Raw genomic sequence first — 122474 nt, 5'->3', positions numbered from 1 at the left:
GAAAGAGATTAGGAAATATTAGCCTTACAAACGTCTGCAATACAATACCGCCTCATGTATACATACCAGTGTACACGTTTCTAACAGACACGAACAAAAATAAAGACCTATTTATTATACACTGCTCAAAAAAATAAAGGGAACAATAAAATAACACATCCTAGATCTGAATGAATGAAATATTCTTATTAAATACTTTTTTCTTTACATAGTTGAATGTGCTGACAACAAAATCACACACACATTATCAATGGAAATCAAATTTATCAACCCATGGAGGTCTGGATTTGGAGTTGCACTCAAAATTAAAGTGGAAAACCACACTACAGGCTGATCCAACTTTGATGTAATGTCCTTAAAACAAGTCAAAATGAGGCTCAGTAGTGTGTGTGGCCTCCACGTGCCTGTATGACCTCCCTACAACGCCTGGGCATGCTCCTGATGAGGTGGCGGATGGTCTCCTGAGGGATCTCCTCCCAGACCTGGACTAAAGCATCCGCCAACTCCTGGACAGTCTGTGGTGCAACGTGGCGTTGGTGGATGGAGCGAGACATGATGTCCCAGATGTGCTCAATTGGATTCAGGTCTGGGGAACGGGCGGGCCAGTCCATAGCATCAATGCCTTCCTCTTGCAGGAACTGCTGACACACTCCAGCCACATGAGGTCTAGCATTGTCTTGCATTAGGAGGAACCCAGGGCCAACCGCACCAGCATATGGTCTCACAAGGGGTCTGAGGATCTCATCTCGGTACCTAATGGCAGTCAGGCTACCTCTGGCGAGCACATGGAGGGCTGTGCGGCCCCACAAAGAAATGCCACCCCACACCATGACTGACCCACCGCCAAACCGGTCATGCTGGAGGATGTTGCAGGCAGCAGAACGTTCTCCACGGCGTCTCCAGACTCTGTCACGTCTGTCACATGTGCTCAGTGTGAACCTGCTTTCATCTGTGAAGAGCACAGGGCGCCAGTGGCGAATTTGCCAATCTTGGTGTTCTCTGGCAAATGCCAAACGTCCTGCACGGTGTTGGGCTGTAAGCACAACCCCCACCTGTGGACGTCGGGCCCTCATACCACCCTCATGGAGTCTGTTTCTGACCGTTTGAGCAGACACATGCACATTTGTGGACTGCTGGAGGTCATTTTGCAGGGCTCTGGCAGCGCTCCTCCTGCTCCTCCTTGCACAAAGGCAGAGGTAGCGGTCCTGCTGCTGGGTTGTTGCCCTCCTACGGCCTCCACGTCTCCTGATGTACTGGCCTGTCTCCTGGTAGCGCCTCCATGCTCTGGACACTACGCTGACAGACACAGCAAACCTTCTTGCCACAGCTCGCATTGATGTGCCATCCCGGATGAGCTGCACTACCTGAGCCACTTGTGTGGGTTGTAGACTCCGTCTCATGCTACCACTAGAGTGAAAGCACCGCCAGCATTCAAAAGTGACCAAAACATCAGCCAGGAAGCATAGGAACTGAGAAGTGGTCTGTGGTCACCACCTGCAGAACCACTCCTTTATTGGGGGTGTCTTGCTAATTGCCTATAATTTCCACCTGTTGTCTATTCCATTTGCACAACAGCATGTGAAATTTATTGTCAATCAGTGTTGCTTCCTAAGTGGACAGTTTGATTTCACAGAAGTGTGATTGACTTGGAGTTACATTGTGTTGTTTAAGTGTTCCCTTTATTTTTTTGAGCAGTGTATATATATTTTTAAAACATTTTATTTGACCCCCTTTTTCGATCTTGTCTCATCGCTGCAATTCCAACAGGCTTGGGAGAGGCATGCGTCCTCTAAAACAGGACCCGCCAAACCGCTCTTCTTTAATAACCCGGCCGCTTAACCCGGAAGCATCAATGTGTCCGAGAAAACACTGTTCAACTAACGACGGAGGTCAGCCTGCAGGCGCCCAGCCCGCCACAAGGAGTCGCTAGAGCGCGATGAGCCAAGTAAAGCCCCCCTGCCAAACCCTCCCCTAACCCAGACAACGCTGGGCTAATTTTGCGCCGCCCTATGGGACTCCCGGTCAAGGCCAGTTGTGACACAGCCTGGGATCGAACCCGGGTCTGTAGCTATGCCTCAAGCACTGCGACGCAGTGAATCATAGACCGCTGCGCCACTCAGGAGACCCATAAAGACCTATTTCTAACAAAATTCCTTAGCATGTCAAGTTATCCAGACTCTAGCAGATACAGTACTTGTAAATAGGTTATAAAAATGAGGGCTATCCATGAATATCCCAAATAGTCTCCTGTGTGAGGAGCTTAGGCTGCATTTAAATAGGCAGCCCAAATCGAATATTTCTCCCACTAATTGGCTTTTTTTTTTTTTTTTACATCAGATCTTTTTCAGAGCTGATCTGATTGGTCAAAAGACCAATTAATGAAAAAAAAATAATCAGGAATTGGTTACCCGTGTAAACGCAGCCATAAAAGTCTATGGTTAAGACCCATCTGCCATCCACTGAGCACAAACGGAGGAAACTCAAGTCTGACTGATGAACCTATCAGTTTAGTTTTATTTCATATTTTCAATATAAACCACTGTTGGATGACAGCATGCTTGACTCTACAAACTTGTGGAAGAGAAGCATACTTCATAACAATATTCTCAATTGTGAATCAAACATTAAATAGTAATGCAATAATTGAGATGCTCATTGATGTACATATGACAACATGGCTGGTTATAACCAGTAACATAAAGCACTGATAATATTCAGTAACATGGGCAGTAAAATTTTGGCCAAACTGAAATGCTTTATAATGCTTTATAAAACAATGGGCCTGTTTCCCAGACACAGATTCAGCCTACTGTTGGACTAAGAAGGTTCAATGGAGATTCTCCATTCAAAGTGATTAGTCAAGGACTACTATGTATCTGGGAAACTGGTCCAATATCTTATCATTAATTAATGCACACCATATGCCAGCAGGTGCAATCTGCTGCTAACAAAAAATATACAATCAAGAGATGGACCACTCGCTTCACATTTATTCTCTCATAACTAGGGTTGTTGCAAATTTTGGTAACTTTGCCAAAATTCCCAGGTTTTCCAGTTCTCTGTTGGAGGAATCCTGCATTTCCTACTTATTCTCAGAGTCGGGGAATCGTCCAGGTGATTTCTGGAAAACCTATGGATTTCGGGTAAGTTACCAGAATTTTGCAACCCTACTCATAATGCATATTCGTATTCCTCTGTAGCTAAAGCACTCTTTTACCCTGCAATAGTCCACATTGGTAAGAGACAGAAACCAACCACTAAGTGTGTGATGAGGGATGACACTATAACACTGAGGTGTTGTAAGTAAATACCATCAGATCCCATGGCATCACTCAGCTAGCTGTGCATGCAAGGCAGGGTTCATTCAACACAGTCAAGACCCAGCTTCAGTTCAGTTCACTCAGGCCATGGTCGTTTTCATTAGGGCACACCATAGCAAAATGTTTTAAAACGTTGTGCAACAGAAAACAAACATGATCGTTTCTTATTTATTGGATAAGTCCAGGTATTACCTTCCAGTTTCAGTCAATTTTCTTCTGCTTGCTGCCTACTGAACACGACCCAGATATTGGCTGAATCCAATTCATTGATGATACACAGCGTCCTCCCAGCACCAGCCTCATAATAGATAAGTTTTATTATTATATATATATATATTTTTACAATGTGTGCATGTTGAAATGCTGGGTTGGAGTGTGGGGTGATGGATATGGGGGAGACATAAGCGTTGCATATGTAGCGTTGGGTGTAATCTTGCATGCCAGACTTGTATGCAATATTCAGAGACACACTTGTCTGGTTCCACAAGACTATGTTAGGCGAGGAGGGAGGAAATGGGAGATTAGTGACTCTCGCTGTTAACTGAGGACCCCTCCCCCCGCGGCGAGGACGACCGGGACACCCCCCTTTCAGTGTTGTCAGAACTGGTGTTGCCGCTCTGGCTGTGCTGGTCTGCCGAGGCGGCACTGGAAGGAGTGGACGCGGGCTTGGTTTTCTCCTTAAAGTCTGTGATTATGACCGTAAGGTCACCCACCGTTACCTCTAGGTGCTGGGCACTGCTCCGGTCCACGTTTTTTAACCTGGGCCTGGGATGGAGACAGAAGTATGGATGGATATATAGTAGGTATCGTAAGTGTTCATCCCCTTGGATTTATTCACATTTTACTGTCTTACAAAGTGGGATTGGAATGTATTTAATTGTAATTTGTCAAAGATCTACACAAAATACTCTCAAAATATTAAAGACATCTTCCTAATATTGAGTTGCGCGCACGCACCCACTACATGTAAAATCTAGGCCCGGAACGATACTAGCATTTCAATATGGTTTCCATGACAAAAATGAATACATGAAGCAGACCAAACTTGGGTGGGTCCTTTAAAAACCTGCTGTAAAATAGTGTGCTCTAGCTTGGAAAATAAATAAAATGTGACTCTGGATGACAACGTAATGAGGTTTGTTTCCAACATTAGGGCTGTTTTCCTAAAGAAGTTTGGCCTTAGTAAAAATCGGTGCACAAATTACAAATCAGAGGTGCTAAGTGCTCTTGGCCAGCAAGCGCTATTGGTGTGTCTAACACGGAACACAAACCGGCTGCGCGCGTGCGCCATCGTGCGCAAATTGTCCCCCTACACCAAACGCGATCACGACACGCAGGTTAAAATATCAAAACAAACTCTGAACCAATGACATTAATTTGGGGACAGGTCGAAAAGCATTAAACATGTATGCCAATTTAGCTAGTTAGCTTGCACTTGCTAGCTAATTTGTCCTGGGATATAAACATTGAGTTGTTATTTTACCTGAAATGCACAAGGTCCTCTACTCCGACAATTAATCCACAAATAAAACGGCCAACCGAATTGTTTCTAGTCATCTCTCCTCCTTCCAGGCTTTTTCCATCTTTGAACTTATATGGTGATCGGCATCTAAACTTTCATAGTATTACCACGACGACCGGCAAAACAGTTTGTCTTTCAATCACCCACGTGGGTATAACCAATGAGGAGATGGCACGTGGGTACCTGCTTCTATAAACCAATGAGGAGATGGGAGAGGCAGGACTTTCAGCGCAATCTGCGTCAGAAATAGAAAGGAGTTCTATTTTAGCCCATGGCATCGCAGACGCTCGTTAGCGTGCGCGAGCAGTGTGGGTGCAATAATTGAATAACATGGATTTCTACATTTATTTTGCGACGCACGCGACGTGTCCAGTCTGGTCAGCATGTGAGCCCTAAATCTAAGACATTTTCACATTCTTCATGCTCTGCCAAGGTGTTGGTGATCATAGCGAGACAGCAATTTTTAAGTCTTGACATTGATGTTATAGCAGATTAAAGTCAAAACTGTAACTTAGCCCTGAGCAGTCTCCTTCCTGTCCTGCAGCTCAGTTCGATTGTATCTTTGATTTGTCTGGGTAGTTTAATACATCATCCACGCTTAAAGAGATATTCAGTGTCTGATTTGTTATTGTTACCCATCTACCAATCAGTGCCCTTCTTTGAGGCTTTTGAATAGCTCCCTGGTCTTTGTAGTTTAATCTTTGCTTGAAATGCAATACTAGACTGAGGGACCTTACAGATGTACACTACCGTAAAAAAAGTTTGGGGTCACTTAGAAATGTCCTTGTTAAAAAAAAAAAAAAAAGCACGTTTTTTGTCCATTAAAATAACATCAAATTGATCAGAAATACAGTGTAGACATTGTTAATGTTGTAAATGACTATTGGAGCTGGAAACAGCTATTTTTAATGGATTATCTACATACGTGTACAAAGGCCCATTATCAGCAACCATCACTCCTGTGTTCCAATGGCACATTGTGTTAGCTAATACAAGGTTATCATTTTAAAAAGGCTAATTGATCATTAGAAAACCCTTTTGCAATTATGTTAGCACAGCTAAAAACTGTTGTTCTGATTGAAGAAGCAATAAAACTGGCCTTCTTTAGACTAGTTGAGCATCTGGAGCATCAACATTTGTGGTTTCGATTACAGACTCAAAATGGCCAGAAACAAAAGACCTTTCTTCGGAAACTCATCAGTCTATTCTTGTTCTGAGAAATTAAGGCTATTCCATGTGAGAAATTGCCAAGAAAATGAAGATCTTGTACAACGCTGTGTACTACTCCCTTCACAGAACAGCGCAAACTGGCTCTAACCGGAATAGAACGAGGAGTGGGAGGCCCCGGTGCACAACTGAGCAAGAGGACAAGTACATTTCAGTGTCTAGTTTGAGAAACAGATGCGTCACAAGTCCTCAACTGGCAGCTTCATTAAATTAGGTGCTTCTACACCTGCATTACTTGCTGTTTGGGGGTTTTAGGCTGGGTTTCTGTACAGCACTTTGAGATATCAGCTGATGTAAGAAGGGCTATATAAATACATTTGATTTGATTCTAAGTGACCCCAAACTTTTGAACAGTAGTGTATGTATCGGGGATGTCATTTGTTTAATCCTGATCTAATTTAGGCTTGCCTAAACAAAGAGGGTGAATACTTAAGCAAAATCTATACTTCTGTTATATAAATAAATAAATATTAGTACACATTTTGTGAATGTTCTTTTCACTTCGACATTATAGTGTATCTTGTGTAGATCAATAAATAAAAACAATCAAATCTATTTCAATCCCACTTTGTAACGCAACAAAATGTGAAGAAAATAGAGGCGAATACTGATACCCACTGTATATTGTCATTAATAGCACAGGATGAGTCAATAGTATGGCTAGTAGGATACTGGGGGGGGGGGGGGGTCACTTGGAACCTGTAAATGATTTTGATAGAATGTAATAATCATAATAAAACGAGATGATTCAAATATTCTCCAACCCTCATAGTATCTTTGAGAATATGTTGTTCAAACAGTTCCCTCCTTACCTCGTCTTCTTGTGGCTGTTCTTTTTCTGTGTCGGTTCCTTTTCACTCTTCTCTTTGTCCGATTTCTCCTTCTTCTCTTTTTTGGGTTGTGTGGGTGAAGCAAACTGTGCAGTGACTTGCTGCGCAACCATTTGGGAGACAGGGCGAGGCTTCCTAGAAAACAGATGAGCGATTATTAATATTGGATATTAGGCCATGAGCAGCAGGTACATACATATATGCACTGCATATTTATGCACACTGAAAATATACAGGGGTCCTGTGACTTGTTTTGCTAGATTTTTAGTGTATGATGAATTGTATGTATGAGGGAAAAACTATCATAAGGAAGCACACTGCACAGACAAATACTGCATAGCGACAACATGTTGAGGGTACAGGAATGCATATGCCTGACATTTGTGCTCAGTTCTGTGCATGGCTCCGGACATCTTGAGAAATGTTCATTTAGAAAGGTTCAAACTTGTTGTTTTATACCCTTTATTGATAAAAACAACACATTTGACACAATCTGTCAGACGAACTACACCATAGAATCTGTCAAATAATGTCCCCATAATAGAAATGTCTCGCTCAAAATAAACCACTTGAATTTAGGGTACAATTACAATGATTTATGAATAATCTGCACAATAGGTTTACACCCAAAAGTCAAACTGTCTGGACGTCATCACTAGTTACCACAGCCACAAAGTTATAAACCAGCATATTTCTGAAATGTATGTTCTTAAAATGTGATTTTTAAACCTAATCTCAACCACACTGCTAACCTTAAATAAAGACCAAAAAGCAAATGTTTATTTTCATAAATTGTTACGATATAGACTATTTAGACTTGTGGCTGTGGTATCTAGTGGAAACCCTTACCGTGTTGACGTTCCCTTTCTGACATCGCACATCATACACTTGAAAGCTTCGGCGGTGTTCCTGTAAGTACATACGCTACAGTCCCAGTAGGCATCGTCAGAAGAGGGCTTGGGTTGCCGCTTCGGCCTTCAAACACAAAAACAACACACACACAGACACAGACACGACAAGGGGAGCGACACTGTCAGCATTGCCATTTTAGGTAACATTCATTGATGTGTATTTGTACAAAAACACAACAATACAAATTACTCTTATTTGAGCCGTATGGTCAGATTTACGAGGTAAAACGCTTCTATTTGACACACGGTGGCCCCAGCATAAAAGAGCCAGTCAGCCGCCATGAAGCTACAATGTAGCTAGCGCTACGCATCCATTGGTCGCACCCTATGTTTACAAGTGTTCATCACATTTTCTGGTAATATTTCTAGATATATGTAATTTTACCTTGTGGGGCTCTTCTTGTCTCCCATCGTATGAAACCTTTATTTGTTTGAACTCAATATAGATTAATTTGACGGGGAAATTACCAACGCCGCTCTCTGCTGTCGTAGAACTCCAGGATGATGATCACGTGGCAACGCCTACCCAATCACTCTCTCAAGGCACTCAAAGTACTCGCCGCCGCACACTAAACGTACCAGTCCCGCACATCACACGTTTTTATTGGTTGAGGTGCATTCGCATTACCCACGCTCCACACAACGTAACATGTTTGTGCAGCGTTAAAAAAAACGGGGAACTCAGAAATCTCTGATTTCCGACTTCAGATTGTTGAAGACATCTGGGAACTCGGAATTTTAGCCACACTAGCTAGCAAATTAGCAGTCTAACATTACATTACAGGTTTACAGAATAACGTATAACAATACACACTATTGTTTTGTAATCTATTTTTGGGTAAATCATTTTTGTTGACTGTAAAAACGTTTTATGCATGCTTTTCACACGTTGAAAATGTTTGTTTACTCCGTTGCCATGGTCACTGGTGATCGTCGTCCTCGGTGTTGAGTTTGCGGGTTGCCTTCAAAATAAAAGTCCCCAATTGAAAGCGTCGCAAACCGACACAGAGCGTAATCATGCCATATTTGGACTAGATAATGTTAAACAAGTTTGGAATGTTGTTACATATTTTTTTATAATTAAATACAGTAATTAATTAGTTTGACAATGGACAGTCTTCTGTCATTGGCTGTTTGGGAACTGACGGCAACATTGTATTGACACTTACAATGAGTCTGAACAAAATGTATGGAGTTTATTCTTTTAATTTCTTCAAAACAGCAAAACTATTTACTGGGATTGCATAGGATACCATAAATAGCAAGAGACTAAACAAACAAGAAATGTGTGTGTCAGTGAGTGAGTGAGTGAAAGTGAGTGAGAGAGAGACTGTGTGTGGCATGACAGTGTTCCTGATGTGGCCTTACTTTAAAAAGCACATGCTGTCCTTTACTTGGTTTTGTGACAGCAACCCTCCAAATGACTCCTGAGTCTTGCGTCTTCTGTAGCCACTCTTTAAATTGACTTACTCCTTCATTACGTACATTAAAATGATCAACAACAATATTTGTATTAACTACAACTAAAACGTTGTAGAACTAGAGGGACAACTAAAACATTCAGCATTCCATTAATCAGTTGGTGTGTGCATGAGGGTTTCCTTTTTGACGGTACCAAAGATGTTCATAACTAACCCAAGACAGTTCATCTGTGTAGGGATCCTGCATAGTAGATTTCTACCAGTACAGAAGGATAAACCAGCAAGTGCTTTTTCTAACCTTTATTTAACTAGGCAAGTCAGTTAAGAACAAATTCTTATGTACAATGACAGCCTCAGCTCGGGGATTCGATCCAGCAACTTTTCAGTTACTGGCCCAAGGCTCTACCTGCCACCCCGATATATGTTTCAGTAAGATTGCATTTTTAGCTTTTATTGCAATGGTTATCAACTGTACTGCAGGGTACGTCTCTGAAAATTGATGTTGTGGTGGCAGCTGCAGAGAGGTATTTGGTTGTGCGAGAATTGACATCGGAAGAGTGTGTTAATAAGCCGTGGTATCCCGTCCTTTCAGGCTGTTGGCCTGAAGTAGGCCAAAATATTTTGAAATTGTGGAGTATGATGTTTATTTATTATATTTATTTTTATTTTTTGTAAGTATATTGTTAGATGGTAATGTATTTGTTTATTTTATTATTATATATATTTTTATTCAAGCAAAGTATAAGAGAGTTATACTTTGGCTACCACCCGCCGCCGAAGAAAAAAAGGTCGAAGAAGCAGATAGGCGGCGGTAAACGCAGCGTAACATACTGCACTCCGCCAATCAAACACCGACGAGGAAGAGGTTGAATTTTGCTCGTGGTGTTTGTTGTCAAATGTAGCACATGCAGAAAGGTTTGGAACTATATAAAAAAATACACTACTTTATCGCAAAAAGTGCAAGACTACCTTTAATACTAATACACAGAGCACGTTCAACTGGTAAGTTCGTTTTCCTAGCAACAACAGCTTCAGTGTACGCTAGCTAGCATTGGCCAGCATCTCTTTGCAGCTAGGCTAACTTCAGTAACTGTCCAATTGTTTGTAAATTACTAGCTAGAGACGCTATCATTTCAATTGACTTGGGATGTTCATATAGAAACATTATTAATCATCAGGGTCGTATTCATTACACACTGTTGCGAAACGTTTCTTAAACGGAAGCAAACGTAATTAAACTAAGGGCCCTAGCTGCCTGAATTCTGTCGTTAGCAACTGTGGCGTAATTATTACACCCCAAGGGGAATTCAGGTAGGTCCTTCTGTTTTAAGAGACGTCGTAATGAATATGCCCCGGTTGATTTTGTTTACATGTACAATTTTTCTTTCTGTGTCTTGTATCCTAGTTTTTGAATATCAACCACATTTGTGTCAATACACTCCATAGACAACTCAATAATTCCTAAATATTCATCAATATTTGCAGGTTTTACATTCTCCAGGTCCCACACCACATTGAGGAGCCCTTCAGCAACTTGGAGTAAGTTAGCTACAGCTCTACCACACTACAGTAACTGAAACATCAGTGTGCACAATATGAAGGGACAGTTATACTGTAACCCTGATGCCTAGCTCAGATACTTTCAGAGTTTGATTTGCGATATCTGTTTGTCAGAGTATAAACGTTACTTAAGTCTCCCTAGTGCACACACTACACTGTGTACTGTCTAATGAGGCATTCATGTGCTTGAGGGAAACTGGGTATTCTGACATGATTGTGTTTTATTGCTTTTGAAGTCGGACCAATTCTTCAACCAATAGGATTTTAGCTAGCTTGATCTCAGAGCAACCTCAGTCTCCTACTTAACTGTTCACAGGCGAAACGTCAAGGATTTAGTTGTCAAGGATTTAGTTGCCGGCCGTAGGATTACAGCTTCTTGTCACACAAGTAGGGCTGTCGTGGTGACCGTGTTATCGTATTCATGATCAAACATTGAATGAATCTCCGAAAGTTAAAGTTTTTTTAATAACCCATAAACATGGGAGGCCTACGGTAATAATGAGAGAGAGAGAGAGATACAAATCTAATGAGAAATTTGAACAAACCTTACAGTTGAGCAAAGCATTAAAACAAATGAAACATGCATTCAAGTCTGGGGAAAAAATCCTTCCTTGCCATTACAAACCAAACGACTAAAAGCCTAATCCTACTCACTGAAATATCTTCAAAGCATTAAGACAAATTAAAGTTATGAAGAGTATTTTCCAAATTATTCCTATAAAGTGTTTATTGTCCTAAAGTTGCAGCTTTTCTATGGGAATAATTATGAGTTGGATTCTGTGCTATACTCATTCACAGATTTATTTTGAATGACAAATACAGTTGAAGTCGGAAGTTTACATGCACTTAGGTTGGAGTCATTAAAATTCGTTTTTCAACCACTCCACAAATGTCTTGTTAACAAACTATGATTTTGGCAAGTCAGTTAGGACATCTACTATGTACATGACACAAGTAATTTTTCCAACAATTGTTTACAGACAGATTATTTCACTAATAATTCACTGTATCACAATTCCAGTGGGTCAGAAGTTTAAATACACTAAGTTGACTGTGCCATTAAACAGCTTGGACAATTCCAGAAAATTATGTCATGGCTTTAGAAGCTTCTGATAGGCTAATTGTCATAATTTGAGTCAATTGGAGGTGTACCTGTGGATGTATTTCGAGGCCTACCTTCAAACTCAGTGCCTCTTTGCTTGACATCATGGGAAACTCAAAAGAAATCAGCCAAGACCTCATAAAAAAAAATTGTAGACCTCCACAAGTCTGGTTCATCCTTGGGAGCAATTTCCAAACGCCTGAAGGTATCACATTCATCTGTACAAACAATAGTACGCAAGTATAAACACCATGGGACCACTCAGCTGTCATACCGCTCAGGAAGGAGACGCGTTCTGTCTCCTAGAGATTACTGCACTTTGGTGTGAAAAGTGCAAACCAATCCCAGAACAACAGCAAAGGACCTTGTGAAGATGCTGGAGGAAACAGGTACAAAAGTATCTATTTCCACAGTAAAACGAGTCCTATATCGACATAACTTGAAAGGCAGCTCAGCAAGGAAGAAGCCACTGCTCCAAAACCGCCATAAAAAAGCCATACTACGGTTTGCAACTGCACATGGGGACAAAGATCGTGCTTTTTGGAGAAATGTCCTTTCGTCTGATGAAACAAAAATAGAACTGTTTGGCCATAATGACCATCATTATGTTTGGAGGAAAAAGTGGGAGGCTTTCAAGCCGAAGAACACCATCCCAACCGTAAAGCACGGGGTGGCAGAATCATGTTGTGGGGGTGCTTTGCTGCAGGAGGGACTGGTGCACTTCACAAAATAGATGGCATCATGAGGTAGCAAAATTATGTGGATATATTGAAGCAACATCTCAAGACATCAGTCAGGAAGTTAAAGCTTGGTCGCAAATGGGTCTTCCAAATGGACAATGACCCCAAGCATACTTCCAAAGTTGTGGCAAAATGGCTTAAGGACAACAAAGTCAAGGTATTGGAGTGTCCATCACAAAGCCCTGACCTCAATCCTATAGAACATTTGTGGGCAGAACTGAAAAAGCGTGTGCGAGCAAGGAGGCCTACAAACCTTACTCAGTTACACCAGCTCTTTCATGAGGAATGGGCCAAAATTCACCCAACTTATTGTGGGAAGCTTGTGGAAGGCTACTCAACGTTTGACCCCAGTTAAACAATTTAAAGACAAGGCTACCAAATACTAATTGAGTGTATGTAAACTTCTGACCCACTGGGAATGTGATGAAATAAATAAAAGCTGAAATAAACCATTCTCTCTACTATTATGACATTTCACATTCTTAAAATAAAGTGGTGATCCTAACTGACCTAAGACAGGGGAGTTTTACTAGGATTAAATGTCAGGAATTGTGAAACTGAGTTTAAATATATTTGTCTAAGGTGTATGTAAACTTCCGACTTCAACTGTATGTTCGGCCACAAGAAGTGAAATTGAGCAAACAATACCAAGATGGAAAAATCTAATGAGGAGAAGAAGAAAAAAAACTTAGGCTACAGCTGAGGAAAGCTTGTGAAATAAATTATGCGTAGTTGGTTTATGCCTATATCCATATTATTATAGCAACATGCAACCTACCTACAACACCTATAGTGGCCTAACAAGGGAGGAGGAGGCAAAAATGTGAATCAGTTTATAATGATCCAGTTCTGAGGACAGCAGAGTTGCTCTGCAGCCAATGATTTTACAACCCATTGCAAGAGCACAGCCAGTGAGGTTCGTGGACTGCGTCACTCGCTCCATCTGCACCCAGACTTCCTGGATGTTCCCTTGGAGCCCAAATAACTGTTTTGACTAGCAGTCGCCGCCATACGAAGGAGGAATGAGAAGTATTTTACTTTTACCTGCTCCACAAACCCGTTTGTTGTCCTCTTTTGGTCAAAAAGTTGAAAGGTCAGTGGTGAAACGTCACAACTTGACAACTCTTGTAACAACATTTTCTTTGAGTTTGAAACGTGAGCTACTTGTGGACAATGGGGCGCCAGGGTAGCCTAGTGGTTAGAGCATTGGACTAGTAACCGAAAGGTTGCAAGTTCGAACCCCCGAGCTGACAAGGTACAAATCTGTCTTTCTGCCCCTGAACAGGCAGTTAACCCACTTTTCCTAGGCCGTCATTGAAAATAAGAATTTGTTCTTAACTGACTTGCCTAGTAAAAAATAAAAAAAAATAACACATTTTAGTTTGCGTCCCTCTGTGTTAATTATTGTCAAGGCTGTGATTGTATGCTTGTTGTCCCTTACTTGCAGTGGCGTACAGGCGAGACCGAAGCCGAATCGGAGAGGCCACCGATGAGCTTATTTCAGAGAGAGCGGTAAGTGACTGGTCATTCTAGCACTTTGCACAATGCACTCTTTGGGCAGACGGTGAAGATTATGTTCACGTATGTATTGTCATCACATGAGTGTTTATTAGGCCATCGACCATCCTTCATGGAGTTGTCAATGTAAAGAGATGTATAACTTATTTGTTCATGCATAGAGTAGATTGTCTCTCTGCACTTGTGTTTTTGAAAGGAACTAATCCATGTCGTGATGTTTTTTGTTTAGGGAATGTACCAGAGAGTTGGGAATGTTGTCGAGAGGAGGACGGCTGTGACAAGACCGGAGCAAGAATACGACCGAGAATTTGAATATGAAACCAAGCGGTATGGTGGCATTCAAAGTTACCATGACGATGACCAGAGAGGATACCCTAGCGACAACATTCACACAGGAAGTGATCGTGGATACCACGGTGACGTGGTAGGGAGCATCCGAGGGAGGAACTCCCCATCTCCCCGACAGGTTGGTGACGCTTTATAATGACCATTGTCATATTGATCTCAGAAAACTAAGATTTAGTTTACTTTCTTTGCAGTTGGACTAATATAAAACGGACCATTTAGGCGGTAGCCTAGCTGTTGAATGTATGTTGATTATCAGTATTTTTATTTTTTTCAGCAGTCTGTATTATTCACACAAATTTCAACACATACACTATCTTTGTATGCAGGAGGACTACAGGGATCCATGCTACAGGGGATCCAGAGTTGATTCTCAGATGGGCCGTCAAGGAGAGATGAGGTAAATCAGGCTTGACCACATCTATAAGATTGAGAGAGGTTGAGTAATGCTTTGTTAATGACCTGTTTTAAAATACTGTGGTGGTATGAACCACCGGATGGCAGCAGAGTTCTACATTTCTGAAGCCACCATACCTTTATTGGTCAATTGCACACAAGGTCCCCTCCGAAAGACACAAGTATATACAGGTTTTGGAGTGGTGCGGGGGGCTGCCACACTGGGCCACCTGGGAGCTGCTGTTGTTGGGTGTTAAGTGCCTTGCTCAAGGGCACAGCGGTAGGCAATGGCATCTAGGATTTGCTGGTTGTTGGCTCGCCTCTCTAACCACGTTTTTGAGCAGCATTTTTCATATCATGTATGTGTCTTTGTGTAGAGCACAACTTGTAGCATTAATTCAACTCTGAAATTATTGCTTTTAATTATTGCAGCTCGGTAGGCATTGATAACGTTCCACAGGGTTGCTGGCCCATGTTGACTCCAATACTTCCCACAGTTGTGTCAAGTTGGCTGGATGTCCTCTGGGCGGTGGACCATTCTTGATACACACGGGAAACTGTTGAGCGTGAAAAACCCAGCAGCATTGCAGTTCTTGACACAAACCGGTGCACCTGGCACCTTATACCATACCCCGTTCAAAGCCACTTACATTTTTTGTCTTGCCCATTCACCCTCTGAATAGCACACATACACAATCCATGTCTCAAGACTTAAAAATCCTTCTTTAACTTGTCTCCTCCCCTTCATCTTCACTGGTTTGAAGTGGATTTAACAAGTGACACCAATAAGGGATCATAGCTTTCACCTAGTCAATCTGTCATGGAAAGAGCAGGTGTTATTAATGTTTTGTGTACTCAGTGTAAATCCCCACTCAAGATATTACATTTGACATATATCGCACAGTCACTGATTTTTGAAGAGGGATTGAAAATACACTGAAGCGAATTTGCCAACCTGTCTCTGAGGGATTGGGCGGGAAAGACTGAGAGGAGGTTCTTGGCTCTCGTTTCATACCATATTCCACTTATCAACCACCAGACTCCTTGCCTTGGGGAGCTTGTCAGCCCGACCCCACACAGAGCACAGCTAAAGCCAGTGGATCTGCTCTGCCCCTGTGCTGCCAAGACAGCCGTCTAGCAGTGACCCAATACAGAGTGCCAACAGTTCACAGGCTAAGACCCACCCCTCCCCATTCACTCCTACCCAAGTGTCATACCAGACTCCAGACAGGGACAAAGGGCACCAGTGTCAACTCATTGAGCCAACAAGGCTAAACCCCCACAGGAAAACCATCTGGGCCGCTAACCACTCCCTCTCCAGCCAGACAACCTCCACCACACTCTCGGCTATCCTCAGACTCTCTGTACGGCGTACATGCTCTCTATGCTGTCTTCTGTGGGAGAGCAAGCTAACTACGGTCTGGTTTCTCACCTCTTCCTTCATTACCGCAACCAGTCCAATTATTTTTAGGATCCATAGTATGACACCTCGCATATATATCACCGACATTTGCAATTCTGTCTCCCACGTTGGTTCGAGTCGGTTCACCAATGTCATTGCCTACAAGTCCAGGGAGCTGCAATGGAGCCTAAAAGAGAGACTCATGGTGTGGTTTTGACAGGGCAGCAGGTGGGCATCTGGGTCCGTTTTTCCGCCATTAGTGTGGCAAGGAGGTTGACTGGAGGCCTCACCCTTGCAGTGTAGCCCACAGGAAGCAGTGGTCAGGAACTCTTTGTTGGGTCTCTCTCGCCTGGCCGGAGGTGTCAGACTGAGGTGGCCAGACACCAGATGAACAGCAAGGCCTCTCCAGCACCACACCCTTATCCCTTTCCCCTCAACACAAGACAGAGAGTCCTGGGCCTGGGGGCTGCTGTTCATGGGCCTTCACTAGACTCCCACACATACGTTTTGAGAGGGGGGGGGGTGCACACTGCAGGTGTGCCTTTGCATTATAGGCAGGTGGGCGGCGGTGGGTGGGTTGCTCAATCCGCTCCGTTGTGGAGCTCTTGACCTCATGCCACGATAGCAGATAATGAGTGAAATGGGAATCCCATTAAGTGCACTCATATTAAATTTGTGCACAGGGCTGATTGCAATGATATATTATTGATTTCACTATTCAGGAAGATGAGAGGGAGGCATTGGTTGTAATAACCTTATGACTAAAACCAATTACCTAGATTGATATTGGGTTTCATGTTATTTTGTTTTCAAAATGAGTTAATTTCATGTTTAATTTGTTTGTGTAACGCTTTCCATGTAATGGATTGGCTTTAACGGCATGACCTTGTTGAGGGAGGCTGAGCACCAAATGGCAACGTATTCCCTGTGTAGAGGCTCTGGTCAAAAGTAGTGCACTATAGGGAATAGGGTGCCCATTTAGGATGCTGACCTTGTAGAGAGACACTCTCTCAGAACCTCTTGAGTACTTTCTAGCTTAGTCAGGCCAGGGTCTCCTTTTCCCCCTCTGGTATTCTGCAGTTGTCTTTCTTCCTGGACCTGAAAGAGCTAGTGTTTAGTTTTCCTGTTATTGCAGGTGGGACTATGACACCCAGTTGCTCTGACTGTCTTTTTTTTGGGTTATTCTTGCTCTCAGATCAGCGTGTTTTCTTCTCTTTGGTTTGTAAGGATATAACCTGTGTTTAGAGAACCTGTTCCTATGCTTGGAAGAACGGCTTTGAAGATGCAGCTATAGACCTACTTAATCAACCATTACAACTAGGAATTTTCTTCAAAAGGTGACATTTTATGTATAGTGACCACAGAATTCCTTTTTCATAGCTTTCTTATGGAAAGACGTGAGGTGAGTTTTTAAGGAGGAATCAATCAAATGTATTTATTACGCCCTTTTTACATCAGCAGAAGTCACAAAGTGCTGTACAGAAACCCAGCCTAAAACCCCAAACAGCAAGCAATGCAGATGTAGAAGCACTGCAGATGTAGGATCACTCACTGCAACGGTGGTAATTAACTTTATTTGGCAGGCTGAGCCTTGGCTACTTCAAACGGGCCTGGGGGCGTAAATGCTGGAGGCCTTGTTAGGCCTGATCTTTGTTTTGGGACATGGCCCTCGGAAGTTCAAGCAGGGGTCATGAAAACCAGGTGCCGCTGGTTGGTTCATTTATACAGTTGCTGCCAAATATATTGGCATCTTTGCACTTTTCTTAAAGGCAGTGTGTTACCTATTTCTTAATTCCAGAAATGCAGATAATAGTAACTTCGAGCACCCCAAGAAAACATTCCTAAATTACTTACTCTTAAATCAACAAAACGTATGACGTCCTAAACCTGTGTTTACCACAGACCTTATTTTCGCCGTTCATCCTAAATCATCACATTTATTTATTAAGCCCTTCTTACATCAGCTGATGTCTCAAAGTGCATACTTTTTCAAGTTAGAACCAAGTAAGGTCCATTATCTGCTACCTGCACATGAAATAATTCATAATTTATTGAAAAATAAGTTGAAATTGAAAACTTTTGGTCTCCACACCTTTTAGATTTTCAACATTGCAGAACCAAATGTATTTTAGTAAATTTTTAAGTTTACAATTTATTATTTAGAAAATAAAGACAAACGTCATGGGCAGAATTATTGGTGCCCCCGAGTTAGTATTTGGTTGCACAGGCTTTGGCCAAAATAACTACAGACAAACGGTTCTTGTACCCATCACTGTGCTTACTGCACCTTTTTATTGTTAATTTGGCCTACTTTTCAGCAGCAAACTACTCTAATTCTTCAACGTTTGAGGAGTGCCCTCCGCTAACTGCTGTTTTCAGCTCTCGCCATAGTGCTTGGATGTGATTCAGATTTGGACTCTTCGCTGGCCACCGGTTACTAGCGTTATTTTATGCTCCGGGCATTTTTTTCCAATCCCACAAAAATCACAATAACGAGCCTTTGCAAAGCTTTCACTCTGTCACTCAAACTTATTCCATCCAGCGTCTGCCTGCCAGCTGGAAATCTTTGCCAGTGGGTGTGTGTGTGTAGTCTACCTACTCCTCCCCTCTGAAGCATAGGTTAACTGTAGCCTACTGACAACGTTACAAGTGTAATTCAGAAATTAGGGAGAGATGTTTTAATTAGAGAAGAATGAATTGACTTTTTCAATGCTAGGTAGGGATACTATAGTTATCACGTTTCACATTGGATTTATTAACTACAAAAAGGTAAGACGTGTTTTTAATTATAGTGCTGCTCTGCACACACAAGCTTGTTAGCTTGCTCTGGTCTAACGTTAAACCAACTCGGAAGCTCAAAGACATTAGAAAATTCCTCCACCGAAGCCGTTCCTCCGTAGGTATGATTCTGTGGCCTAATTCAGATAATGCATGTCATACAGTGCCTTCAGAAAGTATTCACACCCCTTTTTTCCACATTTTTGTTGTCACAGCCCTGAATTTAAAATTGATTGTATTGAAATGTTTTGGTCAGTGGCCTACATACGATACCCCATATTATCGAAGTGGAATTATGTTTTTCGTAATTTACAAAACAATTAAAAATGAAAAGCTGAAATCTCTTGGGTAAATAAGTATTCAACCCCTTTGTTATGGCAAGCCTAAATAAGCAGGAGTAAAAATGTCACATAACAAGTCACATAAGTTACACATAAGTTGCATGGGCTCTGTGTGCAATAGTAGTGTTTAACATGCTTTTTGAATGACTACCTCATCTCTGTAACACAAACATGCAATTATTTGTAAGGTTGAGCACTGAGTTCATATTCAACCACAAAGACCAGGGAGGTTTTCCAACGCAAAGAAGAGCACCTATTGGGTAAAAAAAAAAAAAAAAAGACATACAGTACAAGTCGAATGTTTGGACACACCTAGTCATTCAACGGTTTTTCTTTATTTGTACTATTTTCTACATTGTAGAATAATAGTGAAGACATTAACTCTGAAATAACACATGGAATCATGTAGTAACCAAAGAAGTGTTAAACAAATCAAAATATATTTTAGATTCTTCAAAGTAGCCACCCTTTGCCTTGATGACAGCTTTGCAACACTCTTGACATTCTCTCAACCAGCATCATGAAGAATGCTTTTCCAACAGTCTTGAAGGATTTCCGACATATGCTGAGCACTTGTTGACTGCCTTTCCTTCACTTTGCGGTCCAACTCATCCCAAACCATCTCAATCGGGTAGAGGTCGGGTGATTGTGGAGGCCTGGTCATCTGATGCAGCACTCCATCACTCTCCTTGGTCAAATAGCCATTAGCTGACAAGGTAGAAGTCTGTCGTTCTGTCCCTGACCAAGGCAGTTAACCCAATGTTCCCCGGACGCTGAAGACGTGGATGTCGATTTATGGCAGCCCCCCCGCACCTCTCTGATTCAGAGGGATTGGGTTAAATGTCAAAGACGCATTCAGTTGTACAACTGACTAGGTATCCCCCTTTCCATTATACAGCCTGGAGGTGTGTTGGGTCATTCTCCTGTTGAAAAACATGATAGTCCCACTAAGCGCAAACCAGATGGGATGGCGTATCGCTGAAGAATGCTGTGGTAGCCATGCAGTTAAGTGTGCCTTGAATTCTAAATAAATCACAGTGTCAACAACAAAGCACCCACACACATTACACCTCCTCCATGCTTCACGGTGGGAACCACACATGTGGAGATCATCCGTTTACCTACTCTGCGTCTCACGAAGACACAGTGGTTGGAACCAAAACGCCTGATTCATGCAGTCTCCTCTGAACAGTTGTTGAGATTAACCGTCAGGGTGCTATAAATACGGGAAGTGTGTACCACAAGGAGAAAGAAGCGACACACTTGCACCGCAAACGGTTAACCACAACCTCTGTAGGTGGTCCCTGTATGGTGACAGTGTCTGCTGAACCAAGTGTGTACACGGGGAAAGAAGAAACACACACTTGCGCCGCAAACGGTCTGCCTCCATCTGGTCCCTGTACTGTCACCTAAGAGAGTGTCTGTAGCAGATCCCAGTCTGACCTTTGATGTGCCTGTACTGCGCACCGGGACGCTATGGAGAAGAAGCACAGCAGATACTGCCTAAGAAGTTCTAGCTGGCTGTAAAAGAGGATCAGTTCTCAACTGTAATGTCCATGGAGAGGGAGAAAAGTGAGATCACACCAGCCAAAGCAACGTTCCAATGGTCAGAAATCAATTGTGAGCTGCAAGAGGTGGTTGGCTGTGGCTAAATTTGACTTGCCTGGAGAAGCCCTATCTGGCTTGTGGCCAGGCTATCTGCGTGCTCAACATGGCGAACCTGCTGCAGCATACAACACAAAGATCTTGGCTGAGCATGCTAACAAACCTATTGACTAGGATACAGCAATTCAAATCATCAAAGCTACAGAGCTAGCAATGAGAGGCTCCCAGGTGACATCAGTGTAGCTAAGTACCTGATTAACAAAGACAAATCAGTTATTCTTTTTGTCCATGGACCAAAAGGCAAATTGGCCTTCCAAATGGCCAGGAGAAATTTACCGTGACCTGCTATAGATGGTTGGATGGGCTCTGGTCAGGTTAAACTCACCCTCGCCAGACCTTCCTCCCGCTGTCCTAACCAGAAAGGACAGTGTTGACCTCGAACCCCCATCGCAAAGGCAATCCCTGGGCCCTTAGCCCTCCCACCCTGACCTCCATGAGGTCCTGCTTTGCTGCAGGAGGGACTGGTGCTCTTCACAAAATAGATAGCATCATGAGGTAGGAAAATTATGTGGATATATTGAAGCAACATCTCAAGACATCAGTCAGGAAGTTTAAACTTGGTCGCAAATGGGTCTTCCAAATGGACAATGACCCCAAGCATACTTCCAAATTTGTGGCAAAATGGCTTAAGGACAACAAAGTCAAGGTATTGGAGTGGCCATCACAAAGCCCTGACTTCAATCACATAGAAAATGTGTGGGCAGAACTGAAAAAGCGTGTGAGAGCAACGAGGCCAACAAACCTGACTCAGTTACACCAGCTCTGCCAGGAGGAATGGGCCAAAATTCACCCAAGTTATTGTGGGAAGCTTGTGGAAGGCTACCGGAAGTGTTTGACCCAAGTTAAACAATTTAACTTTTTATGGCTGCAGGGGCAGTATTGAGTAGCTCTGTTTAAGGTGCCCATTTCAAACGGCCTCGTACTCAATTCTTGCTCGTACAATATGCATATTATTGTTATTATTGGATAGAAAACACTCTCTAGTTTCTATAGCCGTTTGAATTATGTCTCTGAGTGGAACAGAACTCATTCTACAGCACTTTTCCTGATATGGAGTGAGATTTCAGAAATCTTGGCCCCTGCTCCCAGGTCAGTTCATAAGTCCCTGTGAATGCTATGATGCTACAAACACTGCCTACGCCTTCCTCTAGATGTCAGTAAGAGGTGACAATTTGAATGGAGTCGATTGCGCAATCAGGGCCTGTATAAAAGGCCAAAGACCGGATGTACCGTTCTTTTCCTGCTGCGCCTGACGCACGATGTACGTCGGACCTGCTCTCTTTCCAAGCTTGGGTTTAGCCAGTAATATTTCGCCGGTCATGTTTTTACTCGTTATAGGTGTTAAAAACATCATAAGGTAGTTAATTTAAACCGTTTTATAGCAATTTATATCCGTTTAGTGCGATTTTGAGGCATTGCTTTGTGTTGCACTTTGAAGCGCCGGGCACATTTCGGGGTCCCGGTCGAACGTTAGTGGGCATTTCGACGGACAAGAGGACATCTTTCGACCAAAAGAAGATTAGACCCAAGAAAGGATACATTGCCCAAGATTCTGATGGAAGATCACCTCATAGTAAGAAATATTTAAGATGATAAATCGTTGTTCTGTCGAAAAATTTTAAACGCATATTCCGCCATTTTCTTTGGTATAGCTTCGCTTGGCGAACCCTGTATTGCACAGTAAGGATAATTTTAGAAATGTAATTCAGCGATTGCATTAAGAACTAATTTGTCTTTCGATAGCTGTCCAACTTATATTTTTTTAGTCAAGTTTATGAATAGTTATGCATGAGACAAGATCACTGTTAAAGATGGCGCCCGACATTTTCAGGCTAGTTTTGCTAGTATTGTCATTGTATAACCACGGTTTTTTGTGGCTAAATATGCACATTTTCGAACAAACTCTATATGTATGTTGTAATATGATGTTACAGGAGTGTCATCGGAAGAATTCTGAGAAGGTTAGTGAAAAAATTAATATATTTTGGCGATGATTACGTTATCGCTCTCTTTGGCTTGAATCAATGCTCGGGTAACGTTTGCACATGTGGTATGCTAATATAACGATTTATTGTGTTTTCGCTGTAAAACACTTAGAACATCTGAAATATTGTCTGAATTCACAAGATCTGTGTCTTTCCATTGCTGTGAGCTGTGTATTTTTAAGAAATGTTTTATGATTAGTAATTAGGTAATTCTCGTTGCTCTCTGTATTTATTCTAGTCGAGTTGTGATGGTGGGTGCAATTGTAAACTATGATTTATACCTGAAATATGCACATTTTTCTAACAAAACCTATCCTATACAATAAATATGTTATCAGACTGTCATCTGATGAGGTTTTTTCTTGGTTAGTGGCTATCAATATCTTTATTTGGCCGAATTGGTGATAGCACCTGATGGAGTAAGAAACTGATGGAGTTAGAAAAGTGGTGTCTTTTGCTAACGTGGTTAGCTAATAGATTTACATATTTTGTCTTCCCTGTAAAACATTTTAAAAATCTGAAATGGTGGCTTTATTCACAAGATCTGTATCTTTCATTTGGTGTCTTGGACTTGTTAATGTGTGAAAGTTAAATATTTAAAAAAAATATTTTTTTGAATTTCGCACCCTGCACTTTGAGCTGGATGTTGTCATAGGTGTACCGACCTCGGGCTTGCAGCCATAAGAGGTTTTAAAGGAAATGCTACCAAATACTAATTGAGTGTATGTAAACTTCTGACCCACTGGGAATGTGATGAAAGAAATAAAAGCTGATTCTTTTTACTTGGATTAACTGTCAGAAATTGTGAAACTGAGTTTAAATGTATTTGGCTAAGGTGTATGTAAACTTCCGATTTCAACTGTATATATGTGTGTATATATATTTAAAATCGGCCGATTAATCATTGTCGGCTCTTTTTGGTCCTCCAATTATCTGTATCGGTGTTGAAAAATCATAATTCGTCAACCTCTAGAGTGCATTTGGAAAGTATTCAGACCCCTTGGCTTTTTCAAAAAAAATTACGTTACAGCCTAATATCATTTTTTGCAAATGTATTAATTAAAATTGTACTTTAGTACTTTGTTAAAGCACCTTTGGCAATAATTACAGCCTTGAGTCTTCTTGGGTATGATGATACAAGCTTGGCACACCTGTATTTGGGGAGTTTCTCACGTTATTCTCTGCAGATCCTCTCAAGCTCTGTCAGGTTGGATGGTTTGTGTCGCTGCACAGCTGTTTTCAGGTCTCCAGAGATGTTCGATTGGTTTCAAGTCCGGGCTCTGGCTTGGCCACTCATGGACATTCAAAGACTGTTCCCGAAGCCAATCCTGCATTGTCTTGGCTTTGTGCTTAGGGTCGTTATCCTGTTAGACTGGGGCGAAGGTTCACCTTCCGAGGTCCTGAACGCGCTGGAACAGGTTTTCATCAAGGATCTCTCTGTACTTTGCTCCGTTCATCTTTGCCTAGGTCCTGAATTGTCTCCCAGTCCCTGCCACTGAAAAACATCCCCACAGCGTGATGCAGCCACCATCATGCGTCACCGTAGGGATGCTTCCAGGTTTCCTCCAGACGTGATGCTTGACATTCAGGCCAAAAAGTTCAATCTTGGTTTAATCAGACCAGATAATCGTGCTGAAAGTCTGTTGTAAATTTGTTTAATATATACCTCCCTGACCAAGGCCCTTCTCCCCCGATTGCTCAGTTTGGTGGTTCCAAACTTCTTCCATTTAAAATATGATTGAGGCAACTGTGTTTTTGGGGGTCTTCAATGCTACAGACAAATTTTTTGGTACCCTTCCCCAGATCTGTGCCTCGACGCCATCCTGTCTCAGAGCTCTATGGACAATTCCTTCGACCTCATGGCTTGAGGTCTTTCCAAATAACACAGCTGACATGAATGTCCTTGATTTTTTTTATTTTTTTTGGCAAGATTAGCAAACTTAGGCATGACATGCCAGCAACTAATGCTGACACCACATCCAAGTATATTTGACCAAATTATGAAAGACAATAATTGTAATTTTGAATTCCGTAAATTGAGTGTGGAAGAAGTGAAAAACGTATTGTCTTTCAACAATGATAAGCCACCGGGGTCTGACAATTTGGAAAATTACTGAGGATAATAGTGGACAATATATCCACTCCTATTTGCCATATCTTCAAAATAAGCCTACCAGAAAGTGTGTGCCCTCAGGCCTGGAGAGAAGCAAAGATCATTCTGCTACCTAAGAATAGTAAAGCCCCCTTTACTGGCTCATATAGCTGACCAATCAGCCTGTTACCAACCCTTTGTATAGTTTTTGAAAAAATTGTGTTTGACCAGATACAATGCTATTTTATAGTAAACAAATTGACAACAGACTTTCAGCACGCTTATAGGGAAGAACAATCAACAAGAACAGCACTTACACAAATGACTGATGATTGGCTTAGAGAAATTGATGATTGGGGGGGCTGTTTTGTTAGACTTCAGTGTGGCTTTTGACATTATTGATCATAGTCTGCTGCTGGAAAAGCTTGTGTTATGGCTTTACACTCCCTGCTATATTGTGGATAAAGATTTACCCATCTAACAGAACACATAGGGTGTTCTTTAATGGAAGCCTCTCCAACATAATCCAGGTAGAATCAGGAAATCCCCAGGGCAGCTGTCTAGGCCCCTTGAAAAAAGTAAATCTTTACTAACGTCATGCCACTGGCTTTGCGTAAACTATACATGTCAGCTACTACAGCAACTGAAATGACTGCAACACATAACAAAGAGCTGAAGTTAATTTCAGAATTGGTGGCAAGGAATAAGTTAGTCCTAAATATTTCAAAAACTAAAACCATTGTATTTGGTTGGGACAAATCATTCAATTAACCCTAAACCTCAACTAAATATGTTAATACATAATGTGGAAATTGAACAAGTTGAGGTGACTAAACTGCTTGGAGTAACCCTGGATTGTAAACTGTCATGGTCATAACATATTGATACAACAGTAGCTAAGATGGGGAGAAGTCTGTCCATAATAATGCGCTGCTTAACCTTCTGAACAGCACTATCAACAAGGCAGGACCTACAGACTCTAGTTTTGTCACACCTGTAATACTGTTCAGTCGTGTGGTTAGGTGCCACAAAGAGGGACTTAGGAAAATTGCAATTGGCTCAGAACAGGGCAGCACGGCTGGCCCTTGGATGTACACAGAGAGCTAATATTAATAATATGCATGTCAATCTCTCCTGGCTCAAAGTAGAGGAGAGATTGACTTCGTCACTACTTGTATTTGTGAGAGGCATTGACATGTTGAATGCACCGAGCTGTCTGTTTTTAAACGACTAGCACACAGATTAGACACCCATTCATACCCTACAAGACATGCCAACAGAGGTCTCTTCACAGTCCCCAAGTCAGAACAGACTTTTGGAGGCGCACAGTACTACATAGAACCATGACCACATGGAACTGTATTCCACTTCAGGTAACTGATGCAAGCAGTAGAATCAGAATTTTTTTTTTACGGATAAAAATACACCTTATTGAACAGCGGGGACTGTGAAGCAACACAAACATAGGCACAGACACATGCATACACACACATGATAACATACACACTATACACTCACGTACACATGGATTTTGTGTTGTAAATATGTGGTAGTGGAGTGTGGGCCTGAAGGCACACACTTAGTGTGTTGTGAATTCTGTAATGAATGTATTGTAATGTTTTTGAAATTTTATAACTACCTTAATTTTGCCGAACCCCAGGAAGAGTCAGCAGCTAATGGGGAACCATAATAAATACAAATAACTTGTCATAATATGGTCATAACACTGTCACGATCAGTATATTTACAGCTGTTACATTTTGTTTTATTTTTATGGCTGATAATGACACGTACATAAGTGTCAAAACCCACATTTATTCAAATGTGTTTTTTCCCTGCCAAGAAGTTTCCTTTCGTTCTGAAAGTTTGTTTCTTAAGTCCGTTGCTGTTGTAATGAATTATTTTGTCATGTTTTTTTCATCATATTTGAATTAACTTGCAGAAAATATACTTTGACACTGTCATGAAGCATTATGACGATCCTGTCACTCTACTTGGACTAAGAAAATACACTTTGACACTGTCATGAAGCATTATGACAGATTTCATCAAATAAGCCAGATATGCCTATCCCATACATGCCCTTATGTCAGTCATAAATCAAAAGAGGGTGTCTTGTCCTGTACCTGAAATCTGCTCCTGCATTCAACGCAGTTGTCAGCAACAGAGCATTGGCTTCGGTGCATGTCTGACCTAACCCAATGCACAATTACAATGATGATTTAATATGGTCCATTTTAAGAAAACGTTATTTAACAAGCATACTGTTGACAAGTAGGCTATCGTGTAATGAAATGTTTTGCCTGGTGTGGTTTTGTGGGTTTTGACACTCTTATGTAGGTGTCTTAACCAGCCATAAAATAACGCAATCCATGTCACAACCGGTCTAAATGTGTTATCAAGTTGTATTGGTCACATACATGTGCTTATCAGATTATTGCGGATGTAGCAGTGGAATGACACGGCAACTTCAGTTGTATACCGTTTCTCAAGATAAAAGGCACTACTTATTTTGTTCTAAGTCCAGCAATGACAGGTTATGTCAGCTGTTGACATATTATGACATGGTTATGACGCAGGGTGTCAAGTAAAGTGTTACCAAAGTCTGTTTTTATTTTGAAATTTTAGGAACAGCAGCAGAGTGGGCTCCCACCCCAGCAGCAGAGTTCAAGTGATAGCTCCTCTCTCGAGGACCGTGTCTCCAGCCTACCCCAACCTGAGGTAGGGCCTCATGTACTTTGGCCGAGGGTAGACCCATTCTTTCTAGTGCACTTAGTTAATAGACCAAGTGCCAAGCACCAATAGACTGACACGGTGACTTCAGTTGTTGTATACTGTTTTTCAAGATCCAAGGCACTACTTATTTTGTTCTAAGTCCAGCAACTGAATTTTTTCATATCAAGTGGTTTTCTTCTTTCACTCTACACTTAGAGGTAATTAGAATCCAGGCGCTCATCGTGTGTAGAGCCGTGGCTTTGGTTCTGTCATTGAGTGGACCTGAATGGATGGGCCCTTGAATCCCCTTCTCTCGCTCTCTCTGTTTTCTCAGGGAGAACCCTGAGGGTATCAGGCGGAGGGTCCTGGGCCCCTACTCTGCAAGCCCTGCCGGGGACTCCTACAGTAGATTACGGGACCGCTCTCCCATCAGAAGGGATACTCCAGCAATAACAGGCTCCGTTCTCATGCGCTCTGGGTTCAACACCAGCAGAAGGAGCTACTCCCCAGACAGGGACCAGAAGGGCTTCCCCTACCATCAGAAGAGTAATTTTGCAACCCAAATGGCACCAAATTCCCTATATAGTGCACTTAGTTTGACCAGGTCTCATAGGGAAGAATCCTAAGTTTCCTTTGGTTTCTCTACTGAGGCATTTAGTTCAGCTGTCAATGATTTAATAATATCACATTTTAATCAATCACTTTAGAGTCTGGCTCTGTTCCAGTGTCCATTCTAGCATATCACTTGGAATGACGCAATGTAAAGGACGTGCGTCCACTAGTGTGGATACTGTAACCTTGGTGTTTGTATCTGCTGTCAGTCATTTTGGTGACCTTTTTTCTTTCTCGCCCCTCTCCAGGGTATAAAGAAGAGCCTCACAGCCAGAGCAGAGAGCCTGGTAAGTCTGCACTTCATATCCCTAAAAGAAAATTGGCACGTTTTGAAGTGATGCTAAAACTAATATGTAGAGGCCCGGCCGCTCTCTGAGAGGAGCATCTGTTTTCAGTGGAGGTGTGTATTAAATGGAGGTGCTGGAACATTTTTAATTACACACACACACACACACACGCAGGTTCTATAAGGCTATAGCCTTGTTTTATTGAGGTGATTTGGCTTTTGATTCAAGGTCTAACCTTTGCTTGGCTTGCGCACTGAGCTAGCAGATGTCTTCAAGATCAAACCAGCACTCACTCCCAGTCCCATTACCTTCCCCTTTGAGCATACCATTATGTTGTAGCCTAACTTTCTTTATGAGCGTCAAAATGATTCAGTCAGGTCTTGCCAGGTCTCCCTTGTCATAGAAGTCTTCTGACTTCAATGGACAACCTGGGAAAGTAAAAAGACAACTATTACCTTTTCTCTATGTGGATTAACCAGGAATCTGCGTAGGTTAAGTTAGGCCTACCTTCAATTGAAGTGAGGAGATTTTGAGATTAAGAATATTGGGATAGTAGGAGAATAAAGGAAAGTAACAGGGAGTGTCCTTAAATATCCCCATGTCTAATGCAGCCATTTCACATGTTGTTTTTTGACTGAAGAAGTCCTTTCTCATAATCACTGCAGCGGGGTTTTAAAGCCCTTATTTTCCTCCATTATGCTACTGCGTAAAGAGAGCACAGAGGAAGCTTTCAGTTTAGCCTGAAGAAGCCCCCCCCCCACACCCCTATATTTGGGCTGCATATTCTATCCCCTTTTGAAGATGCAGTAAAACAGGTAGAAAACGGTTGTCCCTCCACCCCTTTCTGGAACACTAATTTGGCTAGGTCAACACATCAAAGTGCACAGAAAGAAACTGTTTGGGAGGGACGATAAGGAATGCACACCACACTAAAAACCTGAACCATAACCTATAGGCAGCAGGCTTTCTCTAAGCCATTGTACTCCAAATGCTCACTCTGAGACATTGTACAGCACAGGGTCTTGTAGGCCTAGTTTTACTATAGAGAATCCTGTACAATGTCTCTGAGTGAGCATTTGGAGTACAATGGCTTAGAGAAAGCCTGTTGCCTATAGGTTATGGTTCAGGTTTTTAGTTCCCAAATAGTATTTTTCAAGTACCTCTTGAAGAAGACTATTCTACACTATATATACGTATGTATGCGGACAAATTCGTGGATTCAGCTATTTCAACCACACCCGTTGCTGACAGGTGTATAAAATCGAGCACACAGCCATGCAATCTCCAAAGACGAATATTGGCAGTGGAATGGCCTTACTGAAGAGCTCAGTGACTTTCAATGTGGCACCGTCATAGGATGCCATCTTTCCAACAAGTCAGTTTGTCAAATGTATGCCCTGCTAGAGCTGCCCTGGTCAACTGTAAGTGCTGTTATTGTGAAGTGGAAACGTCTAGGAGCAACAACGGATCAGCCATGAAGTGGTAGGCCACACAAGCTCACAGAACGAGACCGCCAAGTGCCGAAGCATGTAAAAAATCAACACTCACTACCAAGTTGCAAACTGCCTCTGGAAGCGACTTCAGCACAAGACCCAGCATCACTAATGCTCTTGTGACTGAATGGAAGGAAGTCCTCTCAGCGGTGTTCCAACATCTAGTGGAAAGGGAAAGCCTTTCAAGAAGAGTGGAGGGTGTTATAGCAGCAAAGTGGGGACCAACTCCATATTAATGCCCTTGAATTTGGAATGAGATGTTTTGAAGAGCATATGTCCACAATCTTTTGGTGAAGGATAGCCTAGCTTTCATGATTAGTAGTGGGGGGGGGGATAAACTGAATATGTTTACAATATTATTTTGGTCAAATATTATATTGATACTTTGACTCCAAGTATAGATTTGTAAAATAAGAAATGTGTGTGTATGCTGAACCCGTGTAACACCTCTAGTATTTAACATCCTATAGCTTGTTCTCCATCTGCTTATGAAATAGTGAGCCAACATGTTTTTAGCACTTTTTTTTAACTTCCATTACTGATTTTAAAGCTCATTTTCTCTCACGGTCCCTTGTCTCTCTGCAGCAGACATACTATATAGTAAGCAATGTATTTGGAACATCAAATCGCAATAAAATTGCGGTCTCGATATCGCAATACATATAGAATCGTGAGTATCACGATATCCTACTGTGACGTCCCTGGCAATTCCCAGCCCTAATGATTAGACTGTACCATATATCCTAACTTTTCTTTGTTTGGATTGATAACACACAAAAACAATTAGCCAATTTAAGCTGGCAGAAATCCCCTGCTCAAATACATTGACTGTTGGTAGGGATTAGTCTTATCCACAGGGTTCTGTTTCTGACTTTCATTCATTCATTACCCGTTAGCGAGGTTTGATGTTTAATCTGCTTAGATTCCTTTGCTGCTGTTTAACTAATGTCATTACGTTTCTCTTTGATGGAACACACACAATCTTCTGGATGCTCGTCTTCTGGATTTGCAATTCATGAGCATCTGTCCCTAATCATTTAAGTTAAACAGCAGCCTAGTTTCTTCTCCACAGATTCAGTGTGTCTGGCGAGTGAGTGTCATTCCAAGTTACCAGGTTTTCCTCAAAATGCAAAGGCCTGGTCTGTCATAGACAGAGTTCTATGTCTGTGCTACTCTGTTCTTTTAACACGGCAAATATCCTTTTTATTATAAATTCAGCCTACAAACATTTTTGCCCAAGTAAACATCTCTCATTCAAAGAATCATCTGTTAATAGTATCATAGGAAATCCAGCACTCAATACATTTCAAATGTTGCTGCATTTTGAACTAACAAACTACTTTTTCATGGGTTACTTGGAATTTTTTTCATAACTTCCTGGAAGAAGTGTGTTTTTAATTTCACCTTGGCTCAGTCTCATCGCCATGGGAATGAAAACAAACATTTCCACCCAGCCATATTTGTTTTTTTATAGACATATTGGAGCCGGCGGAGCACAATATTTCAATTTAGTCACAGCTGAACTTGTCGACCGCTATTGTGCAAGCTATTCCAACAAGAACGTAAAATTAACAGCGATTTGTCTGGGCTCTGCTTGTCGTCAGTCCCATAGCATCGTGTCCTATCCATTGTTTACTGTAAGAGTGCAATGAGTGATTGCACGGTGGAGGACAATATAGAATAAGTGGTGGTAGTTCCCCAGTGTGTTTTTAATACTGAGAGGATTTAAATGGAATTGTACTGCGCCTGGTGGCCCTGATTTTTATTTTGAGTGCCCTCCTTTTTCTTAAACGTTTCCTTTTTGTTTTACAATGCTTCTTAGTTTACTGTGTATGCATGAGTTGCGAGTGTTTCTGTTTGACTGTTTCTATATCTTTCGTCTCCTTTTTCTCTTTCTCCTTCTGTCCCCCGTCTCCTTCATTCCTCTTCTCCTTCACTCCACAGATAAGCCCAGGTTGCTAGGCCACACAAAGAGTGCCTCCATAGACGGTTCTCCACACAGCGCTGTCTCAATCAAGGTACGACTGCGTAACTATGTAAGACGTAGCTCGCTGCTCCTGATTTCAGCTCAGCCTCTCAGTTGATAGGATCATTCATTCATTAGGCCTATATCAAAACGATAGGCTACCTGTCATAGCAGTAGCATACCCTTTACTAGCTTTATACTAGTCCTAAAAGGTAGAAGAATCTCTTAAGACCTGCACAACTGTTTTACATCACTTGGTTGGATTATGGAAGTCCGTGAGACTCGATACATAGTTGAAGTCCGATTTGTTACCATACAGGCTATTTTTCTTTTGTGTCATCGTTTCAACATTGTCTGACCATCACATTTCACATGCCTTCCTATGGATACATAATTTATCAACACAATTCATTGCCCTGTCATGGTGTATGGAATCTGTTGCAAATCCCTGTTCATGTCATTCATTCTAGAACCCACATCGCAGAGGAACAGTTGATGTACCTTAAGTGGCCTGTCTCTTTCTTGTGGTCTGATGAGGCCACGATAGATGAAGACTGCGTTCACCATGCATGACCCATTTCCTTGCCATGGATGAAAGCTTTCTGGATTCTGTAAACTAAAAGTAATGGGTGTTTCAAAAGTCGTTTGTTTTCGATGCTAACGCGGTCACAAAAGGCCTCCTCTTGTTCAAATTGACACTCAGAGATGTTATGTATTGTGTCTCATTTCCCTTTTAACACTAAATGATGCGCTGACGTCGGTGGGCGTGGGCCTTCGTCTTCAGCTGTCGACGGTCTTTGATCAAAGATGTTGAAGGAGAAACATTCTAGATCACTGTTGAGATGCTGCATGCATATTAAAGCGTTTGATGTGCTGGGAAAAAATGACAGCAACAACAACCTCGTTGACTAATCAGTGTTGCTCTCACACGCTTTGAATTTGGAACCTGAATCAGTTAAGCCATTTGAACTGCTGTGTCCTGCCTGGCACTCTAACCCATTAGCTTTAACCTTTACCCTGCCAGGAGGAACTTGACCCCACCCCAGCCCTGCTAGCAGAGCCTGAGGACACCGTGCCGGCCAAGGATGAGACCGAGCAGACACAGAAGGCCAACTTCAAGACACGGCGCTCTCAAGCCATCGCAGCTAAAGCCCTCGAAATTGAGAAGGTAATAGAGGTCCCACTATCCAACAACACTCAACTGCTAGCTAGTCATTCTCTGCTGGCTGTGTGGTAGAGTCCTGCATCGGGTTGGATACCAACGGTTCCCAGCGGTTGACCCGCAAAAAATCACCTGGTTTGGAAGGATTTTTGTGTCATTGTGGACAAGGACCACAAGCCAGTAGATGGATATACAGCCAGCAAAAAGTGCAAGCAGGTATTTGTTTACGATAGGTAAATTCAGTTTAATATCAGTTAATTGTTAGGTTAATTCAGGCTTTCGTGCATTTAGACCATATGCAGGCCATATGTCCAAAAACGGTACGCCGGTAAAGGTTTGAGTAGCCTTTTATCCAAATGTAGACATGCAGACAAATTAATTCATGCAGGAAGGGGAATAATAGCCTACTACTCTGGAATCATAAAAACAATTAATGAAATGTGTTATTTGGCGGGTCACTGATCGGCTCTCGGGAACAATTCTATGCAGGTGGGTCAGGTTGCGTAGAAAAACATGTCCTGATTTAGGGATGCTAACTGTTAATCGGTTAGCTGCTGAAAATACATTTGACCGGTCATCCTTATCAGTCTATAGGATCATTTGCATAATTTTGTGGAATTCAATTGGCGCGTTTGTATTTTCGTTACTGGCCATGCATCTAATTTATCACACACACAGCATACAGAGCCTAGTTTGAGGAGTGGAATAGCCTACCACCTGTCAGACAGTGTGAGAGTAGCTCCTCAAAGTCTGTTGGCTACTGGAGTGAAACCTGCTTTTGCATGCCCAGTCATTGCGCAACAAATAGCAATTCTGAACGCTATCGCGTGTTAACTTTGGTGGCCACGATTTTAAAAGGAGCTATTTTTATTTCTCAATCTCAACTCGTAATTAAAGCGCGCCTCCCATTCGGGCGTGTAGGCTATAGCCTGCCTAGCATTGACTACCAGCGCGTCACCCACCACTTTGCAACGTGTGCTTGAGGCAGTGGAATTGTTTGAAACCTGAACGATTTACTTTACTTCAAATAATGAGGCATGTCTTACTTTGCTTCAAAGTAGCCTTGCGAAAAATCCATCTGAAGAAACATGGAGGCAATTATTTTATAAAGACTTCCTCATGCCATTAACCAGCATTTCTCTCCTGTTCTATTGATTTTCATATCAACTTCATTTTGTTGTCCAGAAGCCAAAGCTACAATCCTAGTCATATTAGCAACCTATCATTGCAACAACCATTAGATTTCCCCTCTTTCTACATTTCTAACAGAGATTTTTATCTCTGTCACAACTGTTCGCATTAGGTTAAGAGCGGTGCTTTCCGCAAATTGCATTTTGGCAAATGTTTGAAAATGTTTTATTAGCTGCTTCATCACAGAGGTTGCATGTTCAACAATGGACTATAGCCTTTTGAACTGTTAGACGATAAGGCTTGCCATTGTTGCATGTTCCCAGTAAGCTCTAAATGAAGAATGTTCGGTCCGTGTATGCATGCATAGTATCAGAGAGGAAGAGGCAAAGCGAGAGGTTTTTCTTTCGCCAAAATCTGTCCAGAATAAGCCCAATACGTTTCTATGGGCTTGTTTTGGGCCTAAGCTTGTTGCCTGCCTTCCCGCCTAGGGCCGACTTCCATTGTTAGCGCGGAAACATAAGCATCGCGTCATTATATACAGATCTCAAATAGTACTTTTCTGTTGGTCACGTCATTTTACTGTTTTGGAAAAATGTAACCGTTTGTTGACCGGCAGCAACGTTTAGTCGGCAGCAAAATGTACACATTTGCAGCCCTAGTCCTGATGTCGGATATCGTGTAGGGCTTGGAATTGATGTGGCCGGTGTGGGGCGGGTGTGACTCCAAAGAACTGACCCGTGCAAGAATGCTATCTCTAGTCCGACTCCTAGGCATGAACTCAAATAGCAGGCCCTGTGTAGAGCATCACAACCTGAGATGCTTAAGTCCTTCCTGCCAACTCATCCTCCCTCCCTGTGCGCTCTCTCCCCCATTTGGATTAGTGGCTCTCTGAAGCACCATTGCCTGCAGATGGCGGCTTGGGAAACATGTCATTTTGATTTGGGAGAGAGAGCGCACAGGGAGGGAGGATGAGTTGGCAGGAAGGACTTAAGCATCTCAGGTTGTGATGCTCTACACAGGGCCTGCTATTTGAGTCTGCCTGCCCTGCCCGGCCCTTCCCTACACACACACACACACACACACACACACACACACACACACACACACACACACACTGCGCTACACTACACTACCACTTATCTGTTCCCGTTAAACCAGGGCAGGAATTGCCCTGCAGGGCAGGGCCACCCACGGTGTGGGTACTTCTTTTGGCATTACAAACATGCTTACGCACACATAGCACACATGCTTACCCTGCCATTTCCTAACCAGTTCACAGCAGCAGTTGTGTGGAGAGGCACTGGCTTGTAACATCTATATTGACCTTAGCCAAATGCAGTCTGATCCCCATCCCTGTACAGTGGAGGGCCAAGCCAAACTCACCAGACCAAACGGAGACCAAGATGCATGGGGATGGAGCTGGGTTTGCATGGGGATGTGGCCGGGGTACAGGGCTACGGCTGGGGATGGGGATGGGAATAGAGATGTGGCTAACACCAGTGATGTGGTTGGGGCAGAAAGTCTGGAGCTGGGCATGGGGATAGTGTTTGGGATAGAGCTGGCGCTGGGTGGCTGGTGCTTTGACTGAGGATGGGACTGGGCGCTGGCACGAGGTTCATACCTCCGTTGAGGCTGATTTAGTGTGATGGCTCCTGTCCATAGCTGTTTATTCAACTCCACATGGAGGGAGGAGACTGTCCTTTTACCACCCTTGAGCCATGAGCACTCACTCCTGTATCCGATACGGATTTTCAGAGGAGGCTGGTTTGAATGAGCACGTTTGCAGTAACGCTGAAGGATGAGGACTATAAATATACACAACTCTCCATATGATTTGGATACTCGGTGGGGTCAGTCGTGTCGGGAGATGTTTATGTCTGGTTCATGTTCTAAAAATACCTCACTGTAGAGCTACCGTACCTATGTAATATGCGGCCGATTACGGGCTAGGAAAGCAATTGAGAAAGCCAAGACATTCATTAATGCTATGTTCCAGTAACTTCCTCTTGAAAGGCTCCTGTCTTACATTGTAGGAATTACTCTTGAAAACGCCAATCAAATTCATCAGAAAACAAGCTAGCAGCAACCCTTGAACTTGTTAGCCTGTATCCCATCTTCTCCAATTTGGTTGATGGTACTACACTGTAAAGCATTAGCCTACATGTTTCTAACCAAAATGTAAATAGTCGTACATGGATGTACGACTATTTACATTTTGGTTAGAAACCTAGATTAAGTATCAGAGAAACTATTTAACGTAATGGGAGTATCGGCGTTGCTGCCAGTGATTTTCTGAGGAGTCCCTCCATTCATCATTTCAATCACTGTAAGCTAAACTTATCCATTTCTTCCCTATTAGTCCATCAGATGAAGTCTGCTTCCCAAATGGCACCTTATTGCCTTTACAGTGCCCTACTTTTGACCAGAGTAGTACACTATAAAGGGAATAGTGTGCCATTTGGAACCTAGACTAAGCGGTCCAGTCCGGTCTGCATCCAGTCCAGGCTGAGTGATTAAATGGCTGTTTTAATGATATCCTCTGTGTACCAGGCCCTCCAGTCATTACATCCACTCATTACTCCACTTCCCTTATTAACTCAGGACCCCTGCCTCTCTGCCTACATCGGGGCTCATTTGAGCCGAGCTCCAGTATAGAATCACAGCTTTGTATGTATAATCTCCTAAAGACGAAACCCCCAACTCTGTATCCGTTACGCTTACACGCATGCAGACACACAAGCAAGCAAACACACACACACACACACCCACTGTACCCCTCTAATTCAGACCTCCGTGTCCGCTCCAAACACCCCCTCATCCCTTCTTCCCTTTTCTCAGCCATGGCTTCTTAACCCGTCCTGTGTGGCCCTACCTCTCTCTAGTATCAGGTCTGGATATCAGTCCCTGGCTCCCTCCGCTGGGAGATAGGGAGGGAACCCAGGAAAAAAACACACACACACACACACACACACACACACACACACACACACACACACACACACACACACACACAGAGCAGGTTCAGGTCAAGCCACTTTTCCTGTTTGGTTAAGTAACCAGGGACCGGTTCTGTCTGAGAGTTCACAGTATAGTTTGAGGAAACACTACTCCCTAATACTCTCTATTGTTACAAATACAGCGTGACACTTCCTCACACATGCATTGAAACGCTCACTCCAAGTGTGTGTGCGTCTTTAAGAAACAGTATTTTTGAAGCTCCAGTGATGTCGAGGGAAGTTATTTCATTTTGAGGCCCTTTTTTTCACCCATTCCCACTTCTTCCTCAAAGCTTCAAAGCATGTAGAAGACGTTTGTGTGTGTGTGTGTGTGTGTGTGTGTGTGTGTGTATATATATATATATAAAGGTTTTGTTTTGAAAGATGGCAAACATAATCAACTCTAAGTGAATGGTGAGTAGGGCTGTTACGGTGACTGTTTTACCGTCACACCGGCGGTCACGAGTCATGACCGCAGTCAAATTCCTCGTGACCACGGTAACTAGGGTTCTCCAAGCTCTGATGCTGCTGACTGTCATTAGTAGCCTACCAAACTTGGTAACTGCCTGCTACTCAGCACTCTATTGTCACTCCAATCACTCTGACATCGATGCAAATGTGATGAAAAATCGAATCAAACACTTCATGAGAGCCCATGAATTCATGTTGCGCAACTTTGTTTTGATGGCCTTTATTAAAAAGAGGATCCCATCAGCTGTCTATAGGCTAGGCCTACTATATTTATTTCTCAACTTTCCTAATATTATGGACTTTGCTTTGTTTTACAACAGGACAATGGCCTACCTGGATGGCGTGAAAATGCACTATGGGACGCGTCCTCCATTCGCTATTTAAGTGCATAGATGACATGTATTTTTTTCCCCTGCCCCTGTTCCGAGACAGGTGCTTGATAGTGGTCCATTCTAAATCAAAACAAATTTGATATATTATTTAGTTCAAGATTAAATTAAGAATAGTCTGATGGGTGACATTAGCGTATCACTTGTGAATGATGCCCAGCGTGTGCAGTAAGGCAAGAAACAGTGCATGCATTTTTTTTTGTGCTACTTTTTCAAATCAGTTGCCCATCTCATGTAACCAAGCCCATTATGCCACTAAAGTGGCCAAATAACTTCTTAAAATGGAGCACATTAGTACGCTTTACAACCGGTGTAGAGCCTAACTGGCGTACATAGGTGGTGTGCGAGCCAAGTTTAGAGATGATCATTTTCACCATAAAAATGCACCTTTTAATTATAAAGTATTACATGCATAATCACATTTGCGGTCACTTTGAGAATGGTGTTTTACCGCTATTTGATTGTATTTTGGAACATTCATACGTATAGCCTACAGCTGTGTGCGCATTGCTGCGCTTATAATGTTAAGAAATAGCGTAATAGTTTATCAAACCTTTAAGATAAATGTTCTGATCTGTTGCGTTAGCCTCATTGCTTTAAAAAAAAAAAAGAAATATGCGAGTGGCTGTATTAATTTGGTATCTATCGCATCCCACAACTGTCCCAGAGTATGTTTGGAGTATTTATTTCTCGCACAGATTAGAATAGGTCAACTGTTGTACTATGGGGGATAGTAGATTGACATAGGCTAGTGCTTTTGCTGTTCGTTAGGCCTACTCATGTTGGCTGACGAAAAGTAAATGTGGATAGGTCTTCTAACATCTTAAATATGCACCTCGGAATTTAATAAGAAGGATGCGTGCAGTTTCGTCCCCGACGTGTCAGTCTTCACGTGTAGCCTACTTCGGTGCTGAGATGCCTGTGAGAAGGACCCAATCAAGTGACTGCATTAGCGGCTAATAAGAATTGAGATATATGAGAGAGCCATGTGAGTGAGAGGTGCTTCAGAGCACGGAAATTAGCTGCCGGGAGAAGGGAATTATAATTATTATTTTCAGCCTAATGGCTACTGGCCGATTTTATATATATTTTTAATTGTTTTAGGGTACATTACTGCCGCAAAGGGGGTATGCCGCCGTAAAATTTCAAGTCCTGATGAGACTATTATCAAGTGCTAGTCAAATTGTGAATGAGAGACTGATGAAGTGTGTGCAGCCTGCACAAGAAACAAAGCAGAGTTCATGACTTTCATGTAACTTTTTTTTCAAATCCTCATGAGTCGCATCATGCAGCCTTAGAATGTATTAAAAATCAAAACATATAGCCTAGTGTTTGTGTAACAACTAAAGTGTAATACGTAACTCTAAATTAAGCATATAGTAGGACCTGTTTCTTTGTTAAACACTCAACACAGAATAGCCGCATGTGCGCAGTCACTCGGAAATTGTTTGGAGAAAATATCCTTTCTAATTCATTCAGAAATGTTTAATTGTATTCTTAATACTATAAACGAGTGCCATTGAATTCTAAGCAAATATTGTCTGCTAAATTAAGTAGTGTAGCCATCAGCCATATGGCATAGCCAGATCAGGGCCTAACATATGGACAACTCAAGTTATGCTATTCTGTTCTTCTGAAATAGACTACATTTTCTTCATGTCATGTTTCTTTAGATCTGTCTAAAATAAATAATGGATTTATTGTGATGGTGTAGGCTATATTAAATTGATTTATTAGACTTTTGAAAATGTTAATGTAAATGTTCCAAAGGTCTGCATCAGTGACTTGTAGGCTATGTGTGGAAGCCAGGAGATGCTAAACGTGTGTGTTAATTAACGGTCAATCAAATCAAATTTTATTGGTCACATACACATATTTAGCAGATGTTATTGCGGGTGTAGCGAAATGCTATAGATGCTGTTGCGCCTTCTTCACCACACTGTCTGTATGGGTGGACCATTTCAGATCGTCGGTGATGTGTACGCCAAGGAACTTGAAGCTTTTCACCTTCTCCACCGTGGTCCTGTTGATGTGGATAAGGGTGTGCTCTCTCTCTGCTGTATCCTGAAGTTCACGATCAGCTCTTTCGTTTTGTTGACGTTGAGGTTAAGGTTTATTTTCCTGGCACCACTCTTCCAGGGCCCTCACCACCTCCCTGTAGGCTGTCTCATCATTGTTGGTAATCAGGCCTACAACTGTTGTCATCTGCAAACTTGATGATTTGAGTTTTAGGCATGTGTGGCTACGCAGTCATGGGTGAACAATGAGTACAGGAGGGGGCTGAGCACGCTCCCTTGTGGGGCCCCTGTGTTGAGGATCAGCGAAGTGGAGGTGTTTCCTACCTTCACCACCTGGGGGCGGCCCAGTTGCACAGGGCGGGGTTCAGACCCAGTGCCCAAGCTTAATGTTGAGCTTGGAGGGTACTATGGTGTTGAAGGCTGAGCTATAGTCAATGAACAGCATTCTTACATAGGTATTCCTCTTGTCCAGATGGGATAGGGCAGTGTGCAGTGCGATGGCGATTGCATCGTCTGTGGATCTATTGAGGCGGTATTCAAATTAAATTGGGTCTAGGTTGTCAGGTAAGGTAGAGGTGATATGATCTTTAACTAGCCTCTCAAAGCACTTTGTGATGACAGAAGTGAGTGGTACGGGGCGATAGTAATTTAGTTCAGTTACCTTTGCTTTCTTGGTGACAGGAACAATGGTGGACATCTTGAAGCAAGTGGGGACAGCAGACTGGGATAGGGAGAGATTGAATATGTCTGTAAACACTCCAGCCAGCTGGTCTGCGCGAGCTCTGAGGACGCGGCTAGGGATGCCGTCTGGGCCGGCAGCCTTGCGAGAGTTAACATGTTTAAATGTCTTACACACGTTGGCCACGGAGAACGAGAGCCCACAGTCCTTGGGAGCGGGCCGTGTCGGTGGCACGGTGTTTTCCTTAAAGTGGGCAGAGACTGTTTAGCTTGTCCGGGAGCAAGACGTTGGTGACCCCAACGTGGCTGGTTTTCCCTTTGTAATCCATAATTATCTGTAGACACTGCCACATACGTCTCGTATCTGAGCTGTTGAATTGCGACTCCACTTTGTCTCTCTACTGACGTTTTGCCTGTTTGCCTTACGCAGGGAATAACTACACTGTTTGTATTCGCACTTTCAGTTTAGCGCAAATACTGCCATCTATCCACGGTTTCTGGTTTGGGTAGGTTTTAATAGTCACAGTGGGAACAACATCCGCTATACACTTCCTGATGAACTCAGTCACTGTATCAGTGTATTCGTCAATGTTATTCTCGGAGGCTACCCGGAACATTTTTATTTATTTATTTTTACCTTTATTTATACAGGTTTTTCTCATTGAGATAACATCTCTTTTCCAAAAGAGACCTGGTCCAATAGCAACATATCCCAGTCCCCGTGATCAAAACAATCTTGAAGCATGGATTCCGATTGGTCAGACCAGTGTTGAATAGACCTTAGCACGGGTACTTCCTGTTTGAGATTCTACCTATAGAAAGGATGAGCAAAATTGAGTCATAATCTGATTTGGCGGGGGAGGGCCTTGTCGACATCCTGGAAGTTGGAGTAGCAGTGGTGTTTTAGTAGCGCAAGTTCTACAGTCAATTTGTTGATAGAACTTCGCGAGCATTTTCCTCAAATTTGCTTTGTTGAAATCCTCAAGTACAATAAATGCTGTCTCAGGATATGTGGTTTCCAGTTTGCACAAAGTCCAGTGTAGTTCCTTGAGGGCTGTCGTTGTATCGGTTTGAGGGGGAATATAGATGGCTGTGACTATAACCAAAGCGAATTCTCTTTGGAGGTAATACGGTCAGCATTTAATTGTGAGGTATTCTAGGTCGGGTGAACAAAATGACTTGAGTTTCTGTACGTTATCACAATCACACCATTTTTTTTATTTCACCTTTATTTAACCAGGTAGTCCAGTTGAGAACATGTTCTCATTTACAACTGCGACCTGGCCAAGATAAAGCAAAGCAGTGCGACAAAAACAACAACACAGAGTTACACATTAACAAACGTACAGTCAATAACACAAATTAAAAATCTATATACCGTGTGTGCAAATGTAGAAGAGTAGGGAGGTAATGCAATAAATAGGCCATAGAGGTGAAATAATTTAGCATTAACACTGAAGTGATAGATTTGCAGATGATGATGTGCAAGTACAGATACTGGGGTGCAAAAGAGCAAGAGGATAAATAACAATATGGGGATGAGGTAGTCGGGGGTGCTATTTACAGAAAGGCTGTGTACAGGTACAGTGATCGGTAAGCTTCTCTGACAGCTGATGCTTAAAGTTAGAGAGGGAGATATAAGACTCCAGCTTCAGTGATTTTTGCAATTCGTTCCAGTCATTGGCAGCAGAGAACTGGAAGGACAGGCGGCCAAAGTAGGTGTTGGCTTTGGGGATGTTGCTATGTTGCTATGGTGACCAGTGAGCTGAGGCGGAGCTTTACCTAGCAAAGACTTATAGATGACCTGGAGCCAGTGGGTTTGGCAACGAATATGTAGTGAGGGCCAGCCAATGAGAGCATACAGGTCGCAAGTGGTGGGGAGTATATGGGGCTTTGGTGATAAAACGGATGGCACTGTGATAGACTACATCCAGTTTGCTGAGTAGAGTGTTGGAGGCTATTTTGTAAATGACATCGCCGAAGTCAAGGATCGGTAGGATAGTCAGTTTTATGAGGGTATGTTTGGCAGCATGAGTGAAGGAGGCTTTGTTGCGAAATAGGAAGACGATTCTAGATTTAATTTTGGATTGGAGATGCTTAATGTGAGTCTGGAAGGAGCGTTTACAGTCTAACCAGACACCTCGGTATTTGTTGTTATCCACATATTCACATAAGTCAGAACCGTCCAGAGTAGTGATGCTAGTCGTGCGGGTGTGGGCAGCAATCTGTTGAAGAGCATGCATTTAGTTTTACTAGCGTTTAAAAGCAGTTGGAGGCCACGGAAGGAGTGTTGTATGGTATTGAAGCTTGTTTGGAGGTTTGTTAACACAGTGTCCAAAGAAGGGCCAGATGTATACAGAATGGTGTCGTCTGCGTTGAGGTGGATCAGAGTCACTAGCAGCAAGAGCGACATCATTGATATATACAGAGAAAAGAGTCGGCCTGAGAATTGAACCCTGTGGCACCCCCATAGAGACTGCCAGAGGTCTGGACAACAGGCCCTCCAATTTGGCACACTGAACTCTGTCTGAGAAGTAGTTGGTGAACCAGGCGAGGCAGTCATTTTAGAAGCCAAGGCCATTGAGTCTGCCGATAAGAATGCGGTGATTGACAGAGTCGAAAGCCTTGGCCAGGTTGATGAAGACGGCTGCACAGTACTGTCTTTTATTGATGGTGGTTATGATATCGTTTAGGACCTTGAGCGTGGCTGAGGTGCACCATGACCAGCTCGGAAACCAGATTGCATAGTGGAGAAGGTACTGTGGGATTAAAAATGGTCTGTGATCTGTTTGTTAACTTGGCTTTCGAAGATTTTAGAATGGCAGGGCAGGATGGATTTAGGTCTATAACAGTTTGGGTCTAGAGTGTCTCCCCCTTTGAAGAGGGGGATGACCGCGGCAGCTTTCCAATCTTTGGGGATCTCAGACGATACGAGAGGTTGAACAGGCTAGTAATAGGGGTTGCAACAATTTCGGCAGATAATTTTTTAAAGAAAAGGTCCAGATTGTTTAGCCCAGCTGATTTGTAGGGATCCAGATTTTGCAGCTCTTTCAGAACATCAGCTGTCTGGATTTGGGTGAAGGAGAAGCGGGGGGGGGCTTGTGCATGTTGCTGCAGGGGGTGCTGAGCTGTTGGTAGGGGTAGCCAGGTGGAAAGCATGGCCAGCCGTAGAAAAATGCTTATTGAAATGAACGATTATCGTAGATTTATCGGTGGTGACAGTGTTACCTATCCTCAGTGCAGTGGGCAGCTGGGGGGAGGTGCTTCTATTCTCCATGGACCTTACAGTGTCCCAAAACTTTTTGGAATTAGTGCTTCAGGATGCAAATATCTGTTTGAAAAAACTAGCCGTAGCTTTCCTAACTGACTGAGTATATTGGTCAGTTCCCTGAAAAGTTGCATATCGCGGGGGCTATTTGATGCTAATGCAGAACGCCACAGGATGTTTTTGTGCTGGTCAAGGGCAGGGTAGTCTGGGGTGAACCAAGGGCTATATCTGTTCTTAGTTCTACATTTTTTTAATGGGGCATGCTTATTTAAGATGGTGAGGAAAGCACTTTTAAAGAGCAACCAGGCATCCTTTACTGACGGGATGAGGTCGATATCCTTCCAGGATACACGGGCCAGGTCGATTAGAAAGGCCTGCTCGCTGAAGTGTTTTAGGGAGCGTTTGACAGTGATGAGGGGTGGTCGTTTGACCGCGGACCCATTACGCACGCAGGCAATGAGGCAGTGATCGCTGAGATCCTGGTTGAAGGCAGCAGAGGTGTATTTTGAGGGCCAGTTGGTCAAGATGATATCTATGAGGGTTCCAATGGTTACCGATTTAGGGTTATACCTGGTAGGTTCCTTGATCATCTGTGTGAGATTGAGGGCATCTAGCTTAGGTTGTAGGACGGCTGGGGTGTTAATTATGTCCCAGTTTAGGTCACCTAACAGTACGATCTCTGAAGATAGATGAGGGGCAAGCAATTCACATATGGTATCCAGAGCACAGCTGTGGGCTGAAGGGGGTTTATAACAAGCGGCAACGGTCAGAGACTTGTTTCTGGAACGGTGGATTTTTAAAATAGAAGCTCTATTTGTTTGGGCACAGACCTGTATAGTATGACAGAATTCTGCAGGCTATCTCTGCAGTAGATTGCAACTCCGCCCCCTTTGGCAGTTCTGTCTTGTCTGAAAATATTGTAGTTAGGGATGGAAATGTCCTTCCTAAGCCAGGATTTAGACACGTCTATGACATCAGGGTTGGCGGAGTGTGCTAAAGCAGTGAATAAAACAAACTTATGGAGGAGGCTTCTAATGTTAACATGCATAATGTTAACAATTTTAACACCATGAGTAGTTAATCATGAAACATACATCTCTGCCTTTCTTGTTCTCGTATAGTTCTTTATTCCTATCTGCGCAATGTACTGAGAACCCAGCTGGCTGTATGGACTGTGACAGTATATCCAGAGAGAGCCATGATTCCGTGAAACAGAGTATGTTAGTCCCTGATGTCTCTGGAAGGAGATCCTCGCCCTGAGCTTGTCTACTTTATTGTCCTTAGACTGAACATTAGCGAGTAATATACTCTGACGCGGTGGATGGTGTGCACGCCTCCTCAGTCAGACTACTAGTTGCCTCCGAATAGCTCTTCTCTCCCGGCGGCGTCTTGGAGCAGCGTCTGGGATAAGTTCAATTGTACGAACAAAGGATACATTTCAAGAAAGTCGTATTCCTGGTCATAATGCTGCTGAGTTACCGCTGCTCTGATATCCAAAAGTTCTTTGCGGCTGTATGTAATAACACAAAAACTTTCTGAGATAATAATGTAAGAAATAACATACAAAATACTAAAAAGTTGCTTAGGAGCTAGAAGCAGAGCTGTCATGTCTGTCGGCAGTTATTTGCTTGACAATCACCGCCCTAATGGTGAGTAGTGAGTACTATGAGATGTGACACGGCGCTGCATGCGTTTGTCTTGTTAATGTTACTGGTTTCTTTATGCATCTTTAAACATGGAACCAATTCTCTCTTCACAGTTATGCTTATTCCCTCTGAGTTAAACAAAGAAAGCTTTCAATATTAGGAAGGTGTTCCTAATGTTTTGTACACTGTGCATATTCCATGTTTTGGTAAAACTGTTCCAAATGAAGTAGAAACGATTTATCCCTCTTTGACTTGTAGGAGAAAGTTGTTTTAAAGAGGAACTTGACCCTGGGCTTATTTGGTCACACAGTGTGTTCCTGGTCTCTCACTTCTCTGTGGTTGGTGCCTGTCCAACACTGTCATTATGTGGCCCAGTGGCTACGGTTGACATGATGGGCTACAGACATTAAAGCATCGGTCTCTCAGGCCAACATATGCCACATTTTGTCAGTGTTTTGTTGTTGGTACTTTGTGTGCAGGTTTTACTCGACAATCGTGTCGAATTTTCTCTCTAGAATTGAACCCGGGTTATTTGTTCTAGAATCTTGTCTAGATCAGCAGACACCTCTGCAGGTCATAGCAGTTCTACTCCAGTTTGAAGAGCAGTCTACAGGGAGGAGAATGTGGGTTAGAGATGCGGGAATGAGCAGATAGCAGCGTCTGTGTTAACTACCTCAACATGCTGCAGCTAGTTGAGCTGAGCTGGGGGTATTTTCAGGGTGGAGGAGAGACTCAGACAAGAGAGGGGGAATGATGAGAGCGGGAGAGAGAAGTCTACTGGAGACCTTTGGAGTCATTGATTCTCTTTTCATTTAGTTAATTGGCAGGTAGAGCAGAGAAGAGAGACACCCTCATTTAGTCTCTCTGGAGAGTATGGTGGAGAGTATATCATTTCAGCTAACCGTCTTCATCTAGTTTGCCCCACTTTGCGCTCCCCCAGCCTACCCTAAAGACTCCCTCAGGTGGTAGTTGTGCTTGGTGACGGTTCATGAACAGGACTCTTCAGTAGCATACGGCTCAAGATGCGCTTAAACCACAATGTAGGCCAAATGGTCAGTTAACGAGCAGCATGATTTACTTCTGTGCTTTTGTAGTTACTCTACCTGGAATGTGCTTGTTGTTATGCGTTCTATTGTGTAGAACAATGTTATACAACAGAGGGTTTTTTCCCCATGCATCTAGCTTGGTTTATTGGGATATACTTATTGTTTCAGGGTTGTATTATTCCCCTGACCTTTGAAAGTACTGTATGGCGCTGCTTGGCCTACCCAGCTGAAGTCTCTGTGTCAGAGTTTGGCCTTCTGAGAAGCATGTGGTTGTTTGCTAGTGACCATGGGGCAGTTCATGTTTCATCCAGGATGCAGTATGACAGTCTCTCTCCTGTGCTGAACCTGTGAGTTACAGCATCTTAAACATCACATCCTCCTCTTTATCTGTACCGCATTGTCAGTCTCGCCTCTCCCACACACACACACACACACACACACACACACACACACACACACACACACACTTTTTTGCTCCTAGCTGAAAGCGTCCTGCAACAAACAAGGCCTGTTTTTATTTTTTGTATGGTCAAGTCCATCTGTCCTTAGACCACTCAGCAACTCCTCTTTTATGCCGCAAACGCACTAATATATTTAGTCTGCGCAGGCAGAAGATAACAAATCTGCTTAAGCTGTTCTAAAGTAGAAAAAAAGACTACTAAAGCCCAGATTCTCAAAATGGCTACAGGGTCTTAACATGACACACTTTTACCTCTTAAGGAAGCTTCCTGGGACTTCTTGATTAGATCACTACTGTAAAGAAATAGGTCACAGGAATCTCTTGCTGTTTTGTGAAAATTGATGCGGAGAATGGCACTGTCTGACGACAAAGTAATTGAAGTCTGTTATTCCTGTAATGAAACAGCTTTTACCACTGGAGAAAAAGCTTGCCACTGACTAAAAATAGTTTGAGACTACTGCAGCTCAAAGAATTTTGTAGTCACTATCTCCATAATGTTTAATGAAGCTAGCATACAGTTATTGTGATTATTTTAGAGAGACTAAATCGCCACGGCTTGAATTCAAAGCACATTACACACACGGTACAACGCGTTTATTGGTGGTAAAAGGAACAGTAAAGCTCAACTTAGCACCAGCCAGCTCCAGTGAACTTTCATCAAGCGTTTTCGCTGTGCTGTGAAGAATGGTGAGGACGGTGGAAACTTGGCAGGATTAGATTAGCTGAACCCTTGAGTGCCCTGTGCCCTCTTTGGAAGAGCACTCCATAGGGCACTTTCATAGTACACTTCAGAGGAGATTTGTTAGAATCCACTGAACCCTACAGCTGAACCCTTGTCCCAGACTGCTCCCCGTGCCCTCCCTTTGTAAGGGCACTTTATAGGGCACTTCAGAGAAAGATTGGCAGTATTCGTTCAACCCTGGAGCTGAACCCTTGTCCCAGGCTGCTCCTTTTCTAAGGGCACTTCACAAGGCACTTTGGTGTGAAAGCCAGGGCCAGACCTACTGAGTGCTGACCTCCAGGAAGGATCAAATAAGGGTATACATAGTATACACACATAGTGGGTCTGTTCACGTCAACCCCCAGGTGTTTAAGACCTAGTGCCCAATGGGCGAGCACCTGGCTGGGACCCCAGCCCTGCTTTAATAGAGGTTAACAGCCCTTTTCTAGTGTGGTAGTAAAACCAGAGCTGCCTCCTGGACCCGAGGGCATGTTTTTGTTACCATGTGGTGTGAAAGAACTGAGCAGCTAACGCTAACAGACTGTTAATATAACACCTTCACTCCCTTCTGTACCAATGGATGGTTGGACACACGCAGGCTCGCTCGCACGCCTGTTTCGTTGAATACACCTACTTGCCAGAAATGTGGGTTCATGAAGTTCACAGTGAAGTGTTGGGAGCATGGACTAAGTCTGAACTCATTTACTGTGTTACGGCTATTAAATACACTTTGAAGCAAAGGTGTCACTGCGCAACTTTATGTTCAATTCTATTTGTGTACGACGCTGGCTTCTCCTGCTTCTAATAGTGCATGTGTTGATTTGTTTTATACACAGTTCGATGTGTTTTATCATTTATTGATGTCTTTGTACTTTGTATTGTCGATTCTGTGGTGATCAATCAATTTCCTTTCTTGATATTAATGGAGTTATTTTACTAATACTATGTTTCAGAACGGTGTTCACTTTATGGTTTGAATGGTTTGTACACATTTCTAATGTAATGAGTTGTTGCCGTGTGTGTCTATAGCTATACAAGCAGGACTGCGAGACGTTTGGCACGGTTGTCAAGATGCTGGTGGTCAAGGAGCCCAGTCTGGAGAAGCTGCTCCAGAACCCTCTGAAGGACAACCTGATTGAGATCAGGGAGCTTTGCCTTGACGACCTCCGACACTTTATCATAGAGCTGGACCAGGTCATGACGCCAGAACCGTCAGCATGAGGGGGAACCACAAAAGCCCTTATTACGTGCAGGTACTGATGGACCAGAGGTGGGGTTTGTGTGGTGGCATAGAAGACTGTGAGAGGAGGCAACCTAGTGTGGCATCCTCTCTACACTGTGATTTAAGAAAAAATCATACTTTTTTTACTCCTTTTTTCTCCCCAATTTCGTGATATTCAATTGATAGTTAGTCTTGTCGCCATCGCTGCAACTCCCGTACGGACTCAGGAGAGGCAAATGTCGAGAGCCATGCATCCTCTGAAACGTGACCCTGCCAAGATATTCAAGTACATTTTCAAGAAAAAACACTAACAATTGTTCACTAAAATATTTTATTATTGGAAACATGCTTATTTGAGAATAAATATTTTATAGAATTTGAGGTCACTTTAGGGAGTTAATATTTTACAGAATGTTTTTTTCCCATGCTGTTTATATAGATTTCAGGTGTCGTTCTTTAAACCTCATGTCCAGCAGTAATTTCTTCACTCCTTAGACACATTGCTGAACTCCACTTCTGACCAACTGTTAAACAACCAAATCACACAGATTTTTAAAAAAGTACACTGTGTGTGTATGTATACACAGAAGGAATGGTAAGAATACGCTTTTTGGAGTTCAGTCATCAACATTTATCAGTGTGCCGTAATGAAGAGATTTGAGTGGTTTCAATACCGTTTAGTGCTCTCCAGAAAACTTGTCCGAAAACAAATGTTTTGCATATTTTATGGTGTTTACTGTCATACAGTACCAGTCAAAAGTTTGGACACACCTACTCATTCAAGGGTTTTTCTTTATTTTTACTATTTTCTACATTGTAGAATAACTATGGAATCATGTAGTAACCAAGAAAGTGTTAAACAGATCAAAATATATTTTATATTTGAGATTCTTCAAAGTAACCACCCTTTGCATTGACAGTTTTGCACACTCTTGGCATTCTCTCAACCAGCTTCACCTGGAATGCTTTTCCAACAGTCTTGAAGGAGTTCCCTGGGTCATTGTCCTGTTGAAAAACAAATGATAGTCCCACTTAGCGCAAACCAAACTTTTGACTGGTACTGTATATGTTCTTTGTGTTACTTTTTCTGTTGGGTAATAAAAGTAATTTAACAAGCTTTCCGGAGTTTCTGTTCCTCTACACTATATTCATTCTTCATACACATACTCGTTCTGTACAAACTTTTGGGGGACATTGCTCTCCTTTTGGAATAAACAAAAAACCTGACATGTTATAATATGTTTTATTACAATTATTATCAATCTTAGCCTTTTATATTCCAGTTTTTACATTTATACAGATGACTGATCTGTTTACAATATAATATGACCCATAAATAAAATAGTCAACCCAACCAGGCTCTTTATAGTACATATGCTATCCCCACTTGTCAGGGCTGCAAATGCATACTGGTAAGCCTAAATACAAAAGAAGCACATACATGGAAATAGCTGATGTCATCATACTGTATTCTATAATACCTAGCAGAAACTATCATACTTTCATTTTTAAAACCCTGGTTAGCAAAATAGATCCTTTAATAACTGGGGCTCCCGAGTGGTGCAGCCTGATTCCAGACTGTATCACAACCGGACGTGATTGGGAGTCCCATAGTGCGGTGCACAATTGTCCCAGCGTTGTTAAGGTTTGGCCAGGGTAGGCCGTCATTGTAAATGAGAATTTGTTCTTAACTGACTTGCCTACTTAAATAAAGGTTAAAAAAAAGAATATGCAATCTGTTTAGTCTTTCAATGCCATTCCACTACAAACATGTCTTTTTTGTAATCCATCTCGAGAAGACATGTAGTACAACCAGTTGGCAAGATCATTTTGGCATTTGTAGCAAGCAGGCAGGCTGTTTCCATATTCCGAACAGTGGCAACAAGAGATCTAGAGGGGGGTTGCAATGCAGACCGAGTATAATTTAAAAGGGTACTCCACAAAAAAGTTATGAAATTATACAGTTTTTCCCCTTGTGCCCCTTCTTTTTTTTGGACTTAGTCCGTGGGATTCCCCCGTAAGGCGGGGAGGGTAGGCCTGCCACGTGGCTAGGGCTGGGCAGGTTATCATAGTAGTGTCTGTGTGGCTGGGGGATGGGCTGCCCCAGGAAAAAGCCTTCCTCCTCAGACTCAGACTCTGAGGAGGAAGATGAGCAGGTGGAGCACCAGTCATCCTCGCCCCTGTCCCCACACAGCCCCAGGAACCTCTCCATGGCTGGGCCCTGCTGGAGCCCGTAATCTGAGGTGGCGTGGTGGGGATGGGGGTGACCAGGTTGGCCCTGGTCATACCTCTGCTGGTTGGGCAGGAAGGTCTGCTGCTGGGGACCCTTGTGGCCATGGCTCCTATGGCCTCTATGGTCCTCTCTGAAGTACATGCGGTTGGCCCTCTCCTTGGGCACCAGGTGGAGAGCGTTGTCGGAGCGGGACTTGCGGCTGCGGCGCCTCCTGTGGTGATGGTGGTGGTTGTGATGGCGGCCGGAGCTTGAGCCAAGAAGCTCCGGGTCCTGCTCTTCAAAGTGGTAGGCACGCCGCCGCGTCCTCTCGCTCATGGGGGGCTGGCGCACTGGCAGGTCACCATAGCGACTGTTGTCAACGACGTCTGGGGAGAACTTGACCTGTTGGGGTCGGGATTGGGAGCGAGTCCTCCTCAACTCCGGGACGTGAGGTGGCTTTGGGGGAGAGGGAAGAGGAGCCGCCTCTTCCTCTGGTACATTCTCCTCCACCTGCTCCAGCTCAGATGTAAGGCTCTTCAGGGAATTGGCACTGCGGTGTAACGTGGAGGAATTGAGAGTTCCCATGTTGCTTGTGTTCTCACAGTTCTCTGCCTCAAGCTCCTGGAAGTTTTGTAAGGAATAGACCAGAGGGCACTCTTTACTGTCTCCGTTTACTGATGCCGCTGGAAGAAGAAGAAAAGGAGGGAGAATGAGGATATATGTTTGTACAAGGTGTCTATTCACCACAATGCTGTTTCAAATAGCAATCTGCCGTCACAGAACATTGAAAGGTGGTATGCTACACAGATCAAAACCTGGTTAAGCCTAGTCCTGGACTAAAAGGCTATTCCAATGGAGATGTAACATGTCTTACCGGTGATGTTGGACAGTGCCAGTGAGTCCATCGAGTCCCTGACGCTCTGATCCGTCTGTTTCAGCCCATCTGTGATACACTCCAGAGAGTCATCATACCACTGTTTTTCCTCCCTCTGGAAGCCTTTATCCCCAATGCTACCAGCCCTGTGCTCCATCTCCAGCTCCTGGAGCTTTCTGCTGCTAGCAGGGCCTGGGTGGCTACCGTAGGCTGAATCCCCTAACCCATCCTGGGACTGAGCCCAGTACATATCTGCCTGGTACTTCTTACTGGCCAGGCTTTGGCTGCCTGACCCTCCTCCACCTCCTCCTCTCCCAGCCCTTGAGCCCTGAGGCTCACACTGTTTCATCTTGACCTCTGCCTCGGTCATCCACAGATCTGTTGGGGGTCTGGAGTCGACTGCCTCACCCTGCTGGAAGACACCTTGCTCCCCAAACTTGAGCAGCAGCTGTGTCATGTAGTCCTCGTGTTCGGCCCACTCCTCTTCCTCCCGATCCTCGGGGGCCTCAGTGCCCTCCCTCCCCTTCCAAAATTGCTCCTCGTTGGTTAAACCCAGGTGGGCCAGCTTGTTGGTGAGTGTGTCTGTGTTGCCGGCATCACCGGTGAACCCAGGGAACTTGTAGTTGACGGAGGGCGAGAAGAGGAGCGACTGGCGGCACTGGTCAGCCGAGCGGCTGCTCTTGCCCATGCGGACGCTGCGGCGGGATTCGCGGGAGCGTGCAGACTGGAAGGCGGAGTCGGAGGAGTCAGAGGTGTGGACATCCTCGCCCAGACTGCAGGCCTTGGAGCAGTAAATACGGCCCTGCTTGGGCAGGAAGGGACAGCCCAGTAGAGAGCTCTTACACTGGGCACAGCAGAAACAACCCTCGGTGGCATGCCAGTGGAGACCGTCATACGTCATCTGGGGATTGTCCACCCCTAGTGGAGAGAAATTTGTTTGTGTATTTTGTTAAACACTTTTGTGGTGTGATTCCCTGGATCATTGTCAAGTTCCTCCTAGGCATATGTCATATAACATGTTTATACTGGCTGAGAATAATGACATGTTACCTTATTTGGATCTTTTGCATTGGATGACTCTCTCTCACTGCCTAAAAAACGTTGATGTCTAACACTTCACTATTTCAGTTTATTGTAGTTTCTGGCATTTCTTTTACAATGGCAGAAGCAGTCGTCTGTCTGCTTGTCTGCAGTGGTCAGGGCTTACCGATGTGTTCTCTGCAGGCCTCGCAGTACTCAGCGAAGAGCGAGCCGAAGCAGCCGCAGCAATATGGCCGCCCATCCTTCATGATATAACGCTGTCCCCCCAGCACCGTCTCACACTCGAAACAGGAGAAGTGCTTCATGTGCCAATGACGCCCCTCCGCCTCTGTGCACTCATCAGAAAAGATAACCTGAAGACAGACACATAAACAAATAGTTTGAGAAGTGCGTGGCTTGGTTTGGTCTAGCGGTTATTGCTGTTGCCTTCAGAGAACATATGCCAGTGTTGGTGTGAGTTCAATTCCGACCCAGCGTGGTTTTAGGAACAATGCTTGGTGTGCGCCACAATGGCTCTTCACACTCACACCCACACACAAACGTCTCACCTCGTCGCAGGCTGAGCATCGTGGTTTGAGCAGTTCAGCATGGTGTCGGCCACAGTGGATCTTTCCGTCCTGGTAGAAGTAGATGAGGTCCACCAGCAGTTCGCTACACATGGAGCACGCAAAGCATGCTGGGTGCCAGACCAGCCCAGGACCCGCTCTGGAGGCAAACACCGCCATCTCTCCTCCGTTGACGCTCTCCCCACACTGTAATAAAAACAACAACACAGACAGGAACAGAGTTTCACTCTCAAACTAGAGATTGTATACTGTAGTATTTTACGAAGCTCATAAAATATTTATACATTTTAGTTTCGAATTAATCGGTATACAGTACCAGTCAAAAGTTTGGACACACCTACTCATTCAAGGGTTTTTCTTAATTTTGACTTTGTTACATTGTAGAATAATAGTGAAGAAATCAAAACTATGAAATAACACGTATGGAATCATGTGTTAAACAAATCAAAGTATAGTTTTTATTTGAGATTCTTCAAAGTAGCCACCCTTTGTCTTGATGGCAGGTTTCCACACTCTTGGCATTCTCTGAACCAGCTTTATGAGGTAGTCACCTGGAATGCATTTCAATTAACAGGTGTGCCTTTTTAAAAGTACATTTATGGAATTTCTTTCCTTAACTTCTCTAGGGTAGGGGGCATCATTTTCACATTTGGATGAAAAACATACCCAAATTCAACTGCCAGTTACTCATCGCCAGGAGATAAGATATGCATATTATTAGTATTAGCATATTATTAGATTTGGATAGAAAACACTCTGAAGTTTCTAAAACTGTTTGAATCATGTCTGTGGGTATAACAGAACTTATTTAGCAGGCGAAACCCCGAGGACGAACCATTCAGATTTTTTTTTTTTTTGAGGTCACCGTCTTTTCAATTAGTTTTTATTGGGACACCAGATTTCTAAGCAACTTGCTTGCAGTTCCTAAGGCTTCCACTGGATGTCAACAGTCGTGAGAAATAGGGGGAGGTTATTCCTTTGTGTAATGAAGAAATACGGCCATCTTGAAGTCGAGTCACTCCTGGTGTCCTAGACATGCGTTTCAATCAAACAGAAGGCATGCTACATATCGTTTTTATCCTGTATTGAACACATATCATCCCGTCTTCAGTTTTATCGATTATTAACGTTAAAAAATACCTAAAGTTGTATTACATAAGTAGTTTGACATTTTTTGGCAAAGTTTAAAGGTAACCTTTGATATATTTTGTCGTTATGTTTGAGCAAGTTTGAACCGGTGTTTTTCTGGATCAAACGCGCCAAATAAATGGACATTTTGGACATATATCGACGGAATTAATCGAACAAAAGGACCATTTGTGATGTTTATGGGACATATTGGAGTGCCAACAACAGAAGCTCGTCAAAGGTAAGGCATGAATTATATTTTTATTCTGCGTTTTGTGTCGCTCCTGCAGGGTTGAAATGTTTTCTCTCTTTTGTTTACAATGGTGCTATGCTCAGATAATAGCATCGTATGCTTTCGCTGAAAAGCCTATTTGAATTCTGACATATTGGCTGGATTCACAACCAGTGTAGCTTTAATTTGATATCTTTCATGTGTGATTTAATGAAAGTTAGATTTTATAGTAATTTTCATAGTCATTCATTTTAATGTGGCGCTATGCATTTTCTCAGGCTTTTTGCCAAGTGATACAGTAGCGTCTTGCCTAAACTCATATTTTTGGATATAAATATGAACTTTACCGAACATAAAATACATGTATTGTGTAACATGAAGTCCTATGAGTGTCATCTGATGAAGATTATCAAAGGTTAGTGATTAATTTTATCTCTTTCTGCTTTTTGTTAATGCTCTCTTTAGCTGGAAACATGGCTGTCTTTTTCTGTGACTTGGCTCATACCTTACATAATCGTTTGGTGTGCTTTCGTCGTAAAACCTTTTTTGAAATCGGACACTTTGGCTGGATTTACAACAAGTGTATCTTTAAAATGGTGTAAAATACTTGTATGTTTGAGGAATTTAAATTATGGGATTTCTGTTGTTTTGAATATGGCGCCTTGCAGTATCACGCTAACGTCCCACCTACCCAAAGAGAGGTTAATGCGTTTCAGCCAATCAGGTGTGTTATGACAGGTATTCAGAAGATAGCCCTATTTGGTAAAAGACCAAGTCCATATTATGACAAGAACAGTTTAAATAAGCAAAGAGAAACAACAGTCCATCATTACTTTAAGACATTCTGGAAAATGTTAAGAACTTTGAAAGTTTCTTCAAGTACAGTTGCAAAAACCATCAAGCCCTATGATGAAACTGGCTCTCATGAGGACCGCCACAGGAAAGGAAGACCGAGAGTTACCTCTGCTGCAGAGGATAAGTTCATTAGTTACCAGACTCAGAAATTGCAGCCCAAATAAATGCTTCACAGAGTTCATGTAACAGACGCATCTCAACATCGACTCTTCAGAGGAGACTGTGAATCAGGTCTTCATGGTCGAATTGTTGCAAAGAAACAACTACTAAAGGACAACAATAAGGAGAAGAGACTTGTTTGGGCCAAGAAACACAAGCAATGGACATTAGACCGGTGGAAATCTGTCCTTTGGTCTGATCAGTCCAAATTTGAGATTTTTGTTTCCAACCTCCGTGTCTTTGTGAGACGTGGCGTAGGTGAACGGATTATCTCCGCATGTGTGGTTCCCACCATGAAGCATGGAGAAGGTGGTGTGATGGTACTTTGCTGGTGACACTGTGATTTATTTAGAATTCAAGGCACACTTAACCAACATGGCTACCACAGCATTCTGCAGCGATACACCATCCCATCTGGTTTGTGCTTAGTGGGACTAACATTTGTTTTTCAACAGGACAATGACCCTCCAGGATGTGTAAGGGCTATTTGACCAAGAAGGAAAGTGATGGAGTGCTGCATCAGATGACCTGGTCTCCACAATCACCTGACCTCAACCCAATTGAGATGGTTTGGGGTGAGTCGGGCCGCAGAGTGAAGTAAAAGCAGCCAACAAGTGCTCAGCATATGTGGGAACTCATTCAAGACTGTTGGAAAAGCATTCCAGGTGAAGCTGGTTGAGAGAATGCCAAGAGTGTGCAAAGCTGTCATCAAGGCAAAGGGTGGCTACTTCTGAAGAATCTCAAATATATTTTGATTTGTTTTACACTTTTTTTTGTTACTACATGATTCCATATGTGTTATTTCCTAGTTTTGATGTCTTCACTATTATTGTACAATGTAGAAAATAGTAAAAAATAAAGAAAACCCCTTGAATGAGTAGGTGTGTCTAAACTTTTGACTGGTACTGTACATTTAATTAAAATGACCATTCAAGACCAGTAAAACTTGCATGTTGTATTTTTAAATGTCAAAGTACTGACATTTTGAAAACATGAATTCCATTACTAATTCAATGTGTGGTTGACAGCCACGTGTCCTCATTTATGGTTAAATGGCCTGCTTATGTAACCTCCAGTCTGGAGTGTGTACCTGTGGCCTATCCTTTCTATCCTATCCTACAGCATTGCCTCTACCCTGGATGCTAACTAGGGTGCAGTGTTGGGGAGTAGTGAACTACATTTAGTTCAACTAGTCATTTAATTGACATTTTGCAGTAGCTTGGTGGTAGCATTTTCAGTAGTCAATTCCTTATTTTTTGTTGCCATGTAGCAGTGTAGCTAACTACTGGAACTATAGACTACTTATTTTACAAAAATAAAAATATGGTTGAAGGCAAGAATTTATTTTCCAGCATCATATCTGCATAATTCTCACTTGAAACTTCATTTTTGTGTTTAATAGGCTAAATTACACATTCTGGTAACATTTAACTCCAGAGTGATCTGTTCTTGCAGAGTCTATGACATTTCTGATTTAGATATGATAATTTATCACAAAGTAGTTTGGATGTACCTTTTCAAAGTAACTTTAGCACAGTAAAATATATTTTTCTGAAGGGTAGCTTTAGTGCAGCTTAACTTATTCCAGTGTGAAGTAATTGGTAGCTTGTTAAACTATACAGTATTTTCAGAGTAGCTTCACTAAGTCCCCATGTCCTACTGGGGAGAAAAGGGGGGTTGAGAGACGTGGCCAATTCCCTTCCATTTGTGTTGAGACCGCGTCAGTACAGAACATGGCATCTGGTGTTATTATGGGAATTATGACCGTGAGGCTAACTGTGGTCCACTATGGTCCCACTGCGGTCAGGCTCTTGTTTGTCTCTGTATGCCATGTGGGGGACACACAGGCCTTGCTTTTAACATACACACACTCTCTCTCTTTCTCTCTCTCGCTCTTACACACACAGTACTCACACATGGCAAAAGCTAAAGCAGGCAGTGAGCAAGCGTCAGCGTTGACGAGAAAACAGCCTTTATCTTGGAGTGGAGTGATGTTGACTGGAGGGAGAGCCACCAGAGAGCTGTGTTTTGACAAGAGAGCTCCCGAGTGGCGCAGCGGTCTAAGGCACTGCGTCTCGGTGCAAGAGGCATCACTACAGTCCCTGGTTCGAATCCAGGCTGCATCACATCCGGCCCTGATTGGGAGTCCCATAGGGCGGCGCACAATTGGCCCAGCGTCGGCCGGGGTAGGCCGTCATTATAAATAAGAATTTGTTCTTCACCGACTTGCCTAGTTAAATAAAGGTTAAATCTAAAGAAATTAAATAAAAAATGATGGTCAACCCCAGGCTGCTCAGGACCCATTGTAAATTCACTAAATAAAACACAATGTGATGCAATCACAGCAGAGTGCAGTACGGTCCGACAACCTTCTAGCGACTCTCCAAACCACTGAGAGGCTTTTTACATTATAGACTGCATGGCTGAAAATCCAGCATATGTTTAGGGATCTCTGGCATGGCAAGGTTGACATGGAGCTTCTTGTCTGTGTTTTAGCCTTATATTCATAATGGGATAAACAAAAAGGCTACATCTCTCTGTAATCTGTTTCTCAATAGTATACATAAGTTACTTGAGTAATGTGGATCAGTGTGTCCTGTCAGGGACTGCGGTAAGGTGAGAGAGGCAGAGCGGGGACGTACGTGTTCACAGACGCTGTGTAGCAGGGCCCGGGGCAGCAGTTTGAGGGAGCCCCTCCCCAGTGCCTCCTTCTTCCTCTGGACACTGAACATGTGGAGCTCCTTCTTCTCCTCCTCACTGAGAGACTGGCAGTACCGCACCTGGGGGGAGGGAGGGAAAGTGAGGGAGGGAGAGAGAAGAAACAGTCAAACAAGGGAAAGTGGACTTTTATTGTACAACACAAACAGAGCAAAAGAACCAACATGAGGGAGTGGAGTCGACGTCAAACTAGGAGGAAATAGGTATTTTAGTGTTTTAGTAAAACACACACAGATCAGTCCTTCAATCATCATAAGACAGAGGGAGAGTTGAGCTGCATACCAGGGCATGTTCAACAAAGCCATCTATTGCCCTCCTCATTGCCCTTCCACCTCTGTCATCCCCACTCCAAACCTCCACCCTAAACCTAAGCCTGGCTTAGCTCTGACTGAGAACAATTTTATTTTTTAACACCCCCTTTTTGATGTCTCCCTCCGAAACCGCTAACAAGGGAAAGCAGACATGAACAGTTTACACAAACAAGGGTTGTGTTTAGAGTGAAATCACGAGAGGGCGAGCAACAAAGAGACACAGGGTAGGCAGCTCAGGCAGTGGTGCCACTGTTAGTGGTGGTGGCATAAAGACTTTCTCTTTCAGCAGCGTCCCCCGTCCCACAGTTCTGTCCCCATAATGCCCCGCCGTCCCACAGTTCTGTCCCCATAAAGACCACAGCTATGACAGGAATCCTGCTAGCGGGGGCTCCCAGCAAACATCGTCAAATCTTTAAGTCAAAAGATGTATTGTGCCCACGCCATTTCAGTCTGTGACCCAGCGTGGGACCAAGGGACTAAAAACTCTGTGACGCCGCCGACGCGAATGTCTTGTCCTCCCACGCATGACCAGAATGGCGTGGAGCTATAGGTGACAGGGATGGAGTGAATTCCATTTCAACTCAGGCAACTGGAAGTCAAATAAAATGTTGTGGTTGCTTGGAGAATTGGACTTGAAGTTTATTTCTAGTCTGAATTGAAATAGAATTGACACCAACCCTGGTAGGTAGTAAGGTGGTCGTAAACAGAGGTTAACTAAAAGGCAGTGAAGGACAAGGGTCGGACACAGCTCTTCAAACAACATTGAGTCCAAAAAAAGGGGATGGGAGGGATGGATTTGGGCGAAATGGGTGCTGTCCTTCTGTGAGACCTGCACTGTTACGATGCCTTTAATGAGAGGGCTCACTGGGATGCATTTTATGACACATACATACACACACACACACTATAGACACACACACACACAGTTTATGAACTACACATAGCCATGCATGCACATACACACACAAACTCTTTGGGGTCTATCACTTACCTCGTTGTCATGTGGAGGCAGTTGATACAGGAGTTGTTTGATTCGGAACTTCTCTCCGGGACTGTTAACATAAGGGACCTTGTCCTCAGGCAGACAGGAGAAATACAGCTGGACCTGGACCATAGACGGCAAAAGAGAGATGTTTAGAGACAGTAACACATTCATCTTTCTTTTAGTATGTGTATTTGATCCTTGCGAGGGTTGAACCTTGGCGTTGGTAGCGCCATGCTTCCACCTACCACACAAACAAATTAGCCCGGGGGGGTTGCCTATACTGTGAAGTAACACGAAAGTAAAATGTTCTTGGTCACGAACATAAAAACAGCCCTGACCCTTTTTCTAGTTCCCTGTTTAAAGAAGAGCACCTTCACATATTTCTCTTAACCTATTTCACTGTCCCAGATAGATGTTATTCAGTACATTAGGAATAATAATATACCTACCCAGACTGTCCCTGGATAATGGGCTGCGTGCATGTACGTTCGTGCGGTGGGTGTGTGCGTGCGTTTGTGTATCCCTACCCTAAAAGCTAGCACATCGCGGGCTCCTTTCTTGCGAGACAGACAGACTTGTCAAGCACCACCCCAAAGCCACTTAGAGACAGGATGTGTATATTTTTATTTACACACTCGGCATGGAAAAGTCTGCTAGTGATTAGTAGAGATCTGGCAGATCAGATGCTGGAGAAGGCCTTTAGTCGTGGATCAGGCCCCCATTGCTCACCCCGTCCTGCTGGTTGCTGGCAACACCAGGCTCAGCTTGGAGCGGGCATCGCCACGGCTGCCTTTTACAGGCCTGTCACAAACAGAGTCCACTTGTGTTATGTGGCACTCTCCCAAATACTGGGGAGGCCTCCTTCCCTTCCTTCTCTCATCGGTCTCACTCTCTCCCTCCCTTCCCTTACTCCCCTCACTCTATCCCCCTCTCCCTCCCTTTTAAAAAGCACACATGGAAGCAATGAAGGGTGATCGGGGGAGAGAAAGATAGAGAAAGGGGAGAGAAGGGACCGAAGCAACAGGGACACCCTGCCTCTAAAGCCTCTCCCCTTTGTGTGTAAATGCATGGGTTAACTGTAATGCCTTTACAGCAGCTATTCTGTGGAACAGCCCTGTAGTGCCCGTTATGGGGTGATCACTACAGTGGAGAAACACACAGCCCTGGAGGAAGGGCGTCTGTCAGTGTACTGTTCTGTAACCCTTGGCCTGGGGAGGTGGATATAGGGGGCAATAGAGCAGCAGGAAGCCCCCTCTAAACAGGAGACAAGAACATCCCACCTTTTTATCTGGTGTCTGTAATGACCCTTCCTCGTAAAGTAGCCTTCAGTGGTGGTCAACGGCCCAGAGGGGCAAAGTAGTAACCAGCCCAGTGGGCCCCAAGGGGTCAAAGTGCCACGGTGACAGTTAAACAGTTAAAGACAGGCAGCTTTGTCCTGCTTCAGGTTGACAAGCCCTCCCGCTGCACTGCCCACCACCCCAAAAACCTGAGGAGGCCTGGTAATTTACCTAATGGAGTTATGACAAGGAGAATAATGACAGAGAAAGCTACTGTGGTATTTTTCAGCTCCTATCTAAACAAGCGAATCTGCTTCCGGGCCTTTTGCGCAGGTAGCCTAGTGGTTAGAGCGTTGGACTAGTAACCGAAAGGTTGTAAGATCGAATCCCCGAGCTGACAAGGTAAAAAATCTGTCGTTCTGCCCCTGAACAAGGCAGTTAACCCACTGTTCCCTGGTAGGCCGTCATTGAAAATAAGAATTTGTTCTTAACCGACTTGCCTAGTTAAATAAAGGTAAAACAAAATAAAAAATGAAAAGTTGGTAAGAGCATGACACTAGAAACAGCAAGGTCCTGGGTTCAATTCCCACAAGTAATCATCACATACTGCTTTGTGTCATTTTGTGGAACAGCGGTTGTATTGCATACATGACATATTAGTGGCATATAGTGTTGAATTTAAGGGGCATGCATTAGAACTGTGTAGATTCTGGCGCGTCTCACCTGTTCGGGTCTGAGGCCGGGCGGCACCCAGGCGTACTCCTCCAGGGCACATCCGGAGTCGTCGTCTGACGTGGAGCTCCTCTGGAAGCCATAGTTCAGTCGACTTTTGACCTTCTGCTCCATCACAGCCCGTGGGCCCCGCACCCCGACCTGGTAACCACACGCACTCTCCAGGTTCATCACACGCCACGCCTTCTACTGCAGGGAGAAAGAAGGAGAGAGGAAGAGAGAGAGAGGGATGTGTTACTTCAGGGCGAAAGTATAAGCTCTTCACACTACTGAATCGAACTGAGCCAAACCAAGTTGTACTGATATGGACTGGTAACCCATCCACTATAGTTGCTATAAAACACGCTGAACCCCCCCCCCCCCCTTTCGTTCCTGGAATCTCAGTCTCAGCAGTCACTGAGTCACTATACCACCACTTTCATGTGGGATGTTTTCCCCGAAAGGCGCTGAGGGGATCTGGGTAACACTTAAGTTCTTCTGGTGACGATTTGCCTTTACGATTCACAAATCACAATGGTACTATTTTTGCCATTGTGGCAGTGTTTCGTCATGATGGGTCCCCCCTCATGTGGCTTGGGTCGAAAACCATTATAAAACCCCTCCCAGTTTGCAAGTTCATTTTATGAGGTGATGTCTTGACTTGTCGTGAGACCTTTACAGACTGCTTGTATTACAGTACCTGAATTCTACATCGACTTCGACAATGGACTGCACATTCCACCTTCATACTGTAATTACTTTTGCTTTCAGCACAGACGTGAGAGCAAAACCAGGCCGAGCAGACTCACACTTTAAAATCTCACCTTGTCACCGTATCTGTACAGACAGATGAGTTATACACTGAGTGTACAAAACATTAAGGACAACCGCTCTTTCCCTGACATAGTCTGACCCGGTGAATCCAGGTGAAAGCTATGATCCCTTATTGATGGCACTTGTTAAATCCACTTCAATCAGTGTAGATTAAGGGGAGGAGACAGGTTAAAGAAGGATTTTAAAGCCTTGAGACAATTGAGACATGGATTGTGTATGTGTGCCACTCAGAGGGTGAACAGGCAAGACCAAAGATATACAGTCGTGGCCAAAAGTTTTGAGAATGACACAAATATTAATTTCCACAAGGTTTGCTGCTTCAGTGTCTTTAGATATTTTTGTCAGATGTTACTATGGAATACTGAAGTATAATTACAAGCATTTCATAAGTGTCAAAGGCTTTTATTGACAATTACATGAAGTTGATGCAGAGTCAATATTTGCAGTGTTGACCCTTCTTTTTCAAGACCTCTGCAATCCGCCCTGGCATGCTGTCAATTAACTTCTGGGCCACATCCTGACTGATGGCAGCCCATTCTTGCATAATCAATGCTTGGAGTTTGTCAGAATTTGTGGGTTTTTGTTTGTCCACCCGCCTCTTCAGGATTGACCACAAGTTCTCAATGGGATTAAGGTCTGGGGAGTTTCCTGGCCATGGACCCAAAATATCGATGTTTTGTTCCCCGAGCCACTTAGTTATCACTTTTGCCTTATGGCAAGGTGCTCCATCATGCTGGAAAAGGCATTGTTCGTCACCAAACTGTTCCTGGATGGTTGGGAGAAGTTGCTCTCGGAGGATGTGTTGGTACCATTATTTATTCATGGTGTTCTTAAGCAAAATTGTGCGTGAGCCCACTCCCTTGGCTGAGAAGCAACCCCTAATCTTCATTCCATTTAATCCTGATGCTTTACTGTTGGCATGACACAGGACTGATGGTAGCGCTCACCTTGTCTTCTCCGGACAAGCTTTTTTCCCCGGATGCCCCAAACAATCAGAAAGGGGATTCATCAGAGAAAATGACTTTAGCCCAGTCCTCAGCTGTCCAATCCCTGTACCTATTGTAGAATATCAGTCTGTCCCTGATGTTTTTCCTGGAGAGAAGTGGCTTCTTTGCTGCCCTTCTTGACACCAGGCCATCCTCCAAAAGTCTTCGCCTCACTGTGCATGCAGATGCACTCACACCTGCCTGCTGCCATTCCTGAGCAAGCTCTGTCCTTTAAGTGCCTTTTGGCAAACTCCAAGCGGGCTGTCATGTGTCTTTTACTGAGGAGTGGCTTCCGTCTGGCCACTCTACCATAACGGCCTGATTTGTGGAGTGCTGGAAGATTCTCCCATCTCCACAGAGGAACTCTGGAGCAATGTCAAAGTGACCATCGGGTTCTTGGTCACCTCCCTGACCAAGGCCCTTCTCCCCTGATTGCTTAGTTTAGCTCTAGGAAGAGTCTTGGTGGTTCTAATCTTCTTCCGTTTGAGCATGATGGAGGCCACTGTGTTCTTGGGGACCTTCAATGCTGCAGAAAGTTTTGGTACCCTACCCCCGATCTGTGCCTCGACACAATCCTGTCTCGGAGCTCTACGGACAATTCCTTCAACCTCATGGCTTGGTTTTTGCTCTGACATGCACTGTCAACTGTGGGACCTTATATAGACTGGTGTGTGCATTTCCAAATCATGTCCAATCAATTGAATTTACCACAGGTTGGCTGCAATCAAGTTGTAGAAACATCTCAAGGATGATCAACGGAAACAGGATGCACCTGAGCTCAATTTTGAGTCTCATTGCAAAGGGTCTGAATATTTATGTAAATAAGGTATTTCTGTTTTTTTAATTAGCAAACATTTCTAAAAACTTGTTTTCGCATTGTCATTATGGGGTATTGTGTGAAGATTGATGGTCATTTTTTTTTTTTTATCCATTTTAGAATAATAACGTAACAAAATGTGGAAAAAGTCAAGGGGCCTGAATACTTTTGGAATGTACTGTAAGTGCCTTTGAATGGGTAATGGTAGTAGGTGCCAGGCGCACCGGTTTGTGTCAAGCGCTACAACGCTGCTGGGTTTTTCACGCATAACAATTTCCTGTGTGTATCAATGTTCCACCACTCAAAGGACATCCCGCCAACTTGACACAACTGCGGGAAGCATTGGAGTCAACATGGGCCAGCATCCCTGTGGAACGCTTTCGACACCTTGTCGAGTCCATACCACAACGAATTGAGGATGTTCTGAGGGCAAAAGGGGGATGCAACTCAATATTAGGAAGTTGTTCTTAATGTTTTGTACACTCAGTGTAGCTCATCATGACGCTATGTCTCTCTCTCTCGGGTAACATATGTAAGGCTAAAGCAATGGTCGCATCCCAAATGGTGCCCTACAGTATATAGTGTGGTACTTTTGACCAGAGCTCTATGTTTAAATGTAGTGCACTATATAGGGAATATTCTCTACAGCTGAAGAATGACGCTGGAGGGAATAGTGGCAGTTTTACGGGCTCCTGACCAATTGTTCTATTTTGTGTATTTTTTCATGCTGATCTCAACTTTTTTGTACGTAATGTTTCCGCCAACGTTTCCTATGACTGAAAAGAGCTTCTGGAGTCTCGAAGGTTCTGCTCGCCTGAATTCTGACGCTAGGAGTCATATATATATATTTTTTTTAAATAACGTTCCCAAGGTAAACGGACTATTTCTCAGGTCCAGATCGTAGAATATGCATATAATTTACGGATTAGGATAGAAAACACTCCAAAGTTACCAAAACTGTCAACATATTGTCTGTGAGTATAACAAAACTGATTCTGCAGGCGAAAACCTGAGAAAATATAACCCGGAAGTGATTATTTTTTTATTTTTTTATCTGTGTTTCCTGGCCCGTCTTTCTTCCATTTAAAGGGGTATCAACCAGATTCCTTTTCCAATGGCTTCCTCAGGCTGTGACCATAGTTTCAGGCTTTTATTTTGAAAAATGAGCGAGATTTTTCAAAAGCAGTCAGGGCGCGAACCCAGAGTCTCTGGTGGCACAGCTAGCGCTGCGAGGCAGTGCCCTAGACCACTGCGCCACCCGGGAGGCCCCTCCATTTTCTTTTTCTCTCTTATTGAGTAGGTTACGTCCAGTTGAAATATTATCGATTATGTTTGTTAAAAACAACCTGAGGATTGATTATAAAAAACATTTGACATGTTTCTACGGCCATTACGGATACTTTTTGGAATTTTTGTCGAACGGAACGAGGCTTTGGTTTTCTGAACATAACGCACAACCCAAAATGCGTTTTTTTGTTATAAAAGTAATATTTATCGAACAAAAATAACATTTGTTGTGTAACTGGGAGTCTCGTGAGTGCAAACATCTGAAGATTATCGAAGGTAAGCGATTAATTTAATTGCTTTTCTGACTTTCGTGACCATGCTAATTTTGGGCTAGCTGTTCTGGCATTGATTGATACACTCACAAAAGCTTGGATTTCTTTCTCTGTAAAGCATATTTTAAAAATCTGACACGATAGGTGGATTAACAACAAGCTACGCTGTGTTTTGGTATATTTCACTTGTGATTGCATGATTATAAATATTTTTAGTAATATTTTGCGCCCTGCAATTCAGCGGTTGTTTAGGAAAATGATCCCGTAAAAGAGATCCGTAGCGCAGAGAAGTTAAAATACCTCATGATAAGTTGTGGACCATGTTATTTACCAAAATACTTACCATTTTTATTTTTACCACCACAAACCGATGCTAAGACCGCACTCAACAAGCTGTATAGGGCCAAAAGCAAACAAGAAAATGCTCACCCAGAGGCAGTGCTCCTAGTGGCCGGTAACTTTAATGCAGGAAAACTAAAATCCGTTTTACCTAATTTCTATCAGCATGTCACCTGTGCAACTAGAGGCAAAAAAAACTAGATCACCTAACTATATCCTCCTTATTCCTGCTTACAAGCAAAAACTCAAACAGGATGTACCAGTACCAGATGACTGAAGCGGTCAGATGAAGCAGATGCTAAGCTACAGCGACTGGAATATGTTTCCGAGATTCATCCGATGGCATTAAGGCACATCAGTCACCGGCTTCATTAATAAGTGCATTGATGATGTCGTCCCTACAGTGTGCGTACGTCCATATCCCAACCAGAACCAATGGATTACAGGCAACATCCGCACTGAGCTAAAGGCTAGAGCTGCCGCTTTCAAGGAGCGGGACACTAATCCGGACGCTTTTAAGAAATCACGCTACACCTTCCCACGAACCATCAAACAGGCAAAGCATCAATACAGCACCAATATTGAATCCTACTACACCGGCTCTCATGCTCTTCGGATGTGGCAGGGTTTGCAAACTATCACGGATAACAAGCTGTCCAGTGACGCGAGCTTAACAGACGAGCTAAATTCCTTATATGCTTGCTTCGAAGCTAGCAACACTGAACCATGCATGAGGGCACAAGCTGTTCCGGACGACTGTGTGATCACGCTCTCCGTAGCTGATGTGAGTAAGACCTTTAAACAGGTTAACATTCACAAGGCCGCAGGGCCAGACGGATTACCAGGACACGTTCTCAGAGCATGCACTTACCAGCTGGCAAGTGTCTTCACTGACATTTTCAACCTCTCCCTGATCCAGACTGTAATATTTACATGTTTCAAGCCGACTCCCATAGTCCCTGTGCCCAAGAACGCCAAGGTAACCTGTTTAAATGTCTATCGCCCAGTAGCATTCACATCTTTGGCCATGAAATGCTTTGAAAGGCTGCTCATGGCTCACATCAACACCATCATCCCAGACACTCTGGACCCACTCCAATTTGCATACCATCCCAACAGATCCACAGATGACGCAATCTCTATTGCACGCCACACTGTCCTTTCCCACCTGGACAAAAGGAACACCTACGTGGGAATGCTGTTCATTGACTACAGCTCAGTGTTCAACACCATAGTTCCCTTCCAAACTCATCGCTAAGTAAAGGATTAAACACCTAACTGCAACTGGATCCTGGACTTCCTAACTGGCCACCTCCAGGGGTGAGGGTAGGCAACAACACATCCGCCACACTGACCCTTAACACGGGGGCCCCTCAGGGGTGTGCTTAGTCCACTCCTGTACTCTCTGTTCACCTACGACTGCGTGGCCATGCACGACTCCAACACCATCATTATGTTTTCAGACGACACTACGGTGGTAGGCCTGATCACTGACGTCAATGAGACAGCCTACAGGGAGGAGGTCAGAGACCTGGCAGTATGGTGCCAGGACAACAACCTCTCCCTCAACGTCAGCAAGACAAAGGAGCTGATCGTAGACTACAGGAAACAGAGGGCTGAGCATGCCCCAATCCACATCGACGGGGCTGTAGTGGAGCAGGTTGAGCGCTTCAAGTTCCTAGGTGTCCACATCACTAAGGAATTATCATGGTCCACTCACATCAACACAGTCGCCTCTTCCCCCTCAGGAGGCTGAAAATATTTTGCATGGGCCCTCAGATCTTCAAAACGTTTTACGACTGCACCATTGAGAGCAACTTGACTGGCTGCATCCCCGCTTGGTATGGCAACTTCTTGGCATCCGACCGCAAGGCGCTACAGAGGGTAGTGTGTGAAGCCAAGTACATCACTGGGGCCAAGCTCACTGCCATCCAGGACCTCTATACCAGGCGGTGTCAGAGGAAGGCCCTAAAAACTCTTCATTCTGCTACCGCGCGGCAAGCGGTACCGATGCACCAAGTCTGGAACCAACAGGACCCTCAACAGCTTCAACCCCCAAGCCATAAGACTGCTAAATAGTTTGTCTTTGACCTTTTTTGCACTAACTCTTTTGACTCATCACATACACTGCTGCTACTGTTTATTATCAATCCTGTTGCCTCGTACCACTGCACAATGACTCTACTGGTAACCTGTGTATATAGCCACGTTATCGTTCCTCATTGTGTATTTATTCTTTTGTGTTATTGTTTCTCTATTATTTCTATTTTTTCCCTCTCTGCATTGTTGGGAAGGGCCCGTAAGTAAACATTTCACTGGTAGCCTACACCGGTTGTTTACAAAGCATGTGACAAATCAAATGTGATCTCTCTATATGAGGCTAATAGATAGGATGTACGATCTCAAGATAAAGGGTTCCTCGCTGTAGCTCTGTATTAAACAACAGTACCCTGGCCTTAGTAGGCACAAATCCCTGTGGATCCCAGAGCCATATGAGGAATGTCCAAAGCCCCTCTTTGCCCCTCTCTCTCCTTCTTTCCTTCCCTCGCTTCTTCTCCTCGGCTCTTTGTTTTCCAACCTGCCAACAGCGAGAGAGGGAAGAGGGTGTCTGTCTGTCTCTCTGATCATCCTTTATTCTTTGGAATGGATATAGGGAAGAGACAAGAGGGGACTCGGGGGAGGCCAGGGACGAGGAAGAGAGAAATGGATGGATGGATGGAAAGATGGGGACGACAGAAGAGTGGACCCTGACACGGAGAGATAGAAATAGGGCAGATGGGATCAAATAATGACTCGCCGCGACGCTGACCCACCACACGCATGCACAAACACACCCACACACACAGCTGACCGGCCACACAGGAGAGCAGTGTGCGTCTAGGGGGATAAATGGAGAAGTGGAAAAGCAAGGGGACTACTCTGTCTTGTCACTGAAACCACTGAGCTGAGGCAGCAGAAGGTTTCAGGGCCTCCTCAGTTCTTTGCGTGTAGCCTACATTTCAAGAGAGCAGTGACAAAACAGCTTTGACCTACAAGACATTTTTGCTCTAAGGATGGAAGGATTCGTTAGGCATACAACATTCAAGTAGCAGTAGTACAGTTCTACCAATACTAGTACTGCTGCAGCGGCGGCGACTACAACTACTACATACTATACAAATGCTACTCTGAGCTGTACAAGTCATGCTGAAAGGCCTTGTATGACATACAGGCATGGAGTAAATGAATAGGCAGTTGTGGCCATTTCTCAAAGGAAGGGCCACAGCTCTACAGCTCTGACTGTGAGACTCCACAGCCCTCCCCAGCCAGTGGTCAGCACACCCCGCTTGCACCCCTGCTTCCACCCCCCACGGCTAGGCAGGCACACAGGGCTGGGGAGGGCTGTGGGGACACAGCTGAGAAAACCAGCCACACTTGACTGGTGCCTTTGAAGAAGTCAGGCGTGACAGTAGTGGGCCAGAATTCACTCTCTCAATTAAATTAAATTCAAGGGCTTTAATGGCAAGGGCTTTAATGGCAATGTTAACATATGTCTCATATGTTAACATTGCCAAAGCAAGTGAAGTAGATAATAAATAAAAGTCAAATAAACAATCAAAATGAACAGTAAACATTACACTCACAGAAGTTCCAAAAGAATAAAGACATTTCAAATGTCATATTATGTATATATACAGTCTCTCTCTCTCTCTCTGTTTTTCTATTTCTCTCTCTCTCTCCGTTTTTCTATTTCTCTCCCTCTCTCTCTCTCTCTGTTTTTCTATTTCTCTCCCTCTCTCTGTTTTTCTATTTCTCTCTCTCTCTCCGTTTTTCTATTTCTCTCCCTCTCTCTCTCTGTTTTTATATTTCTCTCTCACTCTCCGTTTTTCTATTTTGTCTCTCTCCGTTTTTCTATTTCTCTCTCTCTCCGTTTTTCTCTCTCTCTCTCCGTTTTTCTCTCCCTCTCTCTCTCTCTCTCCGTTTTTCTCTCTCTCTCTCTCTCTGTTTTTCTCTCTCTCTCTCTCTCCGTTTTTCTATTTCTCTCTCACTCTCCGTTTTTCTCTCTCTCCCTCTCTCCCTCTCTCCGTTTTTTTCTCTCTCTCTCTCTCCGTTTTTCTATTTCTCTCCCTCTCTCTCTCTCTCCGTTTTTCTATTTCTCTCCCTCTCTCTCTCCGTTTTTCTATTTCTCTCTCTCTCTCCGTTTTTCTATTTCTCTCCCTCTCTCTCTCTCTCCGTTTTTCTATTTCTCTCCCTCTCTCTCTCTCTCTCCATTTTTCTATTTCTCTCCCTCTCCGTTTTTCTCTCTCTCTCTCTCCGTTTTTCTATTTCTCTCCCTCTCTCCGTTTTTCTATTTCTCTCCCTCTCTCTCTCTGTTTTTCTATTTCTCTCCCTCTCTCTCTCTCCGTTTTTCTATTTCTCTCCCTCTCTCTCTCTCTCTCTCTCCATTTTTCTATTTCTCTCCCTCTCTCTGTTTTTCTATTTCTCTCCCTCTCTCTCTCTCTCCGTTTTTCTATTTCTCTCCCTCTCTCTCTCTCTCTCTCCGTTTTTCTATTTCTCTCCCTCTCTCTCTCTCTCCGTTTTTCTATTTCTCTCCCTCTCTGTTTTTCTATTTCTCTCCCTCTCTCTCTCCGTTTTTCTATTTCTCTCTCTCTCTGTTTTTCTATTTCTCTCCCTCTCTCTCTCTCTCTCTCTCTCCGTTTTTCTATTTCTCTCTCTCTCTCTCTCCGTTTTTCTATTTCTCTCCCTCTCTCCGTTTTTCTATTTCTCTCCCTCTCTCCGTTTTTCTATTTCTCTTCCTCTCTCCGTTTTTCTATTTCTCTCCCTCTCTCCGTTTTTCTATTTCTCTCTCTCTCAGAATGGCATATATGCATGGATGCCTGAGTGTGGTTCTCAAACACAGACGCACACAAAGACAGATATGCAAGCAGGCAGGCAAGCGGTCACACACACCCCTCCACTGACAAGAGGCCAAACTGTTTAAGTGTCAGCTGTATGCCCTGCGTCCTGTTTCTCGTTTAGTTACGACTCTCTGTGAGATAGCAGAACACACACACACACACACACACACACACACACACACACACACAAAGCAGCACAGTCCGCATGCCTAGTGCCTGGACCTCCTGAGGAATGAGTGATTAACTGCCCAGCACAGGGCAGGCAGACAGCCAGACAGGCAGCTACCAAACAGCTATTCATACCCACAGAACAGCACTCCACTTAAGGACAGCCTGCCTGCCTGAGCACCCTTCCTCCCAATAACCCATATCTCACTCATGCCAACACCTGGCATACCTGCCCTCCACAAGGCTGCTCACACACACAACAAGACACACAGTGCATCCACTCAGACACGCGCATGATGGATGACGCCTGTAGAAGTGGATGCTTCAGCGTTGTACCCTGATGCATGGTTTGCATTGTGCCAGGAGGTGTCAAGTCAGGCAGATGGGGTTGGTACGATAGACACCTCCCACTTAAAACACCTTGCAAAGCAGCTTCAGGCTTCAACAATAGAGCCTTTCATAGTGAATCAACTGTGGAAGGCATGTTCCATCGAGAGCCTGGTTATCTCTACTGTCTCTCTTTCTGTCTCTCTCTCTCTCTGCCCCCCCCCCCCTCCCCCTCCTGAAGATGATCTCTGTTATCTCTGCTGCATTCACGGTGGTCGGCGTCTTTCAAACCAAGATAACTTGTCTTCAGTCAGAGGTGCGAAATAAGACACGTCTTGTTCTATACACATCTATTGACTTGCAAATGAGACTGAAATAACTTTAAAGCGTGTGGCCTTGTTTGAGGACCGAGAGTGTAGTGGGTTGGGGAGATAGAGGCTAACTATAGAGAAAGGTCAGCCAGAGCATAGAGCAGAGAGCGAACATGACTGTAGCAGCATGGGCTTTGCTTTACGAAGGGGGGGGGGGAGTACATGTGACTTTCATTAGAGAGAAAGAGAGGGAGAGCGAGCGAGAACGAGAGAGATGTTTGCTTTCACATGTCAGAGACGAAGCCTCTCTTCACTGGTCTCTCGGAGCAGGACCTCGCTCAGAAGAATGTCAAGTCGGAGATATAGCCAGATGCAGATAGGTGAAACATGAATACAGGATACTGAGACAACGCCTCGTGTGTTTAGCAATGCCATTCCTTGAACCACATCGGCAAGTATGCTAATTCTCACCTCAGATGTCAGCCAACTTTGTTTCAACCTACTGACTGACTGTACAAGCCATCGTACACACACTGAATTCTGACAAACTCTCAAACCTTTACGGGCTGAGTTGAAAAGATAGCTCCCACAAGGGACTTGTGGTTAGTTCCTGTGCCCCTCTCTCGCCCACCCCCCACCCAGTCCCTCCCGGCTGGGGGCTACAAGGTCTCTGTTTTGGCAAATCAGACATGCATCCGAGGCTCCCTAAGTAAAGCCACGTTAACAAGCATCTTTACAAAGGCTGTTAAACATTCAAGACTGCAGGGGTCTGGGTAGCATGGGAGGAGGGGGGATTGGCAGGTTAGAGGTAGACCATGCTGGGGTAACCAGTGACTATTGACTCCTATGGAAATGCTAAATGCGCTATGGATTACAATGAAGAGTTAACTTCAGTCATGGTATGAGGAAAATGACAGGGGCTGTGCTACTGCCATACAGCCAGCATAGAGAGGCGATACCACACGTGTCCTGACATATGCTTCATGTTCACTGCAGATTTAATGACAGTGACAGTGACAGTCCCGCAAGATCATTTAAACCACGAGTCATGATTGGCAGCCACTCAGTTCAATGGCATCCCCTGTCTAAACTCATCGATTGAAAAGGTGTCCTCCAAATATAGACACCATTGTGTGAACATACACACGAAAATAATCTACTACATTAGACAAACAACCCTTTGTGAGAGGAAGAGGGAAGATAACCAGCTGCTGGTCTGAATTACTGTCATAATTCCTCAAAGAGACGCGTGACGGACAAGCCCACAACCCAACAAGCATACGGATCACATGCGACTCTGTCAGCGGGTCTGGACTGTACAGGTCTGATTCGGCGCAGACTCACCCACAGACTCACCCACAGACTCACCCACAGACTCATTCTGGATAGGGTCTACATGTGCGTGCCAAATGACACTCTATTTCCTATTTAGTGCACTACTTTTGACCGGGGCCCATAAAAGTAGTGCACTATATAGGGATTATGGTGTCATTAAGGATGGACCCTAGGTCTACTTGCAGAGAAAACAATATATTCAGTTCAAAAGTCTCAGGTTCTCCATATTCAGACAAGTCTTTTTTCTCTCCGTCTGTCGAACAAGATAATTCTCTAGTCACGATGTGCAGAACAGAGGATCTCAAATCAAATGAACATGTGTACTCAGATTACGACTTGTCACCTGTTGGCACTTGATAAAACCAGCCCCTTGTACGATACCTGGCACTTAAATAAAGAAACACTAGCCTACATATAAACCATTTGGAAAAGGTACAAGTATTTCAGATTTGAAATAATTGGATCTTTGTGAATCAACGGCGCAATTTTTTCACATGAATTAAATAAAAACGTGTCATCCAATACATATATTATCCAACTATCCAATGTACGGAAAACATGAGCAGAAAGAACTGTCCAAATTATTTTACAAAAAGTCATCTGGAAAATACCACGAGAATACGATTGACATCCTCTTTAAAATAGGAGTTTCTCACAACCCTGTCTGTCCCATATCAAAGAGTTGCTGGCAGGCTACAGTTTGGCTGACCTCTGCCTCCCGCCATCGCGGTTGGGGTGTTATTCCAAGATCAAATGGGTGTGAGAGGGGGAACTCCTAACCCTCAGAACTTCTAACCCTGCCTGCCATGGACTGAGAGAAGGACCACCTGCACGCGACAGCCTGCCTGGCCTGCACCCGGTTCTCAACACACATGCAGCTGTCACACTGCTAGCTCAACATCAACCACACTACTGATCAAATTCATATAGCATTACAGCACCCAAAATCTCAGACTCAGTAAGCCTAAATTCTGATTACTAATGTCCATACTAGCACACCACTTAGAATGCATGCATATTAAATCATTTTTCTTCCCTAAAAAGAAGGGACTGAGTAGAAAAAATAAATGCGACCATTTTATCAATAAAACAGTTAAAATCACTATTTAAATCCAGTTTAAACCTAGAAGTCACTGCTAAGTGTGAGACATTTAAAAATGACAAAATATCCCATTTTAAATGTCAAATGTATTTTTTCTGCCATACCGGTACAACTAGGATACATGCAATTGAAAATCTGCTTTTTTTTATCCACTACTGTAAAGTTCCTTTAGTGGTCTTACCTCTGTGCAGAAAGCTCTCCTGAGCAGGCTCTTATCACTACTAAATCCTGTCCGTTATTCTCCACTGGCTCTGGGCTACATGGCTCTCGGCTCAGCCTCTCCTCTTTCAATCTCCCTCTATTGTAGCTCAAAGATCCAGGACAGCAACCTCTCCTCTTTCAGCTTCTGCTGGCTCAGCCTCCTCTCCAGTCTCCCTCTACTGTAGCTCTACTAAATCCAGGACAGTAACAGGCTCACAGCAGCCTAGCCCCCCCTCCTCTGCCTTCTCTCCCTCTTCCAGGGCTGTCAGCACAGCCACATTCCATATCAAAGTAGGGAAAGACTGTAAAACCAGAGAGGTGTGTGTTCTGTGTGTGTAAACTGACTGTTTGAGGGTGTGTGTGGAGGGCTGTTCAACCAGATGACCATCCTACTACTCCCACACTCTCCCACCTCCGTAAATCCCCGTATCCCACCCCCCACCCCCTAACCCCGTATCCCACCCCCTAACCCCTAACCCAGCCACTCAGAGGCAGGCCCAGGCTCAGGGTGTCTCCGCCCTTTGGTGACCCTCCTCTCACACTTCAAACACACATCAAATGAGAACCACCAGTGAGCCTTCCCCACAGGAACTCTTTCCCTGACGAGCGCATCACATCACATCAGCGACAAATGCCACAGCTCGGGTTACCACCAGACTGATGGTGGTCAACCCCACAGCGACAATGGCTCTCACATGACATTCCTATCTCTCCTTCCCCTATTAAAACTGTTGCAGGAACTGTGGGAAGTGTTCAGTGTTGTTTCCAGGTTTTGTTTATCTTCTTTTATTAGAACCTCACGTCTTGTATTTTCTGATGTGATACAATGTGACCTATGCCTCTTTAAAGAGGGTAGTCTTGTAAGATGCAGTCTCAGTTTGAGTGTGCTAAGAAAACATTTCCCATCACATGACCATTGACCACTTCTCCCTGTCCCCTACGATACTGAACTGCTGAACTGCCTGATGAAAGTCCTCCCTCACTTTCCCAGTCAACAATGACGTCCGCAGGACCCCATCACAGAGAAAGAATAATGCAACTCTGGATTCAATCCACAGGGGTGCTTTACATAAGAATAGCAGAAGTAGTCTCTATAGTCTCACTACAAATGAACCACTTCCACAAGGAAGCTCTATTATCAGCTAGTCTCAGGGGGTAGGAGGTCAGACATTTTAGACAGAGAGAGGATAATAAACTTTTCTAAGTATCATTAGCTTACAATTTCAGCTCTGAAATCTGTGTAGGGTTGAAAGGTCACATTGGCACCAGTTCACTGACAAATGTGCTGGAACCATTGTACCGCATTTATGATGTGTTGAGTATTGTGTATTGCCCCTGTTCAGTGGCCTTTGACTAAGGAACTACTGACAGAAACTCCCCCCGATATGAGCAAGCAGGACAGCAGGTCTGGAGTCAATTCCATTTTAATTCAGTCAATTCAGGAAGTAAAATGAAATTCCAAACTCCCTGACTTGGCTGAATTGAAATGAAATTGAACCCAACTTCACAGGACAGTTGACCTCTCCCTCTCTGTCTCCTTCCTGTCCTGAGGAAAGGAATGTGTAAAAGGTGTAGAAGTTCTTCCTGTTGTCTATTGCCTCAGGCTGAGGCCGAGGTTGTGGAGACTGTCACCCTGGGCTTCCTCTGTGGTGGCTGGAGGTCTGTCCATGTCTAAACAAAGTTCCTAGCTACTCTGGGGACATCATTATGGGGGACACCACATGCCTAGCCACCTCAGAGTTAGGGAAATATCAGGCTTTATCCTAATATGGATGCTTGTTGATTTCACTGAAAATAATATTGTGTGTATGCTTTTGTTTGAGTGTGAGTGTGAGTGTGAGTGTGAGTGTGAGTGTGTGTGTGTGTGTGTGTGTGTGTGTGTGTGTGTGTGTGTGTGTGTGTGTGTGTGTGTGTGTGTGTGTGTGTGTGTCTGTGGACAAAGCCATTGTTGCAGCCAAGGCCGGGGAGCCCCACTGACACACCACACAGCAGGTCCCAGTGCAGGCCACAGGCCTTTGTACCGACCCAATTGACCTTCTGCCCCTTCCTCATTAGCAAGTCATAGAGGGAGGGACAACTCTGCATCCTGCCTGCAGGCTATTCAGGCCAAGACAAGGTTGAGTTGGAAAAACATCAGGTACAGAAATTCTATAGAATAGCAATAAGAAACAGATGCAAATTGTTAAGTGGTTTTAACAGAAAGTCACTAAACGGGATGTACTATCTACAAACTATGGAAATCTGACTGTAGATTTCTACGTAGGCTATGTGGCAATATTGAAATTGTCAGACTTCCTTCTCATCTTGATTGGAAGAAAGTTGACTAACTGGTTCAAAGTCACTTCAATGTGGCTCTGAAATTTGCCTGAATCCATATACATTCAATTGAATCTTATCCCACACATTGTTTATTGAACCTTTATTTGACTAGGTAAGTCAGTTAAGAACAAATTCTTATTTACAATGACGGCCAAACCCGGACGACGCTGGGAAAATTGTGCGACGCCCTATGGGAATTCCAATCACGGCCAGTTGTGAAACAGCCTGGAATCGAACCAGGGTCTGTAGTGACGCCTCTAGCAATGAGATGCAGTGCCTTAGACCGCTGTGCCACTCGCGAGCCCAATCTTTCATCAATTATACAACTCTTTTAATTAAGTTTTATGACTGAATCTATCAATACATCATTTCAAGTCAATGTCAAAAGACGTAAACCATTTCTGCCATGTGTTCATCATGTGTTTCATGTAAATGTTTCTTATTCCACTCTACCAGACACAGTACATAAAAAAGTAAAACATTGTCTTACATTCTGAAGCTGGCTGCGGTACAACTCTATTGTTAGAAAGGGGTCTCTGACAATTTCACAGTTCAAGGTTTGACCACAAGACAAGCCCAGCATCCCTCACTTGTGTATGTGTTCCACACACCCCTGACCTGTGACCCTTAGGGGTCATCCATAAATGTCTACCACCAGGGGCTTTACAGCCCCAGACACACACACACACACACACACACACACACACACACACACACACACACACACCTGACCAAGCTGCACCTCACACCTGGTCTCTGGTCCGTATCACCTTCTAATGCAGTTAAACGACACCCCACAAGCTCACCTCGCTGTCGTTGCCCTCCAGTTAGAGTCTAGCTATAGCATGCCTCGACAATGACAGGACAGAACTAACGTCAGGAGGCAGGACCAACACCAAACAATAATAAAACAACACACAACATTCTTCAGTGGTCAAACTGGCCTCGCCCTTGAACACGGACTCGTAAAACCAAAAGGTCTGGGGTAGCAAGCACGATCCCACGGGGTTGTAAGATGCCCAGTAAAATGTTTCACGACTGTGCGGCCGTATGAGTTCATGACCTACGTATATCGCAATGCACGCCTTCACACTAGTGGTCATGTGCGGCTCAGTTGGTAAAGTCGCGGGTTCAATCCCCGCAGGGATCACGTGCTAACAAACGTGCACTGCTTCTCTCGCAGGCTTCTTTCGACAGGAACGTCTGCTAAGTGGCATATAGCCTATCGTATATCCTCAACTCCACCCCATCACAGAGGCTATAAAGCGGAAACAGTGTAGGGGCAACGAAAAGGTCATGACAATCTCGGCTATGGGACTCCTCTCCCCCGCAGTGCACAGCACAGTGTGGTGTACCCTGGCAGTTTAGGGTTCGTTTACAGTTTACTGTCGTCGTTCAGGGCCCATTGTTGAGAATAGCACCCAGTGATGTGCGAGTTACCTTATCATAAAAGCTAGAAGCCTGACTGTCTCATTCTCCAGGCTTTTAATGACCTGCCAATACACCTAGGGTATCACCAGGAGAAGAGCCTGACACAAAAGCCCCAGAGTCATAAAGATAAATAAACCCCATAAACCCCTATCACTCTACTGTAATAACAATCCATTTTACGCACTGAAAGAGGGGGAGAAAAGGGGTTTAGAAAGAGGAGGGATGAAAAAGGTCAACTGGTAGTGGTGGTGGAGCTACAGTAGCAGAACAGTCATTGGTGGAACAGGCAGCGCTGATATTGACTTAGCTAGATTGGTGCTGACAAACCCAAAGTCAGATAGACCATGGTGGGATGGGGCTTAGAGGCTTGTTAGCCTTATAACCCTCCGATAACCCGTTTGAACAGTTCTCACACAGCTGGGCAGGCACGCCTCCAGTGCTTTTGAATACAGAGCATTGAGAACAGGGAGAACACATCGCTGCCTGGCTATTTTAATGTCAAAATGCATTGGTATTAATGTCATGTTGGGATTGGGCATTTGGTTAAGTAATCGTTAATAAATGTGTTATGCACTTAACCTTTCTGAAAGGGATTATTGTGTGATTCGTCGCGCCAGCAAGCGTCATTAATCATAATGAAAAATATTAGAAAATCATTTTTTTTACGTCTATTTTGCAATAGCTGCATCTGAACTTTTAAACCTTGACTGCAAATGGATTACGGTTCACAATGGTATTAAGTTATACAAGCAAAATAAGGTTTCTAGTATATGATGTCAGACAGTGTAAATGTAATATGTAACAAATGTAAATGTAATATGTAACAAATGCAAATATGTAAAGGAATGGAATGTACAGAGATATTCTATTCCATTATATTTAGATGTAACTGGAGTACCAGGTTATTGTTCCAATCATGGAACTCCTCCATGCATTGCATTGAATGGCATTGAATTGCATTGCAAAAGCAATGCCTACATAACACATCTGTGAGTGGCCTGTCAAAACATCTCGGGGCAATATACATAGTCTAGATGTGCCGCCACTTTATAACGGCAACACTCCTGTCTAACTGCATCACCAACACTGTTACAGTACAATCTAGGTCTGCATCCCAAATGGCACACTATTCCCTATATAGTGCACACATTTTGGGACCCTGGTCAAAAGTAGTGCACTAAATAGGGAATAGGGTGCCATTTGGGATGTATCCTAGGATAGTCAGGGATAGGTTGGCCATCGTATTTCACCCTCAATTTGACACCCTCTCACCCAGTTGTAAAGTGGGGAGCTCATTGGATACAATGGGAAGTATAGCGCGACAGAGCTCCTCAGGGCTGTTAAAAGGGAGGAATAACCTTTATTTGAGGACACTATCACTGAACAAAGGACCATGGCAGTCTACACACAGCAGAGACTAGGGCTGAAAGGAAATGTCTTATACTACACACAGCAGAGACAAAAGCTAAATGGGAAGTATACTACACACTTACTAGCATAAAAGCTGCTGCCATAGCAACAGAGCAAAGGACGAGGCCTGTCATGTGTGGTCCTGCTCTTGTTGACTTTAAAATGACAGTTCAACAGTTCGGTTAAGGTTGAGCTGAGATCTCTGGTGAGTTTGTGAGAACTCCGGCGAGTAAAAATGTATACAGTATTACATATAGCAAGTGAACATGAAACTCGAATGTCTTTCTTTTGAAAAAGGCTATTTCTTTCCTTCTCTGAGAGACAACTTTTAGTTTGCATGCTTCTGTTCCTGTTGGAACAGCACTCAGTGGGTCAACATCCAGGTTCAGGATGTGACTCCTGCTCTCTGAGAATGACCTCTAACCTCTGACCAGACTTCTAGCTGACCTCAGTGTCAGAAGGACACACAACCCACAACATGTGACACACAAAAAGACAAACAACTGCAACTAAACATATCACACATCTGGGACTTACTTTTCTTCCAGCTCTCCTCAGAGTTAAACACGTTATCCACTTGCATGGTGAGGGACACACACACACCACACACCAAGGAGGAGGGAAACCATTTCCTGTTCGTTTCTAGCCCAAAGCTAAACTGGCACATTTTCTGGACCGCCTAGTTGAACCCGCCAGGGTGTGAGCGCTCCGAGGCTAGTCGTTGTAACGAAGGAGGCCATAAAATAAAAAAAATTATCCATTCCCTTCCTTCCCACACATGGAAGCGTTTTCCCGACGACCCACAAGGCCTTCAAAAGGCAAACTATGGCATTCAACAATACTCTGAGTCAAACAGTTAAACACTTCTTCTCTCAGCACAGTCAGGGATCCCATCAAACGCACAAATAAAATTGCATTTGTCACATGCCGAATATAACAGGTGTAGTAGACCTTATAGTGAAATGTATTAAAATCTATTTTAAAAAAGTAAGAAAAATTTGCTAAATAAACTCAAAGAAAAATAGTAACACAATAAAATAACAATAACGAGGCTATATACAAGTACCGGTACCGAGTCAATGGGAAGTGGTACGGGTTAGTCGAGGGAATTGAGGGAACATCTACAGTACCAGTCAAAAGTTTGGACACAGCTACTCATTCCAGGGTTTTTCTTTATTTTTACTATTTTCTACATTGTAGAATAATAGTGAAGACATCAAAACTATGGATTAACACATATGGACCATGTAGTAACCAAAAAAGTGTTAAACAAATCAAAATATATTTTATATTTGAGATTCTTCAAAGTAGCCACCCTTTGCCTTGATGACAGCTTTGCACACTCTTGGCATTATCATGGCAGCTCTAGTCTTTAGCTCAGTGTGGATGTTTCCCGAAATCTATGGCTTCTGGTTGGGATATGTACGTACGGTGGGTACGATGTCGTCGATGAACTTATTAATGAAACCGGTGACTGATGTGGTATTACTCCTCAATGCCATGGAATGAATCCCGGAACATATTCCATTCTGTGCTAGCGAAACAGTCCTGTAGCTTAGCATCCACTTCATCTGACCACTTCCGTATAGAACGCATCACTGGTACTTCCCGTTTAAGTTTTGCTTGAAAGTAGTAATCAGGAGGATAGAGTTATGGTCAGATTTGCCAAATGGAGGGCGAGGTAGAGCTTTGTACATGTCTCTGTGTGTGGAGTAAAGGTGATCTAGAATTTTTTTTTCTCTCTAGTTGCACATGTAACATGCTGGTAGAAGTGACGTAAAATGGATTTCAGTTTTCCTGCATTAAAGTCCCTGTCCACTAGCAGCGCCGCCTATGGTTGAGCATTTTCTTGTTTTCTTATGGCCTTATACAGCTCATTGAGTGTGGTCAGCATCGATTTGTGGTGGTAAATAGACAGCTGCGAAGAATATAGATAAACTGTCTTGGTAAATAGTGTGGTCTACAGCTTATCATGAGGTACTCTACCTCAGGCGAGCAAAACCTTGAGGTTTCCTTAATATTAGAGATTGCGCACCAGCTGTTCTTGACAATGACACACACACCACCCCCGGAGGCTGCTGTACTGTCTTGCTGATGCACAGAAAACCCCGCTAACTGTATATTATCCTTGTCCTTGTTCAGCCACGACTCTGTGAAACATAGGATATTACTGTTTTTTTTATGTCCCGTTGATTGGATAGTCTCGAACAGAGCTCATCCAGTTTATTTTCCAGTTATTACACGTGCGCCAGTAGATTGGAGGGTAAAAGTGGATTATCCACTCGTCAATGCAGTCTCACCAGGCATCCGGCTCTTCGACCTCTAACAGCGTCTCCTCTTCATATGAATGTCAGGGATATGGGCCTGGTTTGGGAAGAGCAGTATGGCCTTCGCGCCCAACTCATGAAAGAAAAATCATTGTCCAGTTCGAGGTGAGTAATCGCTGTTCTGATGTCCAGAAGCTCCTTTCGGTTATATGAAACGATGGCGGACAAATTATGTTAAAAAAAAACAGCAAAAAACTAAAATGGCAGCCATCCCCTCCGGTGCTATTCTGTTTTTTTTAACAATATATTTATTGCCATTTTTTACAATTTAACAATCGTCAGCAAAATATGACACAGATAATGCCCCGTTATTCCTTCCACCTACACAGCATGCTACATGGGAGCACATTGTGCAAAACCCTTCCCTCTCCAACACATGCATACCCCCCTCCCTCCCCTCTACCAGTATTAACTTCAATGATTAACAAGAAAAAAACGAGACAGAATGACTTTCACATCCAATGCTAGAAAATAAATCATTCAACTCAAAAACAAATAATAATAATAATACATTAATGAAGAAAATAATGAGGCAGGTAAGGTGACAACTGCTGAAAGTCCCCCCCAGACATCAGTAAATTCAAAGGGTTTATTACGTAAATTGTATGTTCTTTTTTCAGATGGAATTGAGTTATTTTAGCCACATCTGCTTGCTTGGCGGAGTGTCACTCTTCCATATAGTAGCTCCGGGCGCCATTCTTAACACAATCATTAACATTCCTGGAGGAACACTGGCTCTGTTAGCTACAGTATTTTATAACAGGCTAATTTAACATGCTCCAGTACCACTGCACAGAGGGACCTCTGACACAGTCAGTAGGGATGCTTCATTCTCATTAAGGTGGTAGTAAAAAAACTGAACAGAAAGAAGAAGAGAAAGGAAACGAGGCTGAATTATACCCCTCCTTCCATAGCCCCCATGGCCTTCCTCCCCTGGCTCTGACGTTGACCTCTTCACCTCTAAATGTGGATGGCTAGCTAGCGGTCACAGGTAGCCTAGAGAGGGGGCTAGCGTTAAGCTTCAGGGGACATAGAAGTCCCAGACCCCATTATTAGACTTCTGTCCAGGGGCCAGGGGTGAAGTATGAGACGTCCATCGTCACCAGACAGTTTGCGCCGGTTGAGTAGACAGCTATGTTTGACCATGGCCCTGGGCTGGGCTCTGGGGACCAGTGTCCAGGCCTGTCTATAGCTGGGGGTCGCATTGTGGACAACAGAAGAGGTCAGAGGCCGCCACAAAGGGGTAATTCATGAAACACACCAAGAATCTCACTGCCGATAGACTGCTGATGGGTACTTATCACAGGGGGAGGCCGTTCCTTCTCTCACTATAACAAAAGCGGTACCTGCTGTGTACCGACCCGGTAGCGATGAATCTACCGATTCTACTTGTAGAATCGCAATGCTCATCAGTGGCCAACAACTTGACTTTGAGCCAATCAGAGAGCACGAACCCTCACATGGGGGAGCAATTACGTACACATTCTACGTATAGATCCACCAGTGTAAGCTCCTCCTCAGAGGAAGGGGAAGACCAGCCTCAGTGAATTTCATCAAAATAAAATAGTATTTTTTTATACTACTATACTACAGTCGTGGCCAAAGGTTTTGAGAATGTGGAAATTAATATTTGTCAAAGTTCGCTGCTTAAGTGTCTTTAGATATTTTTGTCAGATGTTACTATGGAATACTGAAGTATAATTACAAGCATTTCATAAGTGTCAAAGGCTTTTATTGACAATTACATGAAGTTGATGCAAAGAGTCAATATTTGCAGTGTTGACCCTTCTTTTTCAAGACCTCTGCAATCCGCCCTGGCATGCTGTCAATTAACTTCTGGGCCACATCCTGACTGATGGCAGCCCATTCTTGCATAATCAATGCTTGGAGTTTGTCCGAATTTGTGGGTTTTTGTTTTTCCACCCGCCTCTTCAGGATTGACCACAAGTTCTCAATGGGATTAAGGTCTAGAGAGTTTCCTGGCCATGGACCCAAAATATCAATGTTTTGTTCCCCGAGCCACTTAGTTATCACTTTTGCCTTATGGCAAGGTGCTCCATCATGCTGGAAAAGGCATTGTTCGTCACCAAACTGTTCCTGGATGGTTGGGAGAAGTTGCTCTCGGAGGATGTGTTGGTACCATTCTTTATTCATGGCTGTGTTCTTAGGCAAAATTGTGAGTGAGCCCACTCCCCTGGCTGAGAAGCAACACCACACATGAATGGTCTCAGGATGCTTTACTGTTGGCATGACACAGGACTGATGGTAGCGCTCACCTTGTCTTCTCTGGACAAGCTTTTTTCCAGATGCCCAAAACAATCGGAAAGGGGATTCATCAGAGAAAATGACTTTACCCCAGTCCTCAGCAGTCCAATCCCTTTACCTTTTGCAGAATATGTAGAATATCAGTCTGTCCCTGATGTTTTTCCTGGAGAGAAGTGGTTTCTTTGCTGCCCTTTTTGACACCAGGCCATCCTCCAAAAGTCTTCGCCTCACTGTGCGTGCAGATGCACTCACACCTGCCTGCTGCCATTCCTGAGCAAGCTCTGTACTGGTGGTGCCCCGATCCCGCAGCTGAATCAACTTTAGGACACGGTCCTGGCGCTTGCTGGACTTTCTTGGGCGCCCTGAAGCCTTCTTCACAACAATTGAACCGCTCTCCTTGAAGTTCTTGATGATCCGATAAATGGTTGATTTAGCTGCAATCTTACTGGCAGCAATATCCTTGCCTGTGAAGCCCTTTTTGTGCAAAGCAATGATGACGGCACGTGTTTCCTTGCAGGTAACCATGATTGACAGAAGAAGAACAATGATTCCAACCTCCTTTTGAACCTTCTTTTGAAGCTTCCAGTTTGATATTCAAACTCAATCAGCATGACAGAGTGATCTCCAGCCTTGTCCTCGTCAACACTCACACCTGTGTTAACGAGAGAATCACTGACATGATGTCAGCTGGTCCTTTTGTGGCAGGGCTGAAAGGCAGTGGAAATGTTTTTGGGGGATTCAGTTCATTTGCATGGCAAAGAGAGACTTTGCAATTAATTGCAATTCATCTGATCACTCGATGTCAGCTGGTCCTTTTGTGGCAGGGCTGAAAGGCAGTGGAAATGTTTTTGGGGGATTCAGTTCATTTGCATGGCAAAGAGAGACTTTGCAATTAATTGCAATTCATCTGATCACTCTTCATAACATTGTGGAGTATATGCAAATTACCATCATACAAACTGAGGCAGCAGACCTTGCAAAAATTCATATTTCTGTCATTCTCAAAACTTTTGGCCACGACTATAAATATATTCACATAACCAAATAATAGGTCTACCATAGCCTCAGCAGCACTCTGTAGGGTAGCACCATGGTGTAGCCGGAGGACAGCTAGCTTCTGTCCTCCTCTGGGTACATTGACTTTGGAGGCTCATGGTTCTCACCTCTTCCATAGACGTACACAGTAATTATGACAACTTCCGGAGGACGTACTCCAACCTATCAGAGCTTGCAGCATGAACTGAAATGGTGTCCTCCCAATCAAAGGATCAGACATTGAATCTAGTATTGAAAGCATAAGCTACAGCTAGCTAGCACTGCAGTGCATAAAATGTGGTGAGTAGTTGCCTCAAAGAGAGAGAAAGACAATAGTTGAACAGTTTTGAACAAATGAATTTCTTCCAAAATTAAGGAGAAGCAAGAGAGAGAGAGAGCTATATTTCATAGTATAAGTATTTTTTAAACTTTTACTTTCACTTACTTAGTTAGAGAATGCAGCTAGCTAGTTTAGTCTACTCAAACACCTGGTTCAAAGAGAGAGGGATGCTATGTTAGCTAGCTGGCAATGGCTATCCAACACTGGAACTCTTCCAAGTAAGGTAAGCCTTTGGTTTTATTAATTTATTGCCACCGGGGCCCGCCGGTGTAACTGCTAAACTGCTTGCTGTACACTGTACTGCATGATTGTAGTTGGTTTAGGGCTGTCCACAACTAAAAAAAAAATTGGTCGACCAAAAGTTGTCTATTCTTTCGACCAAATTCCATATATAGACACACCCTACGTGTTTTAATGAAATCAATGATATGTATTGAGCTTGTCTGATGCTACAAGCTTACGGTTTGATGAAATAACACACAAATGACTCAAGAGGGAGCCAGAGATCTATAGCCTGAAGAAAAAAAAACTTAGCCTGACCCATTCTCCTCCCGCTCCTGCTGGCTTTTGCAGATTCTGCAATTACTCTCCAGAATTTGCCGGTAATAGACTACAGTAGTCTGCAACCTTTCTCATGTGGAATGCCAATTTATCTTGCCATTTCTACCGATCTGCGTGCCAGTTATGATTTTCATATGCACATTTTCGTGGAACAGTTTTATTTAATTTATAATAATGTCTTCATATCTCAAAATCATTGTCATGTAGATAATCAAAATTCTATCCAAATCTCAATGAAAATTATTCAAATCTTAAAAGTTACTTCTATTGCCATTGCCAACTATGTAAAAATAGCCCACATAAAGCCAACAAATAAAAACATTGCAGCCTGCAGGTCGAAAATATCCTGATAAGAAAAAAAATCCTATAAATCACATTGGCTAACCATGGCCTGTCTGCAACGAACTTCAAACATTGTATCAACTATTAACTTGAGTCCAGCCTGAAGTGAAGTTTGCGCTAGCGAACTTGCAACATTGTATTAAATATTCTAGGCCCTCGGAGTTTCCTGTGCCAGTGAGCTCGGGACAGACACAGCTGTAGGCTATTTGCGCAAGGGATAAGAAGAAGCGCTTGACTTGGGCAGGAGCTCATCGGAGCTGAGTACCAGCACCTAAAATGTTCTACAGCTTAAGCTCCTGTTCCTCTTATAGAACATTAGCTCAAAAGTATTGTGGAGCTCCTGCACCTAAATATAAACAGTAGCAGCACCCAAAATGAGTCCTGGAACCTATTTCAGTCCAAGTCAAGGACTGCTAAGAAGTAAATCAGGTAGGCCTATTTTATGACGTTTCCACTGGATCTGAGCATGACATTTTTCACTTTCACACGGAATTGTTATCGAAAGGAAGAGAGCTGGAAAGATTTTTCAAATACATCGAGGAACTATTGTCATTCTCGACAGATGTAAAAACAGACTTTATTGCTTGCTGTTTGAGGTGAAGAAAAGATAACTTTGAGAATCTCCACAGCTCATTAGTGGCGGTGCATTAAACCAATCAGAAATACTAATCAGATCCACAAATGGGCACATTTATATGCCTGTATTTGCACGCTGGCCAGGTAGCCTATAGACCTATATACTTCTATACGTTATCAGGTGTGAGTCCTTACTCAACATTGCAAACAATGTGTCCACTCTGACAATAAGAACGGTAAGACTGGAATAATAATATATTGAATGCATTAACAGAAATTACCATAACCAAACAAACATTGTAGATTAGAAATTACAGGAATTAACGGTAAATGTACTACTGGCGATATATTTAATAGGGAAGTGATATTGACCAGTCGACTAATTGGGGTCAGCCCTAAACAGGTTTTTATAAAGCTATAGTAATAATATGGTGAAAACGATGTAGGCTGTGTGTAGCAGTTAGCGGTCATGGTATGAAAGTTTGGCTTCGTAAAGTCCACAAGTGAAGGGAAAATGTGAGAGGAGGAGAGAGCGTAGATGCGAGAAGGAATTATATATACAACGAGCAAAGTTATCATGCGGTTTATATGTGGCTGCTAGTTCTGTGTTTGCTTGTGATTAGGGGTCTATTCATTCTGCCGATTCTGTTGAAAAACGTTTCTTAAACTGAAGCAAATGGCACGAAACGGGGATAAACATACCTGAATTCATCCAATAGAAACTCTTGTTTGCAACTGTTGGACTAATGATTAGGTAGCATTCGCCTGGCATCCACCAAACCCAGATTACTCCGTCAGACTGCCAGATGATGAAGCGTGATTCGTCACTCCAGAGAACGCGTTTCCTCTGCTCCAGAGTCCAATGGCGGCAACCTTTACACCACTCCAGCTGACGCTTGGCATTGTGAATGGTGATCTTAGGCTTGTGTGCGTCTGCTCGGCCATGTAAACCCATTTCTTGAAGCTCCCGACGAAACAGTTATTGTGCTGACGTTGCTTCTAGAGGCAGTTTGGAAATCGGTAGTGAGTGTTGCAACCAAGTACAGACAATACGAGCTACACGCTTCAGCACTCGGCGATCCAGTTCTGTGAGCTTGTGTGGCCTACCACTTTGCGACTGAGCCATTGCTGCTTCCATTTCACAATAACAACACTTACAGTTGACCAGGGCAGCTCTTGCAGGGCAGAAATTTGACGAACTGACTTATTGGAAAGGTCACTGAGCTCTTCAGTAAGACCGTTGTACTGTCAATGTTTGTCTATGGAGATTGCATGGTTGTGTGCTCGACCTGTCAGCAACGGGTGTGGCTGAAATAGCCGAATCCGTTCATTTGAAGGGCCGTCCACATACTTGTGTACTGTCGGCAGGCAAACGTTGGACAATCCTACCGGTGTGTCTGAGCGTTAAGAGAGATCCATTCAGAGAGCCATTCTGCCGAGAGACCACAGAACCCTGAGTCAGAAGAACATTACGGACTGTTCAAATAAATATCATGCTGACTCAAAGTGTGTAGCTAGCTAGTTAGTGCACACAATATTTTGGTTCTGGGAGATTACAGAGGAACAGACATAGCCGACGGAGGCCAAGCTATAGCCATTATAGTGCCCTGGGCACCGGGAGGTTAAGCTGAACACACAGCTTCAACAGTGTGCAGGCTAGGCTATGTGAGGAATGGAAAACAGGACACCAGCCCCTGTCTTATCACCTCACAGATTACACATGTCATTCCCATGGCACAGGGCTTATTCTTAGAACCCAGGCCACTATGGTTGCATCCCAAATGGCACCCTATTCCCCTTTTAGAGTGAACTACGTAGGGAATAGGTTGCCATTTGGGACACCGGCTATGTTTGGTTTTCTTCTGTCCTTCTTCTCTGTGTTACTGTTGGAGCTGTGACTTCTAAGGTCACTAACGACATCTAAACGTTTCAAGCGACTTTAAGGAGTGACATGGTCTACCATGTGGGAATGTGCTTTGTGGACACATGCTGAAGAATTTCGCAACATTTTAATGGCAATTCGATTAAAAACAAATTGTTATTCATTTGCCTTCAAGAGATGTTATTATGTTGTTTGCTTTGTTGAGTCATCTTTTGAGCTGAATGTACTGTGGTTGGGCTAGTGTGGTTGTGCATACGCACGCGTGTGCATACACACACACACACACACACATTACATCTACATCTGGAGCTAGTGCTGCTGCCACCACCCTAACAGTCAGAACAGGAAGACAGTGTGAGCACACCAAACAAAGCCTCAGCTCTTTGAACTCCTCTCTCTCTCTCTCTTCGACACTCTAGGAGCTGCCATGGAGGTCGTAGCAGGGCAAACAAACCTCTCTTTGTCATCTGGCTGGGGCTATTGTGGCCCTGGGGTTTACTCTGCTAGGTATGTCATCCTCAGTTCGTCTAGCGTCAATATTGACCCACCTCTAGGTTAGCTTCCAGCCCACCTTCAACTGTGGCTTATAGTCACTTCCACCAGATGACAAAAGATAAGTCTATTCACAACATGGGGGTAAACACTAGCTAGCACACAAAGGAAGATACACGTGGAGCACGAAGCCTACTGCAATGAGGTGATTCATGTCCTGCATAAAGGATCAACTGGAAGGCAAGATGTTTGCTCCACAACAAGTGTTAGGGAGCCCTGAATGGGCTGCTATTGATAATTCACAGAGAGAGAGAGAGAACACACACGCCTTCCGTTGTTCTATCTCACTGTCTGTCAACTAATTTTGAAGGGGAAGGCAGGGAGGGGATGGACTATACCATCGCTCTCTCCTGGATCAGCTGACACATAATCTTTGATTCAGGAGGAAATGACCCGTAACAGAAAGAAAGTGAGAGAGCAAACTACTTCATCTATGTGCAGTGAGAGAGACAACTCACTTGCTTATGTCAGGAGGTGGATATGGGACCATGCAAGACATTGAGGAAGGAAGTAAGGGACAGTTTGCTGTCTTTGTATCATTCATCTTCTCCTCCCGTGCAGGGCCTGTGAGAACCTCTCCTCAGTCACTACTGTTCTGTGTTTGTTTATCCAACGCAACACGAATCAGTGAATCACACTTCTGGACTGTAATCTAATTCAGAGGTTCACATGGAGAATGGTGAATGAGGTCAAGTGGCTATATAAGCATGCGATGGCCTTCTGGCACTGGAGGCTAGACACACACACACACACACTGGAGGCTATCGGCAGGCGTGTGCTTGAAGATCACACTAGAGAATTATCTCTGGACCAGGAGATAGAGATGATGTCACATGAGTGGCAGTATAAGGCATTGGAGGAATGCATGAGAAGTGGCCGCTTTACATCTTGAAGAAGAAATCTGCTCATTTTAGGGCTTTAATCTAATGATTCTTTTTCAGAACCATTTAGAATGACTGAATATCATTCCATTCTATGCCTTATCATTTTTTGGCATCATCATTATGCATTTTGGCTAAATAATGACAATGTGACCCAGACCACTATGTATGTTTACCAGCCACCGAAGACACCTCATCAACACTTACCTTAGGCCTATAGGCAAAATGAACGTCTCACATAAGTTCGAATAACACCCAAATTCTAGATAAAAGTCTTGCATTGTCTACTAGAGCTCGCAACCTGGTAAATCCCAGAAAATACCTTCACTGCAGCATGTATAAACCCCCTCACCCAGTCGAATCCATTAAATACCTGACCTTTTCCATATCATCAATTCTCCCTGACATGACCTCTCCTGACAATGACAACAGACCGGGGGCTGGACTACAGGACGGCGGGTCTGGAATGAGAAACACAGGAAGGACCGGGGAGGGGAAGAGTGTTTTGCATACTTCCAGCCAGGGGTCCGGCAGGGACAGAAGGCTCTAGATTACTTTCCTGTTGGGGTTCAGGTAAATAAGCTGTGTTTTTTAATGACTATGTCTCAGGGTGATGTTGTTTTCTTTTCTCCTCTCCTATCCTTGTGAGGCTACGGTGATTACTAGTATGAACCCCATAACCTCGGAAGCCCAGGCTTCTCACGTACCGAGACAAGATTTGGAAGGATGGCCACGTAAGACTCGGAACCCCATAGATGAGGAGAAGGGAAAAACAGGCCCTCCTATGGGGCTAGTACACTCTTAGAAAAAAGGGTTCCAAAAAGGCTCTTCGGCTGTCCCCATAGGAGAACCCTTTTGGGTTCCATGTAGAACCCTGTGTAGAAAAAGCTCTACATTGAACCAAAAAAGGGTTCCACCTATAACCAAAAGGGTTCTTCTACCTGCTACCAAAAAGTGTTATTCGTAGGGTTCCCCTATGGGGAGAGCCAAAGGACCATTTAATGTTCTAGATAGCACCGTTTGTAGTCCGTGTCTGTGTGTAGTCCGTGTTTGGATCAGGTTGGACAGGACCAACTTTCCATCTAAGTTTATGCGCAAATGCTCCATTGCAATCAACACATGATTTATGCTATCATCAACTCAAGTGTGCGCATATCAGGTTAACCTTTTCACATGTGAGTTCCAAATATCTCATACCGTTGCCCCAACGTTAGTTTTTTCATGTGCTTGATGGCAGAATGCGCTCACTGTTCCAAAATGTGATTGTTACGCAACAGGACAGTTACCAGCCCTGCTCTTAAACCAAGGCAAGCTGCCTGCTAATTATCTATAGGCTATGTTTTAACTTGTCAATTTCAAATGATTTTCGAACAAGTTTTATTTTCTAACAACAGTTTGAATTGAGGTGTGTTCTGCCTCCTCGTTAATCCACATAAGCCCATTTCACTGTTGCGTACAATTTATGTTTTTTGCTTTACTGAGCCGGACAAACTTCTCTCTTCAACGAGAGCCCAAGCACTTCCCTAGTGTTTCCCCAGATCAAGTATGAAGACATTGACTCTAGTCAGAACAGAACAAAGTTTTCCTCCAGCACATTTTCTGGCTGGCGCCCGCATTGCCTTCATGGTTGTTTTTCTTACAAATTGTGTGCGTTCCTATCAAAGTAAGTGCCTTATTTTCTGTATATCGTGTTGTCGTTCCTGCTGTAGCACACCATATGTATGTATGGATCATAATGTATTTACTGTTTTATTTACATGTTTTCAAGTACTGGTGACAAATCATGCATTCCGATTCTTGAATAGATTTTAATGGACACATATGTAATGTGTGTAAATACTTTTTTGAAGGGCCTCCCGACTAGCGCAGTGATCTAAGGCACTGCATCACAGTGCTAGCTGTGCCACTAGAGATCCTGGTTTGAGTCCAGGCTCTGTCGCAGCTGGCCGCGACCCGGGAGACCCATGGGGCGGTGCACAATTGGCCCAGTTGCGTCCGGGTTAGGGGAGGGTTTGGCCGGCAGGGATGTTCTTGTCCCATCTTGCACTAGCGACTCTTGTGGCGGGCCTGGTTATCATGTAAGCTTCTGTCAGACCAAAGATGTTATAACAAGGAATAGTTCACTCTAATGATTTATGGCGCTTTCAATACAACTGTGAACTCTGAAAAAAACTTGGTAAAATCATGACGTTAATGATCTTCAGGTCGGAAAGTCAGAGCTCTAGAAAGAGGCCAGAGTTCCCAAGTTGGAATCCGAGTTGGATGACCGTTTTTTTCCCCGAGTTGCCAGTTGTCTTGAATTCACTGAAGTCGGAAGTCGGAGAATTCCCAGTTCCCAGTTGTTTTGAACGCAACATCAGATTGTAACTTTGGTACCTCAGGGTTGCCAGCTCAGACCCCTCCCCCCTTTCCAGGGGTTTTATTTTTATTTCGCATATAAACTTCTCTTGCGTTTGCCCTCCATTTATTGATAAATCCCCCATCATAGTAATATTTCCTGCATCATATCCCCCTATGATACCTTCCCCCATCTCTACCCCCTATGGACTTGAAAACCCCCCACAAATGAAATGAACCCCCCCCCCACAAACCCCCTAAAATGTTTTCATCCCTGTTTAGCTTCCGCACTACGGTTAGGCTAGGCAGTAGGCTTGTATTTGGTGTGACGATCTGTGAGGTGAAAAAATGTATTTGCTTTGTGATTTGACAAAAACGGTAAACGACTTGTCAAGTCATGTGCTCCGGTTCTTGTATACACTGTAACAAGTACATTGACGCTTTGTAATATGCTGAAAAGTGGCAAAACTAAGGTCATATTTTCAGGCAATGAGCGCAGCCATCCTTGACTTTGTTTATTTGCGTTTTATAGTGAATCGCATTCTGGGACTAGGGAGTTTTCGCCAAGTCAAACATAAACAAACATGGCTGCCATCATGAAGAATTTAGCTGCTGTTAGCTTAGCTGACATGCATTTCTTTTCTAAACAACATTACATTAGTCTCTTGTGCTCACCAGAGATGTGGTACGTTGTAAACTAGTCTAGCTGTTAGGTCGCTAACTTACGTTTCGTTATTTAAACTGGTTTATGGAATGAGTTTGGCTGTGGATGTGTTCCGTGTGATGCTTGGATGATGACGTTCGCTTTTATCTTTTACAATAAAAGGTCACATTGAGGAATAAAGTTAAGACCTTTATTTTCCATCAGTACAAAAAAAAATATTAAAATGCTGTTCAGACAACAGATGTGTTTGTTGCATCATGCGTTCCGTTGCTACTGCTCCAATCACATATTTGAGATCGTACGCTGCAGGGACCACTCAACAATGATCACAAATACGTGATTGTACGCGTCAAAGGGTTAAGATTCCACCCTCAGAGCTGGGCATCTTGAGTATGTATGGGGAAATAATGAAATGTGTGTGTGTGAGCTGGAGTATGACTTTCATAATCGTGGTGGTCTGATGTTTATACCCACAATTACGCTGTGTGTGTGGTTCTAGCAGCAACAGATGATCTGGTAGGGCATTAAACTTTTGTGTGTTTGTGTGTGTGTGTGTGTGTGTGTGTGTGTTCATGTGTGGTTATAGCACCACAGATCTGGTAGGGCATAAAACTCCAATGTGTGTGCCAAGTCTGTTTTTCCCCCCACATCATCCTGCAACTCCTAATAAACAGAGTTGTGTCTGGAAGTGCTAAATCACTAACTACCTTTAATCACTTTACAAAAATGCTAAGCATGTCAATTCAATGTGGGTCACAGCTTAGGCAGGCAGATCTCACATGGCCTTAGCTTTAGCAGGTTGGGAGATGAACGTTTGAGAAAGAAACGCAAAGAAAACATACATTTATGATAAAACTCCTATAGAGGACCTCGTGCTAGTGTAACTGTTTGAGTTACAAAGTTAAAGTAGAACATCTTCAACACAAAGCAAACATGAGGCAAACCTGTGATTAAACTACTACAGATGACCGGTGATAATAGTGTATCTTAAATCGCCTCTCTTCGAACGAGCACACTCTAGCTGCACTGCCCTACAAACGATAACTCAAGCAGCAAAGCACAGCAGTTTACATGGAGTGAGTTTGTGAGTGACCGCGTGTGTAGGGACCACCAGCGTTTAAACAAGTCACAATTCATTCAGCTCCCCGCCATCCTACCACAAAGTGTTTATGGCCGAGGCCACCGACAGGCTCTGCAGTCACTCTGCAGTATTGACCGCCATGATTTGACTTCCACCTCTCCCTAGTCTGGCCATGAAATACTGGGTTATACCCCACATCTCTCTCTCTCGCTCAGGGCCGTAGCTACATATGAGGACACCGGGGTCCGGACCTCTGCATTTGTTTCACATTTGACAAGGTTTTGCACCGTTTTTTAAAAATTAATAATATTGTTAAGACTAAAATAAATAAATTACGGGTCAACATCTAAATATTGCTGCTCCGTCTAGTACCTCCTTTCTCTTCCCTGTTGATGATCCCTCTTTCCAAAATAAGAGATGACATTAACTGGAGAGAGAGAGAAGGGACAGGGAGAGAGAGAGGGAGGGGTTGTTCAGACTGTTTTCACACTCTTGCTTTGACCACCATGCAACAGAAAGAGAAAGAAAACCGTTATGATTTGGCAACAGAATGATGCATTTTTAATCATTTAATAAATCCTAAACCAAATTGTTATCAGTAAAAACACTGTAACTAAGTGGTAGGTCTCCCTTTACTTGTTACTTCTGTGAACTTGCATTATCCTTTCTCTTCATGAGGGAGAGACATTTGGAATATATCTTAAACATATGTGGGTTTTTGGTAACAGAATGACAAGACACGGGGCAATATTTATTCAACTTATAGACGGCAAAACATTTCTCCCAAGCTAAATGTAAATGTTGATATTAGCTGGCCAGAGTCTTCACTTCAACGTTATTGTGTTTCGATTTATTTCTACCTTTTGAGACGTTTTCTGCTTGATGTTTTCAAAGACCAATCTTCCATATGTTTTTACCAGAAATCAAAGCCATTGCGTAAGACACATTTTTTGGGATGGGAAATGGTCGAACAACTTATACGTGGCTTACTATCTCAAAAATATTGACTCTCAGCTTTCATTTGACACCAAATGTGATGATCCAATGAACTTCACATGTTAGTGCTCATGGGGATTTTTACATGGAAATACCCTACTACTTTTAGCCCATTCGACAGGCATGCAGAGAGCTGGCCTAGCCCACACACACAGACACACACACTCTGTCTGGGGATAAAAGCCTGCCAGCCCAGTGCCAGACTGTTTGGCTTGAGAGCGATTTACACGGACGTGAGGGTGATTCATTCAGTCCTGCACAAACACAGCTCTGTGTACATTTCACTGCTAGGGGTATTAAATCAACAGAGGTAACGTATACACATACAGGCACCGGGACTTACATTTCTGCTCATTCGCACTCGGCTAGACGGCTGCCGCACACACACACACACACACACACACACACACACACACACACACACACACACACACACACACACACACACACACACACACACACACACACACACACACACACACACACACACACACACACACGTGAGCAGCACACTCGCACCCACACAAACAAACGTGCACAAACACACACTTTTCTGTGGGTCTGTCACACACACACATGTGCACACACACACACGCCGACGTGTTTGACTTTATGTCTAAGATTGGATTCATGTCTGTGATCAGTCCTCAGCTCTCCACACCTCTAGCTGATGACACACTAATGCACTGGCACACCACGGCACTAATGTGATGGAACCAGTCACTTTCACAGGATGAAAGGTCTACTTGAGTTGAGTAGCCTGGTCCCAGATCTGTTTGTCCAACTCCTACTGGCATTGACAACAGCATTAAGAATTGGTTCTACTGCGCCAACAGATATGGGATCAGGCGATTAGTAAAGATCATAGGAGTTGGCTATATAGGCCAATAATGTACAAACAGATCTGGGACCAGCCTAATTTACTGTAATTTGGGGTATTCGTATGAGAATAAGCAGGCAGGGTTATAAACTACACAATCCTGATCCTGTGAGGACTGAACAATACACTGCTGCATATTAAAATATAATGAAGAACCATCTATTCTACAGACTTACGATTTATTGAGTTGGCACTCAGTTGGCCATGGTGCATCTACAATGTCTCCAAGATCATGTCCAAGAGAATTTATAACAAACCCAAACTTCTTATTTTCCTTCTTGGATTATATTCTGATTCATATTAGATGGAAGAATGAAAAAATTAAATACATTCATGGTATTCAGATAAATCTTCCAAAATGAGACATCCAAACATTACTCGACGTTTGGGGCTGGTCCAGAAATTCTTTCCTGGGCCTTTTCTCAGTTAATCTTTTCTCCATAAATAACAGCATATTCATAAGAGAGGATTTGCACCCTCTGCAAACCATTGTATGCCAGCCTGGTTTCTACAGATTTCATTTCTCCTCCGAGATGATCTAAACAACTAAATGAACACTGCTGTTCAGTCCAGGCCTAAGGAGATGTGCTTGTGAGGAAATGTATAGAATAATTCATATATAAGAAACTTTGCATATTATATCACAGGAAATCACAACAACATTCGTTGGTGTATGGTGTACAGTTGAAGTCGGAAGTTTACATACACTTAGGTTGGAGTCATCAAAACTAGTTTTTCAACCACTCCACACATTTCTTGTTAACAAACTATAGTTTTGGTAGGTCGGTTAGGATAATTACTTTGTAATTTTTCCAACAATTGTTTACAGATGGATTATTTCACTTACAATTCCCTGTATCACAATTCCAGTGGGTCAGAAGTTTACATACACTTAGTTGACTGTGCCTTTAAACAACATGGAAAATTCCATAATGCCCATCGTTATGTTTGGAGGAAAAAGGGGGAGGCTTGCAAGCCGAAGAACACCATCCCAACTGTGAAGCACGGGGGTGGCAGCATCATGTTGTGGGGGTGCTTTGCTGCAGGAGGGACTGGTGCACTTCACAAAATTAATGGCATCATGAGGAAGGAAAATGATGTGGATATATTGCAGCAACATCTCAAGACATCAGTCAGGAAGTTAAAGCTTGGTCGCAAATGGGTCTTCCAAATGGACAATGACCCCAAGCATTCTTCCAAAGTTGTGGCAAATTGGCTTAAGGACAACAAAGTCAAGGTATTGGAGTGGCCATCACAAAGCCCTGACCTCAAACCTATAGAAAATCTGTGGGCAGAACTGAATAAGCATGTGCGAGCAAGGAGGCCTACAAACCTGACTCAGTTACACCAGCTCTGTCAGGAGGAATGGGCCAAAATTCACCCAACTTATTGTGGGAAGTTTGTGGAAGGCTACCCGAAATGTTTGACCCAAGTTAAACAATTTAAAGGCAATGCAACCAAATACTAATTGAGTGTATGTAAACTACTGACCCACTGGGAATGTGATGAAAGAAATAATTATTTCTGACATTTCATTTGACTAAATTGGTGATCCTAACTGACCTGAGACATATTTTTGGTCAGTGTAGTTATGTCATAGTTAAATGCCATTGATGAGCTGACCAAAAAGCTGCCAACCAAAGCAGTGAGTGGCTCTTCTGGCCACTAGGTGACACCCCTACCTTGATTTCTACTCTGAGCCCTCCCTGATCTATTTTACCCAAGAAACACATGCACACACACACACACACACACACACACACACACACACACACACACACACACACACACACACACACACACACACACACACACACACACACACACACATACATACATACATACATACATACATACATACATACATACATACATACATACATACATACATACATACATACATACACCCACACACACACACACACACACACAGCCCATGGACACACACAGCATGCCATAGTGTTTCAAACACACATGTTTCTGCTCTCGGATTCACTAATAACTTTCACATGGACAGAGATCACACTAACTCAACCCCAAATGGATTGTACCCCATCACTGCCTAACCACGTGTCCAATAAGACAGAGTGACAGAACACCTTCAGTTAAAACTGCTCATGCATAACACTGTGACACTGTGAGACACCAATCTGAAGTGTGAGAACTGGTCCGACTTTTCTCACCTCTCTGAGCTGACAGGATTTAAACAGGGCTGTGCTGGGATCAGCAGATGGATCGAGAGAGCGAGAGACTGTACAGAGCCATAATATGACATTTGAAATGTCTCTATTATTTTGAAACTTATGTGAATGTAATGTTTAGTGTTCATTTCTGATTGTTCATTTTACTTTTGTTTTATCCATTTCACTTTTTGGGGGGGCAATGTAAACATACGTTTCCCATGCCAATAAAGCTATCAGTTTTTCTTTCCCCAATGCAGCCTACCAGCTGTGGTCACAGTGACAGATTTCAAGCCAGTCTGCCTGGGTCCGTTCATGTCACTGTGCTTGCCCACACGTGCGTGCGTGTGCCGTCCTGCTCTCCCTCTGACAGAAACTGAACCCAGGGAACGCCACAGAGCCACACTCGGCTACATACACTACAAGCCTTCAGAGAGAGCACGCATACAGGCTTAGTGGCTTATGTTGATGTTGACTGTCCCCCGTTGGGAGCAAATATTATTTAAGGAAAGGCTTTTGTAAATGAAACATAACATAAACGTCCATGTGTTGGTGCCTTTGGCAATCATACAAGATTGTGACGAGTGTGTGTCAGCATTCCCACGGTGAGAGTCTAGTAAACAGTATATCCATCCACCAAGAATGTCAAACACACGAAACGACAGAAAAGGACTGAAAAGTGACGCTGTGAACAGAGAGTAAACACAATCTCCCTTCAGTGGTTGAGCAGAGCGCACCGCGGCTCGCTTCGAGTCGGGGATGGAACTGCGCAGGGAGAGACAGACAGACAGCGCAGCAGCAGCGGCCACAGTCACACTGCCCCGCCGACCAGTTGTCACGAAAGTGACAGGCAACAGCTGAGTCCATACATCTGGAACCCAGGGGGGCCTCCACACCTCGAAGTTCGACACATACACCCACTATATTTTAGACCGCATTGCCACACTTACATACAGAAAGGGTTTGTTCCTAAGACCACCACTGAGAAGGAAAGTATTTGTGATCTCTTATTAGACGGTTAGGCTAGGCTATGTTAATTGCCCATTAGGCTAGGCTATTTCATTTCTGGAAAGCATTCATAATGATTAACAGACCATGGGGATTCTGAAAACATTATGAATAACATATCTATGTAACATAGGATATAGAAAGCCCTCTCTCAGACCCTTGCTAAAAAAAAGCTTTCATAGTCAACAACAGTGCATTTAAATATGATAGAGCATCTGATTATAAAATTCACTTCTCTAGAGAAAAATAGCCCGATGGTTCTTGTGAATAGTAGCCTAATAAAGTGAGGCTACTCGTGATAAATAATGAAATAAACACATTTCACCGGGGAGCTCAATTCAGGCTCTTAAAAGTTAAACGAAATTGCAATATAAAAACAGTTGCCATTATGCCATCTATAGGCAATCATTTGATACTTGAAATACACTGATACAAGGACGCAACATAAATGGTACCCTTACCCCCAAAGAGTTCAGAACCAATAGTCCTTGAATTGTAGAAACGATTCACGTTACGTCGCATTGGCATAGGATGAAATGTCCAGAAAGCGCACCGCTGTCCCGTAGACTTGTCCCGTACTGAGCGGTTAGATTCGTCCAAATGTTGGCGACTGCATGTTGTAGGCACAAACGAGTGAAGGGTCTACTTTGTAAAGTTCACCTGTGAATGTCACCGCATCTCCGGATAAATTCACTTGCGCCCGGTTCGTAATGATCTCAACTCACGACCGACACCGATATGACATTAGCATTGCTCTCTGCCAATTGGCTTAAACAAGCAACCTCCACCAATCCTAGAGAGAGAGAGACGGATGGAATTCTTGGTAGTCTGGAAAACATTGAAGATTTAACCGCGAGTTTCACTCCTGTTTCCATTTACTGGGACTCTTCCAGAGTGTTTGTTATTGTATATTATAGACGGTTAGTCATTCGAAATGTAGGACTATTTATTTGATTCATTAATTTAATTTATGAATTGGCCTGCAATTAAGTTAAAAATAATCTTCCTCTCTCTCTCTGTCTCTCTCTCCCTCTCTCTCTCTCTTATGACACCTGCAGGACAGTTCTTTCTTGGTAAGTGAACTCACTCCCACTACTGCCCATCCTTTTCCAGCATTCTCCACCCCATTGACTAGCATCTGCAAAAGCACTGCATAAGTGCAATATGTTATAATTGATTGTTATTACTTAGCATACACCAAAATGCCTGGAGCTAGGCTGACTCTAAAATGACCCCCAAAAGGTCAAACGTTAGGTCAGTATTAAGGTCTTTGGGACCACATCGCTTTTCCAAAATGGGACATCAAAGCTGAACGCTAGATGTGTATTATACATGTGACAAATGGATGATTCTGATTGGAGGACCTTTGACCCTAACATCGGAATAAGGAGCTCCGTCATTGTTTGACCCAGGTCATGACCCACTGACCGTCACGTCTCGGGCCCGTGTGAACGCATCATAAGTGAGACCAGGTTCTGCAAGCCAAAACCTGTCAATCAATCTCGACCAGTGTGCACACACAGTTTGCAGAGTTCAATGGCGGGAGTGCATCGCTCTGACAGATTTCATCTGGACCAGATGGGTGTATAACCTATTTCTCCGTGGCGTTGTACTTCAGTTAAATATATTTTCTCTGTGTGTTTCTTTTCCCCCATTTCTCTTCCGCTGAAAAACAGCAATGAGATATACTAAAGAGCTCCACCCAACCACGTTCAAAGTATTTTAGTGTGGACTGTGAGGTAAAAAAACAAACAAACAGTGGAACAAGTTCCACATAACTATTATGTCGTCAGTATCTTGAAGTTAAGAAACTGTTGAGTTCGACCAGTGGATGTTGTAAATTAGTCACACAGATCCTCTCCATGTTCTGTGTTGGTTGGCCATGCATGCTGTCCCCAGAAAGGTCACCGAAGAAGATACCATATGATTTACTACTGCCCTAATGCTCTACGATGGGTTAGATCAGAATGTCAAACTCTGTGACGGGTTCGATCAGAATGTCAAACCCTTTTTTCCCCTAACATTTATCTTGTCTCTCTCTTAATGCTTATCTTCGGCTTATCGAATGTGATATTTATGGCAGTGTTGTAAAAGGCTCTCACAACGCGGCATCACTGGGCTGTCAACCATTAGGATGGCTTACATATAGTTTGCAGTGTTTCGCGGTGTTTGAATGTGGCGAGACTTCTTCACTGCTACATACAGGGTTTCACATAAACAAATTAAGCCTTGGACTAAAATGCTCCATTGGAATATCTCCAACAGCTCAAATCATTTCAATGGGGCTACTTTGACAAGTTAAGAAATCACTCATATCCAAGCTAAGCAGTTCCAATATATACGACCGGTTTCGAAATGACTTGATCAGTGAGTGGACAGCACTATGGAGAGGCATCATTTGATTTGAGGAAAAAACACTTTCCATTGCAGCTGTGTATTGTGTTTGTTAGGTTTTGTGACAGAACAGAAGTGAACGCTTTTATTGGGCTCAATCTTTAATCCTTTAAACAAGGTTGGCAGTTTAGGGCAGCCCCTGCAGAGATTATTCTCTCTCTCTCTTTCCAGCAAACCTGGTCTAATTAGAAGGAAGACATTTCCTATTGGAGGTCTGAGCCTGAGACACAGGCCCTCAATAAAAACTTTGTGACTATGCTACTCTCTCCCTCTCTCTATGTCACTGGGCAGGCTTTGCACTTCAAGCAAAGAGCTCTCCGTCTCTCTCTCTCTCTCTCTCTCTCTCTCTCTCTCTCTCTCCGTTTCCATTATTCATTGAGAGAAAGTTTCCGGTGTGAGTCTAGCTACGACAATAGCTGAGCTTCATCATGCCTTAAAGTCAAGCCTGGAACAATGGATTCATTCTGGACCCAGATACAGTGGTGGTGGGAATGGAGCATTCATCAACACTGAATGTCCCCTCTGCATATTTTATAGATATGATGTACAACTATATTATATATTGCATAGTGCATACCGTAACAATAAACAGATGAGAACATCACGCTGTTACTGTGCACTGAGATTGTGGTTGTTTGGACCTGGGTTAGAAGCTCCATTTGATTATTCTAATCTGACAGTTAGGGTAGATGAGCACACTTGGCTATTAACTTGGTTGTGGTTATGCCTCTGGTTGCCGGGTTAGGTAGGGTATTTGCTGTAGTGTTAGTTTGCTCTCCTTTTTATTTGTGGCTGTATGTTGACTCAGTCTCTGTACAGGAAGGGTGAGCATGGACCCGTGTTGCCCAGCTCATTTAATCAAGATGGTCCGCTTCATTAATTTTATTGTGTTGGCATCGTTTTGCTTCCGCTCGCACGCCATTTTGTGAGATTGATACACAAAATTGTTAAATGCAGAGAGAGAGAGAGGAGAGAGAGAGAGAGAGAGAGAGAGAGGAGAGAGAGAGAGAGAGAGGAGAGAGAGAGAGAGAGAGGGGAGAGAGAGAGAGAGAGAGGAGAGAGAGAGAGAGAGAGAGAGAGAGAGAGAGGAGAGAGAGAGAGAGAGAGGAGAGAGAGAGAGAGAGAGAGAGGAGAGAGAGAGAGAGAGAGACTCCATGCAAGAAAGAAGATACATTTGTATTACGATTCTCCATCCGAACATAATTGAGGGGCTTCTTCTTCCAAAGAGAAGGATCTTGTTGCTGCGTGAGTTTACACAGGAAATCTCTAGTACAAACAAAGGCAGGAAGACAAACAAATGACCAGGGCAGTCTGAGCCAAGCAGCTGGATGTCGCCAGTCTCTCCAGTCCACCAGTCACCTGGCTTTTCTCCACAGCTCAAACACTGGTCTGACCAATTAGAACACACTGCCCCGAGCCAAAGCCCCAAAAGGCCTGCAGGGCTTTCAGCTTTCAGCCAGTTGACTGACTTGGTTTGTTGTTGGGCCGGAGTGCTTGTCACACAGAATGACAAATGGGATAACATTAGTGAAACAAACAAGGCTAATGCTGTGTTGGAGGAGATACAATAGGGGAAAGGGCCCGATTGGTTTTCACTCAATTATCTCAAATAAAACCCATGAAAACTGCAGAGTAATAGAATCTTGTGTTTCTGGATGAAGTACAATAACAATAGGCAAATTTGGCCCTTTTGATCCAACATGTAACATGATGCCAGGCAATTAATTGATATGTTACACTTTGGCCTTTGTGGTCTATAATTGGATTTTGGTTTCAGCTTGTTGAAGTAGCCATAGACTGCTGCTGAAACACGACAGCTACAATATGCAGCATATTTGTGCTTGGATTGCTGCTAGTTGTGGTTCTCCCACTTCATATAGGGTAGGTCTATCGGAGGAACTCTGGTTCGCCTCTCCTTTGCCAGTTTTGCAGGCTCAAAGAAGAGCCTTTCAACAGTCACTCTAAATTAATGGGTTTTCCTGGAATCCTCACTCCTGTCTGCAATCAGTCTTCAACATGCTCCCCCCCCAACAGACATATGTGCTGCTCTGCACCATTGCAAGTGAGTTAACATATTTTCGAAATGGAATGAGTGCTCCCCTTTGATTTTTCAGCGTAACTTGGAGGGAGTATACATATTCAGTTAGAATCCGCTTCCCTGGAGGCCATCTCGGATCATGGAGAGTCTTTGCCAGATCAACGTAGTCAAATATATGACAAGATTATTAAAATAATGTTGAAGAAATATGTATGGTGCTGGAAAGGAGCGGTCGGAGAGTTTGCCATTGACAGCGCCACACTTTCCCAATATGAAGGAAATACAGTATCTTCTTATATTCTTTGCACATTGATATATTACACAGTTCCCCATATTATCAGGCACTTTCACAGACAACAGTCAAACACACAGCGTTAAATGGTCTAAGGTGCTGATCCGACCTCCAACATTAGCATATTTCCCCTTTGATCTTCATCCAGCTTTGGGGCTTTCACCCTGGTAATATCTAGCGCTCTACGTGCTGTGGTAGACAACCTGGGACCAGGGGATCATGCCGTGCTAGTCCTCCCTCCTCCTTTCCTAACCTGGTGACACACAATGCTTCCCCTATCCCAGATGACCCAGGCCAGGTCGGAAGGCCCCCCGGTCGGAATGGCCCCCAGCCAGGTGAAAGGAGCGGGGGGGGAGACTGGGATGTTGGTGATCTGGGGAACAAATATGCTTTTTTTACTCTCACATAGAAATGTACATAGCAAATGTTCCTACTCTGGTCTAGGCACGTGCGCTCGCAGATACAGTGCGGGTAGGCAAGTCTATATGATGACAATACTACGGATATGAGCGAGAATATTTGTATTTGTCAAACAACAGTTTAAGCATCGATCACCATGTCACCAGAATAAGACCTTTTGATTTTTATTTGAAAGGAGCATGAAGATCACGGTTCACTTTCACCACCCTGTGAAGTTCATCGTAACTCATTTAATCTGTAGCCTAATAACCTGCATGGTTTTCCGAGTCATAGTGGGATGACCACACACCATTTTATCGCGTGACTCCAAGTTTACTTCAATATGAGGTTTATTATATCAATATTTGCGCATAAATGCATTTCCACCACCATTTCTCGCATAATTGATTTTACCAACACAAAAAGATCCCATCCTGTGGAACAGACAAATTATCTGTCTGAATTTATACAATTGTAACTGAAACTATCTATCTAGTAATCATGTCCGAATACCATCCGGGCACGCAGGGCACGTGCCCAGGGCCCTGACCTCCAAAACCAAACAATTATGTCCTGCAGTTAGACATTCCAATCTGTCTGTTGCAGTCATGTTGCGCTTATTAAAAAAAATATATATCTTTTTTAATTTATTCATTTAACTAGGCAAGTCAGTTAAGAACAAATTTAAGAACAAATTCTTATTTACAATGACGGCCTACACCGGCCAAACCCGGGCGACGCTGAGCCGATTGTGCCCTGCCCTATGGGACTCCCAATCACGGCCGGTTGTGATACAGCCTGGATTCGAACCAGGGTGTCTGTAGTGACGCCTCTAGCGCTGAGATGCAGTGCCTTAGAGTAATGCGCCACTCAGGAAAATATATAAATCATAAGGATGTGGTACTGGTGTTGTTAACACTTCTCCAATCGTTGTTAAGATCTGATATTCGGCACAGCGCAAGACGAGAAGTAGGCCAATGTCATAGGCCTATCATCAACCAATCACATTTCTCAAATCCCTTCGGGCGAAATAAAATCCCAGCTCTACTTGTAGAGGACAGTTAGAATACTGCGTAGTCTTTGGCGAAGGATCTGTGTAAGCTTGGTTTGACGTCAAACAAGGAAGCGAAATAGAATCCGTCGTTCCGTATTGTGGTAGGCGGTTTTAGCAACAGCTGTGCTGTACTGTGGTCGACATGGATGATAGTTCTGATGGTATGGGTGGGGATGATGAAAGTCATGGACCTGGATGGTCTGTGGTGAAAAGGAAAATAAAAAAGAATGACCCTGCCATAAGCGCTGCTGACAGCAGTGGCACTTCTCGTGTTGAGAACGTGAAGAGGGTGAAGGCAGTGAAAAACAAAAGGAATGATGTGTCGGAGTGGAAAGTTGTAATCCTGTTTGATGCGACCACGGGGTCTCATCTACACCCTATTTGATTAACCAATGCGGTTAAGAAAGAGATAGGGGAAATCACACTAGACCGGTTCATTGGTAATGGTAGACTGTTAATATTCTGCGCTGACCATGTTCAGCAAGGGCAGATTCTGAAAATGAAACCTCTCAATAGGAAGAAAAATCACAAGTCATTTCCCTGGAGCTTCGGCTAGGCTGAGGGGGATCATTTCTGGGGTTCCACTATCTATGTCCATATATTATATAAAATAAAATGTAGAGGGGGGCATAGTGGTTGAAGCCAAAAGGCTGTTCAGTAAGAAAGAGGGGCAGAGAAGTGTTATTCAGTATTATTCATGTATGAGAAGGTTGTACCTAAGAAAGTACAGATGGGCTTCCTGGCTTTCACTGAGAGATTGTCCCACCTCCATTAAGGTGTTTTAAATGCCAAAGAATGGGACATGTAGCGGCTCTCTACAAATGAAAAAAAGATGTCCCAAACGTGGAGGGGAACGTGATTATGGTGAATGTGGGAACAATGTCGATGTTAAATGTTGTAATTGTGTGTGTGGGGGGGACACAGAGCATCATTTGGTGGATGCTAGGCGCAGAAAGAGGCTGGAGAGGCCCAACGATATACACTCATTCATAATATCTCTAATGCAGAGGCTGCAAGGCAGATTGGTGGAACTATTAGGCAGAATGATGGAGACAATAGGTACAGTCCTGGAATAAGTCAATCTACTGTAGGAAATGTTGCCTATGTCGGTCCAGACACAGATACGAGACCTGTTCAGAAATCTTGCTCTCACAAATGTGTTGTTTCAAAAGACACTTTAATAGTTAATCAGACTGACTTTATAGCCTTCAATGGAAAGGTCATCAACCTGACTGCGTTCGTGGAAAGAACAACTGCCTAGTTGAAGATCACCGTGGAAGCAGCAGAGTTTTTAGGAGAAACAGATGTTACCGTCGCTATGATTGTTTTCAATGCTGACTCCTAATAATACTAATGATGGAATGTCTCAGTATGATGATAATTAGAGTTATGGTTTTTTGTCATCCTTCAGTGGAACGCCTGATGCCTTGTAGCTAACAGTCAGGAGTTGAAGAAATATGTATTCGATTTAGAGATCAAACCTGATGTGACATGTGTTCAAGAGAAATGGCTTCGACCACATCTTGATTGTATTATTCCTGGTTATTGTTCAATCAGATGTGATAGATCAACTGGACAGGGTGGTGTTTGTGCTACGCTCATAGGAGAAGATCTAAATGCATATTATGTCTTATTCATGTAGGCTACATGAATGTCCTGCAAAGTCATCCTGTTGTCCCCCACTTGGGTTTTTCAAATGTAGTCCACTCCAATTAGCTAGTAGGAATGTTGTTAACAAAATGTTATACAATCTGAGACCACTACAGTTTAAATGCGCTGCCTCTGCTATGGGGTGTTCATCTGGGTAAAGTAAAAAATGGCTACAAAAAAATGTGTTTCTATGTAATGTCACATGTAAAACTCATGGAAGGCATTTCCCCCCCAAAAAAGTATAAAATTCCAACCAAAGTCTACGATCCAGTTACGTTAAAGTCATTCCACAAGCACAGGGCTGTAATTTGATGTGTCTGTGGAATTCAGCGCCGGGTCACATTGCTTTCGAAATACCATCAACGGCTTTGTTACGCCGCAGAAATAGTTTAAACTTCAAATGAGGTCACCCACCGCCATGTACTGAAGCTTCTAGTTCAACACTTTATGTATCACACGTTACATTTTACAGACTCGTAAGGAGGGTTGGAAACACCAAATAACTGGATTTATGGTTCCGTGTTCACCTCGTTTGGCGTATCAGAACTTGCAGGAGGACACATTTCCTACATTTCCCCTTATACACACTAACACACCCCTGCGCGCACACACGCACACACACACACACACACACACACACACACACACACACACACACACACACACACACACACACACACACACACACACACACACACACACACACACACACACACACACACACACACACACACACACACACACACACGACTGTCTACTATGCATTTCTACATTGCCCCCCGTTCCACTTAAAGTGGCGGCAGTGTGGTTGTTGGAATTTGTATAGTGATGAAACGTGTCTTTCCATGCAGGGTCTTTTGCTCGTTCTTGTAGATCAAGATCATCGCCCCGGACATATGCCAGGAGGGTTCTGTCTGCACGTCTACAGGGCGGTGTGTGTTGTCATCACAAGGGATGGAAGGAGGGAGGAGAGGGGTAGGGAAAGGTAGTCCGGAGTTAACAGCCCCTCTGAGGAATCTGCCCCATTCCCAGCATTCCAGACGGCGGCCTTCTAGTGGCCTTCCAGTTCTGAGCAGAGTGTTTTCCATGGAGGACCATGGTCGCTCCCCAGCACAGCGGGGCTCCCCCATAGCTCAGCTCAGCGGCTTTGGAAAAAAATATTTTAAATCAATTAAATGCTTTGGAGCATTTGCTTTAGCCTGCCTTGGGCTTTAATGGGAGGGGTGTGCAGTGTGCAACTTTTCGATTTGGTTCCATTGCAACAGGCAAGCACAGATAAAGTATTTAAAATCATTTCAAATAGTGTTTGAACACAGCTCTGACTGGGCCCCTGCCCCTCCTACCCCAGCTTCTCCCATTACCCAGAAAGCTATGGCATTAACAGATATTTATCAATAATCCGGTCCCTGTACAGACTCGCCACTCAGCCGCTCTCCTTTTGTTTTATTTCAGCAACCAAAGAGCCGAGGCCAAAGTAGGATGTACATGGGGCTAACACAGCAATGCACTCGGTCCTAATTTGAGACCTGTGACGTTGCTACAATATGTAATAGATGCCACTTAGCAAACATAGGCATCTTACAGCACAGAGTGCATACATTTTGTGATCCCTGTATGTGTTCACTGCGGGGAACCCCCGACTTTGGCATTGCTCCATGCCTTTACATATGTTTCTCTGAGTGATAGTGATAGTGCGGTCCAATTGATTGAATGTGGTCATGGTACAGAGCAAGAGTATCATGTTGTGGTCGAGAACCACATTAATACTTGTGCCCGTAGAGGAGAAAGTAAACAGGGAAAATATCAAAACAGCTTTCTAAGAGAAAGGGAGAGCGGAAGAGAGAGAGAGACAGAGAGAGTGAGAGAGAGAGAGAATAGAGAGTGAGAGGACCACGGAGAGAGTAGAATAGTTTGTCCTCAGAGGATCGTTCTGGCCCTGCCCTTCTGTTCCTGATGTGGGAGAGAGAGAGAAAGACAGGCAGGGAAAGAGAGAGCGGAAGACGGAGAGAAAATAAGAGACAGCTTTAGAAAGAAAGAGAAGCGGAGTGAGGTAGAAAGTGAAAGAGAAAGAGAGAGAGAGTTTGAGAGAGACACAGAGAGAGAGCGAGAGTGAGAAAGAACAGAACAGTCCGTCCTCAGAGGATCACTCTGGCCCTGCTCTAACTGTTTCTGATGCTGCAGCAGCTACGGCAGCCAGTGGGCTGAATGGAAAGTATGTCAGAGATATATAAAACTGTGGGTGGAAGCCGGGAGGTGTGGGGTTTCACATAAGGTTGGGGACAGACAGGCAGTAATGTAATGAGGCTGGATGAGTCTCTGGAGAGGTCTGATACAGCAATACCACTCAGCTTTGATTAGACTGAAACGCCACATTAGTACGATACAGCATCGCACAGGCCAGGGCCAGGCTAGCTAGGCCCTCCCAAGGTGAGCGACACGCCTCTGGGACACCGTATGGGACATACGTCTCCAACTGAGCGCTAATGACCAGATGTGTCAAATGGTACAGGGAGCAGAGTGAGTGAACCCTGGATAGAGGCAGGTGGCACACACAGGTGCTCTCCTCCCTTCCATGACACCTCTCTCTTTTGGAGTCTCCGTCTGCCTCTCTCTCTTTCTCTCTGGGGTCGGCTCTGTCTGTCTCCTCTCTCTGTCTATCCCCCGCTCTCTCTGCCACACGCAGCCTGAATGGGGGGAGGGGGACTGTCGTCATCTGAACCGGTCTCTGTCTCACTCCTCACTTCCCATAGTCCATTGTGCCTCAACACTCAACGGACTTGGTGCCGCCTGGAAGTTTTTCGCTTTTAAAACCGCTCATGCTTCTCTCTCGTTTTGCATGATTTGAACGAGTGACACGGGGACAATACGAACATATGGGCGGTGTGTTTACTAAACTAAGAGAACAGTTAATATTGCAATGTCACATGCCACCTTTGTGCGACTGACCTTTACCTCTCGTTAAAGGGTCTCCTTTGTAAATCTTCGCTATGGGAATCAGATGCTGTACAGGTCTCCTCAGTGTCTTTGAGGATATCGCTAATTGGCCACAGAGAAGACTGACTCTACCCGGGGATCAAACCCACCCAAAACGTTGCTTAAACCCAACCAGGAATCAAACCAACCAACACCTGCGCCAATTAAGGAATAACTGAAATCTAATACGCCAACTAACAAGCATATCCCTTAATCTGGGTTTTGTCTGGTGGATGCCACTGTTACTCACTGATGACAGGGAGCCAGATGAGTGTGTGTATGTACCAGGTCCCTAGGAGCATGTTCTGTATTAAGTAAATACAGAACATGCAAATGGAGTATATAGAGGGACTTGTACAGCTCCAGCTGACTAGTCTCATTGTCCAGATCACACACACGCATGGATGCACACACAGTCACACATGTACGCACACACACACACAGCAGGGTCACGGTGTAGCCCCATTACCCACCAGTCTCCTGTGACGTCTGGAGCCAAACATTATTATCATATTTATGAGTCATTCACAAAACCCTGGCACATGGAGTAAACCAGATGAATGTTTTGTTGGAAACAGACGTGTGTGTTCTGATGGAGGAAACACTGATGGATAGTATCCACTGATGAAATGCATTGCTCAAAGTGGATCTTTAAATGGAATGCATACTTATAATACTTAAATAGTTTGGGTCCTAAATGACACCCTATTCACTATACGGTGCACTACTTTTGACAAAAGGGAATACAGATGTAGAATCTGAATTTGAACCAGTTTTCTACAGCAGGAAAATAACCCTGCCCCAACAGGACATGCTCATTATTATGTGGATTATAATTCATGGACCATTTTGTAGGGGCTGATACATTTTTCATTAGGGCAAATCAAGTCTGAGCGGAAGTGGAAATTACAAACTTTAGAATCCTTTTTAAAACTCAAATACATTACATGTTTGCATTTCCTGTTGTGCAGGAAAATGCTCAACAACAAAAGAGTGATCCAATTAAGATCCTACATCTGTAGGGTGCCATTTGGGACACAGCCTTGGAATGGATTTATACTAATTTATATCCTCTCTGTTCCTACTGGCTCATAAAGGCAGACACAAGACCTCTCCACTTCTGACGATCCAAAGCTTGTTTGGCAGTCTGGCTCTGGTTATGATATAGTGGCAGCCTGAAGCTGTGGGGTGGATGCCATACATCAAAAGTCAGTGTTGGATTCAATGTTATAAACTATTATTCACCAGTAACTATTAACAAAGAACCAACCTTGGTTGAGCCTTTCAGTTTGCCTCACAATGGTGTCAGAGAGCACTTTGAGATCAGTTATGAGGAGCTCTGAAACCCTGTAAGTGGAACAATACAGATGTAGGATCTTAATTTGAGCCAGTTTGCTACAACAAGAAAATAACCCCGCAGCAAAAAGAAACGTGTTATTATGTTTATTATAATTAATGGACATTTTTGTAGGGGTTGATACATTTTTCGTCAGGGCAAATCAAGTCTTGCATTTTAAAGTGAACGACTTTTTAAACCTCGAATCCACTGCAAGTTAGCGTTTCCTATTTCCTGTGCAGGAAAATTCTCAGCAACAAAAGAGTGATCAAATTAAGATCCTACATCTGTAGGTGTTGCCGCTCATGTGGTGTAGCATAACGGCTGTGTAGAGATTCCTGCCAACTGATTTGTTTCTCCTCCTGTCTTCTTTCTTTCTCTTCTCCAAGTGTCCATCCATCATGCTAACAAAACACAGCCTGTGCTGTCTCACACATTTCAGGACCGTGTGGAGTGATCCTCCTGAGCTCAGCAATAATGCACAGCCATGATGTGGATGTGTTTGTGTGTGTGTGTGTGTGTGTGTTGTTGTTGTTGTTGTTATGTGTGTGTGTGTGTGTGTGTGTGTGTGTATTTGGGACTACGTTACCCTCTTGTGTGCCCCTCCAGGGACAAGCACTTGAGACTCTCAGCTGTGCATGACTTCAGTTACACATCTACACACAGATGCACGCGCACCACACACACCAAAAGCAATACAGCAATTGGGGGCTGTTACAACTGCGTTCGTCACCCGGGATACAGCCTGTCAACATCATAATGGGATGGGATTTACAACTATGCTTGGAAGAAAAAACCCCACCAAGCAACAAAACCCCCAAAGGAGAAGACTTGTGTAAGCAAATCCTACTGTTCACATTCTCTGCTGCTCTGCTCTTTCATGCACACAGTTATTCTCTCAACACACGCACACACACACACACACACACACTATTTAAAACCTTGGCACAGAAATAGAAGTGGACAATAGGCCTAATGAGCCTTGTCACTAGAGATATAAATGTAGGGTGGACCAGCGGCCTGGAAATATAATTCAATGTCAAATCGTACGCATTGATCTGGGCTATATTTGGACACGGACGTTTTACTTTAGTGTGTTCAGTCTCACAATAAGAGAATAAACCCTACAGAGAACCGCAGATAAAGTCTTTGACTGGTCCACTTCCCTGTTCAAACTGTTCCAAAGAGAGAAGGTCTCCTCACAGGAGGAGGGCTAGATAGCACTTATTAGAGAACAATTTTTTTTTTTTTTATCAACTCAAGAAATGTTCTACGGACTCTTTAACCTGCGTTGAATAGAGAGAGATATATAGTTGCTGCATCCCAAATGGAACCCTATTCCCTTGGTAGATCACAACTTTTGACAAACTTTTGACAAAAGTAGTGCACTATATAGGGAATAGGGTGCCATTTGGGTGATGGATGGGCTTGTAGTTATAGCGTGACCTACATAACAGAATGAACCAATATACTATAGCCAGTGTTGAGACGAATTCTTATGACCATTACTCACTGTACATGCAATGGTAAACATGGTTAATAAACATTACATTACAGTACTGTATTTTAAAGAACTAGATGTTATATCGTTAGCAATATCTTAAGAACAGCAGTACGGCCATGGTAAACATGGTTAAGAACCTGTTCTGTGCATTGTGGTCATTTAGCAGACACTTTTCCAAAGCGACTTACAGAACTGTCAGCGTTAAAAGCCTCTCATATTTGGCTTACGTACATTGACTTGCATTACATTGCATTATAGTATGCAGTACAGTATATTCTATCGCAACAATATATTTGGAACACAACAGTAATTCAGGTAAACAGTATGATGTGAAACATGACCTTCGAACTTCAGTCAGAGTTTTCATGAGTAGAAGAAAAAGCAGGCATGTGAACTGTTCTGTAGGCTGTCATGGAGCTGTGCAATACAACTCCAGGGCTTACGTCATTCTGAACGAGACTTGCTGTGAATAGTAGAGTGAAGCAGTGATTAGACAGATCAGAGAAGACGTGAGTCACACTAACCGTGGACTGTGACTCCCGACTGCTCCTCTTCAGTCTCCTCTGACTCAACGTTTAGCCAGCAGGGCTGTGGAGAAGTTGAGCTGTACAGTGTCTAGTCTTCACACCAAATTGGACAGTCTTCACATTTTGCTGCCTTAAAATTACATCTAAAAAAAGGGATTATATTTTATTTGTTTCCTTCTGATCTACACAACCTGCTCCACATTTTCAAAATGAATACAAATAAAAAAATAAAAGCCAATATAGCTGTGAATCATTTTGAATAAGATTCTACCAACTTTGCACAATTTTTAGGTTAACATAACCATTGTTTTTTGTCAAAATTGCTCAAGCTCTGTACATTTGGTTGGGAATCATTGACGGACAGCCATATTCAAACCTTGTCTCAGACGTTTAAGCAGATTCAAGTCAGGACTGAGTCTGGACCACTCAGCAACACTCAACACGTCTTAGAAAGCCATTCTGGTGTCTTTGGCATTAACATTTGTACAGCTGGTAAATAAAACTCTATCCCAGGGTTAGATATTCAGAAGACTGAGGGAGATTTTCCTCAAACTTTTTTGTCTGTGGTAGCAGAGAGAACAGTCTATGACTAGGGTGGCTGGAGTCTTTGACAATTTTTCGGGCCTTCCTCTGACACCGCCTGGTATAGAGGTCCTGGATGGCAGGAAGCTTGGCCCCAGTGATGCACTGGGCCGCTTGCACTACCCTCTGTAGTACCTTGTGGTCGGAGGCCGAGCAGTTGCCATACCAGGCAACCAGTCAGGATGCTCTCGATGGTGCAGCTGTAGAACCTTTTGAGGATCTGAGGACCCATGCCAAATCTTTTCAGCCTCCTGAGGGGGAATAGGTTTTGTTGTGCCCTCTTCACGACTGTGTTGGTGTGCTTGGACCATGTTAGTTTGTTGGTGTTCATCATCATCGCCTGGTATGGTAACTTCTCAGCCTCCGACCGCAAGGCGCTGCAGAGGGTAGTGCGTACGGCCCAGTACATGACTAGGGCAAAGCTTCCTGCCATCCAGAACCTCTATACCGGGCGGTGTCAGATGAAGGCCCTAAAAATTGCCAAAGACATCAGCCACCCTAGTCATAGACTGTTCTTTCTGCTACCGCACGGCAAGCGATATCGGAGTGCCAAGTCTAGGTCCAAAAGGCTTCTGAATAGCTTCTACCCCCAAGACATAAGACTGCTGAACATCTAATCAAATGGCTACCCGGATTATTTGCATTGACTATTTCCAGTTTATTATCTATTATCTATGCATGGTCACCTTACCCCTACCTACATGTACATAATATCTCAATTAGCTCGACTAACCTGTACCCACGCACATTGACTCTGTACCGGTACCCCCTGCATATAGTGTCGTTATTGTTCTTTTATTGTTGCTCTTTTATTTTGTACTTTAGTTTATTTAGTCAATTTCTTTTCTTCACTTTTATTTTTCTTAACTGCATTGTTGGTTAAGGGCTTGTAAGTAAGCATTTCACGGTAAGGTCTACACCTGTTGTAGTCGGCGCATGTGACAAACACAATTTGATTTGATTTAACCCTAAACTCAACAATTTGGAATTAATGCCTAAACTTAAAAATGTTAGTTTAACTTTTACGGGGTTTGACTGACAGCGCCTAACTAAGATGCAGCGCCTAATGGTGTAATTAAAACGTCAAGCCATGACGTAATTCCGTTGCTGCATTTTATTTGGAGATTGGGTTTGGGTTTCTGATCCTGGAGAAAGTTTCACGAGGCAGAGGTGCGTGAAGGTGTGCGTGTGCGTGCGCGTGTGCGTGAGTGAGTGAGTTCATTTATTTATTTTCGTGTCAAATTTCCAGTCATCCCTTACGAGATGAATTGACACATAAACAAACATTACAATGATTTACAGGGAACCCAGTCTGGCACAAAGAGAAGATTCAAGTGTGAGACAGGTCTACACACAGTCTATAAACAGTGCCTTCAGAAAGTATTCAAAGCCCCTGACTTTTTCCACATTTTGTTGTGTTACAGCCTGAATTTAAAATGGATTGTGTCACTGGCCTACACACAATAATGTCAAAGTGGAATTCTATTTTTTGAAATGTTGCTAATTAATGATAAATGAAAAGCTGAAATGTCTTGAGTTAACCCTCCTGCTGCAACAGCCCCAAAACATCACTGCTCTAGAGGAGATCTGCATGGAGGAATGGGCCAAAATACCAGCAACAGTGTGTGAAAACCTTGTGAAGACTTACAGAAAACGTTTGACCTCTGTCATTGCCAACAAAGGGTAAATAACAAAGTATTGAGATAAACTTTTGTTATTGACCAAATACTTAATTTCCACCATAATTTGCAAATAAATTCATTAAAAATCCTACAATGTGATTTTCTGGATTTTTTTTTCTCATTTTCTGTCATAGTTGAAGTGTACCTATGATGAAAATTACAGGCCTCTCTCGTCTTTTTAAGTGGGAGAACTTGCACAATTGGTGGCTGACTAAATACTTTTTTCCCCCACTGTACATTGAATATCCCTTTGAGCATGGTGAAGTTATTAATTACACTTTGGATTCACCTTTCAGCAGGGCAATAAACTAAAGCACCAAGATGACATTGAATGTTCCTGAGTGGTTCAGTTACAGTTTTGACTTAAATCGGCTTAAAAATATATGCAAGACTTGAAAATGGCTGTCTAGCAATGATCAACAACCAACTTGACAGCGCTTGAAGAATTTTTAAAAGAATAATGTGCAAATATTGTACAATCCAGGTGTGCAAAGCTCTTAGAGACTTACCCAGAAAGACACAGCTGTAATTGCTGCCAAAGGTGATTCAAACATTCAAAACGTGATTCAAACACTCAGGGGTGTGAATACTTATATAAATGAGATATTTCTGTATTTCATTTTCAATACATTTGCAAACATATCTAACGGAAATACACAATGGACAAAAAAACATTTAAGTTTCTCCTCCTCGCTCAGCTACATAATGCCAGGGTATATCTGTTGAGCTTTCTGGAATAAGGGGAAGCGAATATTGTGCTTGAAAGGGCAATAGAGGATAAAATTAATTGAATTCCCCCTGTCCTGCATTTGTTTGTGTGTGTGTGTGTGTGTGTGTGTGTGTGTGTGTGTGTGTGTGTGTGTGTGTGTGTGTGTGTGTGTGTGTGTGTGTGTGTGTGTGTGTGTGTGTGTGTGTGTGTGTGTGTGTGTGTGTGTGTGTGTGTGTGGATGAGGATGGGTTCACAAACATAGTGTGTTGATGCATTCTAAAGTGCTGTACATAAAATGTAATGATTGAAGCGAATAGTTAAATGAATAGCAGTTCAACAATACTACGCTGGCTGTTAAAAAAGACTACATCTATTCAGTATAGGCTGTATTTCAAAGTGACTTGACATCAATAATCAATAGGATGCAGGCTGTTACAAGTCATTGTTCTTTGAACTGCCTCAATGCAGTTGACCATTTCAAATGGTCCCATTGCTCATTTCATCAATTAGGCCTAATCAGCTGTTCATTCATTGGGTACGTGGTAACCTACCCCTTCCGAATTGTTTTCCATTTTTCATTTAGAAATAACTGTTATTATGAAAGGTACAGCCTAAAGGGAAACCCTTCAGGGTAGAAGGCATGCTCAGATGTCTGGGTCTATGACAGGATCGTGTATTCTGGATTTATGCATGTTTATGAACATAAAACACTGCCGAAATAACTTTCCTCGACTCTCCAAACCCCTCAAGCAATCAGTGACTAATTTCTGAACTCTTGTATAGTAATAAGTGACATGAATTACGGCCAACCTTTTATTGCATTACTGAGAATGTTTTGGAATTTGGAAATAAAAGCAATTCCATTTTATGTTTTAGGGTGGCCTGGGGCTGAAGCTGGGGGTTTGGAGCCGGGGATAGAGCTGAGGCTGGAGCTGGAGTTGGGGGTTTGAGGTTGGGGCAGGGGCAGGGGAGTAGGATAATAGATAGGTTTGGGGCTGGGGATAGTGGGCTGTGGTTAGGGCTGGGGATGAAGAGAGTGCGGGCAACTGGGACTGGAGTTGGGGACTTGAGCCTGGGGAGTAGGGCAGTAGATAGCTTTGGTGCTGGGGCTGGGTATAGTGGAGCTGGGACTGAGGCTGCAGCTGGGAGGAGAGAGGTCAGCTGGGGTATAGCCCTCAGAGCCCTCTCCCTCTCCTCTCCACGCTACTCTCTGCCGTTGACATGTGCAGGTCCATGACCCGTCCATTTTCCCTCTGACAAGTAAGGCCCTCTGATGCAGGCAGGGAGGCAGGCAGGGAGGCAGAGACTGACTGAAAAGATGTGGTGTGGATCCCTGGATTGACCAGCTGATGTGATGCCTCACAGTCAACTGTATTATTCAGTTTTTCATAGTTCTTGTTTTTGAGCAATAAATGTTGATTTGTGTCTACCATTGTTATTGGACACTATAACTTTATGGTTTCCGTTTAATGTTTAAAAAAAAAAATTGTTTTTGTCATTTAGCAGACATTCTTATCCGGAGTGACATACATTAGTGAGTGCATACATTTTCATACTGGTCCCCTGTGGGAATCGAACCCACAACCCTGTTCTTGCAAACATCACGCTCTCCCTACTGAGCCACATCAATGTGATTTTGATATTATGTCAGAAACGTAGACGGAGAGAGCGAGATTGCGAGGGAGATGGAGAGGGAGAAAGAGAGGGACGAGAGACAGAGATAGAGAGGCAGAGAGACAGAGATAGAGAGGCAGAGAGACAGAGATAGAGAGGCAGAGAGAAAATGGAATACAAAAACACAAGGAAAAAGGTATAGCATAACATAGAGATGTTCCTGTGTCAGAATGGTGTACGCCCAGGGGCCCTCTGGTAGCATCTGGTTTGGTCTGGATCCAGACATCCAGACATTAATAGATGAGTCAGAATGACTATGACAAATTGAATATCACCAATGAATAATGACAGGGAGGATCTGTTGAAAAGGAGACCTATGGAAACAATTGTCTCAGAGAGCATTGATGCATGGGTGCTCTAAATTGGTAAAGAAATTACACAAAAATACTCTAAATGCAAAACACTCCATTTCTTCACTTTTACAACTCTAGTGAATCTACAGTATATTTCTTACTCAGTAGAGAATGGTTGACTGACGTCTCTGATTCTGTATGTTTCTGAGTTCTACAGCTGACAAGTTAACCATGCTTTTATGAAGATTAGTTCATTAAAATATAAATGATATGTAGTATGTTGGTAACATTGAATAATGTTAATGTAAGCCTCAGTTAGCAGTCTTAATAAGATACAAATCTGGCTAATATAATGATGAGAGTTGGGACTGAGAGTTAGGACCAGCATAGCTTTTCTTCTAGACAGAGATATGATACGCAAATGCCTGAGGGGTATCGTCAGACGGTTTGCCTGCATCCCAAATGGCACCCTATTCCCTATATAGTGCACTAGTTTTGACCAGGGCCCATAGGGGTCAAAAGTAGTACACTTTGTAGGGAATAGAGTGCCATTTGGGACGCAGATTTTGAGTTCGCATGGAACCATGTAGTACTCCTAACTCCCCCGGTCATGCCATAGCTGAACCTACATGGTGGCTTCACATGGCTGTGTCTTCTGACAGCAATCTGTCAACGAACAAATGCAAGTATGTAAAACGGAGCAGCCAGAAGGGTGATGGTGAAACGTGGAGGGATGTAATCTCTGCTCTCTTTGTGGTTGAGGAACATCACATTAATAACCACAGAGAGAGAGGCTATCTAAGCTCTTACAAATGTGAGAAGATCGTTGTAGACTTGCGGTCTATCATAGTTTCAACATCATAACAGACCTGTAACACAGCATGTGGTGTCGGGGGTTGGGAAAAGTAATAAGACTGCAAAAAGACACTACCGTTTCACAATGGACAAGTGAAGTTGTATTGTATTCTATTATTATTGTAGTTAAGTGAACGGTAGACTCGATGCTGAGACTTGAAACTCCCAATGGTATGTTACAGCAGAAGACATATAGCAGGGAGAACAGCGCCTTCGGAAAGTATTCAGACTCCTTGACTTTTTCCACATTTTGTTACATTACAGCCTTATTCTAAAATGCATAAAAAAACAATAATCCTCAGCAATCTAAACACAAGACCCCATAATGACAAAGTGAAAACAGTTTTTTTGACATTTTTGCAAATTTATAAAACATAAAAAACTGAAATACCTTATTTACAGAAGTATTCAGACCCTTTGCTCTGAGACTCGAAATTAAGCTCAGGTCCATCCTGTTTCCATTGATCATCCTTGAGATGTAAAAACAACTTGATTGGAGTCCACCTGGGGTAAATTTGATTGATTGGACATGATTTGGAAAGGCACACACCTGTCGAAATAAGGTCCCACAATTGACAGTGCATGTCAGGGCAAAAACCAAGCCATCAAGGAATTGTCTGTAGAGTTCTGAGACAGGATTGTGTCGAGGCCCAGATCTGGGGAAGGGTACCAAGAAATTTCTGCAGCATTGAAAGTCCCCAAGAACACAGTAGCCTCCATCATTCTTAAATGGAAGAAGTTTGGAACCACCAAGACTCTTTCTAGAGCTGGCCGCCCGGCAAAACTAGGCAATCGGGGGAGAAGGACCTTGGTCAGGGAGGTGATCAAAAACCTGATGGTCACTCTGACAGTGCTCTAGAGTTCTTCTGTGGAGATGGGAGAACCTTCCAGAAGGACAACCATCTATGCCGCACCCCACCAATCAGGCCTTTATGGTAGAGTGGTCAGACTGAAGCCACTCCTTAGTAAAAGGCACATGACAGCCCACTTGGAGTTTTCCAAAAGGCACCTAAAGACTCTCAGACCATGAGAAACAAAATGTTCTGGTCTGACGAATCCAAGAACTCTTTGGCCTGAATGCCAAGCGTCACGTCTGGAGGAAACATGGCACCATCCCTACGGTGAAGCATAGTGGTGGAAGCATCATGCCGTGGGGATGTTTTTCAGCGGCAGGGACTGGGAGACTAGTCAGGATCGAGGCCAAGATGAACGGAGCAAAGTACAGAGAGATCCTTGATGAACACCTGCTCCACAACGCTCAGGACCTGACTGAGGACAACGACCCTAAGCACACAGCCAAGACAAGCTTGAGAGGATCTGTAGAGAAGAATGCAAGAAACTCCCCAAATACAGGTGTGCCAAGCTTGTAGCATCATACCCAAGAGGCTGTAATCGCTGCCAAAGGTGCTTCAACAAAGTACTGAGTAAATGGTCTGAATACTTATGTACATTTCTACAATCCTGTTTTTTGCTTTGTCATTATGGGGTATTGTGTGTAGATTGATGAGGGAAAAAAACGATTTAATACATTTTAGAATAAGGCTGTAACCTAACAAAATGTGGAAAAAGTCAAGGGGTCTGAATACTTTCCGAAGGCACTGTATATGGTTTCACTTTAAGAATAATATAGTGATGTTCCAAGAAACCAGGACAAAAGAACAAGGACCATGATTTTCATGAGATTTAATCCATAGAATGGTCTTTTGGAGGAAGGATTGTTGACATCAAATCAAATCAAAGTTTATTGGTCACATACACAGTTTAGCAGGTGGTATAGCGGTGTCTCAAAATAATTATGTTTCTAGCACCCAACCATGCAGTCAAATGTCAAACAACTAAAATGTAAAGAAAAATACATTAAAAAGGCAAGAAATCAAGAACAATGGGACAAATCTATTTAACTTCTTATGGCTGCAGGGGCAGTATTGAGTAGCTTGGATGAAAGGTGCACAGAGGTGCCCAGAGTAAACGGCCTGCTCCTCAGTCATAGTTACTAATATATGCATATTATTATTAGTATTGGATAGAAAATACTCTGAAGTTTCTAAAACTGTTTGAATTATGTCTGTGAGTATAACAGAACT

At 43.5% G+C, this 122474-nt stretch overlaps 3 protein-coding genes across 3 annotated transcripts; 1 reads left to right on the top strand and 2 right to left on the bottom strand.

Annotated features, from left to right (window-relative positions):
• Positions 1-2491: 2491 nt before the first annotated feature.
• LOC120054167 (YY1-associated factor 2) lies at positions 2492-8340 on the bottom strand. Its single transcript, XM_039001606.1, has 4 exons — positions 8196-8340; positions 7749-7874; positions 6882-7034; positions 2492-4085 (listed from the first exon to the last, which is right to left on the bottom strand). Exons 1-4 carry the CDS (start codon positions 8219-8221, stop codon positions 3842-3844), a joined length of 549 nt encoding a protein of 182 aa, XP_038857534.1. The 5' UTR covers positions 8222-8340; the 3' UTR covers positions 2492-3841.
• Positions 8341-10082: 1742 nt separating this feature from the next.
• LOC120054166 lies at positions 10083-50273 on the top strand. The gene is made up of 11 exons (XM_039001605.1): positions 10083-10233; positions 10717-10770; positions 14081-14145; positions 14381-14617; positions 14826-14896; positions 27784-27876; positions 28205-28416; positions 28731-28769; positions 32207-32280; positions 33253-33396; positions 49244-50273. The coding sequence occupies exons 1-11, from the start codon at positions 10137-10139 to the stop codon at positions 49433-49435; spliced, it is 1278 nt and encodes a 425-aa protein (XP_038857533.1). The 5' UTR covers positions 10083-10136; the 3' UTR covers positions 49436-50273.
• An 864-nt stretch (positions 50274-51137) lies between these two features.
• LOC120053313 (prickle-like protein 1) lies at positions 51138-62697 on the bottom strand. The gene is made up of 8 exons (XM_039000442.1): positions 62518-62697; positions 60524-60637; positions 59146-59283; positions 54112-54315; positions 53730-53916; positions 52862-53440; positions 52523-52810; positions 51138-52331 (listed from the first exon to the last, which is right to left on the bottom strand). The coding sequence occupies exons 1-8, from the start codon at positions 62695-62697 to the stop codon at positions 51385-51387; spliced, it is 2637 nt and encodes an 878-aa protein (XP_038856370.1). The 3' UTR covers positions 51138-51384.
• Between the last annotated feature and the right edge of the window lie 59777 nt (positions 62698-122474).

Source organism: Salvelinus namaycush, chromosome 9, assembly GCF_016432855.1.
Source record: "Salvelinus namaycush isolate Seneca chromosome 9, SaNama_1.0, whole genome shotgun sequence".
In the NCBI taxonomy this organism is placed as follows: domain Eukaryota; kingdom Metazoa; phylum Chordata; class Actinopteri; order Salmoniformes; family Salmonidae; genus Salvelinus; species Salvelinus namaycush.
This window is presented reverse-complemented; position numbering and strand designations above follow the sequence as displayed.

Excerpts from the sequence above, each read along its gene's own strand:
- LOC120054167 (XM_039001606.1), bottom strand. The coding sequence starts at position 8,221 with ATGGGAGACAAGAAGAGCCCCACAAG. Across the intron at positions 7,875-8,195 it reads GACAAGAAGAGCCCCACAAG|GCCGAAGCGGCAACCCAAGC; the intron begins GTAAAATTACAT and ends TTGTGTTTGAAG. Across the intron at positions 4,086-6,881 it reads AACAGCCACAAGAAGACGAG|GCCCAGGTTAAAAAACGTGG; the intron begins GTAAGGAGGGAA and ends TCTCCATCCCAG.
- LOC120054166 (XM_039001605.1), top strand. The coding sequence starts at position 10,137 with ATGCAGAAAGGTTTGGAACTATATAAAAAAATACACTACTTTATCGCA. Across the intron at positions 14,897-27,783 it reads GGCCGTCAAGGAGAGATGAG|GAACAGCAGCAGAGTGGGCT; the intron begins GTAAATCAGGCT and ends TTGAAATTTTAG. Across the intron at positions 33,397-49,243 it reads AAGCCCTCGAAATTGAGAAG|CTATACAAGCAGGACTGCGA; the intron begins GTAATAGAGGTC and ends GTGTGTCTATAG.
- LOC120053313 (XM_039000442.1), bottom strand. The coding sequence starts at position 62,697 with ATGAACCTGGAGAGTGCGTGTGGTTACCAGGTCGGGGTGCGGGGCCCA. Across the intron at positions 54,316-59,145 it reads TACACAGCGTCTGTGAACAC|TGTGGGGAGAGCGTCAACGG; the intron begins GTACGTCCCCGC and ends TTTTTATTACAG. Across the intron at positions 53,917-54,111 it reads GATGCTCAGCCTGCGACGAG|GTTATCTTTTCTGATGAGTG; the intron begins GTGAGACGTTTG and ends GTCTGTCTTCAG.